This window comes from Aquarana catesbeiana, linkage group LG02 (genome assembly GCF_042186555.1).
Source record: "Aquarana catesbeiana isolate 2022-GZ linkage group LG02, ASM4218655v1, whole genome shotgun sequence".
Taxonomy (NCBI): domain Eukaryota; kingdom Metazoa; phylum Chordata; class Amphibia; order Anura; family Ranidae; genus Aquarana; species Aquarana catesbeiana.
The window spans coordinates 676,637,523-676,781,701 of NC_133325.1; the positions used below are offsets into that span (position 1 = coordinate 676,637,523).

At 43.2% G+C, this 144,179-nt stretch overlaps 1 protein-coding gene across 2 annotated transcripts; it reads right to left on the reverse strand.

Annotated features, from left to right (window-relative positions):
* Positions 1 to 5,383: 5,383 nt before the first annotated feature.
* Positions 5,384 to 92,797, reverse strand: LOC141129011 (tapasin-related protein-like). Of its 2 annotated transcripts, none has more exons than XM_073616734.1 (9): positions 92,671 to 92,797; positions 84,351 to 84,521; positions 60,888 to 61,133; positions 58,266 to 58,607; positions 52,711 to 53,034; positions 32,753 to 32,842; positions 20,800 to 20,816; positions 15,590 to 15,624; positions 5,384 to 10,955 (listed from the first exon to the last, which is right to left on the reverse strand). In XM_073616734.1, exons 1-8 carry the CDS (start codon positions 92,720 to 92,722, stop codon positions 15,610 to 15,612), a joined length of 1,257 nt encoding a protein of 418 aa, XP_073472835.1. In that variant the 5' UTR covers positions 92,723 to 92,797; the 3' UTR covers positions 5,384 to 10,955; positions 15,590 to 15,609. The 2 variants fall into 2 exon arrangements, with proteins under 2 accessions (XP_073472835.1, XP_073472836.1); XM_073616735.1 differs by having other exon boundaries at positions 15,564 to 15,624.
* Positions 92,798 to 144,179: the final 51,382 nt, after the last annotated feature.

Below are 144,179 nucleotides of genomic sequence, written 5' to 3' on the forward strand. Positions count from 1 at the left end.
GAGAGTGCTATGCATCGTTGTGGCTACTTTTTCAAGAAATTGTCACCTGCCAAGTGCAATTACGAGATTGGTGACAGAGAGCTGTTGACAATCATTTTAGGCCTGAAAGAATGGAGACATCTCCTCCAAGGTACCACTGTGCCGGTTCTCATTCTTACTGACCATAAAAATCTCACATTCTTGTCTGAGGCTAAACGCCTCTCTCCCAGAAGGGCGCAATGGGCTCTTTTCTTGTCAAGTTTCAATTACATTGTCTCATTCTTACCTGGTACTAAGAATGTAAGGGCTGACGCCTTGTCACAACAATTTTACTCCACTTCCAAGTTGGAGTCGGTTCCGGTTCCTATGATTCCTCCTGATTGTATTCTGGCTACGGTTTGCACCAGTCTTACTTCTTCTTTGGGTGACAAAATTCTTGCTGCTCAGGTCGATGCTCCTCCTGTGAAACCTTGTGACCGCTGCTTTGTCCCAGAATGTCTCCGTAATGCCATGCTCCAGACTTACCATTCTCCCAAGGCAGCTGGCCACCCTAGTAAAAATCAACTTGTTTGGGCCATTTCCCAACAATTCTGGTGGCCTAGTCTACATGCTGATGTAACTGCCTTCATAGCTGCCTGTTCCGTGTGTGCTCAGAGTAAGACTCCACGACACCTTCCAGTGGGCCTCCTACAACCCATACCCAATGGAGAGAGGCCCTGGACCCACCTGTCTATGGATTTCATTGTGGAGTTGCCCAACTCCCAAGGCAACACAGTTATCCTTATGGTGCTTGACCAGTTCTCAAAGATGTGTCATTGTATTCCACTTAAGAAGTTGCCCACTTCTAAGGAACTGGCTTCCATTTTTGCTTGGGAGATCTTTTGCTTACATGGGCTACCCAAGGTGATTGTCTCGAACAGGGGTAGTCAGTTTGTGTCCCGGTTCTGGCGAGCCTTTTGTGCACAGCTGGGAATTCAGCTTGCTTTCTCCTCTGCTTATCACCCGCAGTCTAATGGGACCACAGAACGAGCCAAGCAGCCCTTGGAGCAATTCCTACATTGCTATATTTCTGACCGTCACAACAACTGGTCAAACCTATTACCATGGGCAGAGCTTGCTCACAACAGTGCCTTGAATTCTGCTTCCCTATTCTCTGTCTCTGTTTATGGCAAATTATGGTTTCCAACCTTCCATGTTGCCTGACTCATTTGTTCTGCAGAGTATTCCTGCGCTAGAGGAGCATCTCCGTGGTCTTCGTTCCACTTGGGTACAAGTCCAGGAGGCTTTGCGTCATGCTAATGATAGGTACAGACTCCATGCTGACTGCAGACGCCTGCCTGCGCCTTCCTACCAGGTTGGGGACCTGGTAGGAATCTCGCAACCTCCTAACCTCTGGCTGTCATCTCGCAACCTCCGACTTCGTGTTCCCTCACTGAAGTTCGCACCTCAGTTTATTGGGCCTTTCTGTATTCTTTGCAGGTTTAACTCAGTGGCTTACGCGTTGGACCTTCCTCCTAGTATGCGCATCTCAAATGTGTTTCATGTCTCCTTATTGAAACCTTTGGTCTGCAACCGCTTTACCACCTCGGTGCCACACTATATAGGTTGAGAACCATGAGGAGTTTGAAGTACAATCCATCGTTGACACCCGTAGGTTCCGTGGGCGCATACAGTACCTGGTGCATTGGAAGGGGTATGGTCCGGAGGAACGCTCTTGGGTCTCATCCTCGGACGTATATGTCCCTGTCCTCCTCCGTGATTTCCATAGACGTTTTCCCCTCAAGCCCGGTGGTCCTCCGAGGGGGAGGGGTCATTGAGGAGGGTGTACTGTCAGGGCTGGGCTCAGCCCTTCCTTCTCTGAGCTGGCTGCTCAGCTTTCGGCTAATTGCCAGCTCCCATCTCTCTCTCCACAGTTACCCAGCTGTTGTTGATTCTGCTTGTCAGTCCTGCCTACTTAAAGCCGTCCAGCTCACTTGATCTCTGCCTTCGCCTTGGTCACATCACAAGAAACCATCGCCTGCATTCCTGTTTAAAGACTGGCTTTGCTGACATCCCTTCTGGCTCCTTATCCTGCTTGCTGTTCCACTACTTGGATCCCAGACTTCTGGCCTGGCTGATTACCCGATCTGGTTACTGAACTCTGGCTTGGCAGATTACCCAATCTGGTTACTGAACTCTGGCTTGGCTGACTATCCGATCCGGTTACTGGACTCTGGCTGTACTTTGACTACGCTTACTCTATTTACCTTTTTATTTTTATTAATAAACAAGTGTGATTTTACTGTACTTTTGTCTTGGTCTGGTTCATGGTTTCTGACAATAACATTGTACTAGTAGATGATTGTTCTGTGAATGAAGGCACACAATAGTACTGTGGAACTATGAAAACTTATTTGGTGTGTCTTCATTTACAAAATCATCTCCTTCTGGTGCAAAGTTTGAAATTGTTTACATTCCTTTACTAAAGTTCACACCAGAACACGGTGGGGTAAACCCACATTACATGTGCATTTCCCACATCATGTTGAGAAGGCACTGCACTTATGTTCTTCAGTGGGTGTCATTGTTAACTTAAAAAATGCAGGTCTCAAATGCAACACTTTTGCCTGCACCGGATCGAATAGTACAGTAGTAGCAGCCCTAAACCTCTTCTTCTCAGGTCCCCTGTCTGTGCTCCTGGCTCCTCCATCTTGACCAGTGCCCCCAGTAGCAAGCTGCTTACTATGGGGGCACCAGTGCATGCTCGCTCCTCAGCCCCGCACTATGCCTCCATAAGACACATAGAGCTGTGGCTACGTCTCCCACGCTCTCCTCATTGGCTCACTGGCTGTGATTGACAACAGTGGGAGCAAATGGCTCCCACTGCTGTGTCTCAGCCAATGAGGAGAGAGAGAGAGACCTGGGATGGCCAAGGCTCCCGTGCAAATTGCTGGATCAAGAGGGGGCTTTTACGTCCTGTGGTGGGCTGACAACATACAGCATTTTTGTGGACTGAATGTTGTCAGCCCTCCCAGTGTCTTTTGCTAAACTACTCAACCGCTCTCACTCTTGAACCTTTTACAACATAAAGGTGAATCAAGAGGTAAATGGTGCTGCCCCTCAACTGAAGAGTGACCCTCAGGAGTGAATCTCACTTCACATCAATGAGTGTGAATGTTGTGATAATCAACAGAAAAAAATATTTTGTGTTTCAAAGCCAAGTGATCAAAGTAATAAAACTCTGATAGTGCTTTTTAGATAAACCTAAATACAAATATTAAAGTGCATTTGTGCTAATTATGCAAGCCTCCTGCTTGTACGTGACTAAAACATGAAACATATCCAAAAGTGCATAAACCCTTAAAAGGTAGAAAACTGTAAATATATGAAGAAAATAAATATTTTTAAAATATTTTTTAAATGAAAAATGTTTTAAAAATTAATAAAATCCTTAGTGCAAAAAATGCCCTCGTGTGAATTGTAAATACAAATAATTCAATCTTTAGTACAAATATTATTACCAAGTGACTCGTGCAGACATCCAAAGTGGTTTGTGCGTACTCTTAATCGTTAATCCTGTGCAAAATTTGAGGTGACTGTCGTGCTCCCCTTCAATTCCACACTCACCAGATCTTTGTACCCCTGCAGGGGTCAAGCGCATGTAACCAGATTTGCTCTAATGCCAGTATCCAGAGCGATCACCTCCTCTGTGGTACACCAAGCCCCAGGGTATCCTCATATATGTGGACATAAAGAATGGGTACTCATAGCGTAAATCTGAATGGTGAATTTTATTGTAACAAATGGATTAAAAATGAAAACGCAGGGCATAACATATGCCCGAATAGCAAAAATAAGGTTCAATCCAAAGCGTTTGTGCCCGCGTGCGTTCCACCAACCGGAAGGTTACAGTCCGGAAGTGACATGGGTGTGCACCAAGCTCCTCCTTATGCGTTTCGTCATAGGACGTCGTCTGAGGCGGTGCCATCTTGGTACACCTCACATCATATATAGTGAGCGGCGGTGCTGGATTAGCCCCTTGTAATTAAGTATAGGATGTTTGTGGGAAAGTTAATCTAATGTGGCCACATATACCATGTAGGATGGTGTTTCCCCCACAGGGAAGCCATTAAAATGGGACCTGTGCTCCCCTTGTGGTCAAGTGTATAAATAACTCCCAGCACATCCGCTCACCATGTACAATACAGATATTATCTGGTAAACATGCTAAACCGATTGGTTCTTAGAGAGATATATTTATATATAAAATATTTTTTGTAAGAGATTGTTAGAGATTAAAGACTGTAAACCTATGTTTATCTCAAATGATATATATGAAATATAGAGTTTTTTATATATATATATATATATATATATATATATATATATATATATCTATTGTGTCCCAACCTGGCTATCAGCTACAGGGACCCATCTATAATGAATACGGGAACCTACGAGTAAAGGGAGGGAAAATCCAAGTAGATATGGATCTGGTAATGTTGAAGAATATTCCCAGGTGAGGTGATTGTACGGGTTCAAAAGTTGGATATAAAACAAATGAGGTCTATATCAATGTTGAGGCCTCCGGGCGCTAAAGACCCCAATCTGTATATCCACCTTGTGTCATTTTGTGACACGTGGGCCCTTTTATTACCATCTCCTCCAGTGGTCTCTAATTTGATCTATCCCATAAAATATGAAACCAGTGGGGTCCCTGTGGTGAACTTCTTTAAAATGTCTTGAAAGACTGTGTTTGGGGAACCCCTTTTTTATATTGTTGATATGTTCTCTAATCCTCACGAACAGAGGTCTGGTGGTTCTCCCTAAATATTGTAGGTGACAAGGGCACTCAATAACATAGGTCACTTGTGTGCTGTTACACGTAATCTTGTCTATGTCTTGCAGTCTATAACTGCAAGACATTATAGAACTATATTTTTTCAATGTGCTAAATTTCCGTTAATATGTGCCTGAATGATTATACATGCTTGGTGGATATGTCCAAGCACTGTCATTGTCTGGTCTTACGCAAGTCATTTTTAAAATTAGTCTCATTAATTGATTGTCATGTTCTAATGTATCCTTTGCATACATACTGTCAGGACATTGTCAGAAGCAGAATCCTTTATAATTAATAGTTGACATACAAGAATTACCACACTACACAGCCAGGCAGGTTACACACTAATTGCCTGGTTGAGCTTTGCAGCTTCCTGTGTCACATTTCCACCTCCAGCTTGCTCACTGGACAATGAATCGGAATCAACCATCACTTCTTTCTAATAAGCCAGTAAGAAGTACTGCTAAACGAAGAAATCGCTGAGTGATCTTTCTTTCCCACATTGGTTTAGCCTATAGCACTGTTGTTGTTCTTTCCCATCACTGTTTTACAGAACACAAAAAGAGAAGCATTGAATAGGGATAGTATAAAATACATTTTATTAACTATAACATTGTAAAACAAGTGTTCCATTCATGTCTAATAGTAGTCATATGGGTTCTTCAGTGCATCTTTTTTTGGGGATCAGTCCCCTAACAGCCAGTGTGGACATTATTTTTTTGGCATACAGATACCATCACAGGCTTTTGTAAATATTACTCACTGATTTTAGTATGACATTTTCTGTGTGATGATACATTTGAATTGTATCACTGTGATATCAGAAAAGTCATCTGAGGTTAAGGGTTTGGTTTCCAGTTAAGAATTACATTTAAAGTGAATATAAACCCTCACATATACCCAGTGAAGTGAACAGTCTCAGATGATACACAGAGATAAAACAAATCCTCCATATGTTTTACTTGTTTATCTGCAGTTTTCTCTTCCCTACACCCCAGAACAGTTTTAAAATCCTTCTGCATCTGTTAGTACCACAGAGGAGGGGGCGGAGGGCTGCAGTTACAGTGTGTGAGAGCTGATTGGAGGAAAGGCACACACCCTCCTCCACACAGCAGAACTGTGTTGTGAATAGACAAGCTGCGTGCTGAGCTCCTTCCCCAACACAAATTCTATCTCATGTGTCATGAAAACTTATTAGAAGTGACTCATGCTGATAACAGAGGAACAAAGCATCAAAGAGAAATGACACTTAGAGCTTTGGAGAGAGATAAGTAAACACTACAGATATATGTCCTTTGCTCAGATTTCATGACTGAGGTTTACAACAACTAAGGATTAGGTGCAGGTTGTGTTTAAAGGAGCAAAATAGAGATATGGGAGCTGTCATTTCTGACTTGTCTTTAACTGCTTCAGCCCCGGAAAATTTTACCCCCTTGACCAGAGCAAGTTTTGCGATTCGGCACTGCGCCGCTTTAACTGACAATTGCGCAGCCGCGCGATGTTACATCAAAACAAAATTGACGTCCTTTTTCTCCCACAAATAGAGCTTTCTTTAGGTGGTATTTGATCACCTCTGCAGTTTTTATTTTTTGCGCTATAAACAAAAAAAAGAGCGACAATGTAAAAAAAAAAAAAAAAAAAGCAATATTTTTTACTTTTTGCTATAATAAATATCCCCCAAAAATATATAAAAAACCACATTTTTCCTCAGTTTAGGCCGATATGTATTCTTCTACATATTTTTGGTAAAAAAAAATTGCAATAAGCGTATATTGATTGGTTTGCGAAAAAAAGTTATAGCGTCTAGAAAATAGGGGATAGTTTTATGGCATTTTTATTTATTTATTTTTTATTAGTAGTGGCGGCGATCTGCGATTTTTATCATGACTGCGACATTATGGCGGACACATCGGACACTTTTGACACTATTTTGGGACCACTGTCATTTATACAGCGATCAGTGCTATAAAAATGCACTGATTACTGTGTAAATGACACTGGCAGGGAAGGGGTTAAACACTAGGGGGCGATCAAGGGGTTAAGTGTGTCCTGCTTATCTGTTGGTAGGTTAATTGGCTTCTGTCTAAATTGGCCCTAGTATATGAATGTGAGTTAGGGACCTTAGATTGTAAGCTCCTTGAGGGTAGGGACCGACGTGAATGTACTTTGTATATGTAAAGCGCTGCGTAAAATTGACGGAGCTATATAAGTACCTTAAATAATAATAATAATAATGATGTCACTAGGCAGAACGAGGAAATTCCTTGTTCTGCGGCTCCGTGACACGAGCGCGGGACCCGTGGGCATGGTCACGCTGCACGCGGCGGGCGCACACCCGCTAGCCCTGCCAATTAAAGGGGACATACAGGTAGGCCCATTTGCCCACCACTGCCATTGTGCCGACGTATATCAGCGTGCATCGGTCGGCAAGTGGTTAAAGGAGTAAGCTTCAGAGCTGTCATCCTTATCCTTCAGTACTTGGTAAATTATGGACATGGAACAATCATGTGAAGTATTGGGACACCAGATGTTCCAGGTCAGTGACTCAATCCCTGGAATTAATAAAGACTGGCGAAGACAGATTTTGCAAAAGGGTCTCTCATGCGCCCTAACAATGGTGCAGCATGCGTCAAATTCATGTACCAGTCTAGAACTTGTATTTGAATTTTTGTGCGTGCTGCATTCTTTTAAATTGCATGCAAGATACTTTCACAAATTCTGTCTGTGCCAGGGTTTCTCTCTGTACACCAAAAGACAGTTGGTCTCACTTTCATAAAGATACAAACTGTCGGTATTGTATTTTGTATTGGGCATATTCATTGTGCCACAATGTAAAAGTGGTGCATTTTAGAACTACCTGAATTTGGTTTCAGAACTAAAACAGTCACAAATGCTTCATGAATATGAACAATACAATAACAAGAAAGATTAACACCCAAACATGGTGCAGCAGCTTTATTAAATTACCCCCAATAAGTACTGAATATAAGGATGACATTCTTGAATCATGCACCTTCACAAGTCATCGGTGGCAGCTCCCATTCTATCCAGACAGAATCCTGTGAGGTTTAAGTTCATAGGTTAGAGTGAAGAGAATAGCTAGATTTATGAGATGGCTTTTAGTGTCAGCTCAGGATGTAAAATACAAGGTTATAAGCCAGTAAATTAAAATTTTAATTTTTTTGCAAAAAGTCTATGTGTTGCAAAATCTTGCAAAAATATTTTTGTTTTTCATAAACAACCACAAACATTTTCTAAACTAATAAATGAAACTACCCAGTGAGCATAGATATAAAAGTGCCAAAACAAAGAAGCCCCAAATATATGAGCATATCCTATATAGATACCCATGCTTTCAATAGTGCAGAGAGTCTTGAGTTGCCAGTGCGGAAGATGAACATGTTCTAATAACAGATAGTTAGGAGGATGACGTTCAGTAATCCACACCCACTACAGACAAACATGTTGTGCTACCTAGTGCTTCTTGTACCATCGTCAATGTGCAACAGCTTTAGCCTTCCAAGGTGACTGTCAAATCCAAATGCTAAATGTAAAGCTGTCATATGTGTACTGCAGTGCACACCAATGCCACTGCTTGTAGATCACATATTCTGTTCTATAAATCAAACATCCAGAATTGCTCCTTTCCAGTCACTAATCTGCCTAAACTTAAAACCTGATTGGTAGCCATCCAGTAAAGTTATATCATATCTCTGTTGACCAGTTTTGTTATTAAATATATTAAAAAGGTTGTTAAGCCATGCAACAACCTTTTAACGATCCCCTCTGCTATGTTAAACAATGTCCCCAGTGTATTTCTGTATTTAAAAAGCTGCTGTGTATCTGATTTCAGAGCGCCGGTCGCCTCTCTCCTCTCTCAAGCTGACAGCTCCAGTGGGTGGGGCTGGGAAACCCCCACTGACATCAGTCAGGAGGAGGGAAGGAGAGAGGCGGCCAGTCACGTGAGTGCCGATAGGTGCTCTGAAATCGGGTGCACAGCGACTTTTACACTGAGTGCATTGTTTAACATAGCAGAGGGGATTGTTAATAGGTTGTTGTATTATGAGAGCAGCAGGAGGGGAGGATTGTGGAATGAACAGAGCTGACAGGTGGGGGGAGGACACAGGAGACACAGGAGAGCAAAGCTGCGGGTGACGGAGGCACCCAAACTGACCACGGTGTCAGGGCTCAGCAGCCATGATAAACCATGGTCAGTTTACAGGGGGGAACCAGGCAGGATCAGCCAGGTATTTTATACAGGGGGTCAAATTACACAGTACAAGCGCTGTGCTGTATAACATGCTTTAGGGAACAGGATACAATTTTTTTTTTTTAGGGTAACAAACACTTTAATACCTGTGAATTTCAAGGGTTTGCATTTGGAAACTTTTTTAGTTTCCCCCATTAAAAGTCCATGCATGGCAGCAGGGGAGTGACACGCCTGTGCGTTAGAACAGTCCACAGTGGCATTATATCTACAGACTATACTGTGGGAGCATGTACTGGGCAGGGCATAATCAGTCTGTTTCCCTGGATCCAGACCAGTGAATATATTAGCCATCTGCAGCCAGACAGCTAGGCAGGAGACAGTTCTTCAATAGAAACTGTTCTAGTAAAAGATATTGAATTATTATGGGAATTACATTAAAAATAGTCTAGTTGCATGGCTTTTTCTAGATAGTTACACTATAAAGTTAGCAGAAATCTTACTTGTTGGTTGGAGATTTAATTTCTGTTAATAAAGATAGGGGTTGGATTGTCAACTATACCTGGAAACCTTTAGTTTCCAGCATGAAGAGCACTTTGTAATGGGTCTGTCTGTTAACCACTGGACCTCTAGAAGATTTACTAACCTTCATCACAGGCCATTTTTTGCGATACGACATTGTATTATTTTAACTGACAATTGCGCGGTCATGCAGCGCCGTACCAAAATAAAATTTATGTTCTTTTATTCCCAAAAATAGAGGTGTTTTTTGGTGGTATTCGATTACCTCTGTGTTTTATTTTTATTTTTTTGCACTATAAAAAAAAATAATAATACTGACAATTTTGAAAAAAAACAATATTTTATACTTTCTGCTATGAAACATCCAATAAAAAAAAAAAAAAAAAAAAAAAATCATATTTCTTCATCAATTTAGGCCAATATGTATTCTACTACATATTTTCGGTAGAAAAATCCTAATTAGCGTATATTGATTGGTTTGCGCAAAAATGATAGCGTCTACAAACTATGGGATATATTTATGGAATTTTAATTTTTTTTTTTTTTTTACTGGTAATGGCAGCGATCATGAACTTAGAACAGGTCTGCAATATTGTGGCAGACAAATCAGACACTAACTGACACTTTTGAAACTTTTTTTGGGAACCAGTAACACTAATACAGTGATCAGTGCTTACAATATTGCACTGTCACTGTACTAATGACACAGGCTGTGAAGGTGTTAACATCAGGGGTGATCAAAGGGTTAACTGTGTGCCTAGCCTGTGTTTTAGTACAGTGTGGGAGGTGCTTTTACTAGGGGAAGACATGGATCCTTGTCCCTGTGAAGTGGGCCGCCGGCAATGGCATGCATGCACGCCCCCTACTCAGATCACGTACTAGATACACGATCTGGTCCAGCAGTGGCACCTTGCTGCTGTATATGTAAGTTATACGGTTGGCAAGCGGTTAAAGTATTCTTATTTACATATTCTCTACAGAAGTCAATCTTTCATACATTGGGTTTGACTTACTAAAGGCAAATAGGCTGTTCACTTTGCAAGGGAATTTGCCCCAGAGCTTAGTGATTGGGTATTCTTTGCAAAGAAAAAGTTCAGCACAATCATGTACAAGGAAAAAAAAATGCACACTATGATGTCAACAGAGCTTCACTTTATTCACTGAAATCTGGGGAAATTTATCTTACAAAGTGAACAGCCTTTAGTAAATAAACCCCAGGATATCAGATTGTGAAACCTTCCCTGGCTTCAGGGAATATTATCTCAATAAGATTCATTTTATTGGCATGTTGTCCTCATGCCATCCAATAAAGGCATCCTTCTTGTGGATTTGTTCATAATTGAATTTCTTGGATCTCCAGTCTAGTAATCTTCCATTGAATTTGCTTTCTGTTGCACACTTTATCCGTTTCCTTGATGAAGGCAGCTGCAAATTTAGTACAAAGAAAACCTATTGGATTATTCCCGACATCTTTGTATGACATCTCTAGGGACTAAGCATCAACAAATTTCAGGTGAGCAATCCTTACCATGTTTTAACCTGGCCATTAATAGACAAAGTATATTTTCGGTTATGTAAGTCATTTGCATTGCGTCATGCTCAATAACATTTTCCATTTATAAATGAATGTCATTGTAGTATACTAGTAGTAAGACATCTGAGCTATATGTATATGTTAACTGATAACACAGTTCAGGAGTATTCTATGTCATGACTTATGGCTGCTTTTATTTTGTTAAGTGACAGGATGATATCACTGGCTAAAGGATTTATCTTCTTTCTAGAAAGAGAGAAGATTGTAGAACAATTCAAATTGACAGAATGTGGAGAGAATGACTATAGGGATCATTTATAACTAACGGTCTACAGAAGACATTTGTTGGTGCCATTCAGTATGCAGAAGATATGAGAACTTTTCACAAATGATTATCTTTAAAAGAAAGGTCGCGTAAAGAGCAATACCATCCAACACACAACTAATTTCCTGTAATTCATCCCAAAGAGGAATACTGCCAAATGTCACTTTTTCAAAATAAATAAGCTTCATAAATTAATCTTAATCTCACCACACATGTTACAATCTATTTGAGATCTACCAACAAGTATAAAGTGCAAAGGCCTGATTGGATAGATTAGGTGGGTCCTACATAGTTTTGATAAATCCAGAATTAATTATACAGTTAGATTGTAATGTGCATGGCAATCCTAAAAAGCAAGTCGTGCAATACATTATTGTAGAGCATAATAATTTGCTAAACACAGCCAACTGGCTATCTGAGATCATACTGAGGTATATTGTCAAATGACTAATGACTGGTAGGCAGTACATAAAAGTTACATTTAACAATGTCAATGTTAAATAGTTTGTTTCAACCCTTTTGCTTGGTCAGTTAACTGCATCAGCCCCGGAAAGGTTTACCCCCCTTCATGACCAGGTCATTTTTTGCGATATGGTACTGCGTTATTTTAACTGGCAATTGCACGGTCATGCGATGCTGTACACAAATAAAATGTATTTCCTTTTTTTCCTAGAAATAGAGCTTTCTTTTGGTGGTATTTGATCACCTCTGCAGTTTTAAACCTTTCTGCTATAGAACACATCGAAAAAAAATGTAAAAAATTTTAATTTCTTCTTCAATTTAGGCCAATATGTATTCTGCTACATCTTTTTGGTAAAAAAAAATCCCAATAAAGCGTATATTGATTTGTTTGCGCAAAAGTTAAAGCGTCTACAAATGATGGGATATTTTTATGGAATTTATATATATATATATATATATATATATATATGTTTTACTAGTAATGGCGGCAATCAGCGATTTTTAGCGGGACTGCTACTTTGCGGTGGACAAATCGGACACCTATCTGACACTTTTTGGGGTCCAGTGATACTAATACAGTGATCAGTGCTAAAAAATATGCACTGTTACTGTACTAATGACACCGGTAGGGAAGGGGTTAACATTGGGGGTGATCAAATGGTTAAAGGGGTTGTAAACCCTCGTTTTTTCACCTGAATGCATTCTATGCATTTTCGTCTCTGCCACTTTAACCCCTTCCTTGCTTGAGGCCATCTTCTACATGCTCCTGAACCAAGAGTTTCATTAGTAAGGGGTGGCTTGCACTCACTTACCAGCCTGGCAGCCTCCAGCCCAAGAGACACGGTACAAGATACTGGCGCCTCGTGGCGCGGTTACATCACTGCGCATGCGCCCGCCCGAACATACCTGAGCGCACAGGAGCTTTCCTAAGCCCGGCAGGCTCTGGGACAGCGCATGCGCAGTTGGCCCGCAGCCATATTTTTTACGGGCACCACTGTCCGTAACGGACATTTACGGGCAGCCCGAAAATGGGTTAAAATTTATGGGCTGCCCGTAAATTAACGGGAGGTTGGCAACACCGGTTAGGACGGATTAGGGTAAAAATAGAACAAATTAAAAATTATATATATATATATATATATATATATATATATATAATTTTTAATTTGTTCTATATATATATATATATATATATATATATTTTTTTTTTATAACTTGTTGATTGCTTTAACTGCTTAAATCATATGCAGATCAAAGCTCATCCCTTTGATATGCAGAAGAATACTGCAGAGATAAAGATTACATAGTATTATACAGTAGATACAAACATAAGAGTGTTAATTAGTTTTTTCTATCGTGCGTCTGCATGATGTATAAGATGGTCTGTTCTTCTGACCATTTATTTACACAGCAATTCCCAACTGTCATTTATTGAGAGGAGGTCTCGGCAGCGGGGCAGAAGGACAGGGCACGCTACACAGATGTAAAATGTGTGTAAGTTGTGCTACCTCAAATAAGTGCCTTTTCACAATGGTGGCAAATAAATCAACAAATAGCAAAGCTGCTGCTATACCTTGTGTTGCCACAAACAATAAGACTCTTTCACACTGGAGGCGTTTTTCAGGCGCTACAGTGCTAAAAATAGCGCCTGCATAGTGCTAGAAAAAAGCAGCTCCATTCACTCCAATGTGAAAGACCGAGGGCTTTCACACTGGAGCGGTGCGCTGGCAGGGCATCAGAAAAAGTCCTGCCAGCAGCTTCTTTGGAGCGTTGAAGGAGCGGTGAACTCACCGCTCCTCCCCATTGAAATCAATGGGGCAGTGCTGCAGCGGCGGTTTGCCGGCGGATTTAACCCCTTTTCAGCCATTAGCAGGGGGTTAAAACCGCCCCGCTAGCGGCCGAATAGCGCAGCTAAAACGATGGTAAAGCGGCGCTAAAATAGCTGGTGGCGGCACAGTGTGAAAAGGGATGTAAACAAAAAATAGTGAAAAAAATTGCTGCACTATCCCCTATAGTGAAAAAAATATCAAATGCAATAATCAAAGTGCAAACAGTGCTCAAAATATATTGAAATGTGCTGACAGTTCTTTAAAGTGCAATGGTGGGAAAAAAAGCACTCCTCTTTCTTTTAGCCAGAAATAAAGCGCTGTGTCTTGTGCAAAAACGCAATCTTTGTGCTTTGTCACCAATCAGGGGCCCTCCTAGAACCGAACTCACCAAATGTTGTTGACCTCCTGAGTTTACACTGAGGCAGGTCAAATCACACTTATTGTATCTGGTCAATCTCTCCTGATGTTCACCATCCGTACCTTAACTGTTTATACAAAGAAACCAGAGAGAATATCATTGCATAACACCATTAATTAGTATAAAACCCCCCATTAAAATCATAAGGTGTGCACTCACATGGTTAGGTGCCTCCCCTGGCACCGGGAATTATCTGCCATTGGTATAATACAAGCCGTGACTGCTCTGTGGCTCCAAATGTGTGTAAAGCCAGTGTGCGTTCCACCTGGCGGAAGCGGAGCACAAAGATTGCGTTTAGCCACAAATAAAGTGCTGTGTCTTGTGCAAAAATGCAATCTTCATACTTCGCTTCCGCCAGGTGGAACGCACGCTGGCTTTACACACATTCGGAGACACGGAGCAGCCACGGCTTGTCTTATACTGATGGCAGATAATTCCTGGTGCCAGGGGAGGCAACTAACCATGTGAGTGCACACCTTATAATTTTAATGGGAATTTTATATTAATAAATGTATTTAGTTATTATGCGATGATATCCTCTCTGGTTTCTTTGTATGGACAATTACAGTACGGATGGTGAACAACATGAGGGATTGACCAGATACAATAAGCGCGTTTTCACCTGCCTCAGTGTAAACTCAGGAGGTCAACAACATATGGTGAGTTCGGTCCTAGGAGGGCCCCTGATTGGTGACAAAGCACAAAGATTGCATCTTTGCACAAGACACAGCACTTTATTTCTGTCTAAAAGAAAGAGGAGCACTTTTTTTTCCAGCATCATTGCACTTTAAAGAACTGTCAGCACTTTTCAATACATCTTGAACACTGTTTGCACTATAATTTTTGCATTTGATATTTTTTTCACTACATGGGATAGCGCAGCTTTTTTTCACGCTACACAGACCCTGTATATTTCTATTAACATTTTTGGGCGTGTGTAGCATGCCCAATGTCTACAACTGGTTACACCTCTTTAAGAAATATAGTCTATATTGGAATAAATTTGCAGTATGGGATACCAGAAGGTGCTACTTCATACTAGTACTTTGTCATAATTTTATTCCATTGTACCATGTACATAATATGCAAATGTTGACTTTACTGGCCAAATTGAAACAACTACATCTTCAAGGTGGGCCACAATATGCCTGTTGAGGGCCGCGCCTACTAAACTTTAACATTATACTAAAAATTGCTACTTACAATATTTAATCCCAGAGAAAGGGGGTCAAAACATTCCCTGACGTATTTAGCTGAAAAATTATATCCAGAAGTGTAACTTTTTAACTGGTAGGTAACAGCTGGGAACACATTCATTATGTCATTCACTGAGGGCCCCAGAGCAGGAGCGATAAAGGGCTGCAAACGACCCATATAACACCAATTTTGAATGCCTGGTCTGATATGCTCCAGCACCTTGTAGCACCTGCTATCAAACAGCTCTATCAGTACATACAATATTTACCAGTAACAGATTCTTTCTTCAGTTACCTTAAGTTCTCCAAAAGTTTTTAGTATGGCTTGGGCTGAAAAAAAAAAAAAATCTTGTGTTAAGTCACTCATTACTTAGTTTTATACATACAGTAAATATGTTTACATGAAATTACTTCCAAATTAATTGAACTATGCAACGTAACCATTTGATTACTTGTTCCTTTGTATGAGTCTAATGGGGTGTACACACGGGCAGACTTTTCGACCGGACTGGTCCGATGGGACAAATCCGTAGGACAATCCGACCGTGTGTGGGCTTCATCGGACCTGCAGCGGACTTTTTCGGTCGAAAATCAGACGGACTTTAGATTTGGAATATGTTTAAAATTTTGTCTGCTAGTCCAACGGACAAAAAACGACGCTAGGGCAGCTATTGGCTACTATCAACTTCCTTATTTTAGTCCAGTCGTACGTCATCACGTACGAATCTGTTGGACTTTGGTGTGATCGTGTGTGTGCAAGTCCGTTCGTTCGAAAGTCAGTCGGAAAGACGCCCGTGTGTGCACGGCATAAGACGTCTTGAAAAACATGCTTGGAAAAGAACTTTAGTTTAGGAATACAGTTTACCATGACTGTTTCTAACTCATAGTCCTTTACTTCTGGTATAAGAGAGTACATCAGCTGATATAAATAGCTCAAGAGATCCACTTGGGGATGCATGTGAATTTTATATTGCTCCTTATTAGAGCAGTCTACATCTACAAGCTTTGTTTTTAAGCATTGCATGCCAAAGTCATGGTCGTTGTGTGAGTCTACCAACTCATTATGGGCTGTAGAGAATTTACCCATTTTGGTTTCTGGATGATTAATCTTGTCCCCAAAATCTGGAACATCAATATTTATCTTATTGACTATATATATATATATATATATATATATATATATATATATATATATATATCTATATATGGCATGTAGTAAGGTGTGCAAGAACAGTGGCATCCCCTTTAGGGTCAAGTCTGATATAGGCTGATTAGTGACTAGAAAGCTGCCTATAGAGACTTGTGGCTTTAGGCCTGTAAAGGGTGGTAAAGCTGAGGCGTTGCCTGTTAATGTACTGCTACTATCCCCCCCCCTGCCGCTGTTTAACAAGGCTGCAGGCTGATGGGGAGTCGCAGGTTCAAGAGTCTTAAGACCCATGCGCAGAAGCAGGTGAGGTGCAGCTTAGATGTAGGCGGGAAAGTTCATACGTATGGTTAAAGAATTTTGCCAAAAGTCAAAGTGATGGGGTAAGTACGGTATGTATGCAGCTGTTAAACAAGTATAACACAAGTATGTCTACACACTACATAATACTTTACAGAAAATGTTAATATAACTCAGTTCCATTATAAGCTGGTAGGTGACCCTGTCACCAGCTTAAACAATTGCAGGTATAAACACTGAAAAATCAAGCATTTTGAATGCTTGCAGTGTTTGTATTTCCATGAATTATTTTAATTTACTTGCAATGTGCCTTTGAACCTTTGAAATCTTTTTACTTTACTAAGCATACATTTCCTTGCAAAATTCTCTCCCTCCTTGCACATCATAGCTCCCTTCTCTCTCCTGTAGATGTGTGTATCTACTCTGTGCCAGCCCAGCTCCTCTGCCCCTCACTACATAACCTTTTATGTATGTAGCATGGCCCCCTAGGAGGCTGCTTGGATCTACCTGCTCATCTGCACCGACATGACCTGGTGAACATTCCAACCTACCTGACACTCTGGGTTCAGACATCTTTGCACCACCTCAAAGCAATCAGTCAAACAACTCTGTGCATTTATGTTATAATAATGTTTACTGGAGCAATTCAAAGAGGATATTATCACAAAGAGGAGGTAATAGATCGGCTGAGTTTTGAGCAACAGTGCTAACTCAGCAGAGGAATTCCTCCGAATAACGCAAATCAAGATACAGTCAGGTCCATAAATATTGGGACATCGATACAATTCTAATCTTTTTGGCTCTATACACCAACACAATGGATTTGAAATGAAATGAACAAGATGTGCTTTAACTGCAGACTTTCATCTTTAATTTGAGGGTATTTACATCCAAATCAGGTGAACGGTGTAGGAATTACAACAGTTTGTATATGTGCCTCCCACTTTTTAAGGGACCAAAAGTAATGGGACAGATTAACAATCATCCATCAAACTTTCATTTTTTTATACTTGGTTGCAAATCCTTTGCAGTCAATTATAGCCTGAAGTCTGGAACGCATAGACATCACCAGACGTTGGGTTTCATCCCTGGTGATGCTCTGCCAGGCCTCTGCTGCAACTGTCTTCAGTTCCTGCTTGTTCTTGGGGAATGTTCCCTTCAGTTTTGTCTTCAGCAAGTGAAATGCATGCTCAATCGTATTCAGGTCAGGTGATTGACTTGGCCATTGCATAATATTACACTTCTTTCCCTTAAAAAACTCTTTGGTTGCTTTCGCAGTATGCTTCGGGTCATTGTCCATCTGCACTGTGAAGAGCCGTCCAATGAGTTCTGAAGCATTTTGCTGAATATGAGCAGATAATATTGCCGGAAACACTTCAGAATTCATCCTGCTGCTTTTGTCAGCAGTCACATCATCAATAAATACAAGAGAATCAGTTCCATTGGCAGCCATACATGCCCACGCCATGACACTACCACCACCATGCTTCACTAATGAGTGGTATGCTTTGGATCATGAGCAGTTCCTTCCCTTCTCCATACTTTTCTCTTCACATCACTCTGGTACAAGTTGATCTTGGTCTCATCTGTCCATAGGATGTTGTTCCAAAACTGTGAAGGCTTTTTTAGATGTTGTTTGGCAAACTCTAATCTGGCCTTCCTGTTTTTGAGGCTCACCAATGGTTTACATCTTGTGCTGAACCCTCTGTATTCACTCTGGTGAAGTCTTCCCTTGATTGTTGACTTTGACACACATACACCTACCTCCTGGAGAGTGTTCTTGATCTGGCCAACTGTTGCGCAGGGTGTTTTCTTCATCAGGGTAAGAATTCTTCATTCGTCATCCACCACAGTTCTTTTCCGTGGTCTTCCGGGTCTTTTGGTGTTGCTGAGCTCACTGGTGCGTTCTTCTTTTTAAGGATGTTCCAAACAATTGATTTGGCCACACCTAATGTTTTTGCTATCTCTCTGATGGGTTTGTTTTGTTTTTTTAGCCTAATGATGGCTTGCTTCAATGATAGTGACAGCTCTTTGGATCTCATATTGAGAGTTGACAGCAACAGATTCCAAATGCAAATAGCACACTTGAAATTAACTCTGGACCTTTTATCTGCTCCTTGTAAATTGGATAATGAGGGAATAACACACACCTGGCCATGGAAGAGCTGAGCAGCCAATTGTCCCATTACTTTTGGTCCCTTAAAAAGTGGGAGGCACATATACAAACTCTTGTAATTCCTACACCGTTCACCTGATTTGAATGTAAATACCCTCAAATTAAAGCTGAAAGTCTGCAGTTAAAACACATCTTGTTTGTTTCATTTGAAACCCATTGTGGTGGTGTATAGAGCCAAAAAGATTAGAATTGTGTCGATGTCCCAATATTTATGGACCTGACTGTATTTGCAGATAAACAGTATACTATATGCACATATATACTGTAGAGTACTGCTTGAACCTGAAAGGATAAGGGCCCTTTCACACTGGGGCAGGGCCGGCGTCGGCGGTAAAGCGCCGCTATTATAAGCGGCGCTTTACCGTTGGTATTCTCCCGCTAGCGAGTCGGTTTTAACCCCCGCTAGCGGCTGAGAAAGGGTTAAATACCACCGCAAAGCACCTCTGCAGAGGCGCTTTGCCGGCGGTATAGCCGCGCTGTCCCATTGATTTCAATGTGCAGGAGCGGGGAAGGAGCGGTATACATTCCGCTCCTTCACCGCTCCGAAGATGCTGCTAGCAGGACTTTTTTCCCGTCCTGCTAGCGCACCGCTCCAGTGTGTAAGCCCTCGGGGCTTTCACACTGGAATCAAAGCAGCAGCACTTTTGGGTCAGTTTGCAGGCGCTATTATTAGCGTAATAGCGCATGCAAACCGCCTCAGTGTGAAAGGGCCCTAAGCAAGAAATAAGTATTTGTACTGTCAACTTCTAAGGGGGAACCCCGGCCAGCCTATAAACCTTTAACCCTAATGAGACGTTTGACTTAATAGCAATGGTAAGCGGGCCCTTATAGCTGTATTGACAGCAATGTCCCCGTTGCAGATCTGATGGTCTTCACCAGAGCTCATTAACTATATCCAATAAGGTGTAGTTGCAAGCAATAGGATTTCTTGAAGTAGTATAAACTAAAGGTGTCTATGCACAGTGTTCAAGATAGGTTCAGTAAAGTATTTCCAAGGTAAAGATGTCTGTGCACAGTGTCCCAGTGAAATCATAGGAAAAGATTTTCAAAGGTGGGCAATTGCCCACTCACCAACGACCAAGCCAATTTGGTGCCTTCCGGACAGCAGCTCCTATAGCGACGCTTGTGAAGTGGATCCGCTGTATCGATCTTCCGATGCGAAGCTTGAAACACAGGTTGTCGGGTGACCAAAGTGGTGCTGGATGGATGTCTGACGAACAGCAAGCAGTGCTAGGCCCTTCTCATCCAGGTTGGAATTTCATACACCGAGTGGTAGGCCGCGACCTCTCTCTCCATGCACAGAAAGGTCCGTCTCACATCAGGCCCAGAAGGAAGAGATCATAGGGAGGGTCTCTGGCTTCTTTTATAGCTCCTCCCAGCAATCTCCCAGGTGGTAGCAAAGATCCCTGGGATATGTAGTCCAGGTGCATAGTCATGCGGGACAATTACCAGTCTGAGGAACTACTCATCCCACAATCCCTTTAGTTTGGCTCACAAGTATGATGTCAGTTGCTAACACAGGGCACTAGAGGGACATACACTGCATAGGAATACTGGAGGATCACTGTACTTTGCAATTGTAGTCCACATTGCTACATGTAGCTCACAGGGGAGGAACAAAGGTTGTTAATTGAATGACAGGTCTGAGTCTGCTGGTTCTGCTGATATCATATCCAAGATGGCAGATCCCAGCAGCCATGTTAGGACTTTTGAATGTCTATACAAGAAAAGCTTTTACAAGTAAATAATATGTAGAAATTACATAAAATGGGATGATTTCCATTTAAATAAAAGCCTAAAGACAGTCTATTTAAGGAATTGTCTCATATTTCTTACATACATAAATAAAACCATCTGTAAATGAAAATGTAAAGTACAAGCTCACCTTCCTGGAGTTCATCCCTTTGTGTTTTGGGAAAAAAAGAGAAAGAGAAAGTAATTCAATTTGATTAACTGTAAATGTAGTTTCTATACAGTCTTAAAGTAGAACTATTAGCAAAACTTTTTATTCATTTTGGAAAAAAAAGTTTTGCCTTTTGTTATATTTTAAATTTTAGTTTTGTATGTTTCAGCAGTTCTCATACTTGTCAAAAAAACATATTGAACCCTAATAATAGCTTGTTTAACTCTAATCTGAGCTCTTTAATGGTCCCATTCACACCTATGCATGCTCATGTAACTGAACAATGTGTCCGCCTATTCATTTCCTATAGGCCCTTTAGGTTTACCCATCCAAAGAACAATTCTTATGCCCCGTACACACGGTCGGACTTTGTTCGGACATTCCGACAACTAAATCCTAGGATTTTTTCCGACGGATGTTGGCTCAAACTTGTCTTGCATACACACGATCACACAAAGTTGTCGGAAAATCCGATTGTTCTAAACGCGGTGACGTAAAACACGTACGTCTGGACTATAAACGGGGCAGTGGCCAATAGCTTTCATCTCTTTATTTATTCTGAGCATGCGTGGCACTTTGTCCGTCGGATTTGTGTACACACGATCGGAATTTCCGACAACGGATTTTGTTGTCGGAAAATTTTATATCCTGCTCTCAAACTTTGTGTGTCGGAAAATCCGATGGAAAATGTGTGATGGAGCCTACACACGGTCGGAATTTCCGACAACAAGGTCCTATCACACATTTTCCGTCGTAAAATCCGACCGTGTGTACGGGGCATAACACTTTTTTGACCACCACATCACATCACAATGCATATGTAGTAATATCTTTGCAAAAATAGTACAGGGTACAGAATCAGGTACTTTGTTTACTATGTTGACATGTTGGGACCCATTAGAAATGAATGGACTGTCACTGTCTTGGCAAAATGCATGTATCACATGTGTTACCAATGCCCATCAACACGGACACATGGGTCTAAACTGCAACTTGCAAAGGCTTCAATAAATCTGCTCAAAACTTGTTAAATGTTATGTAAATCTTTCCTAAACTGGATCATTTTCAAAATAAAATTTACAAACTGTGATTAAACAATACATTTTGCTAAGGAGACCTTAGGGTGGCAATAAGCATCTCCAAAATAAAGCTCTACGATTTGCCCACTTGGTAAATAAAATCTGCCCATGATGGGGCCAATCCTATGTGCTTATCACTGAGAAGAGAAATGAGTCATAGACAGCAAGGTCACCACATCCTCTGATTTGCAATTTGATGAATTGCTAGGGACCCTCCAATTTGGACTGCTGTTCAAGGACAGGCAGATATCTTCCCAGCCATTGTTCTAGGACAGTGATGGCGAACCTTGGCATGCCAGATGTTTTGAAACAGCATTTCCCTCGATGCTCATGCACTCTGCAGGGCAGTTGAGCATCATGGAATATGTTGCAAAACATCTGGGGTGCCAAGGTTGGCCATCACTGTTTTAGGAGAAACAACTGTGCCTATCTCAAATCAGGACTGGATTTTCTGATAGGTACAGTAGGCTTCTGTCTATAGGTAGGGACAGATGTGCCTACAAGCGCCCTTCCTAGAGGGGCGCCCGTCTGAGTTGAAAGATTGCTCCTCTCTTTCGCAGAGCTCTGCTGATGAGGCTAAGCTACTTTTTTGGTCCAACATCACCTTCAAATCCTATGACATTCAATCATTTTTAACTTGTTCTTCCAAAAATGTGGTCTATATCATTACCTGCCCATGTGGGTTACATAATGTTGGGTGTAAAATTCGCACTTTTCAGGTGCGTATGCAAGAGCACATAGCCAACGCCAAAAAAGGCTTTCCCAAGCATTGACTTTCTAGGCACATTGATACCCATCATGGCAGGGATTTAAAAGGGACTTCTTTTATGGCCATAGATCAATATAATCCCCATTGGAGAGGTAGCCACATTAGCCGGGAAATCTCCGAACTTGAGACTAAATGGATTTTTTGGTTTAAATCCTACAGGCCACATGGTTTAAATACTGATTGGGACATCAATGCGTTTATAATAATAGTTGAATTCTCGTTGGGGTTGTATTGTTCTTCTTATTGAATTTTTGTTCTTTTTATTGAATTTTTGGGCATTGTATATTTTTTTTATGAAATGTTCACATATTGAGTGTTTTTATAATAATTGTAAAAAAAAAAATTTAGTTATATTTTTATAATTTGTGTGAGGTTGGGTCTAACCAATTTGTTATCTATGTTTCCAGCCACTAGATGGCACTATGAGCTTTATTTATCATGGGTTTTATATTGACAGTGTCACATAAAGAAAATATATTTTAATTAACACTCTCCCAATACCAGCGTAATTCTTTTTAGGCTGGTTATTTTGCATTTTGGCCATTTCAGTGTGATTAGATTGAATGCTTTTCTTTATTGGCAGGCAGTCTCTGTCAGGAAACTGTTGAAACACCCTATTTCCTCCAGGTGGAATGCAGATGCGTCATCTCCTGTCTGACACTGGTGGCTCCAGTGGCTCCGGTTTCCGGAACGCTGATAATTGTTTCTAAATCCATTTCTGGCTTGTAGCATATATATGGCGACTCTCGTATACGTGACCATGCCCCTGATGACGTCTTCTTACAACGAAACTCAGTAGGAGGAGTCGTAAGCAGATGTTGCCAAGCTTGACAGTCGGGTTGGAAACATTGATCATTTTTATTGGATTCACATTTGCTTTTTACTGTGATGTTTGTAAGTATTCTGGCTTTTGCTGTGCTCTTAATAAATTCCTCTGATGAAGTCACGTGATGTGACGATAGGCGTCAGGATTGGAGCAATAGGTTTACCAGGAACTGGCTGTACATACGAGCTCGGTGCTCGTGGATTGCTGCTATTTTGCTGCTTTTAAACGTGAGTGTTTGCTTTTACGCTGCTTGTGTTTAATAAACCTTGTTATACGGGATTACACTATGGGCATTTCCTTTCTTTGTGCCTAAAACTCCCCTTGCATTCTGAGGATAGTAACAGAGAGACTTGAACATCCAACTACAAAATCTGGGCAGAAGGATACGAGCTTGGCGCTCGTGGATTGATGCCAGCTATTATATAAATTAAGTGAGTTAATCTATTATGCGTGTCACCACAAACTACCTCCTATGGGATTATGCTATGGGCTATCTTTTTTTTTTTATCTAAACACCACATACTGAGACCACGATCGTTTAAGTTCACTGGAGCCGGTCAAAAGGACGTTTAAAGATCACCTATAATTCCTTCTATGCCGTATACCTTACGGCAGCAAGGTGAGAGGCTTGTGCACACAGAGGTGCCACCATTAGAAGATTAGCTGGGCACCGATCGATTGATTGCTCACGGTGGAGGGATTCACTATTTGTGTGGAACATTATTTCAGACTGTTACAGTGGAATTTGTTTCTTGTTTTATCACTTTCACTACCGGACTACATTGGTTTTATCCAGCTTTATTGCACACTCAGTGGTGCATGTTGGACTTTATCACACTGTTTATTCATTTGTTCACTTATTCAATCAATGTCACATTTTGTTATATAGATTTCATATATTTGGTTCTAGACTTTTTTTCATCACATGGTATTTTATATATTTTGTATATTGAGTTGATACACATTTGTATACCCCACACAGTACATCGGCATCATGTATACATTTATATATTTTTTCTGCTTAGGATCAGTTAATCAGGTGCTTGCTGCAGTGTATTTAGCCCCCATCTTCAACTTCATCTTGACAGTGCAGGAGTTACTTACCTTTATATCCGACCAGAGCTGACAGTTATTTTCGTTCAACCCATGGGGTTGAATGAAAAAAAAAAACTAATATTGTGTACCCCACTTTAGGCATGTCATCCACAAGAGCCTCTGTGAAATGACTGAGCGATGAGATCCCTCCGACTGTCACAAAGATGTAACACAAGCCAATCGTGTATAATCACCCAGGAAAGAAACGATGCTACAGGCACACTGACAGATGCTCGGCTCCAGTGTCTGCAGCGGGATGGAGCAGCTCACTCAACTGCCAGAAGAACCAGCGTCGGCTGGGATTCCACATCCTAGCTGGCGCTGGCTCTTCCGGCAGCTGAGTGAGCTGCTCCATCACGCTCATGTCCTAGACCATGCTGACTCTTCCGGAGGCTGAGATATACAGAAGCAAGGTTTGGGGCTTTATATGAAACATGCAGCCAGGGAGGTAACATGACACAATTTAATAATTATCTTTAATACCCTTATAGACATCTACACCGCATCTGCTCCTGAAGATTGGCAGTTTAAACGTGTCGAGCTATTAGATGCCGCCCACATTACTTTTATATACTATTAACAATATGTTCCAGTGGATTCTACCAATTTCAATTATGTTTTATACTGTGGAGACAAGCACAATGTCTAGCGCTTTTATGATGTTACCATTGTTAAACCAATATGTTGCTATGCCAATATGTCACTATATTACTATAATACTATGATATGGAATAAAATGTTTCTGTATTTTATTATATTGGATATTTTTTTTATTATGCAAGATATATGGTGGTTATTATTATGGTTTACCTACCAGACATCATTGTGTTGTGTTGCCTCCCTGGCTGCATGTTTCATATAAAGTCCCAAACCTTGCTTCTAGATGTCTCAATTATCAGAGATGGAGGTACAATCCAATGTCCTCATATAAAGTCCCAAACCCTCTTTCTTTTTTCTACCAGCGACTGAGTGAGCTCCTCCATCCTGCTGCAGACACTGGAGATGAGCAGCTGTCAGTGTGCTTGAAGCGTCTCTTCCTTCCTGGGAGCTTATACACGATCGGCTCATGTTACATCTTTGTGACAGTTGGAGGGGGAGTCAGCAGAATTCTCTGTCTATAGGCTCCTGAGATGTAAATCGGGCCCTGCCCAGGCAAGCAGCTAAATTACACAGATGAAATGCAGGTTGGTTGTGCCTCGACTTTAACGAGCCACAATCAACAGATAAAATGTACAAAGATTATTTTATTAATACAAAAAGCAAAAATGACATACATTTAAAACAATCTTTGGTAGACTGTTCAAAGGTATCTGTGCAAGGATCACCATCATTGAATAAATCAAAGTTTAACTTATATAGGATGAGTACTATGTACTGATTACGCGTTTCACAAGATAAAAACTTGCTTCCTCAGAAGAGGTACATATGGCTTTCTAAAAATAGAGACAAGGTTGTTAAAAAAAGGGGGGGGGGGGGAGAGGCAAAAAAGAGAAAAGAAAATGAAAGCCTGACTTATAGATCATAGGAGTCATACTATAAACCTCCATGAACCTTCAATGGTATGGTAATTGAATTGATGAATCTTCCAGGTAAAGATGAGTAAAAGTAACCGGACACAGACACCCAATGGTACATATGCCCCCCCCCCCCCCCCCCCCCGGAGTTGTGGAGAAAAGGGATGCCAAACACTTGATAAAGAAATCCCCTGTGACGGCAACAGGCTATTTAGCCGGGTACACCCCAGATACGGCCGCTTCCTTTCCGTGAGGAACTGGTTGTACCTGTGACATATTCACATTTGGTAACAGCAGTTCCTGGGTAACTCGTCACACTATCTATTTTTGGCACCTATCACCCACGAGAGAGTCTTGCTGGTTTGTTTGTTTTTTCACTTCAACACTTTGGCCATATATAGATGTTGGTGTGCATGCTAGCACTCATTTGGTGTGTTGTGTTTTTTATTCTATTTACTTGGCACTGTTTTCATTACACTTTTATGGTTTCTGTCTCCTTTTACTTGCTTTTCAATATTTGGGAATTTTTCACTACCAATGATCATTGAGGGCTTTGTCCCCACTTCACTTTGATTCAGTCACGTACTTAAGCCAAAGTTCACATATAATTTATATATCTCTTTTCTTTATATATTTCTATAATATCTACACTTTTTGCAACAGGCACTTTAATGTATCTAATTCTCTATTGAGTATGTCTTTTACTAATAATTTCAATGGACGGTTCAATTCACACACTTTCTTTTTCTTATCAGTCAAGTTGGCACAATCTTTGGGAATTGATAGCTTTTTACAGAACATCATTTTGTGCTGAGGTTTCTTTATCACTTTGTTTTCAAAAAATTTTTAGCACCTGTACTGATTTTTCTTTGCGCTCCGTGTTGCTGTCACAAGGGATTGCTTTGTCAAGTATTTGGCATCCCTCCTCTCCACAACTCCCAGGAGGAACCATATGTATCACTGGGTGTCTGTGTCCGGCTACTTTTACTCATCTTTACCTGGAAGATTCATCAATTCAATTACCATACCATTGAAAGTTCATTGAGGTTCATAGTATGACTCCTAAGATCTGTAAGTCAGACTTTTGTTTTCTTTTCTCTTTTTTGCCTGTCTTTCCTCTCCCCTTTTTTTTTTTAAAACAACCTTGTCCCTATTTGTAGATATCCATATGTACCTCTCCTGAGGAAGTGAGTTTTTATCTTGTGAAATGCGTAGAAAATCAGTATATATTATTCATCCTATGATGTATTCAATGATGATGATCCCTGGAGGAAACGGATCTCCTATCACAATTTGGATTAGCAGCAAAGATGGGAAGTGTTCTTATAATGGCCGAATATATATTGGCCTAAACGGATAAAGAAATTTTTTATTTTTTTTTTAAATTGTGGGGATATTTATTATAGCAAAAAGTAAAAAATATTGTTTTTTTTCAAAATTGTTGCTTTTTTTTGTTTATAGTGCAAAAAATAAAAACACAGCCAAAAGAAAGCTCTATTTGTGGGAAAAAAAGGACGCAAATTTTGTTTGGGTACAGCGTCGAACGACCGCGCAATTGGCAGTTAAAGCGACGCAGTGCCAAATTGTAAAAAGTGCTCTGGTCAGGAAGGGGGTAAAATCTTCCGGGGCTGAAGTGGTTAATTATCCAGACATAGACTGGGCGGAGGGAACCACGCATTCGTCTAAGGCTCGCCAGATCCTAAATGTCTTGCAGGACAATTTCATGGTTCAGATGGTAGACGCACCAACTAGAAATAAAGCGTTACTGTATCTACTGATTACTAACAATACAGACCTGATCATGGATGTGGAAATACTGGGCAATTTAGGAAACAGCAATCACAGGTCAATTGGCTTCAGTATAAATCAAACAAAGAGGAAACATAAAGGGAATACAAAGACACTGAATTTCAAAAGAACCAACTTCTCTAAACTATGAACCTGAGAGATGGATTTGCTTTAAGAGCATATTAAATAAGGGCATTACCCAATGCATCCCATTGATTGGGTAATACATTTAAAAGAGCGAACAAAAGTCCTGGATGGCTTAACTCCAATGTAAAAATGCAAAGGAGAAGGTCTTCAAAAAATACTAGGTTGAGGGATCATCATCAGCATTCAGACTTTATAAAGGATGCAACAAGAAATGTAAGGATGCAATAAGGGTGGCTAAGATAGAACATGAAAAACACATAGTGGAGGAAAGCAAAAATAAACCCAAGAAATTCTTTAAGTATGTAAATAGTAAAAAAGGGAGGACAGACCATATTGGCCCCATTAAGAATGAAGAAGGACATCTGGTTGCAAAGTATGGGGAGATGGCGAAGGTATTGAGTTTATTCTTCTCCTCAGTCTTCACAAGGGAATCAGGGGGCTTCAGTAACCAAAACTGCAGTGTTTATCCTCATGACACATCACAGGAAGCACCTCAATGGTTAACAGAGGACAGAATTAAAATTAGACTTGGGAAACTTAACATTAATAAATCACCGGGACCAGATGGCTTACACCTGAGGGTACTTAGGGAACTCAGTCACTGACAGTCTACTGACTGGAATGGTACATGCTGATTGGAGAAAAGCCAATGTAGCACCAATATTTAAAAAGGGCCCAAAATACATCCCTGGGAATTACAGAGCAGTTAGCCTAACATCAATAGTATGCAAGCTCTTGGAGGGGATGATAAGGGACTATATACAAGATTTTAGTAATGAGACTGGTATCATTAGCAGTAATCAGCATGGATTCATGAAGAATTATTCTTGCCAAACCCATCTATTAACCTTCTATGAGGAGGGGAGTTGCCATCTAGATAAAGGAAGGCCTGTAGACGTGGTGTATCTGGATTTTGCAAAAGCATTTGACACAGTTCCCCATAAATATTTACTGTACAAAATAAGCTCTGTTGGCATGGACCATTGGATGAGTACATGGATTGAAAACTGGCTACAACGATGAGTTCAGAGGGTGGTGATAAATGGGGAGTACTTGGAATGGTCAGGGGTAGATAGTGGGGTCCCCCAGGGTTCTGTGCTGGGACCAATTTTATTTAATTTGTTCATAAATGACCTGAAGGATGGGGTAAACAGTTCAATCTCTGTATTTGTGGACAATACTAAGCTAAGCAGGGCAAAAACTCCTCTGCAGGATGTGGAAACCTTGCAAAAAGATCTGAACAAATTAATGGGGTGGGCAACTACATGGCAAATGAGGTTTAATGTAGAAAAATGTATAATAATGCATTTAAGTGGCAAAAATATGAATGCAGTCTATACACTTAGGGGGAGAACCTCTAAGGGAGTCAAGGATGGAAAAGGACCTGGAGGTCCTAGTAGATGATAGGCTCAGCAATGGCATGCAATGCCAAGCTGCTGCTAACAAAGCAAACAGAACATTGGCATGCTCTAAAAAGGGGATCAACTCCAGAGATAAGATGATAATTCTCCCACTCTACAAGACACTGATCCGGCCGCAGCTAGAGTATGCTGTCCAGTTCTGGGCACCAGTCCTCAGGAAGGATGTACTGGAAATGGAGCGAGTACAAAGAAGGGCAACAAAGCTAATAAAGGATCTGGAGGATGCTAGCTATGAGGAAAGGTTGCGAGCACTGAACTTATTCTCTCTGGAGAAGAGACATTTGAGAGGGGATATGATTTCAATTCAATGATTACAAACACCGAACTGGTGACCCTACAATAGGGATAAAACTTTTTCACGGAAGGGAGTTTAACAAGACACGTGGCCACTCATTAAAGTTAGAAGAAAAGAGGTTTAACCTTAAACTACGTAGAGGGTTCTTTACCGTAAGTGCGGCAAGGAAGTGAAATTTCCTTCCACAGGTGGTGATATCAGCGGGGAGCATCGATAGTTTAAAAATCTATTAGATAAGCACCTGAACGACCGCAACATACAGGGATATACAATGTAATACTGACATATAATCACACACATAGGTTGGACCTGATGGACTTGTGTCTTTTTTCAACCTCACCTACTATGTAATTGTGTAATTATGTAACAGATACCTTTAAACAATTATGTACCAAAGATGATTTTAAATGTATTAATTCTTTTTGAATTAATAAAATAATCTTTGTAAATATTATCTGTTGGTTGTTAATACAGCAGCTCTGACCAGAGCTGACACCTGTTTTCGTTCAACCTGTGGGGTTGAATGAAAAAAAAAACAAATAGTGTATACCCCGCTTTAGGCATGTCATCCACAAGAGCCTCTGTGAAATCACTGAGCTACGAGATCCCTCCGACTGTCACAAAGATGTAACACGAGCCAATCATGTATAATCACCCAGGAAGGAAGCAACGCTACAGGCACACTGACAGATGCTCAGCTCCAGTGTCTGCAGCGGGATGGAGCAGCTCATTCAACGGCCAGAAGAGCCATTGTCGGCTAGGATGTCACATCCTAGCTGGTGCTGACTCTTCTGGCGGCTGAATGAGCTGCTCCATCACGCTTACGTCCTAAACCACGCTGACTCTTCCGGTGGCTGAGTGAGCTCCTCCACCCTGCTCACGTCCTAGCCGGTGCTGACTCTTTCGGCAGCTGAGTGAGCTTGTCCATCCTGTTGCAGACACTGGAGATGAGCAGCTGTCAGTGTGCCTGGAGCGTGGCTTCCTTCCTGGGAGCTTATACACGATCGTCTCATGTTACATCTTTGTGACAGTTGGAGGGGAAGTCGGCATAATTCTCTGCCTATAGGCTCCTGAGATGTAAATCCAGCCCTGCCTATAGGCAGCAAAGGCAATGGAGTGGCTTTTTCCTGTATAGTTTTGGACCACACATGTTTATTATCATTACCAGAAATACGGACATCTTATATAAACTTATTTGTTCAATCACAATATTCTAAACCAGGTTAGGACAAATGAAACGAAAGGAAAGGGGAGGAAAATGTTCAGTGTAAAGAAGAGATCCTAGCACCAAGTGGTCCATTTGGGCACCTAAGGTTTTGTGGCTACAAGTCCTAATGATGATGATCCAGCTCAGGTGGCATTGATGTGTTAATTGTCAGGGGAGAAGTAACCATGGAAATGAGAAAATTTGGTCTATTGAGTATGTCTTTTTTTTTTTAAACAACCTTGTCCCTATTTTTAGATGTCCATATGTACCTCTCCCGAGGAAGTGAGCTTTTATCTCACAAAATGCGTAGAGACTCAGTATATAGTACTCATCCTATGGAAGTTAGGCTTTGATGTATTTAATGATGATGATCCTTGCACAGATACCTTTGAACAATTATGTACCCAAGATGATTTTAAATGTATGTAATATTTGATTTTTGTATTACTAAAATAATCTTTGTAAATATTATCTGTTGGTTGTACCTCGTTAAAGTCCCGTGGACAATTTTTTCTGTGTGTATGTACATTTTGGGACTGAGACATACCCATGCCCTATGCATGCCAGCTCATTCGTTATATAATGAGCTCATCTCTCTGCACTCTGCTCTCCTCTCCTATTATCATGATCTTTGCACTGCAGCATGCCTGACTGGCTTCTTGTGCTGTTTCTCCCTCCCCCTGTGTGAGCTCTGCTGTACAGTAGACTTGAAGAGAGTGATACCAGGCCAAATTCAGGTGCTTACACTGCTTACTTACAAAAATAAATTTCATTCGGTAAAATGGTTACACAGCTACATTTATGTGTGCCTTTTATATCTGTCAGGAGTTCAACTGCTGGATTAGATGTATATTGACCTCTACATGTCAGCATTTCTGTACAATTTAACCTGAATATAGTTGATTGCTCAATCTAACTGTAAAATCTGTAACCCGTGTAAGGTGCTTAGAGTGTATTTCTGCTTTTGCAGTCAAATTTGAAAAAAAAATCCACTATATGTTTGTTATTGTTGTATTGCTATTAATGCAGCATATAAGGAAAAAAAAATCTTACCAGTCATGGCAGACTGCAAGCATCTCTGAACAATTTCAATGTGAGTTTGTCCCAATGGTAAGGCAAAGGCGACCGAGTTTCCTTTCACCAGCATACTATGATAAGCTCAGCTCCTCCTACATTTTTTACTTTTTGTTTGGACAAGTGAGAATGAGATCTGCCTGCACAGGACAGACAGGTTTAATTATGGCAAACACAGCTTCAGAGAACTATGTACGATTTGTAAATGCTGGATTTTCAAAAAAAGATCTAAAAAATTTAAGCTGCAATTTTTTTTTTTTTTTTTAATGTTATGATATGTGAACTAAAAACTGTAAAAATAAAGTAGGTATTATCCCAAAGCTGGCTGCAGATGTGGAAATACACTTTAAGCTTAAAAAAGATTTAGCCCGGGTTCACATTACAATGGGCTGCAGATCTCACAGGAGCGCTGTGCGTCCCTGTTCCCCGTTTCAGGGATAAATCAGGGCCGATTCTATGCCTGAATTCGGCCCTGACATGGAGCCAAAGACGCACAGCGTTTTTGTGCAGTGCGCTCCGCAGCCGCCCCCGAGATATGTGAACCGGCTCCATAGGGAGCCAGTCGCATTCTCCTGCTATGCGAATTAGATGTGCGGAAACGCACATCTAATTCGCATAGGTGTGAACCCGGGCTTAAGCAGTCTTGAACCCTTTTGCTATACAGAAATAGACTGAATTCTGAGATAACATTCATAGATCACAATAACTAGGTAGGCTTACCTGAGCACAATATTATTAACCCACAAAGAATGATTAAAATAAATATAATGATCATAGCTTGAAGAAATGTCCAGGTCCATCCATAGCTTTCTGTAAAACAAAAAAAAAAAAGAAATACAATATTGAAATGTCTATATTACAGCACTATATTTTCAACACTTGATCTGAGAGGTCTATATATAAGATTCTGAGTAATTCAAGTCTGTTATTTAGAAATGAATGGCTGTTTGCTTCAAATAGAAGTTCTGCTGTGGAGAAATCAAGTTGGCCACAAATTGAACCTGTGTGATTTTATTTACTGAGCATAGAGCTTTGCTATTTTCAACTTTAAGGCCGGGTTCACACCTTTGCGAATTGGATGTAGCTTTCTCCGCATCCAAGTTGCATGACGGGAGAATGTGACTGTCTCTCTACTGAGCCGGTTCACATATCTCTGGGGCGGCTGCGGAGCAGCTTGCACAGAAACCCATGTGCGTTTCAGGGCTGAATTCAGGCAAAGATGTGTCCCTGATTCACCCCTGAAAGGAAGAACAAGACTGCACAGCATTCCTGTGCAAACCGCTGCTGTCTTAGGTGTGAATCCAGCCTTAGTCTGTGACATAATCTCACAATATGGATTCCACTCTGGCAACAGTCAAATAAAACATTATGAAATAATGTACCCCTTCTGCAAAATACAAAGCTATTTAAAGTGACATTAAGCAATATCCTTATTTCCCCCAAATAATCCATACACATCCACTACTTAATGGCCCTTCAAGCTTTCTTTCATTAACCACTTGCCGATATTATCTGATGGGACAAGCACGAACATTTTACTCGTACGATGCCAGATCGTATGATTTTCAAAGAATCAGTACAGTTGTCGTTCGATAATACAACACAAATACACTACAACACATTAGATCACTTCTGAATTTTTATTCTGTTATACAAGAGTTTTCAGCACTTTAGTAAACTCTATATTTTTGATATGAGACTAGCAACCAAAAAAACGGACGATCTGTACTATTTTTGGATCGTGTGTATGGACCACAAGTGTAGCACACTAATTTGGTCTGTGTCTATAAACGCAGACGGTGGCTCTGGAGCGAGCCTGCATGAGTGCTCCCAGAGAAAGCTGCTTTCTATGGGGACACATGCTGAAGAGGTGGAGCCAGGTGTGGCGGCAGGGGACATAAGGAGAGGAGGATCAGGGCTGCTCTGTGTAATACCATTGCACAGAGCAGATAGGTATAACTTGTTTAATATTTTAATTTAAAAAAAAAATGAAGCTTTAGTATAACTTTAAAGTCAGTAGTGCAGCCACCATGTTTCTATCATGATTGTATTACTTTACAACTTCACCTCCCATTTTTAAATTATTTTTCTGAAGACTAAAAAGGAGAATCTGACTACTTCTCATAATGGTACAATTAGCCTCCTTTGTACATGAATAGAGATAAGCAAATTGGAATAGTGATGGGTCATTTAAATTCCAAGTAGTTATTATGCAGGGTTCAGATTTAATTGTTATGAAGAAGCTGGTTACTTCGCTGTTATGCTATCACATTTTCTATTCTATTAGATCCATATTCAATTGATCTGAGCCTGTTGTCCTTCAAGTATAACTAAAGACAAACTTGTTTTTTTCATTACAGATAAAGTAGGGGGGTGTTATAACCCTGGCCAGTTTTGTCTCTGCCATCTGTGTCCCATTGGAGAGATTTTCCTTAACGTCCTGTCCCATAGCCAAAACAGGAAGTGAGAGGAAATACCTTAAAAATAAGGGAATCTCTTGGGGCCCTCAGGGTCATCAAAGTTAGTGTTTGTTTGGAAAATGTCCTCTCTATTCCTGTTCTGGGGACAACCCAACATTGTAGATTTATTTTTTTTGCTTTCAAATAAATCAAGATACACAGGGAAAATAGAGAGGCTGCATCTCCCAAACGGGGCCACAGACAGCACTAAAACCTGACAGGTGTTCTAATCCATCTCCACTCTGTCCAAAACTAAAAAAAAAACAGTTTGCCTTTGGTTATACTTAAAGTGACTGTAAAGGTAACGATTTAAAAAATAAAAATAAAAATGTCTTTATTTACCTACTCTGTGCAATGGCATTGCCCCTCCTCCCTGTCCAGTGCCCCCATGGGAAGCCGCTGCACAGTGCTGGATCGAATGAGGGCTCAGGTAAGGAAAAGAGGGGGTGGGGGGGGGAATTCTAATGCCCAAACATTTGTTTACCTTAATGAAAGAAACCACTTTAACAGACCAGTTAGCTCATTATGCTCATTAGCTCATCTCTACATATGAGACACAGCTAATATAATACATGACAGGAGTCATGTGACAAATCATATTTACTAAATCACATTTAGTTTGTTAGGAAATCATAATACTGTTTTTAGAAAGCCTGCTATTGGTTGCTATAGGTTTTTAAATCTGTTTCATTCTCAGTCACTGAGCAACATAATCAAGTTATATATATATATATATATATATATATATATATATATATATATATATATATATATATATATATATGTATGTATGTATGTATGTATGTATATATATATATATATGTATGTATGTATGTATATATATATATATATATATATATATATATATAAATAAAATGGTGACGTGTTCAATATTTATTTTACCGGCTGTGTGTGTGTGTATATATGTGTGTATATATATATATATATATATATATATATATATATATATATATACACACACACACACACACAGCAGGTAAAATAAATAATAAATATTGAACACGTCACCATTTTTCTAGGTAAATATATTTCTAAAGGTGCTGTTGACATTAAATTTTCATTTTCACATGTCGGTAACAACCCATGTAATCCATACATACAAAGAAACCAAAACAAATAATTTCAGAAATTAAGTTATGTGTAGTAAAATGGAATGACACAGGGAAAAAGTTTTGAATACTTGAAGAAAGGGAGGTGCAAAAAAAGCATGGAAAGCCAAGACACCAGCTGAACTCTATTAGTAATTAAAAAGCAATCCTCCCCCTTGTCATTGCAAATTAATATCAGTTGGTTCAGACTCAACTAATGGCCTATACAAAGGTGTCTCATTACCAAGGTGTCACACAAGAAACATCTCATGATGGGTAAAAGCAAAGAGCTCTCTCAAGACCTTTGCAACCTTATTGTTGCAAAACATACTGATGGCATTGGTTACAGAAGTATCTCTAAACTTCTGAATGTTCCATTGAGCACTATTGGGGCCAAATTCTGGAAGTGGAAAGAACATAATTTCACTATAAACCGGCTACGAACAGGTGCTCCTCGCAAGATTTTTGACAAAAGAATGAAAAGAATTATCAGAAGAGCTGTCCAAGAGCCAAGGACCACTTGTGGAGAGCTGCAGAAAACCTGGAATTAGCAGGTACAATTGTTTCAAAGAAAACAATAAGTTACGCACTCAAACACCATGGCCCGAATGCACGCCCATCACGCAAGACTCCATTGCTGAAGAAAAAGCAGTGCCAGTCAGGACCTCTACATATGCACTAGATCCCAGCAACAGAACACGTGGGCATTACTACATACATTATTGTGTCGGCCCTATTCCAGATATCCTGGGTCAGCAGTGGGTGGTTCGCCATCAATGACCCTCTTAAGCTCTGATACGCTCGCTGGGATTCCTGTAGATCCAGACACCATGTCCATAAAAATCTATATCTGATTGTTCGCAATACCACAGCTAGGTTGTCATTTTGTGTACATGTGTCCTCCATATGTGTATATACTACACTTTTATATGTACACTTGAACATTGGCAGTGTTGAAATACAGTATCCAGTTGATCGATTGTCATTTGCCTTGATTTCTCCTGAAAAAATGTCCCTGATAAAGGGATTAACATTGAGATCCTGAAAAGCGTTGGGCAAAATAAAAGGAGATCAACAATTTCAATTACACTAACTGTATTGTTTTTATTGTTATTATTTTTATACTATATATGGTGATGTATGCACCTACTAGTCTTTTTTAAACCAATTCAATACATTTTATTTCTTTACATATCTTGACACTCTCTAAATCTCTTTATATATTTGCCCTAAAAGTCCCCTGTGTACTCTTCTTGGGGGGCACGTTATCTTTGTTCAGTTGTCATATATGGGATATGACAAAAAAAGGGGGAGAAAAAGTGAATTCATTAGTGAGGAACAGGCAGGAGTCAGTGTAAATTTAAATACTATATAATGAAAAAAGACTCACAATATACACCAATCCAGAAAATATCCTGATAACTCAGGTACCATCACCATTAAAAAGACCAAACAGTCATGTGCAGACACAGATGGCCACCTATCACAACCAACCACTCGTAATAGGCATTATAAATCATTCACTATAATTAGACATCCATGATATCAAGACATAGAGTATATATGCAAAACATTGTTTGAAGTCCAAATAGCATGGGGGAAGGACAGCAGTTGATTGAATAAATGTTGGGTGGTTGTGACAACAGAACTTGATCAGCACTGAATAGTAATATAGAAGGCAGGACTGGCCGTTATGAGGGGGGGCAGTGATGTTGAGGGGCCGTGGTGGGAAGGCCCATGAAAGAATGGAAGACACCGCAACCGCTGCAGAGCACAAGTATATGTGGGAAGGCAGGTCGGAGCCTCTCTAGGCCGGGGATGGCTCACAAGGCTGCAGACCAAGAAGTATGGATGGAACGTGCAAACAGCTAAAATAGGAGAGGCAGGATTGATAGTAGGCTGACACTGTGGGACGGAAGCCAACTAGCATACACAGTGAGTAACTGAAAATAACAGTCCCGAATCAGGGATACAGAAAGGTAGGATCTCACCCGGTGTTGCTTGCCGTCCACGTCGGGAAAGAAAAGTTGAAACTGTCACAATCTCCTGTTTGTGGAGTTCCTTTTAGTAGATGGTCCAATCCAGTGGGGAGTCATCCAAAGTGTGCCTCAAGCGTGATTAGCAAGTGGGCAATGAGAGTGAATGGACTCACATGGGTGCTGCGCATAAAGTCCAGGCAGCTGAGGTAGCAGTCTCCCCCTCGGCTAGTTACTGTGACAGGATTCAGGCAGCCGCTGGTCTCGCGGGTCAGTGTGATCAAGGCTGATAGGTGGATCTGTTAGTCAGCCGATACACTAAGAGCAGCGTGATGGCGTCATGCTGACGCGTTTCATCCGTAGATCGGATTTCATCAGAGCATGCGCAGTAGCAGACCTCATCAACTTATATAATATTGAGACGGGATCACGTGGGTTCCGGCGTCTCCTTGCCAGAGCTACCACGCTGTTCACTGACAGCCATACACAAAGAAGAAACATAAAACATGACTAACAGAGTGAATCCGTAAGAGCAAACCGGGAATAGGAGAGGGAGGAAGGAGGGGAGGGAAAAGATAAGAAGAAAGGACAGAATGGAGGTGGGGAGAAAAAAAAAAACAAAAAACCGGACTGTGGAGAATCTCGATGAAGAACAGAGCCATGGGGTTATCAGTGGGGGCTACAGACATAAAACTCCGACCATTAGGAGAAGATGTGGACAAGTAACCACCAATAAATTTATGGGGTTAGGAATACCCCGAGGTTGCACTCATTATTTAACCCATGGGGGTGCATACTGTTGGTGTTGTATATCCACATCTTCTCCTTCTGGTACAGAATCCTGTCGAAATCACCCCTTCTCAGAGGGAGGTTGAGCCTGTAAATACCTTTAACAGTAAGCCCCTCGGGGTTGCCGCCGTGTGCTTGCAAGAAGTGTAAGGGAATAGGTCGTTCATCGTCCTTACCCAGAATAGACTGGATATGTTCACTCACTCTTACCCTCAGTGGTCTCTTAGTTTTCCCCACATAATGTTTCCCACAGGGGCAGGTGAGCATGTAGATCACCCTGGTTGTATTGCAGTTAATAAAATTATTAATTTTGAAAAGTTTTTTGCCCTCAGAGTCGGAAAATGTGCTTGTACGTTCAACGTACTTACAAACTGAACAGCGACCGCACTTAAACATTCCCTTCAGGGGCGGAAGATGTATCAGCCAGTTGGGGGTAGGTGATCTTTGGTACTCAGAGTGAATTAAGCTGTCTTTTAGATTTTTGGAACGCCGAGCCGTTAGGAGGGGTCTGGTACCTACAATCTTGCCTAGTAAGGGCGACTCAGACAGGATGTGCCAGTGTTGGTTAAGTATGGACCTGACTTGGTCCCAATGGGCACCAAATTTGGTGATGATCCTGGGAAACCCCTGGGATTCCAGGGGTTTAGGATCCTTTTTCTTCTTCGCAAGAAGTGTTAACTGATCTGTCTGAGTGGCCCTTCTTCTGGCCTCCCTAATACATGAGTGGGAGTAACCTCTCTCTCTGAATCTATTGTAGAGATCTTTAGACTCAGCGGTAAAATCATCTGGGTCAGAACAATTTCTTCGGGCCCTGAGGAATTGGCCTACTGGGATGGCCTTAATCAGAGATTTTGGGTGGTCACTGGATGCTAGAAGTAGGGTATTAGCTGCTGTGAGTTTTCTAAAAGTTTTGGTCTTGATCAGGCCGTTGTCGATGTAGATGGTTAGATCAAGAAAAGAAAGGGTGTGGGAATGAAAGGTGTAGGTAAGTCTAATGTTTCTGTCATTAGAGTTTAACTCGTTCATGAAGGTGTGTAGCTCATGTTCAGAGCCCCCCCAGATCATTAAAACATCATCGATGTACCTCAGCCACGTGACACAGTGACTGAGGTACAATGACGAAGAGTACACCAGATCCTCTTCCCACAAGCCAAGATGTAGGCATGCGTAAGAGGGCGCCCAGGGTGCTCCCATAGAGGTTCCCCTTATCTGCTGGTAAAAGATTCCCAGAAATTGGAAGCAATTATGTTCAAGTAGGAAAGTAAGGATTTCGCCTATGAATTCATTATGCTGTCCATAGGATGGGAACCTACGTTCAAGAAAGAATAGAACTGCACGTAATCCCCAGGAGTGTGGTATTGAGGTGTACAACGATTCAACATCTATCCCCACTAATAAGGCCCCAGGTGGCATGGTTAGAGTGTTTAGTCGCCGCAGTACATCCATAGTGTCTTGTACAAATGAAGGTAGCTCAGGGACCAGGTCCTTAATGAGGGCGTCAATGAATTTACCCACTTTTTCAAGCGGACCGTTGACAGCAGACACTATGGGTCTGCCGGGTGGATTATGCAGGCATTTGTGGAGCTTGGGGATAATATAAAAAGTGGGTGTGTTGAATTGCTGTACCCTCAAGTAGTTGAACTCTTTTGAGGTGATCAATTTTTCTTCCAGGCCAAGGCTAAGGAGATAATTGAGAGCATTGACAATGGCAGTAAAGGGATTGGTATGAAGTTTACGGTAAGTAGATTCATCCGCCAAGAGTCTCCTAACTTCAGTTTCGTATTGGGTTTCGGTTAACAGGACAACATTGCCCCCCTTGTCACTGCTCTTGATGACGATGCCGGGGGCATCTTCAAGCTCTCTGAGGGCTGACACATCTTCCGCCCCTGAAGGGAATGTTTAAGTGCGGTCGCTGTTCAGTTTGTAAGTACGTTGAACGTACAAGCACATTTTCCGACTCTGAGGGCAAAAAACTTTTCAAAATTAATAATTTTATTAACTGCAATACAACCAGGGTGATCTACATGCTCACCTGCCCCTGTGGGAAACATTATGTGGGGAAAACTAAGAGACCACTGAGGGTAAGAGTGAGTGAACATATCCAGTCTATTCTGGGTAAGGACGATGAACGACCTATTCCCTTACACTTCTTGCAAGCACACGGCGGCAACCCCGAGGGGCTTACTGTTAAAGGTATTTACAGGCTCAACCTCCCTCTGAGAAGGGGTGATTTCGACAGGATTCTGTACCAGAAGGAGAAGATGTGGATATACAACACCAACAGTATGCACCCCCATGGGTTAAATAATGAGTGCAACCTCGGGGTATTCCTAACCCCATAAATTTATTGGTGGTTACTTGTCCACATCTTCTCCTAATGGTCGGAGTTTTATGTCTGTAGCCCCCACTGATAACCCCATGGCTCTGTTCTTCATCGAGATTCTCCACAGTCCGTTTTTTTTTTCTCCCCACCTCCATTCTGTCCTTTCTTCTTATCTTTTCCCTCCCCTCCTTCCTCCCTCTCCTATTCCCGGTTTGCTCTTACGGATTCGCTCTGTTAGTCATGTTTTATGTTTCTTCTTTGTGTATGGCTGTCAGTGAACAGCGTGGTAGCTCTGGCAACGAGACGCCGGAACCCACGTGATCCCGTCTCAATACTATATAAGTTGATGAGGTCTGCTACTGCGCATGCTCTGATGAAATCCGATCTACGGATGAAACGCGTCAGCATGATGCCATCACGCTGCTCTTAGTGTATCGGCTGACTAACAGATCCACCTATCAGCCTTGATCACACTGACCCGCGAGACCAGCGGCTGCCTGAATCCTGTCACAGTAACTAGCCGAGGGGGAGACTGCTACCTCAGCTGCCTGGACTTTATGCGCAGCACCCATGTGAGTCCATTCACTCTCATTGCCCACTTGCTAATCACGCTTGAGGCACACTTTGGATAACTCCCCACTGGATTGGTCCATCTACTAAAAGGAACTCCACAAACAGGAGATGGTGACAGTTTCAACTTTTCTTTCCTGACGTGGACGGCAAGCAACACCGGGTGAGATCCTACCTTTCTGTATCCCTGATTCGGGACTGTTATTTTCAGTTACTCACTGTGTATGCTAGTTGGCTTCCGTCCCACAGTGTCAGCCTACTATCAATCCTGCCTCTCCTATTTTAGCTGCTTGCACGTTCCATCCATACTTCTTGGTCTGCAGCCTTGTGAGCCATCCCCGGCCTAGAGAGGCTCCGACCTGCCTTCCCACATATACTTGTGCTCTGCAGCGGTTGCGGTGTCTTCCATTCTTTCAGGGGCCTTCCCACCACGGCCCCTCAACATCACTGCCCCCCCTCATAACGGCCAGTCCTGCCTTCTATATTACTATTCAGTGCTGATCAAGTTCTGTTGTCACAACCACCCAACATTTATTCAATCAACTGCTGTCCTTCCCCCATGCTATTTGGACTTCAAACAATGTTTTGCATATATACTCTATGTCTTGATATCATGGATGTCTAATTATAGTGAATGATTTCTAATGCCTATTACGAGTGGTTGGTTGTGATAGGTGGCCATCTGTGTCTGCACATGACTGTTTGGTCTTTTTAATGGTGATGGTACCTGAGTTATCAGGATATTTTCTGGATTGGTGTATATTGTGAGTCTTTTTTCATTAAATAGTATTTAAATTTACACTGACTCCTGCCTGTTCCTCACTAATGAATTCACTTTTTCTCCCCCTTTTTTTGTCATATGCTGCATGAATTCTGAGGAACACACCTACTATTGATTGGTGTTAGCAGGTGTCTCTAATTATATGCAGACTTGCATGGACCTAACCCTCAGTCTGCTACAAATTATACTTAAATTACAGAGTGCTACGGTTCTTTTATCTTACCCCCCTTTTTTTGCTCAGTGTGCCACTGTGGGATTATACTTCCCTTCTTGAACCCCACTCTGTGTTCACTCACGCCAATCCGTACCATCCACCAACCTTTTTAACCCAGAGCGAATACGTAGGCATTCTTTCCTTTCCCATCTTCTGCCATCTCTTGCCATTTATTCCCCCCCCCCCCCATATCTTTTTTGCTTTTTCTTTTCTTTTCTTCCTCACTTCCCCCTTGACCATCCCTTCACCCACACTTTTTCTGTTCCCTTTTTTTTTTTTGGAGTATGGCTTATCAAATTGATGATGAAATAGAAAAAGAAATACAGTCGGCATTTTCCTGTGAACAATCAATATCCAAGGACGGTGAAGATTTACTTCAGTCCCTCTTCAGAAACCACAAAAAGCAAAAAGTTAACTATTAAATTTCTCAACAGGAAGTGGGATATTTCTTCTTTAAAATCCCACATTGAGAATGGTATCATACCACGTGGTCTGAGAGAACGTGTTACTCCAGCTGCACACCTCCACACTCCTCGGTTTATTGAGGCATGGAAGGCTAGCTGTGTTAAACGAGGCCTTGAAATAATGCAAATAATTGTTGATGAGGAATTAATTCAACTGAATGAGATTAAAGCAGAGATAGACGCAAGTGCGGCGCTACTTGAACCTTTCAAAACAAACCCCCTATTTGACAAACATAATGAACTCCTTAAAAAGAGAAGTAGAAAAGACACAAAAAAATCTAAAAAGTAACAAACAAGAAAAGTTTAAACAGAATCTACAAGACCTGGAACGAGGTGATCTTTTTGATCCCACCATCCATGTTGGTAGAAGTAGATCCCGTAGGAGTAGAGGAAGGCATAATAGTTCCAAACTAAATCGCAATCACATCTCGTCTTCTGATAGCGATAGTGAACATAAAGAACTCTCGGTGACTTTTTTAGACAAAGACCCACCCCCTCCAGACAATCCCATTACAACCACAGGGAAAGCAAAATTAAATCTAAAGGGACACAAAACTTTACACCAATCTCCACCACCTCAAGGAAGGGTCCGAGAAATACGAAAAAGCCAGCGACAACCAAGGAACAGAACACACAGAACGTAATGCACCTCATTGCCACACACGACCCTTCGCCCCCCACCAGTTCTCTAGTGGATATGAAAGTTGTTAACCTCACACAATTCCCACTTAATGAACATCACTTATCATTATTAAATAGAGGCCTCTCCTTCTCCCCCAAATCTGGGATGAACGAGTTCGAAGTCTATAAGGACATCTCACTTTATCTAAGAAAGGTGATCTTTAGATACTGGCACTCACACATCAAAACAAGACAAGATGAGTCCCACCCTATACCGGTAGATGGGGAAGAACGAGAGGCCCTTGATACTTTGGTTTCGTTACTTCAGGAGAACTTTGAGTCCGATTCTGACACTGAGACTCCGGACTACCAGCACGCGTTGACTCGCCCTGCCAATTTACCGATAAGGTCTACCAAGATGCCCCCTCTTTCCAAATACAAACCCATTGAATTTTTTCTAACACAAGTTAAAAGAGATCTCTCTAAAATCAATTGGAATTACAGGGGACTTGACAATATCTCTCGTGAAGAACGAAAAGCCCTCAGAGAGCTTGAAGATGCCCCCGGCATCGTCATCAAGAGCAGTGACAAGGGGGGCAATGTCGTCCTGTTAACCGAAACCCAATACGAAACTGAAGTTAGGAGACTCTTGGCGGATGAATCTACTTACCTTAAACTTCATACCAATCCCTTTACTGCCATTGTCAATGCTCTCAATTATCTCCTTAGCCTTGGCCTGGAAGAAAAATTGATCACCTCAAAAGACTTCAACTACTTGAGGGTACAGCAATTCAACACACCCACTTTTTATATTATCCCCAAGCTCCACAAATGCCTGCATAATCCACCCGGCAGACCCATAGTGTCTGCTGTCAACGGTCCGCTTGAAAAAGTGGGTAAATTCATTGACGCCCTCATTAAGGACCTGGTCCCTGAGCTACCTTCATTTGTACAAGACACTATGGATGTACTGCGGCGACTAAACACTCTAACCATGCCACCTGGGGCCTTATTAGTGGGGATAGATGTTGAATCGTTGTACACCTCAATACCACACTCCTGGGGATTACGTGCAGTTCTATTCTTTCTTGAACGTAGGTTCCCATCCTATGGACAGCATAATGAATTCATAGGCGAAATCCTTACTTTCCTACTTGAACATAATTGCTTCCAATTTCTGGGAATCTTTTACCAGCAGATAAGGGGAACCTCTATGGGAGCACCCTGGGCGCCCTCTTACGCATGCCTACATCTTGGCTTGTGGGAAGAGGATCTGGTGTACTCTTCATCATTGTACCTCAGTCACTGTGTCACGTGGCTGAGGTACATCGATGATGTTCTAATGATCTGGGGGGGCTCTGAACATGAGCTACACACCTTCATGAACGAGTTAAACTCTAATGACAGAAACATTAGACTTACCTACACCTTTCATTCCCACACCCTTTCTTTTCTTGATCTAACCATCTACATCGACAACGGCCTGATCAAGACCAAAACTTTTAGAAAACTCACAGCAGCTAATACCCTACTTCTAGCATCCAGTGACCACCCAAAATCTCTGATTAAGGCCATCCCAGTAGGCCAATTCCTCAGGGCCCGAAGAAATTGTTCTGACCCAGATGATTTTACCGCTGAGTCTAAAGATCTCTACAATAGATTCAGAGAGAGAGGTTACTCCCACTCATGTATTAGGGAGGCCAGAAGAAGGGCCACTCAGACAGATCGGTTAACACTTCTTGCGAAGAAGAAAAAGGATCCTAAACCCCTGGAATCCCAGGGGTTTCCCAGGATCATCACCAAATTTGGTGCCCATTGGGACCAAGTCAGGTCCATACTTAACCAACACTGGCACATCCTGTCTGAGTTGCCCTTACTAGGCAAGATTGTAGGTACCAGACCCCTCCTAACGGCTCGGCGTTCCAAAAATCTAAAAGACAGCTTAATTCACTCTGAGTACCAAAGATCACCTACCCCCAACTGGCTGACACATCTTCCGCCCCTGAAGGGAATGTTTAAGTGCGGTCGCTGTTCAGTTTGTAAGTACGTTGAACGTACAAGCACATTTTCCGACTCTGAGGGCAAAAAACTTTTCAAAATTAATAATTTTATTAACTGCAATACAACCAGGGTGATCTACATGCTCACCTGCCCCTGTGGGAAACATTATGTGGGGAAAACTAAGAGACCACTGAGGGTAAGAGTGAGTGAACATATCCAGTCTATTCTGGGTAAGGACGATGAACGACCTATTCCCTTACACTTCTTGCAAGCACACGGCGGCAACCCCGAGGGGCTTACTGTTAAAGGTATTTACAGGCTCAACCTCCCTCTGAGAAGGGGTGATTTCGACAGGATTCTGTACCAGAAGGAGAAGATGTGGATATACAACACCAACAGTATGCACCCCCATGGGTTAAATAATGAGTGCAACCTCGGGGTATTCCTAACCCCATAAATTTATTGGTGGTTACTTGTCCACATCTTCTCCTAATGGTCGGAGTTTTATGTCTGTAGCCCCCACTGATAACCCCATGGCTCTGTTCTTCATCGAGATTCTCCACAGTCCGTTTTTTTTTTTTTTTTTCTCCCCACCTCCATTCTGTCCTTTCTTCTTATCTTTTCCCTCCCCTCCTTCCTCCCTCTCCTATTCCCGGTTTGCTCTTACGGATTTGCTCTGTTAGTCATGTTTTATGTTTCTTCTTTGTGTATGGCTGTCAGTGAACAGCGTGGTAGCTCTGGCAATGAGACGCCGGAACCCACGTGATCCCGTCTCAATACTATATAAGTTGATGAGGTCTGCTACTGCGCATGCTCTGATGAAATCCGATCTACGGATGAAACGCGTCAGCATGACGCCATCACGCTGCTCTTAGTGTATCGGCTGACTAACAGATCCACCTATCAGCCTTGATCACACTGACCCGCGAGACCAGCGGCTGCCTGAATCCTGTCACAGTAACTAGCCGAGGGGGAGACTGCTACCTCAGCTGCCTGGACTTTATGCGCAGCACCCATGTGAGTCCATTCACTCTCATTGCCCACTTGCTAATCACGCTTGAGGCACACTTTGGATGACTCCCCACTGGATTGGACCATCTACTAAAAGGAACTCCACAAACAGGAGATTGTGACAGTTTCAACTTTTCTTTCCCGACGTGGACGGCAAGCAACACCGGGTGAGATCCTACCTTTCTGTATCCCTGATTCGGGACTGTTATTTTCAGTTACTCACTGTGTATGCTAGTTGGCTTCCGTCCCACAGTGTCAGCCTACTATCAATCCTGCCTCTCCTATTTTAGCTGTTTGCACGTTCCATCCATACTTCTTGGTCTGCAGCCTTGTGAGCCATCCCCGGCCTAGAGAGGCTCCGACCTGCCTTCCCACATATACTTGTGCTCTGCAGCGGTTGCGGTGTCTTCCATTCTTTCATGGGCCTTCCCACCACGGCCCCTCAACATCACTGCCCCCCCTCATAACGGCCAGTCCTGCCTTCTATATTACTATTCAGTGCTGATCAAGTTCTGTTGTCACAACCACCCAACATTTATTCAATCAACTGCTGTCCTTCCCCCATGCTATTTGGACTTCAAACAATGTTTTGCATATATACTCTATGTCTTGATATCATGGATGTCTAATTATAGTGAATGATTTATAATGCCTATTACGAGTGGTTGGTTGTGATAGGTGGCCATCTGTGTCTGCACATGACTGTTTGGTCTTTTTAATGGTGATGGTACCTGAGTTATCAGGATATTTTCTGGATTGGTGTATATTGTGAGTCTTTTTTCATTATATAGTATTTAAATTTACACTGACTCCTGCCTGTTCCTCACTAATGAATTCACTTTTTCTCCCCCTTTTTTTGTCATATGCTGCATGAATTCTGAGGAACACACCTACTATTGATTGGTGTTAGCAGGTGTCTCTAATTATATGCAGACTTGCATGGACCTAACCCTCAGTCTGCTACAAATTATACTTAAATTACAGAGTGTTACGGTTCTTTTATCTTACCCCCCTTTTTTTGGTCATATATGGGATGTTGGTAACAATCTGGTCTCTTTAGGTGAATTCCCTTTCAAACTCTTAAGTATGAGAGAGTGGGAGTGATAACACCAAATTTAACACCCCATTCACACCTGAGACCTTGTAACACTAACGAGTCACATGACACCGGGGAGGGAAAAACGACTAATTGGGCCCAATTTGGCCATTTTTACTTAGGGGTGTACTCACTTTTGTTGCCAGCGGTTTAGACATTAATGGCTGTGTGTTGAGTTATTTTGAGGGGAGAGCAAATTTACGCTGTTATACAAGCTGTACACTCACTACTTTACATTGTAGCAAAGTGTCATTTCTTCAGTGTTGTCACATGAAAAGATAGAATAAAATATTTACAAAAATGTGAGGGGTGTACTCACTTTTGTCAGATACTGTAACTTCATTTCTGAACTTATTTACCAAAGGTGGTCTATCGGGTTGAGGTCAGGACTCTGTACGGGCCAGTCAAGTTCCTCCACCCCAAATTGGCTCATTCATGTCTTCATGGACCTTGCCTTGTGCACTGGTCTAAATAGTTTGGTGGAAGGGGGATAATGGTGTGGGGTTGTTTTTCAGGGTTTGGGCTTGGCCCCTTAGTTCCAGTGAAGTGAACTCTTAAGGTGTCAGCATATCAAGACATTTTGGACAATTTCATGCATTCAACTTTGTGGGAACAGTTTGGATTTTGCCCTTCCTGTTCCAAAATAACTGCACACCAGTGCACAAAGCAAGGTCCATAAAGACATGGATGAGCGAGCTTGGGGTGAAGGAACTTGACTGGCCTGCACAGAGTCCTGACCTCAACTCAATAGAACACCTTTGGGATGAATTAGAGCTCAGACTGCAAGCCAGGCCTTCTCTCCAACATCAGTGCCTGACCTCACAAATGTGCTTCTGGAAAAATGGTCAAACATTCCCATAGACACACTCCTAAACTTTGTGGATAGCCTTCCCAGAAGAGTTGAAGCTGTTATAGCTGCAAAGGATGGGACAACTCAATAATGAACCTTACGGACTGGGATGCCAATAAAGTTCATGTGCATGTAAAGGCAGGCGTCCCAATACTTTTGGTAATAAAGTTTTTAAAACAGTCATGGCCAAAATTATTGCCACCCCTACATTTCTGTCAGATAATGCACCAGTTCACGCAGAAAATTATTGATATTACAAATGTTTAGACCTTCTTGTGTTTTTTCTTTTGTTTGTATTGCTATGACACAAAAAAGTGGAGAGACAGAAAGCCACATCTGACACATTCAACGCAAAGCTCCAAAAATGGACCGGACAAAATGATTGGCACCGTCTCAAAATTGTAAGAAATAATTGCATTCCAAGTTTGTGATGCTCCTGTAATTTGTAATTAGTGATGGGCCAAACACCCCCCTGTTGGGTTCGCACAGAACTCTCAAACAGGGAAAAAGTTTGGCCCTGGGCCACGAAATCTATTAAAGTCTATGGGACTCAAACATGAAAAATCAAAAGTCTCTATTTTGAAGTCTTATATGCAAGTTATTGCCCATAAAAAGGGTATGGGGCCTGGGTACTGCTCTGAAAGACATGTATGAATGCAAACATATTTTAAATGATCGTTTTTAAAGGAGCAGTGGTTCTAATGATACTTAAAGTGAAGCGATAAAAATGAAAATTTCCTTTTAAATATAGAACCGGGGGGGGGGGGGGGGGGGGGGGACACACCTTAGTCTGCCTGTAAAGTGGCGCATTTGTACCATATATAGAACCTGCTGCAGCAAAACTGACATTTCTAAAAAAAAAAAAAAATAATAAATAAACACAGTTTTTGACAATTCCATCATGAAAAAAAAGAAATAAAAAACAATGTCCCCCTGATGTAGATTAATCGTCAATCGCGATGCCCACCGCATCGCTGAACCCGTAAAAATAAAAAATATATAGGCTCCGCCCACGAGGAAGGCTGACTGTCGAATGCCTGCTCCGCCAGGTGACCATTCTTAAATAGGTAAGGGACGGGGCCACCTGGTAACGTCACCTGGTGACCCCGCCTCTTGTGAAATCACCAACCCAGCATTCATTGGTCTGTGCTGTAGCAAGGGGACGGGTCCACTTGGTGGTGTCACCTGGTGGCCCCGCCCCTTACCTATTTAAGAACCAACACCTGGCAGAGCAGGCATTCGGTGGTTAGTCTTCGACGAGTGCAGAGCTTCTTCTTCTTTGGGTCTGGTGGGCATCGTGAGATCTACATCAGTGGATAGTTTGCATGCTCGGATAAGAGTCTGGTATGGAATTTGGGGGGGGACACCACATCGTTTTTTTTGGAGTGGAGTTCCCTTTAAAATCCATAGCAGACAAGAAGGGCCTGGTATGGATCAGGAGGGACCCCTATGCCGTTTTTCTTTTCACTTTTTTCAATTGCTGGCAATGTTTTTTTTTTTCATTCAGCTGTCAGCGGGGAAGCCCGTTGACTGCTAATGACTCATCCATTGCTAAGGACCCGGCCCCACTCCTTAACAACCAGCTATTCACTGCACCCAAAGCTTTGCCCAATCAGGGCGTAGAATGCACTGTGCAGTACATTGTGGGGAGCTTGGCATGCGAACAAATGTGGGTGTTCGATGAACGGGTGAATAGGTGATGTTCAGGCTGAACTTTTGCTCGGCCCGAACTGTTTGCCCAACTTTAATTGTAAATAAACTCGCCTGCATGAATTAACAGGTGCCGGCAATATAGAATTCACACCGGCACCCAGTTAAAATGATGAAAAATTGACTCAACCTTTCTGTTGTGTGTCTCTGTGTGCCACACGGAGCATGGGGAAGAGAAAGAGCAGCAAAGCAATGTCTGAGGATTTAAAAACAAAAATTGTGGAGAAGCATGGACAATCTCAAGGTTACAAGTCCATCTCCAGACAATGTTCCCTTGTCCACTGTGAGCAACATTGTAAAGCAGTTTACAGCCCCTGGGACTGTAGCTAATCTCCCTGGACGTAGACGAAAGAGAAACATTGATCAATGAGTTTGCCAAAAGTTACCTGAGGAAGCCAAAATCATTTTGGGAGAATGTACTGTGGACAGGAAAAACTAAATTACAGCTTTTTGGTAAAGCCCATCAATCTATTGTTTTCAGAAAAAGAAATGAGGCCTTTAAAGAAAAGAATACAGTTCCTACAGTCAAACATGGTGGAGATTCGCTGATGTTTTGGGGTTGCTTTGCTGCTTCAGGCACTGGATGTCTTGACTGTGTGCATGGAATCATGAAATCTGAAGACTACCAAAGAATTCTGGGGTGCAATTTAGAGCCCATGTCAGAAAGTTGGATCTCCGTCAAAGGTCATGGGTCATGGCTCTTACAGTAGGACAATGACTCAGCACACATCAAAAAGCACCCAGTAATCGTTTAAGACAAAGCGCTGGAGAGTACTGAACTGGCCAGCAGAGAGTTACTTGGGAAAAGCAACCCTTCCAATCTGAGAGACCTGGAGCAGTTGGCGAAAGATGAGTAGTCCAAAATTCCAGTAGAAAGGTTACAGGAAGCGATTGATTTCAGTTATTTTTTCCAAGTGGTGTGCTACCAAATATTAACCACTTGCCGCCCGCCATATAGAAAAATTACATCAGCAAAGTGGTTGCGATATCCTGACCTGACGTCATATGACATTGTCAGGATATCAAGCTGCTGCGTTCCCCCCGGGGGTGCGCATCGTGGCGATCAATGTTGCGGCGTGTCAGTCTGACACACTGCAACTCTGATCTAGGTAAATAATCTCTGACAGAGACTCTTTACCATGTGATCAGCCGTGTCCAATCACAGCTGATCACGATGTAAACAGGAAGAGCCGTTGATCGGCTTTTCCTCACTCGCGTCTGACAGACGTGAGTAGAGGTGAGCTGATCGGCTGCTCTCCTGACAGGGGGGTCTGTGCGGATTGTTTATCAGTGCAGCCCCCCTCGGATGCCCGCCCAGGACCACCAGGATGCCAGCAGGACCACCAGGGATGGCCACCACACTGGACCACCAGGTATGCCACCCTAGACCACCAGGGAAATGCCAATCAGTGCCCAGGCAGCTGCCAATCAGTGCCAATTATAAATGCCTGCCAGTGCCACCAGTGATGCCTATCACTGAAATCTATCAGTGCCCATGAATGCTCATCAGTGCTGCCTATCAGAGCTCATCAGTGCCATCTATCAGTGCCACCCATAAGTACCCATCAGTGCAGCCTTTCAGTGGCCATCATTGTCGCCTGTCATTGCCCATCAGTGCCCACCAGTGCCACCTATGAGTGCCCAACAGTGCCGCCTATCAGTGCCCATCGTCAGTGCCCATCAGTGCCACCTCATCAGTGCCATCTCATTGGTGCCACCTCAACGGTGCCGCCTTATCAGTGCCCATCAGTGAAAGAGAAAACTTACTTATTTACAACGTTTTATAACAAAAACAAAGAAAAACGTTTTTTTCTCCAAATTTTCGGTCTTTTTTTTATACGTTTAGCAAAAAATAACAACCACAGAGGTGATCAAATGCCACCAAAAGAAAGCTCAATTTTTGGGAACAAAATGATAAAAATTTAGTTTGGGTACAGTGTGCGCAATTGTCATTTAAAAAGTAACAGCACTGAGAGCTGAAAATTGGCCTGGGCAGGAAGGTGCGAAAGTGCCCTATATTGAAGTGGTTAAATTGAGGGTGCCAATAATTTTGTCCAGTCCATTTCTGGAGTTTTGTGTGAAATGTGTCAGAGTTGGCTTTTTGTTCCTCCACTTTTTTGTGTCATACCAATACAAACAAAAGAAATAAACATGAGAATGCCTAAACATTTGTAATCGCAACAATTTTCTGGGTGAATATTTATTTATATTTATAAGTGAACCAGCAATAACAACAGAATTCTAATGCAGTTTAGTAAGCATGATAAATGTTGACTGGTTCTATCAAGGTCCACAGTAGCTGCTGCATTAGTGGCATTTATACAGCATTGGGGGTAGTTATAAAATATTTGCATAGCTGTACATCTGTCAAAACTGCATGTAAAAACAATTTGCGCGAATGGGGCAAAATAGAATGTTCTCAGGCTTCATTCTCTGCTAGATGGTGCTTACTAGAATAGGAAATAAGTACACTCCCCAGCGCCATCTAGTGGCAATAATGCAGTATTTTCCACATTATCACAGATCCACATAGAATGCAGCAGAATACAGCCTGAGAACATTCGATTTTTCCCCATTTGCACAGAACAACTTTACATGCAATCTCCATGGACATATGGTTATGCACTTTTTTTTATATATATAAATACACCCGTATGTGTAACTATTGCAGTAAATTGTATAAAATTGACCATGTATACATTACCTACAACTGTGAGGCTCACTTTCTTTTTTATTGGTATGCTTAGGCTTTCGTGCTCCACACGGCAGGTGAAAATGGTGCCACTGTCCTGCAGGGATGCGGTGTAGAAGAAGGAACCAGAAATGCTATAGGTGCCATCACTATTGTATCTGTGGCTGCTATAGATGACGTGTGGTACTGGAGTTGGCAAAAGTCCATGTTGGCTTTCTCGTAGCCATTCAATACTGACATCCAGAGGATAATAATTTGAGGCATCACAGACAAACTTCTGCTCCTCTTCCTCTTTCAGTGTCACTGATTCCACATTTACAGACACCACTGGGCTTTCTGCAAAGAAAGATATTGTAATATTCTTGTTTGTTACACAAATAAAAAACATAAGGTGTAAATGAAACATTATTTACCAGCTCATGCATTAATTGTGAGCAACTAAAGGATTAGTCCACCCCAAACTTTAAAGTGCATGTAAATCCAAAATCTATTTTTCAATATGTTCAGCTTCACATTTCACTATATAAGATTTTCTTTAGCAAACAGTGGCGGGGGCACACGGGCGCCACCCCCCCATCCATGCATCTGGCCCCCTAATCTACATGCGGGGTGCATTGGATTCCTACGGGGGATTTTTTTTTTTTTTGAAGCATGTGATTAGAGCCAAAGGCTCAAATAGGCTTCAAAAAAGTGTGGGCTCGGGGCGCATAGCACTGAGCCCAAAGCCCACCCAGTTGTGTGACCATATCAAATTATTATTCGCTATTGTCGCACTGATCCTGCCTCCTGGCCAATCAGGAAGAGGGTCCTGAGACTCATTTCCTGATTGCTCGAAAAGAGAAGCTACCCTATTGGCCGAGGGAGGAGGAGAGAGAAGACGCATGGCGAGGACACCGCCGTGATGCAGAGGAGAAGATGCACGGCAAGGACACCACCGTGATGCAGAGGGAAATGCTGCCCGGGGTAAGTAATGCATGTGATCGACCGACTGGGGGTGGGGGGGTGTGTGGGTGACCTAACCAGGGTGATGTGGTTGTACACTATTTGCCACCCCCCAAAAAATATACCACCAGCCGCCACTGTTAGCAAATCATTTTTTGTCAATCTGTTTTTTTCAGTTTTTTTATCTGGAGATCCTGTCAGTAAGAGCACTTCCTGTAACAGGCTGACAACTCTAAATCACTGCCTAGTTATTAGCAGCAGCATTGTCAGTCTGCCATGTGCACTACTTCAGTTGGCAGTTGCGTAGCTTATTGAATCAGATAGACAGCCCAAATGGTAGAAAATGGTAGCAGAAGGTTCTTACATGGAGGCTGACAACACTGCTGCTGATTGCAAGGAAGAGGCTTAGTGTTGTCAGCTTACAACAGTTAATGATGTCATTGGCAGATTCACACAAAAAAAATTTGCTTATGAAAACTGTATACAGTGACGCATGATGCCAAACATATTGAAAAAATCATTTTGGCTTTACATTCACTTTAAACTTCCTAACTAAATAGTAATTGAGTGCAAACAGGACAATATCTGGAAGATGCTTGTATTATAATGATGATGATAGAAGACACCCTCAACTTGCCATCCCCAGCTTCTTGTGTCTCAGTACCCTAAATGTAACCTATAAACCTAACTCCTAACATTACCTATAAACTCAGCTCATAATGCTACATTTAAAGTGGTTGTAAACCCTTACATATACCCAGTGAAGGGGCTATCCTCAGGTGTTACACAGAGATTAAACAAATCCTCCTACATACGTTGTACCTGTTTATCTGCAGTCATTTTCCCTCTACATGTGACTCAAAACTGCTTGGTGTGCTGCTCAAGCTTTGTGAAACAGGGTGTGAGTCTCAGGCACCCGCCACTGGGAGTGTTGGCACGCATGGGAGCTCGTCCCAGCTCCTGCGATCCCCTAAGGCAAACAAAGGTCTCCCTGCAGCCGCACATCCATGCTGTCCCTTGGATGAATGTGTGAGTGTTTGAATGGCATCCTCAGCCTGGACCCAATGCGTTTTGCTCCTTCCCTTGGAGCTTAGTCATGGGGGTGAAGATCCCAGGCATATGGGGGAGTATTTAAGCATCATCGGCCTTCACTCAAATGTGCAGAGAACTAACAGGTGTGTGTGTGTGTAGGTCTATATTTAAAGGATATATGTGAAAAAGACAAGTATATAATCAAGATAAATTAAGCAGTTAAAGCAATTAAACCACCAAAAGTTGTGAAATAAAAAAAAAAATGCTAATGCATAACAAAAAATAGGACAAGATCAAATGACCGAAATACAAAGCACAAAAACTGAATCTCCCTCCCAAAACCCAATAAAAATATTATCTTTATTACTTTTCATTTAAAAACATATAGAGAAATATATATATATTTATGAACACTTCATAAATAAATTGAAAAAACTGTGTAAAAATTGCTAACAACACAGGACATAAAGATCTATATATAAAAAAATAAAAACAAAAGACCACTAAAGGCAAAAAAGTGGAAAAAATCAATATTGTGCAAAAAAATCGCATGTGCAAAAAGTCGCATGTGTAAAAAATCGCATGTGCAAAATAGGATAACAATGGTTGCAGGTATATGGTGGGTAAAAAATAGAGAAAAAGTCAATCAATAATATATAGATTAATAAAAAATATTTTGAATCGCATGTGCAAACAATAGCATGTGCAAAATTGCCCAAAAAATGCGTGTAGGGCACGTAAAAATAATTCACTATTGAGGGACAGAGAGATGATAGTAACTTGTCTTCTATGGAGGACGTTGAGTATAAGTGTAATGAATGTTGATAAAGAAGTGCACGGAGATGGTGTGGCAATGCAAAAACAAATCAGTGCTGCTCAATATCCATGTAGAACTTCATAAATAGATGAATTCCCGAACAGTCAGTCTCCCAGAACTCTCACCTCATGTACTGTAATAAATCGCATGGAAATGTGAATATAGCCCTCCACCGCTCCCCTTTGGCTGCTTCTCCAGCTCACATACACTACACCAGGGATTAGAGGTACCTTCTCCAGCTGTTAATACCTTTACTCAGCCGTCCCTATCAAACCAACATGGCAGCAGCAAACCAAGTGCTCACATCTGTAGGCCAAAAGCTTTTTGCACTAAATGCACCCGTGATACACACCCCTCAAGTATTTAGAGGTTGTAGGTCACCTCTTGATAAGAGCCGCGCCATAACTATCCCCTCTTTTTCACATTTCTTCTAAAATCTTCTTAGGGTGAATTTATTATATAGAGGCTGCAGCTCCTCATTTTTCATTTTCACCATAAGCCCGGGGGTCTAATAATTTTTTCAACAAACATGTTATACTTACCTGCTCTATATAATGGTTTTGCACAGAGCAGCCCTGATCCTCCTCTTCTCGGATCCCCCTCCAGTGAACCTGGCCCCTTCCTTCTATTGAATGCCTCCACAGCAAGCAGCTTGCTATGGGGCACCTGAGCCGAGCCACTGCTCTGTGTATCCATTCAGACACAGAGCCCTGGCTCGGCCCTGCCCCTCTGTCTCCTCATTGGCTCACTGACTTTGATTGACAGCCATTGGCGCCCGCTGTGTGTCTCAGCCAATGAGGAGGGAAAATCCCGGACAACTGAGTCTCTCGTGCAACATTGCTGGATAGAGATGGGGCTCAGGTAAGGCTGCTGTACACAGAAGGTTTTTTATCCTAAAGTGATTGTAAACGATCACCTCGTAAAACAACCCATTCAGTTTAAAATAGAAATGAAAGGCAAAACATTTTTGTATAGATATAAAAATACAGTATAAATACCTTTTTCCCTTTCTCAGCTGCATGAAAGCTGGGGGGAGGAGAAGCAGCAGCACGCTGAGCTTCCCAGTAAATGGTTGTGCAGTGGGGGCATGTCAGGACAACTCTAATGATTGGAGGAGAACACACAGAGTTCACAGCATAGCTAGAGAACTGACCACAGTGTTCTCTCCTGCTTAGTGTGGTCAGTTTTTACTAGGAAAGCAGAGGGACTGACAGGAACACCAGGGATTTCACAAAAAGGAAGCAATATAAAAAGAACAGGATATTTTTTCATATAAGTACATGGCACAGCAGGTACATATCAGGAATATGAAGTGTAATGCACCGTACACACGATCAGATTTTCCGACAACAAATGTTGGATGTGAGCTCGTTGGCAGAAAGTCAGACCGCGTGTATACTCCATCAAACATTTGTTGTCTGACTTTCCGCCAACAAACGTTGGCTAGCAGGTTCTCAAATTTGCCACCAACAAATGTTTGTTGTCAGACTGTACGATCGTGTGTACAGAAGTCCGTCAGACAAAAGTCCACGCATGCTCGGAATCAAGTACGAGCCGGAAGCGCTCGGTCTTGTAAAACTAGCGTTCGTAATGGAGACACCACGTATGTCTTGTACGTCACTACGTTCGTAATTGTTGGCCAACATTTGTGTGACCATGTGTATGCAAGACAAATTGGAGCCAACAACCTTCGAAACAAAAATCCACACTTTTGTTGTCAGAAAGTCCGATCGTGTGTACGGGGCATTAGGGTAACAAACACTTTATTGCATAGAATGCATTAAGATAAAAAAAACCTTTAGAACCACTTTAAGGTAAAAAAAAAAACTTCCTACTACCTGTTCTAACCCTTTTTCCCTAAACACTTACCTGGCTCCTCTCACTGATCCAGCGCTGTCCTGGGTGCAGCGTCGCTCCTCTTACTTCCTGGAGGGCAGCGGGAGCCATAGCCTGTCAGTCAAATTCCTGTGAGGAGGGGGCAGGGCATGGCTTACCTGCACCATATGTGTTTAAGGACTCACACAGTCCCTCTTGGGATCACACAAGCACGGAAGCCCCCATAGAACATGGGTTGCTAAGGAGGCACCCATAGGAGGGGGGAGCAGACAGCATCGGTGGGGGACTGTCAAAGAGGGGGTAAAGGAGCGATCTGGGCAATATTAGGCAAGTAAAACTTTTTTTTAATTCATATGACGTCCTCCCAGGATGGGAGGGTGTTCCTGCCAGCGTCATTTTACTATGGGCCGGTATGGAACTGGTTAAAGTATAACTAAAGGCAAAACTTTTTTGTTTTGTTTTGGATAGAGTGGAGATGGATTAGAACACCTGTCAGTTTTTATTGCTGTTTGTGTCCCGTTAGGGAGATTCACCCTCTTTATCTGTCCTGTTTATCATTATCACTGAAAGTGAACGTAAAAGAAAAGCCCAAATTTTGGTTTGTCCCCAGAAAAGTAATAGAGGGGAAAACTTCCAATGGAGACTCTAGTTCTGGTGACTTGGGGATCCCCAAGGGACTCCTTTAATTTGCAGGGATTTCCTTTCTCTTCCTGTTTTGCTATGGGACAGGATGTGAAGGGAAGTCTCCGCATTGGGACACAAATGGCGAAAAAAAATCAGGGGTTGTAATCCTCCCTTACTAAAATGGCAAAAAAAATTTTGTCTATAGGTCTACTTTAAGACAGTATTTGACTATCCTGGAGTTCAGCTTTAAACATGCCAGCTTATTAGTTAGTTATATGTGTCATCATTACATTATGGGTTATGACCAATCCCATACCTCTGATCTCAAGGTCAATCTGTTGTTCAGCATAGAGAGATCCTACAGACACAGTGCAGGTGAAGAGTCCTTCCTTTTCCAAAGCCATACTGGTCACACTAAGAGAAGCAATCCCCTTCTGTATTTCGTCCACTTGCACCTGACCCTTCTTACTGTGATACTCCAGCTCCTTTGTGGATCCATTGTAAGACAGCAGTTTTAGGTTCCTCCTTCCTTTGCCTTGGAAATTCCATGTAACTGAAGCTTCAGCCTTGTGATCGACCAGGAAAGCACAATCCAGAACTACGTTGTCATTCAGTCTGGTATAGATATGAGGGGTATGGGTACTTATCGTAAATGTAGCTATAGACAGAAAAAAAAGTTCAATGTACCATAGATACAATTTAGTAATACAGTTGATGAATTTATTAGAAATAAATTATTGAATATATTTATTTTTCTTTAATCTGTGGAAAACTTATAATTTCATCAGAGTTTGTTTTGATCACATTTCTGTATCCTAAAAAAATGAAAATAGGAAAATTATTTGTGTCTGTAATTAGGTGGAGAAGACTAAGGGCTGGATTTTAGTGCCATGTCCCATAGATCAGTAATTATTGACGACAGCCAGTGTATGTATTCTATATCTCATCCAGTTAAGAAATAGTAAAAGCCTTTGAGCAGAGCTACCTGGCCCTCGTTCAGTAGATCAATTAAAATGAATACCCAGGCTTTACCCAAATTTACCCTCAAACCTCCCTCCTCCTCTATAGTTAATTTTTCTTTTTTTCTTTAAACAATTGTATTAGTTCCTCTGATATCATCGCCAGGCTTGTAAAATTCTTATGGGGGGGAAGCTGGCAAAAACTACATCTCCCAAGAGCTATTTCCTTACACAAAGTATGTGGGGAGGTTCTTGGCAGTCACAGCAGTATCACTGTTTTGCTAGCAAAAAAAACAAACAAACAAAAAAAAAACAAATGTATTAAAACTGGAGTAGACAGAATTTGGAGGCAAGGCAACCAATTGGCTTCTATCTTTCATTTTTCAAAGGTTAAATGAAGAAGTTAAAGATAGAATTTGACTGGTTGCCACAAACAGGCTCTGACTGTTCCAGGTGTATTATTTATTTATTATTTTTTATTACAGGTACTTAAATATAGCACTGTCAAATTACACAGCACTTTACATATATATTATATGTTCACATCAGTCCCTACCCTGAAGGAACTTACAATCTAAGACCCCCTAACTCACAGTCATACAGACACATACTGTACTTGGGCCAATTTAGACACAAGTCAATTTACCGACTAGCATGTCTTTGGAGTGTGGAAGGAAACCCATGCAAGCACAGGCAGAACATGCAAGCACAGGCAGGTAGTGTTGTGGTGGGGATTCCAACCACAGATACTTGTGCTGCTAGGCAAAAGTGCTAACCACTTAGCCAAATCCTCCCAAGGTACACATGTTGAAAGGGACATACAGGTTTGGAGGACAGGGGGAGCTCTGTAGTCCACAAAACAGGACTGTCAACACTGGTTGGGATTTCAGTGCATCGGAGGCACACAGACAAAACAAGACGTTAGGAGCACGTGGGATTTCTGGCAGATCAGTAGGTATTTTTCTGTACTTAAACATTTATTTATTTATTTATTTTTGCCCTGACATACACATTAAGGTACTAAAACCACTAAGATCTATTTATCAGTGAGCAGATGTGATAAATGTCTCCCTATTGTGCAAACTACACAGGTAGCATGAAGTAGCAATTGATCATTTGAGATCACACAATGCTCCAATAGATTGATGCTAACTTTGTAACTTGCACCTCAAAGCCTAACACAGGGAAAGTAAAAACCCTCCCGTACAGTGGGGCTGCTTCAGCACAGGAAGTGTTAAATGTTCCATTGGTCTAGGACAGTGATGGTGAACCTTGGCACCCCAGATGTTTTAGAATTACATTTCCCATGATGCTCCACTACCCTGCAGAGTGCCAGAGCATCATGGGAAATGTAATTCCAAAACATCTGGGGTGCCAAGGTTTGCCATCACTGGTCTAGGAGAACAAGTAAAGCACTTTTGGTCTAGAACAAGAAAAGCACTTTTAATTACCCAATCTTCTGCTCATGCAGGCTCCTCTGGACTGTTCAGCAGAGACCAGCCAAATTTCAAACCATGTATGGGAGAGAATGTATGCAGTGTTTATTGGTTTTCCGGTCTGTTATACCATTGGGTTAACTTAAAACAATCCTCTCAGGCTTTTGTACAGAAGTTGATCTATTGGTTTCCCCACTCTATCAGCGCTGCAGACTGCAGCACTGATCAGTTTATTCTGATGGCGGAAAGTCTCCCCACTGTCAGAATGCAATAGCTCAGCGGGGAGAATTCCCCAATCCCACATTCAAAGTTGGTTGGACAAAAAAATACTGACTAATGTATGGGCTGCCTTAGACTGGTCCCTACAGCATCTCCTCCCCTATGCTCCGGTGGTCGCAGGTCCTCTGACGTCATCAAGACTGGTGCAGGGCCCTTAGCACAGAACTGGACATGAGGATGCAGAGGTACAGTCCACCACTGGATATCAGCACATAAGTTTGTGGTTGGTGACAAACAACCAGCTAAAGCTTGGGAAATACTAACCTAAAGTATGATGTATTTCATCATCTCTCTCTGCCATCGATGGCGTCTGGGTAAGTATGAATGTTGACATCTGAAACTTGCCATCAGTGTGTTGTGCAGTGACAATATACCATGAATCCTGTGTTTCGACAGAGGGGGTGATATTCGGCCATAACACCTGAATGTTGTCTGTGAAATAAGACTTGATCTTACAATTCAGCTTCTCTGTATCTGCTTTCAGAAATGGCATCAGCTTTAAGGATGGATCTGAAAAGAAAGAAAGAAATTTCACTGCAGTGAAAACAACTAAGGCCCCATGTACACGGGACGCAGTTAAACGTGCGTTCAGAGGCAGTTGGACGCTTTGTTCAACTGCCCCTGAACTCATTCAATGTTATCCTATGTGACCATGTACACAGTCTCCTTTATTGATGTTTTTTTGCAATTGCGTTTAACAGCGTTTCTTTGGAAGCAAAAAAATGGGTTCAGACGCAGAAGATTTCCACGTTTCAGATGCCAAACACGGCTAAAAGAGGGTACCCACGTTTAGACGCATTTTCGTTTATAAGCGTTTTTAAAGGTGCCCTATATTTTAGACCTGAAAAGACAAAAATATGATGGAAAACAATGAAAAAACATAAAAAAATATAGTTAAAAATGTTTTAACCACTTGACCACTGGGCACTTAAACCCCCTTAATAACCAGACCAATTTTCAGCTTTCAGTGCTCTCACATTTTGAATGACAATTACTCAGTCATGCAACACTGTACCTATATGAAATTCTTGTCCTTTTTTTCACACAAATAGAGTTTTCTTTTGGTGGTATTTAATCACCGTTGGGTTCTTTATTTTTTGCGCTATAAAAGAAAAAAGACCGAAAATTCTGTAAAAAAATGCATTTTTTTTCGTTTCTGTTAAAAAATTTTGCAAATTAGTATTTTTTCTTCATATATTTTGGCCAAATTTATACCGCTATATATCTTTGGTAAAAATAACTCAAATCGGTGTATATTATTTGGTCTTTGTGAAAGTTATAGAGTCCAAAAGCTATGGTGCCAATATCTGAAAAATGATCACACCTGAAGTACTGACAGCCTATCTCATTTCTTGAGACCCTAACATGCCAAAAAAGTACAAATACCTCCCAAATGACCCCTTTTTGGAAAGAAGACATTCCAAGGTATTTAGAAAGATGCATGGTGCGTTTTTTGAAGCTGTCATTTTTTCCCACAATTCTTTGCAAAATCAAGATTTTTTTTTCCACAAAATTGTCATATTAGCAGGTTATTTCTCACACACAGCATATGCATAACACAAATTACACCCCAAAACACATTCTGCTATTACTCCCGAGTATGGCGATACCACATGTGTGAGACTTTTACACAGCGTGGCCACATACAGAGGCCCAACATGCAGGGAGCACCTTCAGGCGTTCTGGAGCACCCAGGCCAATTCTGACATTTCTCTCCTACATGTAAAAATCATCATTTATTTGCTAGATAATTACATAGAACCCCAAAACATTATATATGTTTTTTTAGCAAAGACCCTAGAGAATACAATGGCGGTTGTTGCAACTTTTTATCTATTTGCGCAGCAATTTTTCGAGCGCATTTTTTTTGGGAAAAAAAAACTGTTTTGTGCTTTAAAGAAAACAAAACAGTAATGTTAGCCCAATGTGTTTTGCATAATGGGAAAGATGAAGTTATGTCGAGTAAATAGATACCCAACATGTCACCCTTCAAAATTGCACACGCTCGTGAAATGGCGCCAAACTTCGCTACTTAAAAATCCCCATAGTCAACGCTTTAAAATTTTTTACTGGTTACATGTTTTGAGTTACAGAGGAGGTCTACGGCCAAAATTATTGCTCTCGTTCTACCGATCGCAGCGATATGTGTGGTTTGAACACCGTTTTCAAATGTTGGCGGAACTTATGTATGCGTTTGCTTCTGCATGCTAGCACACGGGGACAAGGGCACTTTAAAAAATTTTTTTTTTTTTTATTGTTCATTTTACTTTATTTATTTTAGTTTGACGCTTTCTTCCAAAAAAATTAATTTTTTGATCACTTTTATTCCTATTACAAGGAATGTAAACATCCCTTGTAATAGGAATATGGCATGACAGGTCCTCTTTACAGTGAGATATGGGGTGAATAAGACCCCACATCTCACCTCTAGGCTGGGAAGCCCGAAATTAAAAAAAAATGATCCTGGCTTCGATCGTAGCGGTGAGTCGGTAGAAGCACCGGAGGGCGGCGGGAGGGGGGGGAGTCCCCTCTCGCCTCCCATAAGAACGATTAGGCAGTGGAACAGCCGCTATGATAATTCTTATGGTGTAGGGAATCGCCGGCTGAAAAAGCTGATATCCGAATGATGCCTGTAGCTGCAGGCATCGTTCAGATATCCCAGCACAAAGTCAAGGAAGTCGTATGACGTGGATGGGAAGTGGTTAAAACGCATTTTTTTTTTTTAACACAAAGTTAAATTTATGCAATATTTCTCACACATAGCATGTACATACCAAAAATGACACCCCAAAATAGATTATCCTACTCCTTCTGAGTATGGCAATACCACATCTGTGAGACTTCTACAGCCTGGCCACATACAGAGGCCGAGTACAGCCGAGTATGGCTGAGCATGGCAGAGCATGGCAGGCCGAGTATGACTGGGTATGGCTGGGTATGGCAGAGTATGGCTGGGTATCACAGAGTATTGCAGAGTATGGCTGGGTATTGCAGAGTATGGCTGAGTATTGCAGAGTATGGTTGGGTATGGCAGAGTATGGCTGGGTATGGCAGAGTATGGCTGGGTATGGCAGAGTATGGCAGGGTATTGCAGGGTATGGCAGAGTATTGCAGGGTATTGCAGAGTATTGCAGGGTATTGCAGAGTATTGAAGAGTATTGCGGGGTATTGCAGAGTATTGCACAGTATTGCAGAGTATTGCGGGGTATTGCAGAGTATTGCGGGGTAATTGCAGAGTATTGCAGGGTATTAGAATATGGCTGAACATAGAGGGATGGCTGAGCATGGATGGATGGATCCATGGATGTGACTGCATTTGTCACAGAGCAGCACTGTGGGCACTACACATCCAGCCCACAGCGCTGCTGCCATCCGATCCCTCCCCCTCTCCTCTCACACTGTACCGATCGGTACACAGAAGGGAGAGAGGAACCGGCGTCATGACTTGACGGAGCGATTACATGATAAACGGCCACGATTAGTGGGCGTTTACCATGATCTGTGATGCACCAGGTCCAGAGGACCCGGCGCTCAAGGATGTTCTTGGGTGCATGCAATGTGGCAATGGACATGCGTGTGAAATTAAAAAAATTTGTCGGGGTAGGTACGCAGCTGTACGTACATGTTTACAAAATATCCTGCCGACATTCGCTGCGCAATCAAAGGATGGGTCCAATAGCGACGAACTCTGACTCTGGACCTCTCACGCAATTTTCTATGTCATTCTAGCCTCGTCAAGAGATGTCAGGAGCATTTCCTCACATATGCTCATTATGGGATCCATTGCAAAAAAAAAAGCACAGAAATAGAGGCAAATACAAGTAGACAACTGCTCTCTCTGCTGCTGCTACTCACTCTGGTCAAAATGGCTGAAATAGTTAACTACAAAGTTTTTTGAGCTTGGGGAGGGTCTTAAATGAGGTAATCTCAATAAACGCTTCTAGACGCAAACGCGGTTAAACGAGGCTAAACGCGGCATACAAACGCAGCTGAACGGGCGTTTTAAACGCAGGTTTCAAGGTGTCAAAAAAATTCATTCAGAGGACTTTGCCTCAGAGTCCCGTGTACATGGGGCCTAGATGTTACATCTAAAGCCAAAACCTTTTTTTGAGTTATTTTGGACAGAGTAAGGAATGGTAAACAGCCCTAATGGGATTTTTTTGCCATTTATATTCCATTGAGTAGATTTCCTTTCACTTCCTGTCCTGTAAACACAACAGGAAGTAACAGGAACCTTTCCAAAGTTAGTGTCAACTCTAAATTTTGTATCTTTTTTTTTTTTCAAATCTTTTATTTAAAGAGACATGAAAGCACGAAACACAGCATCCTCAATTACATAAAAGAACATTGGCAAAGGGTGAGGTAAAACAACATACCATGTCATAGACAGAGTTTCTAGATACAAGTAAATGAGACATGACGAGCAAACTTTCCACTCTTAACGTGTAAAGTTAACCCTTTGGAGGGTGTGAGGGAATATGGTTGTAAACCTCTGCCTCTAAGTCATTAAATGTCAATTCCATCAGATTTTAATGTGTTGCAATAGATGGTCTCATGGTCCTCATCTCAACCTTTTCAAATATTCTAAAACATTAGTAAGATATATATCTGTAGTGGGAATACAAGAGGGATAGAGGGAGAAGAGAAAAAGGAAGATGAGTAAAGAAAAGGCGAGAAGACCCCTGAGAATGTGGGGGAGGAAGGAGGGGTTAGGGGGAAGGGGAGAGGGGGTGTAGAGAGGGGAGGAAGAAGAGGGAGTGGTGGGGGGGACTGGGGGAGGGTGGGGAAGGTGAATGGGGACGGAGGGAGGGGGGGGGGGGTGATGAATGTGCATCTCCCGGGTTGCAGTACAAACAGGAATGGTCGGTGGAAAAATGTCAGCAGGCCACTGACTTCCATCGTGGCTATATTAGGGTTGGGCTAGTCTACCATATCGCTTTCAAATAGGGCACGTCCCTCGTCAGAGAAGGCAAACATATACATTTTGTATCTTTTGTATGCTGTGACAAGAAAAGTAGGCCTTAAAGTGGTTGTAAAGGCAGAAGGTTTTTTTTTTAGTGTCTTGAAAAAGTGTTTATACCCCTTGAAATTTTCTACATTTTGTCATGTTACAACCAAAAACGTAAATGTATTTTATTGGGATTTTATGTGATAGACCAACACAAAGTGGCACATAATTGTGTAGCGGAAGGAAAATGATAAATAGTTTTCAACATTTTTTACAAATAAATATCTGAAAAGTGTGGCGTGCATTTGTATTCAGCCAACTTTACTCTGATACTCCTAACTAAAATCTAGTAGAACCAATTGCCTTCAGAAGTCACCTAATTAGTAAATAGAGTTCACCTGTGTGTAATTTAATCTCAGTATAAATACAGCTGTTCTGTGAAGCCCCCAGAGGTTTGTTAGAGAACCTCAGTGAACAAACAGCATCTTGAAGGCCAAGGAACACACCAGACAGGTCAGGGATAAAGTTGTGGAGAAGTTTAAAGCATGGTTAGGTTATAAAAAAATATTCCAAGCTTTGAACATCTCATGAAATAATGTTCAATCCATCATCGGAAAATGGAAAGAGTATGGCACAACTGCCATGGCCGTCCACCTAAACTGAAAGGCCGAGCAAGGAGAGCATTCAGCAGAGAAGCAGCCAAGAGGCCGATGGTAACTCTGGAGGAGCTGTAGAGATCCACAGCTCAGGTGGGAGAATCTGTTCACATTTGCACTCCACAAATCTGGCCTATATGGAAGAGTGGCAAGAAGAAAGCCATTGTTGAAAGAAAGCCATAAGAAGTCCCATTTGCAGTTTGCGAGAAGCCATGTGGGGGGACACAGCAAACATGTGGAAGAAGGTGCTCTGGTCAGATGAGACCAAAATTGAACTCTTTGGCCTAAAAGCGAAACGCTACGTGTGGCGGAAAACTAACACTGCACATCATCCTGAACACACCATCCCCACCGTGAAACATGGTGGTGGCAGCATCATGTTGTGGGGATGCTTTTCTTCAGCAGTGACAGGGAAGCTGGTCAGAGTTGATGAGAAGATGGATGGAGCCAAATATACAACAATCTTAGAAAAACTGTTATGCCCCGTACACACGATCGGACATTGATCGGACATTCCGACAACAAAATCCATGGATTTTTTCCGACGGATGTTGGCTCAAACTTGTTTTGCGTACACACGGTCGCACAAAGTTGTCGGAATTTCCGCTCGCCAAGAACGCGGTGACGTACACCACGTACGACGACACTAGAAAAGGCCAGTTCAGAACCAAACGCGGCACCCTTTGGGCTCCTTTTGCTAATCTCGTGTTAGTAAAAGTTTGGTGAGAACGATTCCCGCTTTTTCAGACTCGTGGTTTTCAGATCGTTTTCTGCTGTTCAGTTTGTGCTTGTAGGTTTGTATCTGCTCTTCAGTGCGTGCAGCAAGCTACGCGTGACTCTGTCATTGTGTTCTTGTTCGTTCGTTACTGTTTTTCAGGTCGCTCTTCACAGGCCTTGCTGTTCTTCAGTGCGTTCTGTTACTTCGTTCTGAGCAGCCGACCGTTTTCTAGCCATGTTGCATATACCTACTCCTCGTAGAGTTCGTGCTGTGCGGGAGCTTGGTGTTGGGGTCCTTACCTTGACACAAGTCCAGTCCATGAACAGGGTGGGGAGGAGTTCATGGACCAAGAATTGGTTGCTCCAGCGTGACCAGTTCTGTCATATGCCTTTGCTCCGTGAGATCCGTGAAAATAATCCTGATGATTTCAGGAACTTTCTCCAGATGACGGACCCCGTATTTCACCGTTTGTTGGCTTTGCTGACCCCTTATATTAGCAGGCAGGATACCTGCATGAGGCAAGCCATCACTCCGGAGCAGAGGCTCGTCGCCACCCTGCGGTACTTGGCGACGGGGAGAAGCCTGCAGGACCTCAAGTTCTCGACAGGCATCTCCCCCCAGGCTCTGGGGATCATTATCCCAGAGACCTGTTCTGCCATCATACAGGTCCTGCAGAAGGAGTATATTAAGGTAAGATTTTTATCCTTTAACATCACATTTTATTGTATATAATGTTTGATAATATATTTTATATCTTTCCTCATTCCCTAATTACCATGTTTTTAATATGCTGTGAATGTCCCCTTTGTTCTCATGCATGCTGGATTTTTATGTAATTATTTTTTTCTCCTTCATATATATTTGCCTTCACTTACCTCCCCAGCATGGTCTCCTGCCCCTATATTCACCTCATGTAGTCACTTAACAATGTATTTTGTCAGCTCCATAGTAGTGCTTTACCCTAAATACACCCTAAAATGTTTATAAATGTGATTTGTGCTTTAAATTCAGGCAGAGTGCCCGAGGCTTTTTTTTGGGGGTCCCCAAATCATTTTTAACCCTCCCCCCCCAATTACTAAGTCAGCTGATACCAATTCTCTATCTATCCTCAATCATCTATCTGCTGACTTTGCCAAACCCATACACACTATACCCATCTCTTTTGTGGTCAGATGTATGGATGAATTCCCCAAAGTATGTATTGCAAGGGCCTGCCTGTATACTTTCAAATGGTACTGTTTAAAGTTTTTGTATCCTATTATTATCTTGATAGGTAATAGCAGAATGTCCAAATGTGCTCAAATGTGTAAAGTGTGTATTTATCTCTTTGTATTATGACACTTCTTACCTGTCCAGTGGGCTGCCAATAGTGTAACTAAGGAGGGACTGTTCAAAGTAATACCCATTATTTAGGCATTCATCTCTCAATGAAGTGGAGAGGGTTACCTGTCCAAGAGCCCCCCCCCCCCTATAATGTTAGAAATGGCCCATGAGAGGGGGTGGGGGAATCTGATAGGTGTACCTTATACTTTGGTCTTTAAAAACTCCCTCAAATAAATGTTATCTTGATGTTGGCCAAGAATGTTTGTGTCTAATCTGCTTTCCCTGTTTATGTGCAAAATGAATAATTGTATTTTTTTGGTTTGACTCCACAGTTTCCTTCCACGCCACAGGAATGGCAGACTGTGGCCTCCCACTTTGCCCAGCAGTGGGACTTTCCTAACTGCGGAGGGGCAATTGATGGGAAACACGTCCACATCGTCCCACCACCCAACTAGGGGTCATACTATTATAATTATAAGGCGTTCAATAGTATTGTGATGTTGGCGGTGGTGTCGGCTACTTATGAGTACCTGTATGTGGACCTGGGGAAGAATGGCCGGATGTCCGATGGTGGAGTCATCGCCCAGACGGAGTTCTACAGGCGTCTCCAGAATGGCAGCTTGGACTTGCCACCTTCAGAAGACAATGTGGAAGGACTCCCATTCGTCTTCGTTGCGGATGAAGCATTTGCGCTGGGGGACCATCTTATGCGGCCATTCCCGATGAGGACCCTCACCCCGGACCAGAGGGTTTTTAACTACCAGCTGGACAGAGCCAGAAGAGTGGTGGAGAACACGTTTGGAATCATGGCCAGCCGGTCCCGCCTATTTCTTACACCCATACACATGGCGGAGTACAAACTGAATCATATTATCCTGGCGTGCTGTGTTCTACACAACTTTTTACGGCAACATTCTGCCAACTATGCTGACTCAGTTGGGCCTGAGGCTGGAATTCCAAATGAACCAACCCTGACTGCGCTTGAAAGTGGCCGTCCTGGCTTGTCCCCCCTGAGTGCCCGTGATGTCCGGCTAAGATACCTTGAATTCTTTGCGGGTAGGGGGGCTATCAATATGCCAGACAATGTCTAAAACCTTTTTCAAATAAAAAAAACAAAAAACTACTCAAATCTTTGGTGACATTTACTGCTTGTGTTTGTTTTAGCTGACCCTGACAGAAATGTGGTGAGTCCTGAAAATGGCGTGATTGTGTAACCTTACAAAGCACTGTTGGGTGTTATTTACTAAAGGCAAAGACACTTTGCACTACAAGTGCACTTGAAATTGCACTGAAACTGCACTTTGCCCTTAGGAAATAACACCCATTGTCACAGAAAACACCAATTAGAGCACCACAAAAGTGTTGTAGCGTTGAGACAATAATCCACACATTCTTGATTAACAATCTTTTTAATACCAGCACAATCACATGTGCATTTAGAAAAGGTTTTTTTAAAACAAACCAACATGTTTATTGTATAACAATTTTTGGGGTCACATTAGAAAAAGTAGAAATGTCCATTTAAGATAAAACAGGCATGTTTAAAACCAACAAGAAAGACACAAATCTTGAACTTACAAAGTTCACTTTTGGTAGAACTTGAAGGCAATATCAGACATGAGTATTTACAAACTGTGTTTGATATTGCGTTCAGATGGGGTGAAGTCACCCCAGGAAAAGCCAAATTTTGAAGATCAAGGGACGTGTTTGGGGGGGTGTAACCCCTTCCTCACAGCTACTTTATTATTGAGGAAGGGGTTGCACCTCCAAAACGCGTCCATTGATCTCCCGTGATGGCAGATAGCACATGTTGACACACTGTGTGCCTCTTCAAAATTTGGCTTTTCTCAAATTTGTCAAAAAATGTCAAAAATTTGTAGCACACAAAAAAACAAAGTGATTTGGAGGGGTTTTAAACTCCATTTTTTGAAGAACATCATTGATGTTTTTCTTGATGTTTTCCAAGTCCCTATTACACCCCATGATCTCCCTGATCAGGATCTGTGCACTTTCCGAGGTGAAAGGATCTGGATCCACAACATCACGATCACCTAAAAAGATAGAAACCAAAAAACAGCATGTATTATAAATATGCCGGCATCCATCTCTTACCTGAGCCTGTGGTCGCAGACACTCACCTGTTGTGGTGCCAATTTCCACCACGTCTTCCTCCTCCTGCTCTGCTTGTCTTGGGTGGATTTGCCCTTCTTCCAGAGGTGGGGGGTTTGTGGTCTCCTCGGATGAGGGGTGTCCTCCGAGTCTTTTCTCCCCTATGTAAAAAAAAAATAGGTATACTTAGCACACAGATATTTGATGGCAGAACTATAAATATGAAACATTGCTTGGAAGTGGGGTACAATTGTCTATTTTGGCAGAGTTCCAAGATGTAGAATTTTTAGTGTCCTTTGTCAAGCTTCAATACTTTACCTGTTTTGTACAAGCTTCACAGATGGAGACACCCCTATAGTATACACTGGAGCACCTGTGTGGGCCCCCTAATAAAAAGGGTGTTCTTGTGTCCCACACTAGTGCTCCAGCGTCCAGATGTGTAACCAGCTGCTGAGTGTCCTCTCCTTACACAGAACCTAGTTTGCATTTCATTCTAGTAACAAACACATCTACACAACCAAATTCATTTCAGACAAGTAGGCCCTAAAAAATGTGGGCAAATGCATATGGCCAAAGCAATGGTGTTTTCTAGGCCGAACGAACAATGTTTTATACGAACAAATAATGTGCCCATGAACATGAAAGTTGCCTTTTGAAACTGGATAACAGTTAAGAAAAGCAAATGGAGCAGCACGAACGTAATAAACATAAAGAATAGGAACACAGGACAACTACTTACTTTTTTGCAGCACTCTCCGGATCTTTCGGTACTGCTCATGCTCTCTTAATTTGAGGTCCGACCACTGTTTCCTGAGCTGATCTTTCGATCGTCCTACCCCGAAATTCCGGTGCAGACTCTTGACCACTTTCGCCATGATCTTGGCCTTTCTGACATTGGGGTTGGGGTAAGGTCCATACTTCCCGTCATACTCGGCCTTCTTCAGGATGTCGACCATCTCCAACAAACTACATATTCGATGCCTTAAATCTTCTCCTTCTGGATCCAGACGTTTCAGGCTCCGGGCTTTCCTCCCCCTCCTTGCTGTAATTAGCACGCACCTGTTGTGTCTCCACCATGTGCTCTTCCCCCACTGCGCCGAACGAAAAGGGGCGGGGAATAGACTAGAAAGAACGTCAGGGGCGGGCGGAGTTACACGCATGCGCAGTGTGTATAAAGCGTAACACGCGTGCGTAGTACGTACGATCTGTGAGCGGAGGAAGGAGTATCGGAGGCGCCGATCATGATAACGAAGGTAAGATCTAAACTTGGGCCTATACTGCTTCTAGATTGAGGCCTATATTGTAACAAGATTAGAAGAGTTTTGCCTGACATTAGGGTTTGTCTCGTGTTGTGTCTTGCAGATAAAATGGATGGCTTCAATGACCACAACTTCCTCCCCCTGTTCATAGACAAGTACAGGGAGCTGCCCTGTCTGTGGTAGGTGAAACATCCACATTATAATCATAAGCAAAAGAGGAAGACAGCGCTGGAGAAACTGCTGGAGTTGGTGAAGCCGGTGGTCCCCACAGCAAACATCCCCTATTTAAAAGCCAAAATTGGTGGCCTGAGGAGCACTTATCTTAGGGAGCGCAAGAAGGTTACGGATTCCCAGAGACCCGGAACTGCAGCAGATGATGTTTATGTCCCCAGGCTGTGGTACTATGAGAGACTGCAATTTCTGTCAGACCAGACTGGAGTCAGGGAATCCCTCTCAACCCTTCCTTCCACTCTTCCTTCCACCCCAGCTGAGACTTCAGATGTCCAACCTGGGACTTCCAGCCAGGAAGTAGTGGAGGAGCCTAGATGGAGCCAGGTATAGCATTGTTCTACAGATTTCTGGTCAATAAATAAATGATGTTTACTAGATGGTATTATTGATCACTAATTGCTGATTTAATAAAGTGTTTTACATATCAATAGAGAGTAGTGGGCAAAAATAATTGGGACAAGAATTAAAAATGCTGGGCTCAGAAGGATAGTCTGTTAGATTTGTTAACATTCAATTTGCAACAGTCATGAGGTGAAAATTGTGTGTGATTGATGAAGAAAAAACTAAAACTATGTCCCTTTTTCACACACAGGAAGACCTCAGACAGGACGAGGCTCTGGAAAGTGGCACACAGGAGGAGGCTGTGGAATGTGGCAGCCAGGAGGAGGCGGGGGTTAGTGGCAGCCAGGAGGAGGCGGGGCTAAGTGGCATCCAGGAGAAGCCTGGGACCAGTAGGTGCCTGACCGAATCGCAGGTTCCTCCCCTCTGCCTTCCAAACAAAAGACCCAGGAAGGGGAGTCACGTGCAGGATTCAGCACTCAGGCTCATTCAGGAGGCTTCTGCATCCCTCAGAGCCTTACCCACTCCTGAAGATGCCTTTGCCTGCATGGCTGCCACCAAACTGAAGGGCATGCAGGAGGGTCAACGCCTCATGTGTGAGAAACTTCTTTATAAAGTCCTAACTAAGGGGGTGAGTGGCAAAATCACACCCAATACCGACGTGATTGAGTTGCACCATCCTCCTCCTCCTCCTGCCACAACTACACCACCACAGCCACAGCGTGGAAGGAAGCGTGGAAGGAAGACCAGAGAGCGATGGCCCTGGGTTCAGTCTGGTGTGACAAAAGATGCAGGCTCTTGTATGACCACAGCCTGGGGACACAGATGTCATCTGCTGCTTTCAGGATCTCTGGGACCTCTGGACCAGACTGCACTCCCTTAGATATGGACTCCTCAGGCCACCAATTTTGCTGGAAAATAATTGATGTGTGCCCTGGGGGCCAAAGGCTTTGCCAACTTCTGCTGTTTCTCCAGCGTTGCCTCCCTCTTTGTTTGGTTCTGAGCCCTTAATAAAGGAATTTTTGTTTCAATTATACTCTCCTATGTGTGTTTTCCTTCAAAAAGGACAGTTTGTTTGTGAGGAGGCAGGTACATTTCAAAAATAGAATGTGAAATTAACAAGGGACACCAACACCAAGCAACCTCCTTGAGATTAAATAATACAAGATAATAATGGTGTTGTGGTAACTTGACACACAAAACACACACAAAAATATTATGGAGTAAAACCCCCAAAAAATTAAAAAATATATCAGCCTGGAAAAAAATACAAACACACAAAAAAAAAAAAAAAATCATTGAAAAGAATACAAAACAAAAATAAAACAACAAAAAAGAAATTTGGTCAGATGTGACAAATCAAAATATATTGAGGGAATCACAATAAATAATAAAGAAAGAAGTTTGTGAGAAGTCTGTGTGAATATGAGCAGCAAAACGACTTCATTCTTCTCACATTATAAAGAAGAAGAGAGTGCGCTGTATTAAACAATTTAAAATATTGCAGCGTGACGAAAGTGCTGTATCCATTCCGAACGCTAATTTTACCAGACCGAGCTGTTCCGTCTCAGAATTTCTTCTGAGCATGCGTGGCACTTTGTGCGTCGGAATTGGCCACACGCAGTCGGAATTGACGCCATCGGATTTTTGTTGTCGGAAAATTTTATAGCCTGCTCTCAAACTTTGTGTGTCGGAAAATCCGATGGAAAATGTCCTATGGAGCCCACACACGGTCGGAATTTCCGACAACACGCTCCGATCGCACATTTTCTGTCGGAAAATCCGACCGTGTGTACGGGGCATTAGAGTCTACTAAAGACTAGAGGCTGGGACGGAGAACACCTTCCAACAGGACAACTACCCTAAACATACAGCCAGAGCTACAATGGAATGGTCTAGATGAAAGCATATACGTGTGTTAGAATGGCCCAGTCAAAGTCCAGACCTAAATCCAATTGAGAATCTGTGGCAAGACTTGAAAATTGCTGTTCCCAGACGCTCTCCATCCAATCTGACAGAGTTTGAGCTATTTTGCAAAGATGAATGGGCAAAAATGTCACTCTCTAGATGTGCAAAGCTGGTAGAGATATCCCCAAAAAGACTAGCAGCTTTAATTGCAGCGAAAGGTGGTTCTACAAAGTATTGACTCAGGGGGGCTGAATACAAATGAGCGCCACACTTTTCACAGATTTATTTGTAAAAAAATTTGTAAACCATTTATAATTTTCCTTCCACTTCACAATTATGTGCCACTTTGTGTTGGTCTATCTCATAAAATCCCAATAAAATACATTTATGTTTTTGGTTGTAACGTGACAAAATGTGGAAAATTTCAAGGGGTATTTCAAGGCACTGTATCTTAATGCATTCTATACATTAAGATACATAGAAGAGGAGAATCTGGGCTGCTCTGTGCAAATCCACTGCACAAAGCAGGTAAATATGATTGTTATTTTTTTTACTAAAAAACCTGAGACTTTACAATCACTATAACCCAGCCATCGCACAAAGATGTCCAGTGTGGTCTGAGGTACTGTGCTGAGAGCGTGTTTACTGCCTACATTGGTCAGGGTTTGTGATCAGGAGCCAGAGGGACAATCTCTGATGATGTGACCGCTGGGAGAACCAAATTAATCCTCTCCTGCTTATTGGCAGCCTGTGAGTCCTGTGGCTGACCTTTGTGTTGATGACCTATTAATTTTTGACATTGAAACATATAAATGTTTTTCAGGGATGCAACTAATGCATTTTGCTTACTAACCTGATCTGGAAAAAGTTGTAGTTTAACATCTTTTTCATGGATTTATTTTATAGATTATTGTCTTTAGCAGAGAAGTAAAAAAACTGGTTTTAGAGAGCCGATAAAGAAAAAAGACTATGGGAGGATCCATATCAGTGGCGGCTGGTGCTCAAAATTTTTGGGGGGGGGGCGCAAACAAACTGAAGAATTCTGAAAAAAACCCCATCAATTGCAGCCTCACTGTACCATCAGTCACAGCCACTGTGCCCATCAATTGCTGCCACTATGCCATCAAATGCAGCCACTGTGCCATGAAACGCAGCCACTGTGCCCATCAAATGCAGCCACTGTGCCATGAAACGCAGCCACTGTGCCCATCAAACGCAGCCACTGTGCCCATCAAACGCAGCCAATGTGCCATCAAACGCAGCCACTGTGCCCATCAATTGCCGCCACTGTGCCATCAAATGCAGCCACTGTGCCCATCAAACGCAGCCACTGTGCCAAACGCAGCCACTGTGCCCATCAATTGCCGCCACTGTGCCATCAAATGCAACCACTGTGCCCATCAATTGCCGCCACTGTGCCATCAAACACAGCCACTGTGCCATCAAACGCAGCCACTGTGCCCATCAATTGCTGCCACTGTGCCATCAAATGCAGCCACTGTGCCCATCAAAAGCAGCCACTGTGCCCATCAAACGCAGCCACTGTGCCCATCAAACGCAGCCACTGTGCCCATCAATTGCCGCCACTGTGCCATCAAACGCAGCCACTGTGCCCATCAATTGCCGCTACTGTGCCATCAAACACAGCCACTGTGTCCATCAAATGCTGCCACTGTGCAATATCAAATGCTCCCACTGTGCCATCAAATGCTGCCACTGTGCCCAATCAAATACTCCCACTGTGCCCCATCAAATGCTCCCAATGTGGCATATCAAATGCAGCCACTGTGCCCATCAAACGCAGCCACTGTGCCCATCAATTGCTACCACTGTGCCATCAAATGCTGCCACTATGCCATATCAAACGCTCCCACTGTGCCATCAAATGCTGCCACTATGCCATATCAAATGCTCCCACTGTGCCATATCAAATGCTCCCACTGTGCCATCAAATGCTGCCACTGTGTCCCATCAAATGCTCCCACTGTGCCATATGAAATGCTGCCAGTGTGCCATATCAAATGCTGCCAGTGTGCCCCCCGCCCACAGTCTGCACTTACCCAGTCTCGGTGGGACAGCTCCTCGATGCTCCTCAATGTCTTTTCCCATCCTCTCTTCCCGTCCTTTGCTATGATTGGACGCCTGATAGGCTCCCAATCACATCGCCTGTGGTTTCAGCCAATCAGGTGACGGGTAACAGATCTGAGCACTTGATTAGCGGAGAGGTGGTCTGACACCTATTAGAGTCTATGGCTCTAATCAGGTACTTCAAAAACACCCCCCACCGCTGTAATTCAGGCACCGGCGCCCGAAATGGGGCTGGGTGCCTGAACAGGGGGTGGCAGCGGCGGCCATAGATTAATGCAATGCATGAATCTATCTATTGGTGCTAGAGGGGGTGGCAGGAGAGAGGGGGCGGCGCCCGTGTGCTCTTATGGACGCACGACCACTGATCCATATCTAAAGCTTTTGAATTATTTAAAAGACATCAAAATTGACTGAGAAATATTCAACATTTACCTATTTCTTTTCTTTCTTATCTTATTAAAGCGGAGTTCCACCCAAAAGTGGCATGCCATTTTTTTTGGTGTGGGAGTGGGTACCTAGTTTTATAGGTACCCAGCTCCCACTTCCACTCCGGCCGCCTAAGCGACTCGAGCAGAAGTTCTCCTCTCCCCTGCCCTCCCTGCAATCTTCTGGGACATGTCACGGGTGCCGGCCATTCAGGACGCACAGCGTGACTCGTGCATTCGCAGTGTGTACCTGGTTATGAAGCCGCAAGCTGTCACAGGCGGGTGCCCACACTAGAGCCAGAGAGAGGTGGGGAAGAGAACGGAGGCTTTGGGCGGCCGCACCACTGGATCGTGGGAAAGGTGAGTCTGTGTTTATTAAAAGTCAGCAGCTACACTATTTGTAGTTGCCGACTTTTATTAAGCAATGAAATGGCTGGAACTCCTCTTTAAGCACAAACCAAACAATGAAAACAGTCAAATACACTGTGTATACATGGTGTCATAGTGACATCTAGTGGTATTAATATGTATTGCAATGTTTTAACTTCCAGTAATAGACAATATCACACATCTCCTCTTTACCTATTATTTTGCTTTCATATTCGTGCAGCAACGTCCTTTAATCTAATGAGAACCTACAGAGTCAGGGACAGCTGATATCCTTCTGTATGTGGTGGGTTGTGAGGCATATTAAGTGCAGAGTAGTTAAAGTTATTGGGCACCAGACACTTCTTGAATGCAAAAGAAAGTTTATTTGTCTTAACAAACTTTTTGGGGGAGAGAAGGTTAGGACCAGGACACCCTTACGTAGTTGCAAGATTAATTGGCAGACTCCGAGACTTCGATAGGAGGACAGTCATGCCGGTAAAGGCATCCAGCAAGGCGCCACATCTTCACGTACAGGAATGCTGTCTCCTATGGGAACAGTCTTTAACAGTTCCTAAAACAAAGCATAACAGTTCTTTCATTTTCACTACAATTGCTCCTTGTAGTTCTTCAGCCCACTGAGCTCCCAGTCTCTTGCTAGACTAGATAATTCACTGCCACTGAATCCCTTGAGCTCCTCCAATCTTCACGGTGGCATCTTCCTCAAGCGTCACCCCTGCTTCTCTGCTGGGTCCCTAGCTTAGCACTCTAGATAACTCTCAAGCTTCACCCCCGCTGGCCTGCTCGGTCCCTGGCTTGACACACAAGGCTGCTCTGCAATCGTCTCCTCCGCTGGCTGGGTCCCTGGCTTGATACCCACTGAAGTTTCCCGATTCTCCACTGGCCCCGGTTGGTGAGAATGCTGCTCCGGTACTTGCTTCAGTTACTCACTGTGGTTCCTGGTAATAAGGCGGATAGTCCCTTACTGACGACAGCTTCCCCTCTACCCCCGACCAGGACAGGTTCTCCGGCTGGCAGAACCGTCACTTCTGGTTGGACTGCAAGTCGCAGAACCAACCCTGCTCTCTTGCTTCTGGATAGGCCCTCAGACAGTCTAGCAGCCAGATATGCCCGGGATAGACCCAATCTCCGGCATAGCAGCCCGGGCAGTACACACGTCCATCCAGACAGCTGTCTAGGTGGCACAGAACATAGATCACCTGACTCCACCCGAATATATAGGCTCTCCCAGCAAGGCAAGGGATTCAAGAAAACCCCTGCCCTTTGGCTTAGATATCCCATATACCCATAACCTGACCTTGCATTGCCCTTCTTATATCTAGTACCACCAAGTACCCGGCCACCTAGTGGTAGAAGAGAAAAGTGCAACAAGGCGAAACAGAAATCAATAGATCTCTATCAATCAACCAGGGTAACTACTCCTGGCAAGTAAATTTGTGAGGAGCAACCCTGCCTAAACTCCAGGGTGCTACATCTGTATTTTTTTATTATTATTATTATTATACAGGATTTATATAATGCCAACTGTTTACACAGCGCTTAACAATATAAAGGGGTACAGTATGATTACAATACAGTTATAATATTAGAAGGAATATCTAAAGGCAGGGGGAGGTGCTACAAAGGTAATGGCTGCAGGGGATGATCTGATGGAGGTGACTCGGGTACAGTTCTTAGGTGGGGTAGGTTTCCCTGAATAAGTGAGTTTTCAAGGATCACCTAAAGGGGGACAGGGTAGTAGCTGACTGGACATACTGGGGCAGGGAGTTCCAGAGGATGGGTGAAGCTCTGAAAAAGTCTTAGAGGTGAGCATGGGAAGAGGGGACAAAGGAGCTAGAGAGTAGGAGGTCTTAAAAGGAGCAGAGAGGATGATTTGGGCGCTATCTGCAGATAAGGTTGGTGATGTAACTGGGGGGAGATGTTGTGGATGGCCTTGTATGTTGTGTCTAGTATTTTGCATTTTATACAATGGGATAGAGGAAGCCAGTGAAGAGTTTGGCAGAGAGGGACAGCAGTCATGGATTGGTTAGCAAGGTGTATTAGTCTAGCAGCAGCATTCATAATAGACTGAAGGGGGGGGGTAACCTGTGTAAAGGTAGACCAGTGAGGAGGGAGTTGCAGTAGTCAAGGCGTGAATAAGTTGTTTTGTGGTGTTGTTAGTCAGGAAGGGGCGAATTCTGGAAATGTTGTGGAGGTTAAGGCGGCAAGATTTAGCTAGTGATTGAATGTAGGGGCTGAAGGAGAGGTTAGAGTCTCGGATTACAACCAGCATCCTACCGTGTGTAGAGGGACCAATGGTTGTGCCGCTGATCTCAATGGTAAAGTCATGAGGAGGGGATTGGGAAAGATTACAAGCTCAGTTCTAGAAAGACTGAGTTTGAGGAAGTGGTGTGACATCCATACTGATATGTGAGTAAGTTTGTGATACATGAGGAGATTGAGGGGGTGAGTTGAGGAGTCGAGAGATAGATATTGGTGTCGTCAGCATAAAAGTGGTTTTGGAAGTCATGGGAGGTTATAAACCTGCCCAGGAAAGAGGTATAGAGAGACAGAGCCTTGGAGTACCTCAAAACAAAGAGGAAGAAGAGTAGAGGGATGGTGTTTTATTTGACACTGAAAGTGTGCTGAGATAGGTGGGAGAAGAACCAGGAAAGAGCAGAGTCATGGAGACCAAGGGAGTGGAGATTGAGGAGGAGTGGGTGGTCAACTGTGTCAAAGGCAGCAGAAAGGTCCAAGAGAATGAGTATGGAGTACTGGCCATTGGTTTTAGCAGTTAGTAGGAAATTGGTGAGTTTTAGTAGGGCAGTATTAGTGAAATGTTGTGGGCAGAAGCTTGACTGTAGGAAATGGAAAAGGATGTTGTCAGTGAGGTAGCAACTAATGCGGATGTAGACAAGGCGTTCAAGAGCTTGGAGGCAAATGGGAGTGGGGAGATGGGTCTTAAAGTGAAGTTCCACCCAAAAATGGAACTTCCGCTTTTCCGTTTCCTCCTCCCCTCCGGTGTCACATTTGGCACCTTTCAGGGGGGAGGGGAGAGCAGATACCTGTCTAATACAGATATTTTGGTCCCACTTCCGGGCATAGATACCCGAGCCACCAGCGGGTATCAACGCCACTTCACCCCCCCCCGCTGTCTTCTGGGATACACACAGGTCCCAGAACACAGCAGGGACCAGTGGGATAGCGGCAGCGCGAGTCGCACATGCGCAGTAGGGAACCAGGAAGTGAAGCCGCAAGGCTTACTGATTCCCTTACCGAGGATGGCGGCGGCAGCACTCGACAGCCAAGGGATAGATCTGCTTCGGGTGCTGAGATCGCGGGCGCCCTGGACAGGTAAGTGCGCTTATTTTAAAAGTCAGCAGCTGCAGTATTTGTAGCTGCTGACTCTAAAAAAAAAAAAAAAAAAGGCGGAACTCTGCTTTAAGTTGTTCAAACAGGTGGGGTCCACTGAGGGTTTTTTAAGCATGGGGGTAACCAGTGCATGTTTGAGCGGGGAGGGAGAAGTCCCAGAGGAGAGGGAGAGGTTGAAGATGTGGGTTAGAGAGTTTAGGATAGAGCAGGAAGGTGGCTGCAGTAATTGTAAGGGGACAGGGTCCAGGAGACAGGTGGTCCATGGAAAGAAGTTTGGCAACTTCCTCAGTGGTAACAAGGTTGAAGGAGGAAAGTATTGAGTGTGGTGTTGGAACTGGTGTGTTGATTGGGGGAGGAAGCTGGACGTAATACTTATATTTTATTACTGTTTTTTGTAAAGAGGCTAGGTTAAAGGGTTCTTTGAGCAACGCAGTTTAATATTAACGATGGCAATACTACAAAAATCATGTGGTTGAAATGGAACGTTGAAAGTATGGCAACAACCTATGGCAACAATCTTGTACAAGTTACTAACAGTAGCTGTTTTCAACTATTGAAAACACAAACAGTTCTCTGCTTACTCCACAGTCGCTCACTGAGTTTTCACTCAATGAACTCTCAGTCTTTTACTAGACTTCAGATCCCCTGAGCTCTTCCTTTTCTAGCACTCAGTATCTTCCTCAAGCGTCACCCCCGCTTCCCTGCTGGGTCCCTGGCTCGGAGCTCACAGATACTCTGGGTTCCTGGCTTGGCACTTGCTGATGCTTTCGCACTTCTTTACCGTCCCTGGCTGGTGAGAAGACTGCTCTGGTACTGGCTTCAGCTTACTCACAGTGGTCTCCGGTAACAAGGTGGATGGTCCCTTAGTGGCGACAGCTTCCCCTTCTACCTCCAACCACAGCTGGCTCCCCGTGTGGCTGAACCGCTACTTCTGGTGGGACTACAACCCCTGGCAAAAATTATGGAATCACCAGTCCCTGAGGATGTTCCTTCAGTTGTTTATTGTTGTAGAAAAAAAGCAGATCACAGACATGGCCAAAAACTAAAGGCATTTCAAATGGCAACTTTCTGGCTTTAAGAAACACTAAAAGAAATCAAGAAAAAGAATTGTGGTGGCCAGTAACAGTTAGATTTATAGAACAAGCACAGGGGGTAAAATTATGGAATCACTCAATTCTGAGGAAAAAATTATGGAATCATGAAAAACAAACAAACAAAATAACACTCCAACACATCACTAGTACTTTGTTGCACCACCTCTGGCTTTTATAACTGCTTGCAGTCTCTGAGGCATTGACTTAATGAGTGATAAACAGTACTCTTCATCAATCTGGCTCCAGCCTTCTCTGATTGCTGTTGCCAAATCATCTTTTCAGGTTGGAGCCTTGTCATGGACCATTTTCTTTAACTTCCACCACAGCTTTCAATTGGATTGAGATCCGGACTGTTTGCAGGCCATGACATTGACCTTATGTGTCTTTCTTCAAGGAATTTTTTCACAGTTTTTGCTCTATGGCAAGATGCATTATCATCTTGATAAATGATTTCATCATCCCCAAACATCCTTTCAATAGATGGGATAAGAAAAGTGTCCAAAATGTCAATGTAAACCTGTGCATTTATTGAAGATTGAATGACAGCCATCTCCCCAGTGCCTTTACCTGACATGCAGCCCCATATCATAATTGGCTGTGGAAATTTGCATGTTTTCTTCAGACAGTCGTCTGCATAAATCTCATTGGAACGGCAAACAAAAGTTCCAGCATCATCACCTTGCCCAATGCAGATTCGAGATTCATCACTGAATATGACTTTCATCCAATCATCCATAGTCCTCGATTGCCTTTCCTTAGCCCATTGTAATCTTGTTTTTTTTGTGTTTAGGTGTTAGAGATGGCTTTCTTTTAGCTTTTCTGTATGTAAATCCCATTTCCTTTAGGCGGTTTCTTACAGTTCAGTCACAGATGTTGACTCCAGTTTCCTCCCATTTGTTCCTCATTTGTTTTGTTGTACATTTTCTGTTTTCAAGGCATATTGCTTTAAGTTTTCTGTCTTGACGCTTTGATGTCTTCCTTGGTCTACCAGTATGCTTGCCTTTAACCACCTTTCCATGTTGTTTGTATTTGGTCCATGTTTTAGACACAGCCGACTGTGAACAACCAACATCTTGTGCAACACTGCGTGATGATTTACCCTCTTTACCTACATATTAACAAGCAGATTTAATCTGATGCAGGTGTTAGTGTTTGTAATGAAAATTTACAGGGCGATTCCATAATTTTTTCCTCAGAATTGAGTGATTCCATAATTTATTCCCTGTGCTTGTTCTATAAATCTAACTGTTACTGGCCACCACAATTCTTTTTCTTGATTTCTTTTAGTGTTTCTTAAAGCCAGAAAGTTGCGATTTGAAATGACTTTAGTTTTTGGCCATGTCTGTGATCTGCTTTTTTTCTACAACAATAAACAACTGAAGGAACATCCTCAGGGACTGGTGATTCCATAATTTTTGCCAGGGGTTGTACTAGCCAGCAGTCCCAACCCTACGCTGCTCTTCCGCTCCTGGATAGGCCCTCAGGCAGCCTAGCAGCCAGGTGTCCCCGGGATAGGCCTCAGGCTTCCAGCCTTGCTGGGCAGCATAACACATGTCCACCCAGACAGCCTTCCAGGTGGCACAGAACCCCGATCACCTGACTTCACTCCAATAAATAGGCTCTCCCAGAAGGCCAAAGAAAACCCTGCCCATCTGAGACACCCATCCATTCAGGTCTGAGCTTGCAAAGCCCCTTTTTTATCTGATGTCACTAGCACAGTGCAACCTAGTGACAAAAGCGAAAGGGTGCAACAAATTCAGACTTAGAGAGGAATCAATTGACCTCCTAACAATTGGCCAAGGCAACTATCACCTGGCAACTAAATTTAATAGCAACCCTGCCTAAAGATCAGGCAGCTACATCTCCAACAGAGGACTGATAGAGTAAGGGAAGATAAGTACTAAAGGAACCCATGTAAAAAAAGAGAGACTCCCAGACTAATCACCTGGTCATCCCAAATGTTAGCAACATAATCCGGGTGTGGTGTGCAATGTCCTCAGAGGAGAAAAGAGACTGTCTATTCCAACTGGGGGTGATATATATACCAAAGGCACTGCCCCAGGTCCCTTCCAACGTCACGTTGGCGTGGCTAATGAGGGGAGAAGTCATGGCCTAAGCAGCAGCCGCCACCCAGTGATTGGCGCCAAACAGTCTCTCTCATGGAATAGCCACTGATTTGACGCCATGTGTGAGACGTGGCACTGATGCGCATCATGAGGGTGTCCACCCAATCTCCCACATACCCAAGGGACAGAGGGAAATAGAGATGGGGGCCCAAGTGCACCTCGCAGCACCCGGGTGCAGAGACAACCAGTCAGAGTATAAGCATGTGCAGCCATTCACTTCTATGGCCAACATTCGGCTCCCCGGTTGTGGAAAACTTATCAGATTTTTGTGCTAGAACTCATTTGTGCCTCCTACCATCCGTGTACATGAGCCCTAAAAATGTGGGTTGTCAATAATATGTCTATTTCACGGAATATCTATTTCTGTTAAATTGGGCTTTCGGTATTTGTTTGCAAAGGTTGCCAATAGAATAGTACAATCATATACAAGGGGTGGGTAGACATGCAGCTGTATGACGGGGAATGCCTCCACCGCTTATTATTGGCTGTCCACTTTGACAGCTCCTTGGAGGTTAGCTCAGGTGGGTTCAGACTTGTATGCAAACACACCTGAGATAATTCCTCCTTAACAGCACAGCTGAGGACTGAGCTGGAAAAAACGTCCGCGCTTTGAGATTGCCACCTGCCAGCTAGAAGTAGTAGATGCGAAATAAAATAAAATGTTTTTTTTTTTCTACTGAAAAATACAGTCCTATTACCAAAAAGGTTAATATGTCATGATGTGTAGAAACAGGTGTTTTTTTACATTATGTTTTACATTCTCACCTTTAAAAACAAAGGTAGGTCCTTGTAGGGTCTTGTACACTTCTGGCCTGCTTCCTACAACCAGCCAGGCTTTTTGTGGCGGAAGACTCGTGTTCAACCATTGACCCTCCTGAATTTTTTCATACAGACAATGAAGCTTTATGAATGCCTCCACTCCAGAAGACCAGTTTCCTGAAAAATAAATAGGTTTTCTACTTAAAACCGATGTATGTATTCTGTATGGGTCCTATTGCGTATAGGGAATCTGGCATTGAAGGAATATGGGATCTGCTTTGCAACTTTGGAGCTGTCATCTTCATCCTTATGACAATACAGGGCTCAGCCTGGAACAATTACTTAACTATGACATAATTATTTAAAAATAAATCAGACCTAGATTAACTTCTTGGTCCTTAGAAGAAAGGGCTAGATAGCCTGAAAACCTGTACTGAATTTTTTTTTTTTTAACTCATTGAAAAATACTTTGCACCAAGTTTGTTGACGGACACCTCTATCTTAATTCTAACAACTGGGTTATACTGCCACCTGCAGTAGCAAGAAGGTATAAAACAAAAGCTTAGCCTAAGTGCAGCCGTGCTGATAGCCAAACCCCTTATTTCCTGGAGAGCTTAGTTACTAAAGAAGTAAAAGGAGGAAAAAGCATTCCAAAACATGGGCAACATACTTTATTCTGCATCAATAAACAAACAGTAAAGGTTCAAATAACTTTCAGGGGAAAAAAAACATTAAACAGGCCACTAAATCTCAGGAGGGAAAAATAGGTTCTAACTCCTTGACACTGGGCAAAAAATTGGAAGTCAGGTGGTTTGGCCACCCCTAAGCTGAGCTTTTGTTTTTGCACCTAGTGACCTACTTCTGCAGGTGGTAGTATAATCTAATTGTTGAGATTAGGAGAGCTGCGTGTGTCAAATAACAAAATAGAAAATAATACGCTGGTTCGAATCCCAGCCACGACACTACCTGCCTGGAGTTTGCATGTTCTTCCTGTGCCTGCGTGGGTTTCCTCCGGGTACTCCGGTTTCCTCCCACACTCCAAAGACATGCTGGTAGGTTAATTGGATCCTGTCTAAATTGTCCCTAGTATGTATGAATGTGAGTTAGGGATCTTAGATTGTAAGCTCCTTGAGGGTAGGGACTGATGTGAATGTACAATGTATATGTAAAGCGCTGCGTAAATTGACGGCGCTATATAAGTACCTGAAATAAATAAAATAAATAAATAAATACCTACATTGCATCTGGAAAGTATTCACAGCTCTTCAGTTTTTCCACATTTTGTTATGTTACAGCCTTATTCCAAAATGAATTAAATTCATTATGCTCCTAAAAATTCTACAAACAATACCCCATAATGACATTGTAAAGTAGTTTGTTAGAAATCTTTGCAAATTTATTACAAATGGGTATTAAAAGGGTTTATTCTTTGTTGGTCTCCGAGGATAACGCCATGGAGGAGAATGTTGCAGATGCACTTTTTCGAGGTTTCATCCGCAAATCCTCATCTCCTGCTGGTGCTTGTTTCTTCTTTGTGAAGAAGAAGAGTAGTGAACTGAGACCTTGTATTGATTATAGGGGTCTCAATCGTTTCACGATTAAGAATGCCCATCCGATTCCGTTGATTATGGAGTTTTTTGACCGCCTCAAGGGAGCAATGGTTTTCACGAAGCTTGATTTGAGAGGGGCAAACGATTGCGTGAGGATTAAGGAGAGTGATGAGTGGAAAACTGCATTTAATACTAGAACAGGCCATTATGAGTACCTCATGATGCCTTTTGGCCTTTGTAACGCCCAGGCAGTTTTCCAGGAATTTATTAACGATGTCCACCGAGATTTGTTGCAGTTATGTGTGGTGGTTTATCTCGACAATATCCTCATATTTTCCAAGTCCTTGGAAAGCGACCATACTTATGTCTGTCTTGTGCTTCAGAAACTAGAGAGAGAACAATCTCTATTGTAAATTGTAGAAGTGCGAATTCCATCATGAACAGGTTAAATTCCTGGGTTATGTCATTTCCACTGCTGGTTTTTCGATGGACCCAGAGAAACTTTCAGCTGTCCTACAGTGGCCCCAACCCGTGGGTTTACGTCCTCTGCAGCGTTTTCTTGGCTTTGCCAACTATCATCGGAAGTTTATTAGTAACTTCTCATCTCTGGTCAAGCCCCTGACATGAGCAGAAAGGAAGGTAACCCACAGAGTTGGTCTCCGGAGTCCATTAAAGCCTTTTGTTTCTGCTCCTGTGTTGGCACATCCTGATCCTACATTACCCTTTAGCCTTGAGGTTAATGCTTCTGAGACTGGAGTTGGCGCCCTTCTGTCTCAACGTCCTACCTCTGAGAGCGCTATGCATCCTTGTGGCTACTTTTCCAAGAAATTGTCACCTGCGGAGTGCAATTACGAGACTGGTGACAGAGAGCTGTTAGCGATCATTTTAGCCCTGAAAGAATGGAGACATCTCCTCGAAGGTACCACTGTGCCAGTTCTCATTCTTACTGGCCATAAGAATTGCACATTCTTGTCTGAGGCTAAATGCCTCTCTCCCAGAAGGGCGCGATGGGCTCTTTTCTTGTCAAGTTTCAATTACATTGTGTCATTCTTACCCGGTACTAAGAATGTAAGGGCTGACGCTTTGTCGCGACAATTTTCCTCCACTTCCAAGATGGAGTCAGTCCCTGTGATTCCTCCTGATCGTATTCTGGCTACGATTCGCACCAGTCTCACTTCTCCTTTAGGTGACATAATTCTTGCTGCTCACTTCCATGCTCCTCCTGAGAAACCTTGTGACCGCTGCTTTGTCCCAGAGAGTCTCCGTACTGCCGTGCTCCAGACTTACCATTCTCCCAAGGCTGCTGGCCACCCTGGGAAGAATCAACTCTTTTGGGCCATTTCCCAACAATTCTGGTGGCCTAGTGTAGGCGCTGATGTAACCGCCTTCGTAGCTGCCTGTTCCGTGTGTGCTCAGAGTAGGACTCCACGACACCTTCCAGTGGGTCTCCTACAACCCATACCCAATGGAGAGAGGCCCTGGACCCACCTGTCTATGGATTTCATTGTGGAGTTACCCAACTCCCAGGACAAAACAGTTATCCTTATGATGGTTGACCGGTTCTCGAAAATGTCTCATTGTATTCCACTTAAGAAATTGCCCACTTCTAAGGAACTGGCTTTCATTTTTGCAGGGGAGATCTTTCGCTTACATGGGCTACCCAAGGTGATTGTCTCAGACAGGGGCAGTCAGTTTGTGTCCCAGTTCTGGCGAGCCTTTTGTGCACACTTGGGAATTCAGCTTGCTTTCTCCTCTGCGTATTACCCGCAGTCTAATGGGGCCGCAGAACAAGTCAATCAGTCCTTGAAGCAATGCCTACGTTGCTATATTTCTGACCATCATAACAACTGGTCAGACCTCTTACCACGGGCAGAGTTTGCTCAAAATAGTGCCTTGAATTCTGCTTCCTGATTGTCCCCATTTATGGCGAACTATGGTTTCCAACCTTCCATGTTGCCTGACTCTTTTGTTCCGTAGAGTATTCCTGAGTTAGAGGAGCATCTCCGTGGTCTTTGTTCCAAGTCCAGGAGGCTTTGCGACATGCTAATGATAGGTACAGACTCCATGCTGACAGCAGATGCCTGACTGCGTCTTCCTACCAGGTTGGGGACAGGGTCTGGCTGTCATCTCGCAACCCCTGACTTCGTGTTCCCTCTCTGAAGTTCGCACCTCGGTTTATTGGGCCTTTCCGTATTCTGTGCAGGATTAACCCAGTGGCTTACACATTAGACCTTCCTTCTAATATGCGTAACTCAAATGTATTTCATGTCTCCTTATTAAAACCTTTGGTCTTCAACCGCTTTACCACCTCGGTGCCACGTCCTCATCCTGTTTTGGTTGAGAACCATGAAGTACAGTCCATTGTTGACTTCCATAGGTTCCGTGGGTGCATACAGTACCTGGTGCATTGGAAAGGGTACAGTACGGAGGAACGCTCTTGGGTCCCATCCTCGGACGTACATGCCCCTGTCCTCCGTGTTTTCCATAGACGTTTTCCCCTCAAGCCTGGTGGTCTTCCGGGGGGGGAGGGGTCGTTGAGGAGGGGATACTGTCATGGCTGGGCCCAGCCCTTTCTTCTCTGACTTGGCAGCTCAGCTGTTGGCTAATTGGCCAGCTCTAGGAAGGGTTCTGGCCGTCCCAAACCTCTTCCATTTAGGGATTATGGAGGCCACTGTGCTCTTAGGAACCTTAAGTGCAGCAAAAAAATGTTTGTAACCTTGGCCAGATCTGTGCCTTGCCACAATTCTCTCTCTGAGCTCTTCAGGCAGTTCCTTTGACCTCATGATTCTCATTTTCTCTGACATGCACTGTGAGCTGTAAGGTCTTATATAGACAGGTGTGTGGCTTTCCTAATCAAGTTCAATCAGTATAATCAAACACAGCTGGACTCAAATGAAGGTGTAGATCCATCTCAAGGATGATCAGAAGAAATGGACAGCACCTGAGTTAAATATATGAGTGTCACAGCAAATGGTCTGAATATTTAGGACCATGTGATATTTCAGTTTTTCTTTTTTAATAAATCTGCAAAAATGTCAACAATTCTGTGTTTTTATGTCAATGTGGGGTGCTGTGTGTACATTAATGAGAAAAAAATGAACTTAAATGATTTTAGCAAATGGCTGCAATATAACAAAGAGTGAAAAATTTAAGGGGGTCTGAATACTTTCCGTCCCCACTGTAGGTATGTTTCGTTTCAACATTCACACAGCATACCTAAAAATAACAAAAAGACATTTTGGTTTGTACCTAGAACTCTATATAAATCTTACATTGTTTAGAATAGCTGGCAATGTGCAATTAGGGAACAGATTTGTTTAAAATTGATTACATAAGCCTTGAGATCTTTAACCCTTTGTTGGAACAGTCAATGTGCACATCCTGTTTACCACTGATAATGAAATCTGCCAGCATAGTACAGACCGGGTTAAATATAGTAAACGTAATTTCACAGCACCCTCCATAACATTACATAGAAGAGAAAAGCCCCAAAGGATTTGTAAGCAAGTAAAAAGGTAAGCAGCAATTTTTAAACATATTTCTCTAGTTAAGTTATGTGAATGGGAACACGTAAGTAGGTGCTATCCTTATTTAGCTGCAAAAGTGGAAATACACTTTAACCCCTTCCCGACCAGCCACTGCAGATACTGTGGCAGGTTGGCTCCCCTGCGCAAGCTGTCATAGCTGTACGTCGGCTCTTTAAGACATTTTAGCAGGCGCGTGCGCGCCCGCAGCTTGCACCCGGAGCCAAGGCGTGTGCCCGGTGGGCGCGATGACCACCGGGTACCCACGATTGCTTGTGACAGAGCGGGAACCAGGATCTGTGTGTGTAAACACACAAATCCCGGTTCTCTCAGGGAAGAGGAGACAGATCGTATGCTCCTACTAAGTAGGAACACCGATCGGTCTCCTCCCCTAGTCAGTCCCATCCCCCCCACAGTTAGAACACACCTAGGGAACACAGTTGACCCCTTGATTGCCCCCTAGTGTTAACCCCTTCCCTGCCAATGACATTTATGCTGTACTCAGTAGGGGTGCTGAAATTAATTGTTGGATCGATGCATCGCGATTCGGGTGTCCCCGATGCGGCATCGATGCATAAAGACCGGAAAATCGATGCCATAACTAGCCCTGCCCCTCGCTCGGAGCGTATTTTTAAAATGACTTTCGTTTAATAAATGTTGTGCTACTATGGATGATGTGCCCCCAGCCCGTCCTGCCCCTCTCCGCTCTCCTCCTGATGTGCCCCCCCTGTATGTGCTTTTTAAAAAACGATGTCACTTCATACCGAATTTCCACGTAGTACGATATGCTCATGTGACTCCCGTCCCGTCCCGCCCCTCTCCGCTCTCCTCTTCGTCTCCTGAGTCCTAAAGTCAGTGGGGAATTCTCAGTCCCGCCCACTTCTCTTCTGATACGATAACTATAGTCAGCGGGCGGGACTGAGAATTCCCCTCTGACGTCAGGACTCAGGATACATGTGAGAGGAGAACGGAGAGGGGCGGGATGGGCCGGGAATCACATGAGCGTACGATGACATAGTTTTTTAAAAAGCACATACAGCGGGGGCACATTATCCATAGTAGCACAACATTTATGAAACGAAAGTAACCTTACACCTCTGGCTCCATGCTGACAGGTCCCTGACTATCCTGTGCACATTCCACTGTTAACTCCTAGTGTGCTGGAAGGTGCAAACAGGAAAGCCAAGGAACTGTCAGCACCAGTGGTGGCCCGTGCATTGTGGGGGGGGGGGTTAGTGATGGCTGCATTTAATGGGCACAAGTGGCTGCGTTTGACGGGCACAGGGGGCTGCGTTTGACGGGAACAGATGGCTGCGTTTGACGGGCACAGTGGCTGCGTTTGACGGGCACAGGTGGCTGTGTTTGACGGGCACAAGTGGCTGCATTTGACGGGAACAGGTGGCTGCGTTTGACGGGAACAATGGCTGCGTTTGATGGGCACAGTGGCTGCGTTTGATGGGCACAGGTGGCTGCGTTTGATGGGCACAGTGGCTGCGTTTGATGGGCACAGTGGCTGCGTTTCATGGGCACAGTGAGGCTGCATTTGATGGGGGAGGTTCAGTATTTTTCAGTTTGTTTGCACCCCCCCAAAAATATTTTGAGCACCAGCTGCCACTGGTCAGCACAGAGACAGTACAGGGAACTTCACAGGGTTGTTTGTCATCTGTGGATTCTATCCCTCCTGACCTCCCAGCAGCCATGTGTGTGTGAATCTCTGTACCCTGCAGTGCACCGGATTAGTGCACTTTTTAAGGGAGTGAAGTTATTTTTAATTCAAAGCAGAGTTCCAGTCAATTTTTTGTTTATTAAAAGTCAGCAGCTACAAAAAAGTGTATCTTCTGACTTTTAAAAAAAAGACACTCACCTGTCCCACAATCCAGCGACGTGGCCACCCAAACCCTCCCTTCTCTCCCCCGCCTGTCCATGGCGCTGGCAATACTACTGTGGGCATCCGGCTGTGACAGCTTGCAGCTTCACAGCCGGATGCGCATGTCTCACTGCGCTGTCCTGCATAGCCGGGCAATCTTTTGGGAACTGTGATGTGTCCCAGAAGATTGCAGGGTGGAAGAGCCGCATAGGCAGCCCAAGCGGAAGTGGGAGCTCGTCGGTAATCGTGATGCATTTCACGGGATCGAATCGAATCGTTGACCAGATAATTGTAATCGAATCGTGAGACCAGTGAAAATGCGCACCCCTAGTACTCAGTGGCTATTTTTAGCTCTGATAAGTGTCAATGGTCCCAAAAAAGTGTCAAAAGTGTCTGATTTGTCTTCCGCAATGTTGCAGTCACGATAAAACTCGCTGATCACCGCCATTACTAGTAAAAAAAAAAAAAATGCCATAAATCTATGCCTTATTTTGTATACGCTATAACTTTTGCGCAAACCAATTACTATACGCTTATTGCGATTTTTTTTTACCAAAAATATGTAGAAGAATACATATCGGCCTAAACTGATGAAGAAATTAGTTTTTTTATATATTTTTCGGGCATATTTATTATAGCAAAAGTAAAAAATATTGCTTTTTTTTCAAAATTGTCGCTCTTTTTTTGTTTATAGCGCAAAAAATTTTGTTTGGGTACAACGTTGCACAACCACGCAATTGTCAGCTAAACTGATGTAGTGCCGAATTGCAAAAAATGTTCTGGTCAGAAAGGGGGTAAATCCTTCCAGGCTGAAGTGGTTAAACAAAAATCGTTTGTTCTGTCCCTACGACAAAAATTTGTCTACGAGCCTTAAATCAACCCCCGTGTACTCACTGGTGATCAAACAAAGGATTCCAGTGCTGCAAGGCAAGTGTGCCATGTACTGAGATGATTGATATAAATGTTCTACATATACACACCTCCCAACATTTTGAGATGGGAATGAGGGACACCCACTAGCAAATGTATGTAGGCATAGGACACGCCCCCCTTAAAGGAGAATTAACCAAAAAAAAAGGTTAATTAAATCCACAAGTGCTTTTTTTTTACCACTACTATTCGTATATATTGGCTTTTAAAATTTACAGATGCAGCAATTTAGAAATTGGATGAAAGGTTTAGCATTGGGAAACACTATTTAAAAGATAAAAAGTACATTTTATATACAACTATATGGATCAGACCAAAATGAGGGACAAATGAGGAGGAAAGAGGGACAGAGGGACATTGCTCCAAATCAGGGACAGTTGGGAGCTATGCATATATTTCTGCAGGAACTTCAGTCTGGCCTCTATATGGCCACCTATTGTAACACAGCCACTTACCTGTAGTTAGAAGCACACAATGAAGAATAGTTAGAGTTAGCTTGCTCTCCATTACAATGCCTTAAAATGCTGCCTCAGTCCTTCACTTACTAAGTCACTTTTACTTTCGTTTCTTCGCTTTGAAAGCAGCAAGGAGGGGCGTGTCGCAGTCATAGGAAGTTTAACTCCAAACATACTGCCAAAGTACTGTATGTTCATAAAAAAGACAGTGCTAAGGTCACTACGACCTATTTCACCCCTCAAATTACAACGTAGTCCAATTTTTATGGTCTGAACATTGCACCACTTTACATTTTTATTATTCCTAATATCCAATTTAACCAAGATTGTTTTCTGAGGAAATGACAAGCTTGTCTTCTGTTGCAATAATTATTACACGCAAGCAAAAATAATTATATTAAAAACAAAATAAATCATTATTATTTTTTTAGATGCAGAATTAAGGCACTCACTAGAATTTACAAGAGAAGGATTAACTAATGCCTCATACACATGATCAGAAAATCGTACGACTTATCTTTCGCATTTTGTTGCATAATACTAATATCGAATACAACAGTGTAAAATGCGCTCTACGAAATGTATGATTTTTGTCATACGATTCTGGACACCTTCCTGTTTGCGTAGCTACGTATTGGAAATGATGTCAAATACGTGTGTTGCTCTTCGCATGTTTCATTGCACATGTTTTTTTCGCTTGTTCTCTTAACGAACGGAGAATGGAGAACTTTATAGAAGGAATGCAGGACCCAGGACTTCCAGTTGCCATTTTGGAGATAATGGCTATCCAGAATGTCCTTAAAAAGAAAAAACAAAAAAGGAGGACATGGTCCAAGCAATGGCTGCAGGACCGACAGAAGTACTTCCATATGTCTCTTCTAAAAGAGTTGCAAGAGAACAATCCAGACGATTATCAAAATTTTTTAAGGATGAATGATGACTGTTTTCAAAATCTGCTGCAAGCTGTCGCACCATTGATCATCAAAAAGGATACACCAATGCGGAAATCTATTAGCCCTGAACAATGGCTAATAGCTACGCTCTGTTACTTGGTGACAGGGAAAAGTCTTCAAGATCCTAGATTTTCAGCAGGCATTTCTCCCCAAGCACTCGGACAAATCATCCCATACAGTGCCGGCCCAAGACATTGTGCTGCCTGGTACCAAGAATGAAATGCTGCCCTCCCCCCCCCAAAAAAAATCACGCCTACCAAAAGGCCCCCACATTCATAATTTTATATCATGATAACTTAAGAGGACCGGTCATGGCTCTATACATGTATATAGGAGTATAAATAGGACCTGTCATGGTTGTTTACATGTATAGGAGTATAAAGAGGACCTGTCATGGCTCTTGCTTTAATGCCACGATAAGAGCATGTATACATGTATATAGGAGTATAAAGAGGACCTGTCATGGCTCTATACATGTATATAGGTGTATAAAGAGGACCTGTCATGGCTCTATACATGTATATAGGAGTATAAAGAGGACCTGTCATGGCTCTATACGTGTAAGTAGGCGTATAAAGAGGACTTGTCATGGCTCTATACATGTGTACATACTTACCAACTGTCCCGAATTTCCCAGGACATTCCCGGGATTTAGACTCTTTTCCCAATTTTACTGTTTCCCGGGAAATGTCCTGAGAAATCCGTTTTTTTCAGGATTTTTCCCCGCCGACGCTAGAGGTCCGTGGCTGTCTCCGCCGGCCGCCATTTTTTAGAAGACCAGGAACACCAGGAACACGTCTGGGTGGCTACAATACAGACGGAGCTCCTGCGTCGCCGCCCACCCTCTGCCTACCCCCCGCCCTGCTTCGCTCCGCCCACCCCCCGCCCCGCTGCCGGTGTGTTATGGAAAGGGGCGGGGGTTCTATTGTAACCACGCGGCCGGCGGAGACACTATTTTGTATACCCCCTCTGTTCTGCAATGGCGGCGGAGACACCGCTACTAGGACACCTGATGTAAGGGGTGGCACTGCTGGGAACATCTGATGTAAGGGGGGCTCCGTTGGGGACATCTGATGTAAGGGGGGCTCCGCTGGGGACACCTGATGTAAGGGGGGGCACTGCTGGGGACATCTGATGTAAAGGGGGCACCGCTGGGGACATCTGATGTAAGGGGGGCTCCGCTGGGGACATCTGATGTAAGGGGGGGCTCTGCTGGTGACATCTGATGTAAGGGGGGGCTCCGCTGGAGGCACCTGATGTAAGGGGGGCACATCTGGGAACATCTGATGTAAAGGGGGCTCCGCTGGGGACACCTGATGTAAGGGGGGGCTCCGCTGGGGACACCTGATGTAAGGGGGGGCTCCGCTGGGGACATCTGATGTAAGGGGAGCTCCGCTGGGGACACCTGATGTAAGGGGGGGCTCCGCTGGGGACATCTGATGTAAGGGGGGCTCCACTAGAGACACCTGATGTAAGGGGGGGCACCACTGGGGACATCTGATTTAAGGGGGGCACCGCTGGGGACATCTGATGTAAGGGGGGGCTCCGCTGGGGACATCTGATGTAAGGGGGGCTCCGCTGGGGACATCTGATGTAAGGGGGGCTCCGATGGTGACATATGATATAAGGGGGGCTCCGCTGGGGACACCTGATGTAAGGAGGGGCTCCGCTGGGAACATCTGATGTAAGGGGGGGCTCTGCTGGGGACATCTGATGCAAGGAGGGACTCTGCTGGGGGCACCTGATGCAAGGTCGGACCCTGCTGGGGGCACCTGATGCAAGGATGGACTCTGCTGGGGGCACCTGATGCAAGGACGGACTCTGCTGGGGGCACCTGATGCAAGGACGGACTCTGCTGGGACACTTGATGCAAGGACGGACTCTGCTGGGGGCACGGACGGCTGGAGGCAGGCGACGTGGCAGGTGACACGCTCAGGGATCCCACTGATTCGCCATTATGGTGAGTTAAATGATTTCATTTTTTATTACAATGTAATAATAGAAATAATGCACTTCAATCATCCTGACACCATAACAACCATGGTGGGAACCATGGTGGGATGATTGAAGAGCTAACACCAGGTGTTTGAAGTATCTATCTGCTAATTGTTAAACTTTCTAGAATACACATATTTCTATTGTTGTGTAGGATCTGGGGCTGCTGTCCCTCCATCCCTCTCCCCCCTTTCCCTCTCCATCCCTCATTCATCTCAGACTTTATCCACACCCCTTTGAGCCACGCCCATTTAAGACACGCCCACTATTTTGCGTAAACCACGCCCATTTTTCGTTGCGGCACACTTTGAGCGCCACATTATTATTTCCCCCCTATGCCACGCCTACAAACGCATGCCCCACCTACAATTGCATGCCCCACCCCCTAATTATAATAAGACTCCACCTACAGCCAGTGTCCCTAAAAATTTTTTTTACAATGTTGGCAACTATGCATGTGTATAGGAGTGTAAAAGGACATGTCATGGCTAAATACATGTATGTATGTAGGAATTCAGAGAGGATCTGTCATGGCTCTATAAAAAGGACCTGTTATGGCTCTATTCATGTATAGGAGTATAAAGAGGACCGGTCATGGCACTATACGTGTAGTATAATGAGGACCTGTCATGGCTCTTTACATGTATATAGGAGTATAAAGAGGACCTGTCATGGCTCAATACATGTATGTAGAAGTATAAAGAGGACCTGTTATGGCTATATATATGTATGTAGGAGTATAAAGAGGACCGATCATGGCTCTATACATGTATATAGGAGTATAAAAGGACCTGTCAGGGCTCTATACATGTGTATAGGAGTGTAAAAGGACGTGTCATGACTCAATACATGTATGTAGGAATATAAATAGGACCTGTCATGGCTCTATACGTGTATATATAAGTATAAAGAGGACCTGTCATGGCTCTTTACATGTATATAGGAGTATAAAGAGGACCTGTCATGGCTCAATACATGTATGTAGAAGTATAAAGAGGACCTGTTATGGCTATATACATGTATGTAGGAGTATAAAGAAGACCGATCATGGCTCTATACATGTATATAGGAGTATAAAAGGACCTGTCAGGGCTCTATACATCTGTATAGGAGTGTAAAAGGACATGTCATGGCTCAATACATGTATGTAGAAATATAAATAGGACCTGTCATGGCTCTACACATATATGTAGGAGTATAAAGAGGACCTGTCATGGCTCTGTACATTTATGTAGTGATATAAAAAGGACCTGTCATGGTTGTATACATGTATAGGAGTATAAAGAGGACCTGCCATGGCTTTCTACATGTATATAGGAGAATAAAGAGGACTTGTCATAGCTCTATACATGTATAAAGGAGTATAAAGAGGACCGGTCATGGCTCTATACATGTATATAGAAGTATAAAGAGGACCTGTCATGGTTGTATACATGTATAGGAGTATAAAGAGGACCTGCCATGGTTCTCTAGATGTATATAGGAGAATAAAGAGGACTTGTCATTGTTCTGTCTCTGGGACAGCTAGCTAAACCTTCTTATCCCAATAATTGTAGATACCATATTTCTTTGATCTCAGTTTTATTAGAACAAGCCAGGTGAAACTACAAAATAACAGAAATAGACTTCAATAAGTACAATATCACATACAATACAGCATACATTGCATAAACAACGATATACAGTACAAGATGAGATAATAAAAACTTACTTTTTAAGTTCTCTAAGGGGTGATGACGATAGATTGAGAAAGACATGACTTGCTTCCTGCAATGTGTTGAAAAGAATGGTGGCTGGTTCACTTCCTGTTAAGATTCTGCCCAGAATTCCCTGCTTGCTGACAACTTCCTTCATTACACATACATTAAACAAATAAACAGAACTGCAGCAATACCAAAAAGGAACGCTAGATGGAGCCTGCACACCACATATGATTGTCTTAAGTAAATTACACATTTTGCATGTAAATTTAACAACACACGTACAAATAGCCAGTATAAAACATCTGGTGGACAGAACAGTCATGGCTCTATACATGTATAAAGGAGTATAAAGAGAACCGGTCATGGCTCTATACATGTATATAAAAGTATAAAGAGGACCTGTCATGGCTCTATACATGTATAGAAGTATAAGGAGGACCTGTCATGGCACTATACATGTATTTAGGAGTATAAAAGGACCTGTGTGTGCCGCAATGTCAGCTGGCCACCCACAATCGCTCCACAGAGAGCCAGAATGGGGATCTGTCAATGTAAACAGACAGATCTCCATTCTGACAGGGGAGGAGAGACAGATCTGCTGTTCCTAGTAATAAGGAACAGAGATCTCTCTCCTCCTTCAGTCAGTCCCATCCCTCCAGTTAGAAACACCTCCCAGGGAACACATTTAACTCCTTCCCTGCCAGTGACATTTACACAGTAATCAGTGCATTTTTATAGCACTGATCGCTGTATAAATGTCACTGGTCCCAAAAATGTGTCAAAAGTGTCCGATCTGTTCACCACAATCTCGCAGTCTCGCTGAAAATCGCAGATCATCGCCATTACTTGTAAAAAAAATAAAAATGCCATAAATCTATCCCCTATTTTGTAGACGCTATAACTTTTGCGCAAACTAATCAATATACACTTATTGCGTTTTTTTTTACCAAACATATGTAGAAGAATACATATTGGCCTAAACTTATGAAGAAATACCACTAACAGAAAGCTCTATTTGTGGGAAATAAAGGACGTAAATTTTGTTTGGGTACAGCGTCGCACGACCGCGCAATTGACAGTTAAATCAACGCAGTGCCGTATAGAAAAAAAAATTATTGAAGAGCATTATTTCTATTATTACATTGTTATTTAATATAAAATAGTTCAACTCACCATGATGCAGAATCAGTGGGAGCCTGAGCGTGTCACTTGCCACGTCCCCTGCCTTCATATGCAGATTGTCACTTGCCGCGTCACCTGCCACCAGATGCGGATTGTCACTTGCCACATGTTGCGGATTGTCACTTGCCACAACGTCACACATTGCGGATTGTCACTTGCCACAACGTCACAGATTGTGGATTGTCACTTGCCACTACGCCACCTGCCACACATTGCGGATTGTCACTTGCCACGATGTCACACATTGCGTTTTGTCACTTGCCCCAATGTCACCTGCCACACATTGTGGATTGTCACTTGCCACAATGTCAAACATTGCAGATTGTCACTTGCCACAATGCCACCTGCCACACATTGCGGATTGTCACTTGCCACAACGTCACCTGCCACACTTAGCGGATTGTCACTTGCCATGACGCCACCTGCCACAGATTGCGGATTGTCACTTGCCACAACGTCAACTGCCACATGTAGCGGATTGTCACTTGCCACAACGTCACCTGCCACATGTTGCAGATTGTCACTTTCCACGTCACCTGCCACACATTGCGGATTGTCACTTGCCACAACGTCACCTGCCACACATTGCAGATTGGCACTTGCCACTTCACCTGCCACACGTAGCGGATTGCCCCTTTCCACGACGTCACCTGCCACACGTTGCAGATTGTCACTTGCCACAATGTCATCTGCCACACGTTGCAGATTGTCACTTGCCACTTCACCTGCCACACGTAGCGGATTGCCACTTGCCACGATGTCACCTGCCACAAGTAGCAGATTGTCACTTGCCATGTCACTTGCCACAACGTCACCTGCCACACGTTGCAGATTGTCACTTGCCACTTCACCTGCCACACGTAGCGGATTGCCACTTGCTGTGTCCCAGAGTGAAGGCAGGCAGCGGAGAAATTATGTAATCTCTCTGCTGCCGGCGGCTGCACAGTAAGGACGGAACTGCAGTGATGCAGGGCAGGCAGTGAGAAATGATATCATCTCTCTGCTCCCCCACCCGCCAGCTCACTGATTGGCCAGCAAGCCCGCTCACGCCGACTGTCTCGCCCGTTCATTCTGCCGCCGCCCGCCCCCTAAATAATCCCCTGTTCTGCCCGCACACTCCTATCACCTCGGCGCCGGGCTCCTCGCAGTGGGATAAGCAGCAGAGCAAGTGGAATGGGCTGGCTGGTGGCAATTTGCCACCCCCCTGAAAGTGCCGCCTGGGACCGATGGTACCATCGGGTCCCATGGTAGGGCCGGCCCTGATCCCAGGGACCTGCAAGGCTCTTATCGTGGCATTAAAGCAAGAATATATTAAGGTACAGTGCTTTAAGTGATTGTAAAGGTTTTTTCTTGACTCCCTAATTGTCAGCAAACCTAGAGCAATTAAAAAAATAATAAACTTTCTCTGGCTCCATTTGTGTGCTGCAGGGGGGGCTCTGGCAGAAAGGGGACTATTTTTCCATTTTCGGGTGTGGCGGAGTAATCTGTTTTCAGCGGACCTAATAGATAAACTAAAGTTCCGTAGAACTTTCCGTAGAATATTAGTTTAGTGTCAGTCTAGGGATAGTGTGAGTGTAGTGAGGAGGACCATCTTTCAGCTTTGCATAGTGTGCAGCTAGAGTAGGGACAGCTCATATAGTTTCAGTGTAGTGAGAGTCAGTAATCTTTACATTAGTGTATAGCTAGAGTAGGGACAGTTCAGATAGTGTCAGTGTAGTGACGGTTGAACACTGTCTATTTGATTGCATTACTGCCAGTTTAATGCCATATAGTTTTGTGCATTACTGCCAGTTTAACGCCATTTACTTCTGTGTCAACACCGTCTATTTGATTGCGTAAGCACCGCCCCCTCCCTCCCAATAATGTCTGGGAGGACAACAAGGAGAGGCAGACATTCCCTTGGCACTGTAAGGGGGCCAGCAACAAATGTGTCCACAGGCAAAGGTGGATGTGGTGGTCAGTACTCAGGCAGGGCATCATTATCTCTGTTTAGTGGGTTTGCCTGTGCTATCCTGCCACAGCATGCAGATGAGGTGGTGGACTGGCTTACTAAACCTTCCTCGTCCTCCTCATCCTCTGTCATGCAAGCAGAGAAAAGTGTACAGTCCTCTGCAGTTGCCAGAGTGGATAAACCTGCCTTCTTGTTCACATCTATTCCTGCCATAGCCCCCATATCAGCCATTGAGGAGTCAGCTGAGTTATTTGACCACAGTGTCAGCCACTTGCTCCTTGATGATGCCCAGCCATTACTGGATTTAGATGTTGGGTCTGAGGTTGAGGAAGACAGGAACATGAGCCTAGAAAGAGGGAGGAACATTGGTAGACAAATTGGCATTCATGGTCCCCAAGTCGCAGTGTATTGCCAAGTTGTCTCCAGTAGTAATGATGAAGATGGAGGAAATGGAGATGGTGATGATGATGATGAGGTCACTGATGCGACTTGGGTGCCAAATAGAGCAGAGGAGGAAACTGAAGGTGAGGCAGCACAACCCCAAGTTGGCCGACATTAAGAAAGAGTAGAGAGCAGCCACCCTATTCCATCACATTCTGCAGCTGTTATCTCCCGGCCCACTCCCCAAAGCTCAGCTGTCTGGGCCTTTTTCAGCACATCTGCAGCAGATCGCACTGTTGCTATCTGCAACCAACCTGTGTCTCAGGCACATCAACCCCAGGCACTATATTGAAAGGAATTTTTCATTTTTAGGCTTTAAAAATCAAAAAATCACTGCTCATTTAGAAATGACGTTTTTCACAAACTTTTTTTTGTATTGATACATGTCCCCTAGGAAGGACCCGGACCACTATAACCATTGTATACCCAATTACTTGCATTACACTTCTCAGCCCCGCATAATTCCTGCACCAGGATAGATCACATTTTTCTTTCTGCCACTGCGATCCCGTGCATAGCTAAATCCCGAATTAGAGATTCTACATTATCGGACCATGCTATGGTCCTGATGGAAATTACGAAACTCCAGGGTCGGCGCGGTCCTTTTCGATGGCACATTAATGAAGCCTTACTGAGTGACCCTATTCTAGCAACGGTGATTTCCAAAGAAATCAAATCCTTTTTTGACTTAAACGATACGGAAGGACTTCCCCCCACAACACTTTGGGCTGCTCATAAGGCTGTCATTAGGGGTAAACTCATACAGATTGCCTCTGAGTGCAAACGGGACAAAAGGGCCGAAATTGGCAACCTCGAAAAAGAATTCCTTCTCATAGCCAAAAACCATAAACGCAACCCAACAGGCTCTTCCTCCGCTCAATTAGAAGCAGCAAGACTATCTCTCAATATAGCGCTCACCACTCATGTTGAAAAGGACCTGCGATGGGCTGATGCCCGGCATTACTTGATGAAAGACAAAATAGGCCCCAGGCTGGCCAACAGACTGACTCCTAAACCACAATCCTTTTCGTTTCCCAAAATCCGCGCCCCCACAGGAGCCCTCACCCAAAATCCAGATAAGATAATGGCCACATTTCAACAATTCTATTCTAAGTTATATCAGGCTGATACTCTTACCCTCTCCAGAGACCTGAGGAATTTTCTTGACGCGATCCCCCTTCCCAAACTGGCTTCGGCTCACACCTCTGACCTGGAGGAACCTATCTCGGAGTCAGAAGTGTTGACTGTAATTAAAAATCTTAAAAGCGGTTCTGCCCCAGGACCTGAAGGATTCTCCGCCTGCTATTTTAAGACGTTTGCGCCAACACTTCTCAACTCTCTCCAGAAAGGCGCCGGAAAGGCGCTGTATTGATGGTGACGCTAACTCTGCATACATATCGGTCATCCCGAAACAGGGCAAGGATTCATCTGAGGTTAATAACTATAGACCAAGCTCGCTGATCAATAATGATCTTAAAATTCTAACAAAATTTTAGCAAATAGACTGTCCGTGTTTATAGACCGATATGTACACAAAGATCAAGTAGGTTTTATTCCAGGGAGACAGGGACCTGATCAAATACGGAGAGCTGTTGACATTATTTCCCTACTACACTCAGGGTGGGATGGGGGTCCCCCTCAGGAGGGGTACCTCTTGTCTATCGACCTTCAGAAGGCAATTGATACATTAGAATGGCCTTTCCTTTTTGAGGTCCTAGCCAGATGGGGTTTTGGCCCCCACTTCCTGGAGATCCTCAGAGCTCTCTACTCTATTCCCAGTGCAAGTGTGAGGCTTCAGGGCCAGTACTCAGAGCGGTTTCCTATATCAAAGGGTTCTAGACAGGGATGCCCCCTGTCCCCTTTGATATTTGCTATAGCTATCGAGACATCGGCAGTAGCTATCAGGAACCACCCCGATATCCGAGGGGTTCAGTGCGGCCCGGAGTCTCATAAGTGTGCCTTATTTGCGGATGATTTACTACTCTTTATCACATCACCTTTAATTTCTACACCCAACGTCTTAACTCTACTACAAAACTTTGGGAAGGTATCAGGCTTACAGCTGAACTTCCCTAAATCCTTGGCACTTAACATCACGGTTTCACTGTCTCTTATTGAGAGACTTAAGAAGTATTTTCCTTTTAATTGGAGCTCCTCCATATTTAGGGGTCAACTTGACAGCTAGTGTGGGACAATTATATACAGCAAACATCCCTGGGATGTATAGAAAATTGAACAACGATATGGACGCATGGGCGGAGTGTGATCTATCCTGGCTGGGCAGAGTAGCCTCGGTAAAAATTACCCTTCTACCCCGCTTATTGTACTTGTTTAGATCTCTTCCTATTCCAATCCAAAAATCTCAACTAAATAAATTCCAATCCAAGGTTATTAAATTTATCTGGGGCTCCAGGGGTTATAGATGCCCTAGGAGTGTTCCCCTTAGGTTGCGAATCCAAGGGGGCCTGGGTCTCCCAGACCTGTGGAAATATTATCAAGCAGCTCAACTGGCTCAGTTCTCCATAATCTACTCGAGAGGGGCTAAACCAGACTGGGTAAATGTGGAGCGGCAATCCATTCCCAAACACACCATAGACTACCTTATTTGGTGTCCTAGGAAAAACAGACCGCCGATCTTAGCTTCCACTCTTTCTCACTCTATGGCCTTGTGTGATGTAATCCTTACCAATCCAAAACTTACCTCTGAACTCCACCCTTTAAGACACCTCTTTAATAATCCTCACTTCCCCCCAGGCTTGGACATTAGAGTATTCCAATGGTGGTTAAATAAAGGTCTATTTAGAATAGGGCATTTCTTTTCCACTACGGGCCCTCTTACTCTGAACTATTGCATACAAAAACTGGAGATGCCCAAATCTGAAAACTTCAGACTGATGCAAATACGTAATTTCCTGCTCTCTATCAGAGGTTCCGAAAATTACACCCTATGAAAAATGGTGCTCCGAAATCAAAGATCAGAAGGGGGGCATATCTTTGATTTACACTTCTTTGGCAGAGACCTCAGGTAAGCCTTCTTATGCTTTAGCATGGGAACAAGACTTGACTTTAGATTGGGACACGGAAACCTGGCATTAACACTTTGCCCGTTCGTTTAAAGGTATTGTTAATGTTTCTCTAGTGGAGGCGAGTGTCAGACTCCTGACCTGCTGGTATTTGGTCCCCTCTTGCTTAGCCCAAATCTTCCCGGGGGCCTCTCCCCTGTGTTTTAGGGGTTGCGGCCATTGGGGAGATCTACTCCATATTTGGTGGCATTGTCCAAGATTACAGGGTTACTGGAATAGGATTTTCGACTTGCTGCGAAAGGTCACAGGCGTAGCTGTTCCCAAATCACCGCTCATTGCCTTACTGAACGAAAAACTTGAAAATATCTGTGAGGACTCAAAAACTGATCTATTTTATTCTATTGGGGGGCGAAGATTACCATCGTACGCGCCTGGAAGCAACCTATGGTGTCCTTCCTGGCAGCGAAGAGGAACATATCTTGGATATTGACCCAAGAAAAAGCTATAGGTATTATCCAAGACAGTGTTAAGAAAGTTGACACAATCTGGGCACCCTGGACTGACTATCTCCTGTCCTCATCATAACAGGCCAGACATTTTTCCTCCACCTCGGTGTCTACGCTGTCCTGTATCTCTCTTTTTCCCCTCTTTTCTATCCTCTCCTTGACTACTGTGCTTCCCCCTCTTCTTTTTGGGATAGACCTTCTTTGGTTACCTTGTTCTGTTTTTCGCCCTAGCATGTTCGACAACACAATTTTTTTTTTCTTTTTCAATGTAGTAATAATCACAAGTTCCACATAGGTTATACTGGCGAGTATTACAGGAATAAGTTTGCATACCTAGGAACAAGTGTAAGTAATTGGTGTAAGCTTCCCAGTCTATCCATTAGTGGGATCTCATCTTGAGAATTCAGTTTGGGGGCTGGGGAAGCCCGTAATTCTGAGCCCTCATTAGTGATCTCCTCAAGGCTACGATTACTATACAGGTTCAGGTGATTGATCATCGGTTATCGGGGGGCAAAATCCTGATTGTAAGTTCTAAAACATCCATTTACTTTGATTAAAATAAGGCATAACTCTGTTTCAGGGCTTACAATCCCCCCCATCTGTCCAACTTGGTTTCCTCCCCCCCTCTTACAAGCTTTCTCCCGTGTATAGGCTCAGATTGTAATCTGTTGTATGATGTTGTTGACTTCCTATGTTGGTCTTTTTGTATGACACTTGTTGCTGTATTACACTTTCATAACAATAAAAATAGTGAAAGAGAAAGGTATTTCCATGGTCAAATTTAACCACTTGACTACTGGGCACTTAAAGCAGAGTTCCACCCAAAAGTTGAAATTCTGCTTTAAGCATTCCTCGCCCCCTTACATGCCACATTTAGCATGTCATTTTTTTTCGGGGGGGGGGGAGTGGGCACCTGTTTTTTACAGGTACCTCCTGTCCCACTTCTTTCTTCCATCTTCTGGCTGCCTAGGCCCCTGGGTGGCCCCTCCCTCTCAGCAATCTTCAGGGACACGTCACAGGTCATGCCAGTAAGCGGGCCGCTCAGTGAACTTGAAGGCAGTACAGTGAGCGGGCAGATGAGGGACCAGAGAGATGACATCATCTCTCACTGCCTGCCCTCACATGTGTTGAAAAACTGGGGATAGAAGCCTGTTTCTCTACTGTCAATGTTGTTGCAGGATAGTGACAAGCTGCATCTGGTTGCAATTAACGTGGCAAGTGACAAGCTGCAGCTGGTGGCAGACAATGTGGCAAGTGACAGTCCGCATCCGGTGGCAAGTAACATGGCAATTAACGTGGCAAGTGACAAGCTGCATCTGGGCTGCATCTGGTGGCAGGCTGCCTGGCAAGTAACAAGCTGGATCTGGTGTCAGGCAATGGTGGCAAGTGACAATCCGCATCTGGTGCCAGGTGACGTGGCAAGTGACAATCTGCATCTAGTGGCAAGTGAGAATCCGCATCTGGTGGCAGGTGACGCGCTAGTGACCAGCTGCATCTGAAGGCAGGTGACGTGGCAAGTAACAAGCTGCATCTGGTGGCAGGGAATGTAGCAAGTGACAATCCGCATCTGGTGGCAAGTGACACCCTCAGGGCTCCCACTGATTCTGCATTATGGTGATTTTTCATTTTTCATTTTGTATCACAATGTAATAATAGAAATAATGTGCTTCAATCATCCTGACACTATAACAACCATGGTGCCGGGATGATTTAATCGCCAACACCAGCCATTGCCCCGACAAATTGCCTGCGAGAACCTTACTTTCTGGCAGTGCCCCTCCCGAGATTAGACTCTGGATCCGCCCCTGATGCAGTACAATCAGAGTAAGAATTTCAGTACAGGAAAGGAGCTTGTACAACTGTGCAAGACTGAAGGGAAGGCTTTTATGAAATTTGATCCTCTTGTGGGTTAGCTAGTACAATACTTCAAAGAGCAGAATCATGCAGCAACCAATTAAGAGATGACCAAACAGGATTGGACAAATCAGATCCAACACCATGTCAGTGGGCTCTATAGCAATCACCTGGTCTTACATAGTTACATAGTTACATAGTAGGTGAGGTAAAAAAAAGACACAAGTCCATGAAGTTCAACCTATGTGTGTGATTATATGTCAGTATTACATTGTATATCCCTATAAATAAAAATTTTGTGCGCTAGCAATAATATAATTAGGGAAAGAGTGCCTAGGAGACACAATGTATGTGTGAATCCCAGCAAAAATGATAACAACAACAAGTGCATAAAATCATTACTCAAAGATCAAACAAAATATTAACATATGCTGAAAATAAGTAATCACACATCAAAAAAACTTATAATCAGTCCATGACTGGGTTCAAAAAAATATAGGTAGAAAGAAAAAGTCCACTTGGTATATCTCATCACAAAATCATGAGAAATAATGAGCTGAAGAAACTCTTATCGAATGTACATTGATTGCAGAAAAAGGAGTAATAGATGTACGCTTACCCCAATCGTTGGACCTCCTCTATGGCAAGGTCGTATAGGCTTGCAGATATAACCCTCTGCAGGGACAGAATGTTGATATCCGGGTCTTATCAGCATGTACCACCGACTCCAATGTGGTCCGGTCAATCCAACTGCTCCAACATCAGAGGGGGGACTCAGGAGTGGAAGAGTCCATCTATGCCTCTCACTGCCTCTGCTGCCCCACAGAAGGCAGTGAGAGGCATAGATGGACTCTTCCACTCCTGAGTCCCCCCTCTGATGTTGGAGCAGTTGGATTGACCGGACCACATTGGAGTCGGTGGTACATGCTGACAAGACCCGGATATCAACATTCTGTCCCTGCAGAGGGTTATATCTGCAAGCCTATACGACCTTGCCATAGAGGAGGTCCAACGATTGGGGTAAGCGTACATCTATTACTCCTTTTTCTGCAATCAATGTACATTCGATAAGAGTCTCTTCAGCTCATTATTTCTCATGATTTTGTGATGAGATATACCAAGTGGACTTTTTCTTTCTACCTATATTTTTTTGAACCCAGTCATGGACTGATTATAAGTTTTTTTGATGTGTGATTACTTATTTTCAGCATATGTTAATATTTTGTTTGATCTTTGAGTAATGATTTTATGCACTTGTTGTTGTTATCATTTTTGCTGGGATTCACACATACATTGTGTCTCCTAGGCACTCTTTCCCTAATTATATTATTGCTAGCGCACAAAATTTTTATTTATATGCTTATCACTTCATGGATATTTGGAGTTTTTTTTGCAGCTGCACCTTGTGAATTTTATCTTTTATCACGTTTTGCTCATTAGCGCAGGTTTTTTCCACCATTTCTGAAGTTACAATTGTATATCCCTGTATGTTGCGGCCATTCAGGTGCTCATCTAATAGTTTCTTGAAACTTTTGATGGCCCCCGCTGAGACCACCGCCTGTGGAAGGCAATTCCACATCCTTGCGGCTCTTACAGTAAAGAACCCTCTACGTAGTTTAAGGTTAAACCTCTTTTTTTCTAATTTTAATGAGTGGCCAGGAGTCTTGTTAAACTTCCTTCCGCAAAACAGTTTTATCCCTATTGTGGGGTCGCCATTATGGTATTTGTATATTGAAATCATATCCCCTCTCAAGTGTCTCTTCTCCGGAGAGAATAAGTTCAGTGCTTGCAACCTTTCATCATAACTAATATCCTCCAGACCCTTTATTAGCTTTGTTGCCCTTCTTTGTACTTGCTCCATTTCCAGTACATCCTTCCTGAGGACTGGTGCCCAGAACTGAACAGCATACTCTAGTTGCGGCCGGACCAGAGTCTTGTAGAGTGGGAGAATTATCGTTTTATCTCTGCAATTAATACCCTTTTTAATGCATGCCAATATTCTGTTTGCTTTGTTAGCAGCAGCTTGGCATTGCATGCCATTGCTGAGCCTATCATCTACTAGGACCCCCAGGTCCTTTTCCATCCTAGATTCCCCAGAGGTTCTCCCCCAATGTATAGATTGCATTCATATTTTTGCCACCCAAATGCATTATTTTACATTTTTCTACATTGAACCTCATTTGCCATGTAGTTGCCCACCCCATTCATTCAGATCTTTTTGCAGGGTTTCCACATCCTGCAGAGAAGTTATTGCCCTGCTTAGCTTAGTATCGTCCGCAAATACAGAGATTGAACTGTTTACCCCATCCTCCAGGTCGTTTATGAACAAATTAAACAGGATTGGTCCCAGCACAGAACCCTGGGGGACCCCACTACCCACCCCTCAACCATTCCGAGTACTCCCCATTTATCACCACCCTCTGAACTCGCCCTTGTAGCCAGTTTTCAATCCATGTACTCACCCTATGGTTCATGCCAATGGACCTAAATTTGTACAATAAACATTTATGGGGAACTGTGTCAAATGCTTTTGCAAAATCCAGATACACCATGTCTACGGGCCTTCCTTTATCTAGATGGTAACTCAGCTCCTCATAGAAGGTTAATAGATTGGTTTGGCAAGAATGATTCTTCATGAATCCATGCTGATTACTGCTAATGATACAGTTCTCATTACTAAAATCGTGTATATAGTCCCTTATCATCACCAAGAGTTTACATACTATTGATGTTAGGCTAACTGGTCTGTAATTCTCAGGGATATATTTTGGGGCCTTTTTAAATATTGGTGCTACATTGGCTTTTCTCTAATCATCTGGTACCATTTCAGTCAGTAGACTGACAGTAAAAATTAGGAACAATGGTCTGGCAATTACTTGACTGAGTTCCCTAAGTACCCTCGGGTGCAAGCCATCTTGCACCCGAGGGTACTGGTCCTGGTGATTTATTAATGTTAAGCTTCCCAGGTCCATATTAATTCTGTCCTCTGTTAACCATGGAGGTGCTTCCTGTGATGTGGAAAGTGGTAATATAGGTGGGTGGCAATGACAGACAAAAGGCACCAACATCCTTGTATGTAAATGTAAACAAGGGAAATTATTTGGCGGGATTTTTAAGGGTGCCAACAAAGAAAGAAAGTCATTACAATGCTCTACAGTAAGTATGTAGAATTACAATATTTTTATTATTACATACAAAACATAATTAAAAAGTTTCAATATAGGTTATGCACACATGTTCAAAGATACATCTTAGAATGATAAAACAGATGATAAAATATAATCACTCGGTAGTAGCGTTGGAGTGATTGTCCCGACATGTTTTGCCACTCTGGGCTCATCAGGGGATGTTTTAAAAACAATTAGATGTAACGCTGCATAGAACAGAACAAAAAAAGCATTACATTGACTTAAAGTATAATACATAATAATGAAATAATAAAGTAAAGGTACATTAGGGTATACTGTTGACCACTGAGCCCATCATCAAACGCTCACCCATATGAAGATCTTATGCCTGCGACTCAATGTCGAAACAAGGGAAACCCTCACTGAGTAGTGCACATAAAACGCGCCGAATGAGGCAGAGAAGAGCTTTTCAGCTGGAATCTAGCCAGAAAAGTGATACAGGGGTGGGTAATAATTGTATTGAAAATGTATATTCATTTTAAAAAATAGTGGGTAAGGTGAATGAAGAAGAGGAGGGAACACAGGGGATGGGCTAAGGGGAGGGAAGGTAGATGAAAGAGAAATGACAAAGGGGAAGGGAGAAGGAGGGGGGGAAAGGGGGAAAAGGGAAGAGGGGGAAGTGGGTTAAGGTAAGGGAAGAAAAAAGAAAGTGGGTGTTAGAATGGGAAGATGAAATGTGAGTGAAAGGTGATGAAAAGTGTGGAAGTTCATCAACAAAAGGTGCTAGAGTAAACACAAACAGGCGTGGAGTAATTGATATTTATATCAGAAAGAAGAAGAGCTTTACTTACATTCAAAAGGACAATGAATAAAGAGAAACCAAAGGTTACTAGGATTTGCAGACCAGAGTCTGTCAGGAAAATGTATAAAGAATAACTGCAGGGTAAAATAAATGGATTTTTTAGAGGAAATTTTCTAAAGGGGCAAAGCTATATGAATCAAGATTTGAAGGCAAGGATGAAAAAAGAACATAGTTCATATTATAAACTAGTATAAAAAGAGATAGGTCATCTTATATACGAAGGTGACCAATGCCTGCTGCAGATCACCTGCCCCCCTCAAATGTGGGGGGGGGTAAAGTTACCAACACAGGCGGCAGCAAGTAAAGAAATATAAAAATAATTAAGAAAGTGAGCTGGGAAATAAAAGATGATAGGGACTATGGTGATAGACCAGAGGGTAAGAAATAAAGGAAAGGTGTTTCATACGGAGCTTTACCTTATGTGTAGCAAATTTCTGACATGGCTACTCTTGGAGTATCTGGCAATATAGTATGGTGTAAAGTCGCTATATATAGGCAGGTGAGTGCCATACAATTGGCGTCTGACGTCAAGCAAGAGCCGCCGGATTGTTTATAAAGTCTGAATGCTGATGATGATTCCTCAACTTTGTTGACCTTTTTGAAGACCATCTCCTTTGCTTTTATAGTATGGCTATAGTTCCAGATTTGTGTCCTTGCTCAATAACTTTACTAATTCTTGTGACACTGATTACCAGTCATTCAACCTTTTACTTTCACAAGATAGTTTAAACACTCTTCATAGGGCACTTTTATTAATAAAAGCACCTCCCCCACAGTACAGAAAGTGGGTATTAGGGGGGTTTGGGGAATTGAAATGATGCCCATGACATTCTATAGCCATACGTCTCCATACCTGAATCTGACATTTAAAAGGAAAAGGTTTGGGACTTTAAATGAAGCACGTGACACATAGCTGGTAAAGTGGTCAAATTCAAGAAAGCACATTTATTCTTTCATATACATTCAGATATCATGATGGCATATTATCATTATAAAATATACACACAGATGTCATGAATAACACATTGCAGTATAAAGTATAATTGTTGTGGACTGGCTTGTAATCCACATCATGAAATATTAAAATCAATAATGATTGAAAAAAGTTCATAATATTCTAAGCTGTAAATGCATGATTATAATGCATCTAAAAAAGTTTGATGTGTGCGTTTTGTGGAATTCACACCATTTCTTTTTCAGGAGCAGTGTTGCAAATTGAGGGCTGCCAGGGATGTGTCTGTCCCGGGAGCTGTGGCAGTGGCCCGTGGAAAACCGAGGTACACCCGTGCAAACCCCCAATGGCAATTTCTTGTGATCCCACATGTTAGCAACATAATCTGGGTGTGGTGTGCAATGTCCTAAGAGTAAAGACCGCACACAGAAACACAGGTTAGGCACACACTTAAGTCTTTGATCACCTAAGATGTTAACCCATTCCCAGCCATTAGTACAGTGACAGTGCATATTTTAGCACTGATCACTGTATTAGTGTCACTGGACCCCAAAAAGTGTCAGAATGTCCACCGCAATATCGCAGTCCTGCTATAAGTCACTGATTGCTGCCATTACTAGTAAAGAAATAAAAATATTCCATAGTGTGTAGATGCTATAACTTGTGCGCAAACCAATCAATATACGCTTGTTGGGATTTTTTTACCGAAAATATATAGCAGAATACATATTTGCCTAAATTGTATAAAGAAATTTGATTTTTTTTTTCAATTTTTTTTTTATTGGATATTGAACTTAGTCTTTATATATAATCCCTTTTATAATGTATATTCATCAAACACATATTCTTTGGGAAGTATTTATAAAGCTGTGGTGTGTCCTTTTAACCACTTGCTTACTGGGCTCCTAAACCCCCCTCCTGCCCAAACCAGTTTTCAGCTTTTAGCGCTGTTACTCTTTGAACGACAATTGCGCGGTCATACAACACTGTACCCAGCGTGAGGAGAAAAAAAAAGATTACCGATCTTCTGTTTACATCACGTGATCAGCTATCATTGGCTGACAACCGATCACGTGGTAAGGGGCCGGGATCGGCCCCTTAGTCCAATCTGTGATCACCTGAGTCTTATTGACTCAGTGATCACAGCGCGCATGGGGAGCGTGCAAAGGGGAGGACGTCTATTGACGGCCTCCCGGCAAAGCAGATCTGCGCTGTAGCCATCATTCCACTATAACTCCACGATCTGAAGGAGTTAAAAAGCCATACTGCTGCTTTACAAAAATAAATCTTTATAAAGCAGAGTGGAGTGTGTTACAGAGGTAAATGGCGGCACTCTGCTGGCTTCTCAGGACTTTGAACATTATTAAAAGGAATGGGTGTAAAGAAAAATCCGAGTGGTATTTAATGAATTGCGATATACTGAATAGATACGTTCTGAGTATGGAGAAATCTAGAAAGCTCTGGAGCCATGAATCCTCTGGTTCCAGCCACACTATGGTGTCTTGGGAGCTGCTTGTGTCGCTGGTTACATGGAATGACTTCAACCTCTTCCCTGAATAAAGCTCTGTTATGCTCTCTAATGAATCTGATGTCAGTTGAATGTCATGTACTTAATGAGCTTGTCACCATATTTGTATTAATGGCCCAATTTAGTGTTGCCCATAGCAAGCACTGAGCCTCCAGCTGTGTATTTTACAGGCAGGATTGAAAAGACATAAGGAAGCTGATTGGTTTCCATAGTAAACAGGGCCTTATGTATCATTATGAGACATTTCCTGTTATTAGGTCCTATGTTCCCTTGGAAGTGTAAAGGACAAGTGTAGAAAGATGTTGCCAATAGCAAGCAATCAGAGGGTGATTTTCCTAAAATAGAGCGTGCAAAAAATGTCGGTATTTGGAGAGCTTTGAATGATTGGACTTTTTAGGCTTGTTAAATGAAGCGTGTTATTGTTAAAAAGCAAATGATTGATCAGTAGCCTTAACCCAATTAAGCTACCAGCATGTCTTTGTAGTGTGGGACGAAACCGGAGTACCTAGAGGAAACCCATGCAGGCAGGCACAGGGAGAACATGCAAACTCCAGGCAGGTAGTGTCATGGTTGGAATATGACCCAGCAACCTGGTTGACTTTTTCCTGCTAGGCGAAAGTGCTACCCACTACACCACTCTGCTGCCCATAGTGCCCATAGCCCTATACATAAGAGATCTGCTATAAAGGTAAACAACCTTGTTGCCATTGCAACAAGTTTGTGTACATGTTTCCAAACCTGAGCTGTAATATAAACAGTAGGAGGCTCTTTTTTATTTATTTATTTTTATTTTTTTACAGCTCAGGTGTGTAAACAAAATGGTTGCTATGGCAACAAGGTTGTTTTACCTTTTTAGCTGACATCTTATGTATAGGGCCCTATGTTTTCTAGAATGTTGCCAATAGCAAGCAATCAGAGGTTCAGTTTTTTTTCATGTGGAGTGTGAAGAAATGACAGTTTGTTTGCTATGAGGGTAGTGAGGGCATCTTGTAAAGTCCCCTGGATGGTTTATTATGGGAAACCTGTACTGGGAGAATACAGATACTGCTGACGTCTCCTTCTGAATATACTAGTTGCCTGGCTGTTATCCTGATCCATTGGTTTCTGTTCATTTTCCATCACTGAATGGGATAGAGTAAAAACAGAAATTCTGAATAAGCATGCGGTGATGCAGAAAGCATGGAAGCCAGAGCCAGCCAGGAGTCTAGCATTTTCAGAGGACGGTCAGCAATGTACACCTTCATATTTCTCTCAGGATGAGTTCCCTTTTAGTCATTTGGGGGAATCCTAGTAGTTCCCTAAAGCATTCATCCCTGGAAAGAGACTCTGCAATTCACATTGGCCACTGTGTGTACAGTATATGCTCCTTATCCACTGATTTATTGCTGTTTGGGTAGCTATGGGAGAAATTCTGCTCACTTCCTGTCCTTCTGACCCCAGAGAAAGTGAGGGGTAAATCTCCACAATGGGGACCCAGACAGTGATAAAGACTTGTCAGCAGGATCTAAACCGCTCCCACTCTACTATTGTGACCAATTAGGTTATGGGATTACTTGATGGAAACAGAAATGCATTTGATTGCATTTCTGATCTATTACAATTGTATCCTTTCAATTGAAATCCACTTCCCCAAATGTGTTATATTGATTGAATGGGTTGTCATCTATAGATTGGTTATACCTTTTAAAGGAGATCAATCAAAAAAAAATTGATAATTTATCAAAGCGTGTATGTCCACCATTAGGGTTTAAAGTGTATTTTCTGTGCATGGGTGGTTTCTGAAAGTGCATAGGCAGTGCTGGATTAGAAAAAAATCATTGACAATAGTCCTATTTTAATGCTGCTTCAAATAGTACTAGTAGTAATCATATTTTTCACACAAATAGAGCTTTCTTTTGGTAGTATTTAATCAATGCTGGGTTTTCTATTTTTTGCTAAACAAAGGAAAAAAATGCAGAAAATTTTGAAAAAAATGTTTTTTTTTTCATAACATTTTGCAAACAGGTAATTTTTCTCCTTCACTGGTATGTGCTGATGAGGCTACACTGATGGGCACCAATAGGCTGCACTAATGGGCACTGATAGGGGGCATTGATGGGTACTGATAGGTGGGATGAGGAGGCACTGGTGGGCACTGATGAGGAGGCACTGATAGGCGGCACAGATGGGCACTGATAGGTGGGATGAGGCGGCACTGATGGCCAAAGATGAGGAGGCACTGATGAGGTGGCAATGATAGGCGGCACTGATGAGCACTGATAGGTGTTATCCCTTTGATAAAGTCACGTGCTGTGACGCAACGCGTCAGGGTAGGAGGAGCCAGGTGCCGACGCTTCCCGGGTACGGCCGTACCCGGAAGCCCTATTATCTCTGCTGTACTCTTGCTGACAGTTCCGGTTTTTAATGTAAGTTACTACTTTTTAATAATAAACCTGTATTGAAATACTTCACTATGGAAGCCTCTCCTTCTTCCTTAATATCATGCTGGGGTCTGTGTGAGTGCTGGTGATCAGGAGAAAAAGTTTGACACACGCACACCCTTTGGAAGAGGGGGACAGCTGTTGGATCATCATCCCTTACAGAGAAATAGTAATCATCTGCTTGATTTGGCCCATTGGGGGCCACTGATTAAGGTGAGAGGCTGGGGGAAACACTTGTGTGCTGCACCAGTTTTTCAAGAAAAAGAATCCAGCACAAAGTCACTTCACTGGCACGTCATGATTAATTATCTGTATGGACATTATGAATCACATTGCATGAAGCAATCGTTTTTTGGACTTGATCACATTTATGTCACAGTTTTTTCAACTTTATAAGTAATATTTCTAGGTGGGAGAGACTTTTTGGGGGTCCATTTCAGAGTTGCAATTTTATATATATGCGCATGGTTTTGCACATATGTCACTGTTTTTTGCACTTGATCACGTTTGTTTACATATGTGATATAGAGTTGAATTTTTATATTGCACTACAGTTGCTTTGGCAGCAATCTAGTCACCAACATTATTTATTTTGTGTAGTATTTAAATATTTTTTATTTTGATTCCACTTATTATGTTGAGGACAATTATGCACACTGTATGATACACTTTGAGGAATTGTTGTTCATTCTTAAATATTTTATTTTATTATTATCAGTAAGTTTTAAAATCACCTTTGGTCACAATTTCTACATAGTTTGGTTGAAGAACATTATATTCATTGGATGATTTATGGTAATCTTATTAGGAATGATAACCAGCATTTAACTATTCAGTTGGTTTGGCTGCCCCCTAATGGGAGAAGTTAGTATTGCCCATTAAGGAAGTATTGAAGATTGTCTATTCAGGAAGTATTGAGTTTATGGTATTTTGAGATTCCGATTTATATGAGTGGTACACTTAGACTAGCGCCACATACTTTTGACTATCATCACGTTACTTTTTAGGGTGGGTGAGGCCACCTCATATGTTGGCAGCTTCTCTATTTTTGTCCCATTGCCTAGGATCCTCTGAAAGTGTGGCTGTGCGCATTAGTTCTCTATTATTTTGATAGGTGTTATGAGACTGCACTGGTGGGCACTGATGAGGAGGCACTGAGGAGGCAGCACTGATAGGTGGCACTGGTAGGTTACACTGATGAAGAAGCACTGATGGCCACTGTTTGGCAGCACTGATAAGCACTGATTGGCAGCACTGGTGGGCACTGATTGGCAGCACTGGTGGGCACTGTTGGGACTGCACTGATAATCAGGACACTCAATCTCCCTTTAACACAAGCTGGTTTTCGGCTTTCTTTTTCTCTCCTCACGCTGTCAGCATGAGGAAACAAAAGCCAATAACCGGCTTGTGTTGACATCCGTGATCTGCTGTCATTGGACACAGCTGATCACTTGGTAAAGGGCCGCTGTGATCTGCCCTATATCCCAATCTGTGATCAGCTGAGTCTGATGAACTTAGCGACCACAAAGCGTACAGGGTAGCGCGATCATGGGGGGGATGTCCATGTACGCCCTACCGGCAAAGTAAGCCCCTGCTGTAGCTATCATTCGGGTGTAGCGTGGGCAGAAAGGGGTTAAAAAAGCCCCTATATGTTTATTATGCATTCCATTCACACAGTATACCTAAATATGTGAAAAAACAAAATCGTACCTTTCCTCCATCAATCAAGATGTAATATCCCTTCCCTATTGTGTTTTGCTGGTTATATTAGCTCTCCAATACTTTATAGTGCAGGAGTACTGAATTAATATTCAAGGAAGTCAGGTCACTAAAATTTTCTTCCATCCGAGATCCAAATCTCAAGAATGTAGTCATGGTATGTCTATTGAAAAATGAGAAATGTACAATTTCGTAGCATTTCAAGAGTATTTATTCCCATCAGAGTGCCTCTTTACATGAAGTGTCCCCATCAGAGACCCCTTTACATCAGATGACCCCATCAGAGTACCCCTTTACATTAGATTAACCCATCAGAGAGCCCCCATAGATCAATTGTACCCATCAGAGTGCCCCCATCGCAGTACCCCTTAAATCAGGTGTCCCTATCAGTGTGTCCTCATAAAGAAGGTGTCCCCATCAGTGTGCAGAATGGATCAGGTGCCCCCATAGAGCAGGTGTCCCTATCGGTATCCCCATGGAGCAGGTGTCCCAAGAGAGCAGGTGTCCCCATCAGTGTCCTCATATAGTAGATGTCCCCATCAGTATCCTCATGGAGCAGGTGTCCCTGTCAGTGACCCCATAGAGCAGGTGTACCCATAAATGTGCCCCTATGGAGCAGGTGTCCCCATCAGTGTCCTCATGGAGCAGGTGTCATCATCAGTGTGCCCCCATACAGCAGGTGTCCCCATCAGAGTGCCCCTTACATAAGGTGTCCCTATCAGAGTGTCCCCATAGAGCAGGTGTCCTCATCAGTGTCCCCATAGAGCAGGTGTCCCCATCAATGTCCCCATGGAGCAGGTGTCCCCATCAGTGTCCTCATATAGCAGGTTTTCCCATCTGTGTCTCCATAGAGCAGGTGTCCCCATCAGTGTGCCCATGGAGTAGGTGTTCCCTTAGAGCAGGTGTCCCCATCAGTGTCCTCATGGAGCAGGTGTCCCCATAGAGTAGGTATCCCCATCAGTGACCCTATAGAGCAGGTGTACAAATCAATGTGCCCCTATGGAGCAGGTGTCCCCATCAGTGTTCTCATGGAGCAGGTGTCCTCATCAGAGTGCCCCCATACAGCAGGTGTTCCCATCAGAGTGCCCCTTACATCAGGTGTCCCTATCAGAGTGTCCCCATAGAGCAGGTGTCCCCATCAGTGTCCCTATGGAGCAGGTGTCTCCATCAGTGTCCTCATATAGCAGGTTTTCCCATCTGTGTCCCCATAGAGCAGGTGTCCCCATCAGTGTGCCCATGGAGTAGGTGTCCCCATAAAGCAGGTGTCCCCATCAGTGTCCTCATGGAGCAGGTGACCCCATAGAGCAGGTATCCCCATCAGTGACCCTATACAGCAGGTGTACCCATCAATGTGCCCCTATGGAGCAGGTGTCCCCATCAGTGTGCCCATGGAGTAGGTGTCCCCATAGAGCAGGTGTACCCATCAATGTGTCCCTATGGAGCAGGTGTCCCCATCAGTGTTCTTATGGAGCAGGTGTCCTCATCAGAGTGCCCCCATACAGCAGGTGTCCACATCAGAGTGTCCCTTACATAAGGTGTCCCTATCAGAGTGTCCCCATAGAACAGGTGTCCCCATCAGTGTCCCTATAGAGCAGGTGTCCCCATCAGTGTCCCCATAGAGCAGGTGTCCCCATCAGTGTCCTCATATAGCAGATTTTCCCATCTGTGTCCCCATAGAGCAGGTGTCCCCATCAGTGTGCCCATGGAGTAGGTTTCCCCATAGAGCAGGTGTCCCCATCAGTGTCCTCATGGAGCAGGTGTCCCCATAGAGCAGGTATCCCCGTCAGTGACCCTATAGAGTGTACCTATCAATGTGCCCCTATGGAGCAGGTGTCCACATCAGTGTTCTCATGGAGCAGGTGTCCTCATCAGAGTGCCCCCATACAGTAGGTGTCCCCATCAGAGTGCCCCTTACATCAGGTGTCCCTATCAGAGTGTCCCCATAGAGCAGGTGACCCCATCAGTGTCCCCATGGAGCAAGTGTCCCCATCAGTGTCCTTATATAGCAGGTTTTCCCATCTGTGTCCCCATAGAGCAGGTGTCCCCATCACTGTCCTCATGGAGCAGGTGTCCCGATAGAGCAGGTGTCCTTGTCGGTGACCCCATACAGCAGGTGTCCTCATCAGTATCCCCATAGAGTAGGTGTCCCCATTAGTGTACCCATGGAGTAGGTGTCTCCATCAATGTGCTCCAATGGAGCAGGTGTCCCCATCAGTGTGTCCTCATGGATCAGGTGTCCCCATCAGTGTCCTTATGGAGCAGGTGTCCCCACCAGTGTCCCAATAGAGCAAGTGTCCATATGAAGCAGGTGTCCCCATCAATGTCCTCGTGGAGTAGGTATCCCCATCAGTGTCCTCATGGAGCAGGTGTCCCCCAAATGTTCCCATAGAGCAAGTGTCCCTATCAGTGTCCTCATGGAACAGGTTTCCAAATCCATGTCCCTATAGAACAGGTTTCCCCATCAATGTCCTCATGGAGCAGGTGTCCCCGTTAGTGTCTTCATGGAGCAGGTGTCTCCATCAGTGTCCCCATAGAGCAGGTTCCCCATGGAGCAGGTGTCCGCATAGAGCTGGTGCCCCCATCAGTATCCCCATGAAGCAGGTTTCCCCATCAGTGTCCCCATCTCTGACTGCCCCCATGTCCCCTTCTGCCTACATCTCTCTTTTTTCCTTGCTATGTCGCCTTCTCTGTCCCCATACAACATCTATTCCTCAGGTGTTCATGATGTACATGTAGCAGGCTTTATAATAACCACAGACAGTCAGACATAATAAAGCACACTGAAGAAAATACTGCCCTGTGGCACACAATCTAAAAGCGAAACTTTACCCTCTCAATAAAAATTTCAGTATTTTTCCCAACTTAACTTTGGTGCCTGTCATGCTGCATTAATAATTAATAATTAATTTTATTGGTTGAACTAGATGGGCTTGTGTCTATTTTCAACCTTTCTAACTATGTAACTATGTAATATACTTACAAGCATGTAAGCATACCCTAGAGATCGGAGGTAATAGTGGCTTCCTAGTGGCCTTACCTGGAGGAAGGGACTACTGCCATATCCTATGTTATTCAAGTCTACACATGAATATTTGCATGGTCTTCCCAACTTGTGTTTCAAGGTTGAATCCCAGGTAGGGCCCTGAGCTACAGTCAAGGACCGGTAACAGTAGCCCAGCCCCTCAGGAGGGTTGAGTCCTGAACCCTACAGACCACCTCACCATGACAGCATTCTACCACCCAACCGCCACTGCTTCTGCCCCAAGCTGGCTGCAATCCCTCCATCTAACCATTTTGTGGTATAAGTTCTCTTGCAGTCTAATATGATCCACTTACATTACACTGTGAAACACAGATTCAGGCACAGTTGTGCCTATAAAGTCCCCTTTTTGTTCTGAAGAATGTGTTCTGGTTTTTTTTCAGGAGGAAAGACACTAAAATTAATTTTAGTGCACACAAACACAATTTATTCCTCATTTTTGTACAAAATAACAGATGAGGTAGTGTAGAGTAAATAGTAAATGAATGTGCAAATGTGCAAACAATCAAAGTGTCAGTGCAACACTAATAATTTTTTAAAAACAATGGGCAATGACTAGCACCTACAAAAGTTATAAATATATTCAAACGTAGTAAAGGAAAAACTGTGCAAAACAATTGTTAAATCACAATGTCCATCAATCATGAATCTGAAGAAACGGGATGTGTCCACAGTCAGTCTAAACAAATAAGTGACTTAAAAATAGAAGACAGTTCAAAGATGGTAGGAAATGAGTATTCTGCCTCTGTGAAAGGAAACCATCATGGAAAGAATTCACCATCCACTGTGCAGCCACCACCAAACGAAATGATCAGGTACTCTTACCAAATCGTGTGGGCCCTCTGCCAGCGGCAAGGAGCCAAACAAGCAGAGAAACTGCATAGGGCATGCGCAGCAACACCGTCCAAATGTCCGAAAACGTATTAGGCTCCGCCAATCATGGAAAGGATCATGGAAGGAAGAAGTCGCCACATATCATAAAATCCTTGACTAAGGTTTTATTGAATAAAGTAATGCACTTACATCAATGTAGATGGATACAGGCACTGTAAATGTTGTGATCACGTCCCAGGGACCTTTTGTGCTGGCTCCATGATATTGCGTTCTTTTCCACCCCTTGTGATTAAAAAGAAAAAAAAATTCACATAATTGCCAGCTCATCTCTTTAAACCCAAACGCATATGAATTACATAGAACCTGTGTAATTAATATGTGTTCGGTTTTTAAGGGATGAGGTGGCAACCCTAGCTAGGGCCTAGAGGTTAATCAAAACTTTACTATTACTATCAGGCAGTAGACTACTCTGCTTGATAGGGCTATCATCATTTTAATGCTGGGTCATGGAATACAGAGGGTTTCAGCACTTGCCACCCTACTGTCATTCTGCACAGTGCAAAGTGCAAACCAGGATGGTCACCAATATCCTGAGCATGTCTATAGAACAGGGATGCGGTTTTGCCGTGACTTGTTTTAACATCGAAGCAGCGTATTCTGTGAACCATGACACCTACGGTGTGGAAAGATGGCTTTGCGAGCCGTGAGCTGCCTTCAATTCATTCCCATCTTACTCGTGCAGCACGGAGTTATCTTTCGGCACCTCGCTCACTTCCAGGCCTGACTTGCGGTGCGCTCGGGATGATGCTTTTCCTAATTTGGCAGTACAGCCGAGGGACCTTTAGGTGTAATAGATCACTGACACAGCCCTCCAGGTGACGAACGGGACCTTACCCCTCACAATGGCTGTGGCAAAATCTGGATAAAACATTTATTACTTTTTTATTTTTCACTATCTTCTTTTATATTTTTAATCCCCTTTACCCATACATTTCAAACACATGCAAAATAGCTATTTTTTAAAATATGGGTATGTTATGTAAAACATGAAGGAAAATGTTAAATAACAGGCTGGACGGCTTGGAATGCAGAAATGTGTGAAATGAATATGCTAGCTATATAAATAAAGCTGTAAAGGACATAAAGATGAGCCCCTTTTCAAAAAGAAAAAAGTCAGCCTGCAACAAACAAAAGAACCACCAGATGTCACCATTGTATTAGAAGTGAATTAATATTATGGAAAAAGCCTGCAGTTGTAAAAATGTCCACCAGGTGTCACCACTAGATTACAAATCAAACTGTAATCCTACACACTGCACAACAGAAAATTGCTAGAATTGGAATGTAAGACTCATTATAATTAGGAAATTCTTTTTTTAAACAGTTATAAAATTAACGTGTCTTGGATTGTCGCACTGTTTTGTTAAACTGTCTTTTTTTAGAGCTGGAATTTAAGAATTAAATTTAACATACTAACAACAACTTACAAAGCCATCCACAATTCAGCCCCCAGCTACATCACTAACCCAGTCTCAAAATACCAACCTAATCATTCTCTTCGTTCCTCCCAAGACCTCCTGCTCTCTAGCTCCCTCTTCACCACCTCCCATGCTCGCCTCCAGGACTTTTCCAGAGCCTTTCCCATCCTATGGAACGTATAGGCCGGTATATTGATTTCTATTTACAGCCACTTGTAAGACGTATGCCCTCTTATCTGAAAGATACAGGGTCCACCATACGCATGCTCGAAAATCTAGTACCACAGGGTGATTTTATCATTGCCACGGCTGACGTGGCCTCCCTGTATACGAGCATACCCCAGGATAAGGGCTTGGAAGCGGTCAGACATTTCCTTGAGAAAGAGCCCAGTATAGCTTCCTTCCAGTGTTCTTTTATCATGGAACTATTGGAGTTCGCTATGAAACGAAGCTATTTTTGGTTTGATCAACAATTTTACCATCAGTTGCGTGGCGTGGCTATGGGGGCCAAGTTTGCCCCCAGCCTCGCCAACTTATTTATGGCCAAATGGGAGGAGGATGTCGTCTACACCAATAGGGATCCTTCCCTTACTTTGTGGGCACGATACATTGACGACATCCTCCTCCTATGGAAGGGCAGCGCCGAATCGTTGGACTCATTTTTTGAACATCTTAATACCAACGATCGGGGCATTTCCCTTACCTACACAGCTAGCAATCAAAAAATCAATTTTTTAGACCTAGATATTGAGATCCGCAATGGTCGTTTCCATTTCCAGACTCATTTCAAGACCACTGACCGAAATGGTTTTATACCCCCTGATAGTTGCCACCATCGGTCCTGGCTTAATTCAGTTCCAAGAAGTCAATTTCTCCGATTATGGAGGAACTGCTCTAATATGGAAGCCTTCAGCACACAATCTGCTCTTCTCAGGTCCAAATTGTTGGATAAGAATTACGACCCTAATCTCATAGATCGTGAATTCCAACGTGCCCTGGAGACCACCAGAGAGTCACTTCTGGTTGAAAAACCCAAAAAAGAATCAAATGAGATCTTCAAGTGGTCATTACTGACCGGTTTTTCCAATCAATATAAACATGTGAAGGCCATCATGTCCAAACATTGGGACGTTCTCAGGAATGACCGAGTTTTAAGTAAGGTTTTACCTGACAGGGCCAAAGTCATTTTTAAGGGTGCCCCTACCCTACAAAGCAAAATTGCCCCCAACGTTATTAATCCCCCCATACGACAACCACTTTTCAATGAAATGGAGGGTTTCTACTCTTGTAGGAAGTGTATAGTATGCCAACACAACACGGGCATAGGGAGGAAAACCGTATCATTTATGTCATCAGTCACACAGAAACAATATCCCATTAAACGCTTTTGTACTTGCACCACTAGTTACATTGTTTATCTAATAACATGCCACTGTGGAAAGCAATATGTTGGCCGCACTATTCGTTCTTTTGCCATACGAGTTGCTGAGCATATTGCTTTGATAAAAAGCGGTGATACTAAACATACGGTCCCCCGACACTACAAGCTACAACATAACCGGGTAATTGCTGGGACACAATTCACAGTGATAGATCGATATGTCCCCCCATGGAGGGGCGGAGCTATGACCAGGGGTGTATCACAGTTGGAGACCTTCTGGATATATGAGCTCCGCACACTCTCGCCTTTGGGCATGAACGTTGAGCTCGACGTTAATGCCTTTATTAATAGAGCCTGATACCCCCAAATGAATGCTTTCTCCTTTCTACTTTCTTATATTGTTCCCATTTAGGCCCCCTCGATTTTATTTATTTTTGTATCTAATCTTATTTTTGTGCATCAGTAACGCACTCTAGGGTGCATCCTTTACACACGGAGTTTATACCTTGGGATAGCCCTTGTGTGACACCATTTTTGGATCTATTTGTGGACCCTTTGTTTTTTGTTTGATTTACATGCATACTAATATTGTATATCAGGATGCACCAAGTACACACATGAAGGATTTTTTGCCTACTTATTGTGGGAAATCCTTGTAGTGTCTTGCATATGTATATTTTTATTTTATGTCTATTATCTAGTGCACCTTTTCATGGGAGCCCGCCATATTTTTTATATTTTTATATTTTTATATTTTCATTACAATGTTTATGGAAGTGGTTATTGGACTCATCATGTTGGGTTCACATATCCTTTCCTCAACATGAAATATGTTTCATTTTTTAGGTGATAATACTCAATGTTGATTCAATTGAAGATTTTTGAATCAATTCTAAAATTGCACTTTCCTTCTTCATTGCACTCACGTCACCAATTTTGATTTTTCATTTGGTTTATAATTTCAGGGTCACCTCTCTATTGTTAGTGACTCTTCTGACCATGCTATACCTACTTTATTGCATGTACGTCTTTGTTTGATCACATCACATGCACTTAGGGGCTTTTTCTTGGTCCCGTGTACATTGTTATCATCTGGGGCCGCCACGCCCACACATCGGATTCACCGCATCACCTCCCCTTACACTCATTACGCATGAGCGGTATCTGGTTAGTGCTCGCAGTGTTGCTTTTCGGGGCCGTCACGCCCACACATCGCATCACTGCGGCATTCTCCTCTTACACCTATTGCGCATGAGCAGTGTGAAGCGCAGCACTTGCGCCCACTGCACATGCGCAGTATTAAGCGCACTTCTCAGATCACATTTATGGGCTCGTTTTCATCTCGGGCACATCATCCAGTCTATCCATCGGTTTGATAAACACTATCCCTTCACGGATTTTCCCTTTTTTCATCATTCACGCCGTACATCGCTCTCTGTACTTCCGGTGTAGTGTACACTATGGAAGAGAGGCGTGGTACGCATGCTTGGAACGCACGCCGGTCGGCCATTTTGGCCGAAACCGGAAGTAATTACTTTTCAAACGTAGAGCGGTTTCCCATCATGAGGGGCACATTTCCTATATAAATTGGGGTGGCTACAGTGGGGGGAACCCCCCTGATGACGTCTTTTGGGACGAAACGCGTCGGGCAGGACCCCATTGTCGCCACTTTTTCTCTAACAGCGCTGTTTTAAGTTTTGGATCTACATGTGAGTGTACATCTTTTTTATCCGTAATAAATATTTTATTTTTTTGGATTTACACTATGTGGCCCTTTTTTTCTTTTTCCATCCTTCCACATCAAAATCTGGTCCGGTGAATGTTGTTTTGAGGGGTCTTTGTGTGGAATACCCCATTACTTCCTCAAGACCCTCATCTGTGAGATTGTGTACACCTCTCAAGCTCCCGGCATCACTGGACGAACACTACCAATTCGTGAGACCGCATCCTCCTCGGAGTACGTACAGCCACTTACCACCTAAGCCTTGTCCGACCCAATCCGGCGTATGCCCCATTGGGTCCATCTCATCTGGTAAGCCTCTCCAACTCTTGGTGGTAGTGAGCAGAATTTCGGTCAAGATTTTCATATTTTTTTCATTATTTTGTTTTTACACGTTGCCCTAGAGACTATGTGCCTTTGATGTTTCTAAAAGGACTATATGCTTGTAGCAGATGGTATTGATTCTCCTATTGTCCATTGACTTGCATATATTAGCATCATATACTGTTCAGCGCCACACTTGTTTTGGTGTCTTTCTCATTTATATTTTGTTGGTCGTGTTGGCTGCTTCTATGTTTTTTAGTTCAGGGTAGCGCAGAATTTTTCCACATCTCCATCCTATGGAACTCAATATTCCATTTTGTCTGTTTATCTCCTACACTGTTTGCTTTTAGACTATCCCTAAAAAACATCCTCTTCAGAGAAGCCTATCCCACCTCCACCTAACAACTGTACTTTGATTTCTGCTTCATCTCATCCCCCAGTGTTATTACTTTTTGTATCACTTGACCTCCCTCCTAGATTGTAAGCTCTAACGAGCAGGGCTCTCTCCTGTACTGAATTGTATTGTAACTGTACTGTCTGCCCTCATGTTGTAAAGCGCTGTGCAAACTATTGGTGCTATATAAATCTTGAATAATAATAAGATTAATTGTAATCAGGAAATTATTTAAAAAAACAAACAAACACACAATTATCATGTCTTGGATTGTCACACAGTTGTGCTTACCTGTCTTTTTTTATGTCTTGATTAAATGTACTGTGCACCTAAGGTTAAAACAAATATTAATGCCTAATCCCAATTTTAGAACTTTGACATGTGTTAGTAAAACCGTACATATCATCACAATTGCTTTGTGCATCCAGGTGGATTATACCTTGTTTTTTTTTTCCAGCACAAATTGGGCTTTCATTTGGTGGTAAATGGTAATGGATATCTCCTGATTTTTTGTATTATCTAAGGAAAACTGGCCCAAAATAGTAAAAAAAAATAAAAAAATGTAACTGCATATTTCTTGCCACTACCTTAACCTACTACCAAAGAATGAACCAAAATAAATTCTCCTGCTCCTGAAGATCGCAGCAATACCATTTATGTGTATGTTAGTTGTTGTTTCTACCCATAGTACAGCCCAGAAACAATATGTGCAAATGTGCATTTTGCTGTTTTTATCCTACCCAAAACACACTGACACTGATACTAACTTGAAAAAAAAATCCTGTCCAAAAATACTGACCCTACCCTTGATCCTGACCTTCCCCCAAACACTAACCCTGGGGCTGACCTAGACCAAACCTTGATCTAGGTATTTTTTTTTTTTTATTATTTATTTAAAAAAAAAATACCACTAAAAAAAGTGTGCAGAAATGATCTACAGGCTCTGAAACACTTTCCCACCCTTTCCCTTGGTGAATTTTTTTCCCCAAAACGGGGTTGGGACCTTGCCTTCCTTTTTTTTCTTTCTCCTTCCAACACCCTGGCCCTTCCCACTCAGTGGCGCCTCACTCCTCCCATCTGTGGACTCCTCTCCAGGCTTGATTCTCAGAACTCCCTACCCATCTGAACCCTTGCCCCTTTCATCCCCTGCCTGGTTCCTCTGAGGCATTCCCTGGCCCTTTTTAACCCCTGTTCATCCTCCTCATTGGCCCCAATTGGGCTCTGTCCAATTAAGCCTAGCTCCTACCATTGGCCAGCCCTGCTTTCCCCTACCTTACACCACCCCTTTAAACCACCCTGCTCATCCCTTACATTTCTCACACACACCTGACCCTGCTTTACCCTGGCTCCTCGTGTTACCCAGCCCCACTTAACCCTACCTTCCATCACCCCCTGGCTGGCCCTGCTTAGCCCTGATTTCTCCTCCACCCAACCTTGCTTAACTCCATGGTTACTCTCACCCCCTAGACCCACTTAACCCTGGTTCCTCCCACACCCAGCTCCACTTAGTCCCGCCTCCTCCCATTACATGGGCCCACTTAAAATCATGCACTGCTTAACCCTGGCTCTACTGCAACGTAGGACTTGCTTAACACTGCCTCCCTTGACTGGATAGTCCCACTTTTCCCCTTTCTATTTTTGGAAATAGGATATTACTACTTTACACTGGGCTTTACCTTGATGGTCCTTACTTTTTCTTAAGTATTACATAGTCCCACTTGTCTCTGACTTCTACCACCCCTTGGCCCTTATTAACTCTGACTCCTTCAGCAGCCTCCTGGTTACTAACACCCCATAGCACTACTTAACCTTAGCTACTCTTTCCCCCCCGATCCCACTTACCCTTAACTCCCAGTATACTCCTAGCCCTGCTTAACCCTACCTCTTGCAAACCCCTAGTTACTGCCCCCCCACCTGTCCACACTTAACCCAGTCTCTTCTACCATGCCCTAGCTCCTGAAATCCCGCTCTAGCCCTAGCTCTGTCTACCCCACTTCTGTCTACCCCTATCTGTGAACAGACCTAGCTCTGTCTAGCCCTCACTACGTCTAGATCTCGCTGTTGGGACACACTCATTGTGACGGGCAAATATTAGGCTTTTGTAGAGGCCCACTCCCTTGAAGGAAATTTCTGTGGTGGATGACCCTCTTACCTTTGTTCCTTGACAGCAGGTCCCCAGTCTGTGAAAGGTCAGAGGCAGCGATTCGGTTCGGTGGTTGGTGTTGGATCATGAGGATGGTGCTTAACTGCGATCCCACATATGCAGTCATGAGGACGATGCTTACCTGCGATCCTGTGTATGCGGTGCCTCTGCGATCGGTGGTGTGCTGGAGATATATATTTTTTTATTATTCATTTAAAATACTTTATTAAGGTTTTTCAGAAAAGGAGTGGACGGAACTGCAGGGCTGTGATGTGGGGGGGGCAGAGCTGCAGTGGAGGCTGGGCTGTGATGTGAAGAGAGGTCAGAGGACAGTACTGTGGCGGCGATCATTTATTCAGAACACTGCTGTGAAGGGGAAATTGATGTGAAGAGGGTATTGTGATATGAAGGGGCTGAGGACTCCTGAGGACAGTGCTTAACTGTGATCTCGTGTATGAGGTATCTCCGCTGTGGCAGGGTGTCAGGCAAACCCATTAGAGAGGTTTCCCTGGAGCACTGCGGATTTTTTATATACCACTCCAATGTTTACTCTGACAATCACAACAATTTGGACAGAGCACGCTTTTTGCCATGCGGTCCTTTGAACAAACGTATCAATGCTATTTCAAGGATCTGTGGTGTGATGGAAATATATCATCTTTTTCTTATTATTATTAATGTAAAATTCTTTATTTAGGTTTTTCAGATAAGTGCCCAGGGAACTTCAATGCGGGACATACATTGAGTTTGAATCAACATTACCCAGCAGCAGCAACTCTTGTATGTAACATTGTATGTTCAGAAAACATCAAGAGGAGGAAATGTTGTCTTGCATATTTAGGAAAAGTTTTTTTTGCAGGGGAACCCAAAACTTTGAGTCACACAATTGTGCACTTTATATCAACATTTCAATCAACATTTATCTGTACTTTTCACTTTTCATGTGTACTCTCTTCTTGTACTTCAATGTCTTTAAAAAGAAAATAAATCATCAAATTGTTTCAGAGGCACATGTCCCGTGACTTTCAGCATAGTGTTATTTGACCCTGATGCTTAGGATGCTCTTGGTTTGTTTGTTTTCTTTTCTTTTGAGTTTCTAATGTGTGGATCTCTCTGTGGTTTTTGTAGTTGAATCCCATCGAGTCAATTCCTTATAAAATAAATATAGAGTAAAGAGTTGAATCAAACTCAAACCAAAGGTTTGTAGCACCCTCTAGGTTCCTAGATGTGTATAGATAGGTTTTTGGATAGGTGAGGAAAATTTAAGCAGGCTGGTGTTTTGATCTGGGTTGGGAGTGACTCAGGCAGAGCTGAGGGACTCACAGGCAGCATCACTAAGACCTCCCACTTCTTTCCAGAACATGCTGGAATTTTCTCTAAGGGAAGGAGGAAAGGAGAGGTGGAGCTGCCTGTAGTGTTCTGATGACCCCTGACCAATCCCCAATCCTCCTGAAAGACTCAGAGTCAGTCCAGCTGGGGAGGAGTGCTGGTGGAAGCTGGAGATGGAGTGCTAGGCTGTTGTGGCCTTAAAAGGGAGCTCCCCAGTCTGGGGTGGGGGGTGACCTTGGGACTGGGCTCATGTGCGGACAGGACCTTCTTACAACACATGGAGATATCCTGGACAGGAGGCACGGGAGCAAGGAGAGGACAGCAGGAGAGCACTGCCAGGCAAGTCTCCAGGGAGGAACAACAGGTCGCAGTCAAGTTGGCTGGTGAGTGAATCACAGTCAGGAGAACTGGGGAGGCACGCCTAAGAGGACTGGGAGATTGCAGTCTGGGATGGGTGCAGAGCCAGGGGACTGTGGTGGCACAGGGAGTGGAGAGAGACAGTTGCAGCCAGGAGGGCTGGCAGGGCCTGAAGAGGTAGTGCTGGAATCAGTAGCCACATGGACAGATAGCACTAGGACTACCTACATTTTTGCTAAACCAAAGGGGCCTGCGGTCCCTGCCTGCAAAGGGCATTTACTTTTGGGCCTGGCTGAGCCAGTGTCAGGCCTCCTTTTCAGTGCTAGCTAGTCCTGGAGAGTGAGGAATCAAGTAATGTGCTGCAGAGTGAGATCAGCAATCAAGTGAACTGCTGAAGAGTGAGATCAGTAATCAACTGATGTGCTGGAGCTGGAAGTGAAGAAATGCATATACAAGGAGTGTATATAGTTTAATCCCATATACCTTTTCTGCAATTAACTGGGCATCTCATAATTACCCTATCCCTATCCAAGTTCAAGTTCAATCCCCTCAATAAAAATGCAAAACAAAGCTCAAGGACTGGTTTTCTGCCTGAGGGTGAATGAGAACTGTGTGCCTAACTGAGCAGGGTGAGAGACAGAGCACAACACTCAGCAGCCCCTAAGGGGGTACCGCTACAGGTTAAAGATGCCTTACCTATTTGTGAATGTTATTTCCTGGGAGCACAATCCCTTATAGCAGGCATCACTAAATGGCGAACCAAGTCACTGTTCCATCTGGACTGCCGCAATCCCACCATTTATGAGCCCTCTTCTTTCTCCCTGGCTCTGTCCTTGTCACTATCGCAGCAGAGAGTGAGAGGCAGAACAGTTCTGCACACAGATTGGGAGGCACAGCAGCAACAGAGGGAGGGCAGGAGCTGTCGAAATTATTTCACATTAACAAAATCAAACTGGTGATTAGATTTCCAGGATGCCAGGCGGTCCTAGCAACCAATTGCCAGCTTGTTAAAATGTATAAATAACACCAGCAGCTCCTGTTTCCACCCTCCACCTAGTGCTGTTGTGCCTCCTTGTCTGTGTGCCCAAATAATATAGGAAGAGAAGGGGATATGATGCGAAGAAGGGGGAATATCTGCAGGGGAGTCTGTGATGTGAAGAGGGGCAGAGCTACAAGTAAGTCGGTCAGGAGAAGGGAAGGCAGAGTCAAGGGGGTCTGTGAAGGGGGGACAGAGATGCAAGAGGCTGTGATGTGAAGGGGAGCCAGAGCTGTTGGGGGCTGTGATGTGAAGGGGGTCAGAGGTCAGCACTGTGGGGGGGTCTATGAAAGGGGGCAGAGGACACCGCTGTGAAGAGGGGTTCAGAACACAGGGGAAACTGAGCTGTGAAGAGGGGAATAGTGATATGCAAGGGGACTGAGGACAGTAAAGTAAGAACGGGATTGTGAAATAAAAGGATATGAAATAAAAGGCTGTGATGTGAAGGACCTGAATCATAGCACAAACATGTGATTCGGACCTCTGCTGAAAGAAAATTTTACTCGTCCAACCTCCGTGAATTTTAATTCAGCACCCCTGCCTGATAGCCAAATTATAAAAAGAAAAAATACCTACCTAGTGTTCTGAAAGAGGGTAGGCCTGGGACAATGTGCTACGAGTACATCTGGAAATAACAGAAGATGAGGTTGCCTGACCTTGTCTAGGTCCCTCTGGAACAATGAATGGAGTGTCAAATTTCTGAATAGATGCTATGGCTGAGAAATAAACCCTGATAGCTCTGACCGCATCTAAGCAATCGAGAGCCACACTCTTGGATGAAATGGATGCAGACGGCGGGAAGGAAAATATACAACTTTGTTCATTATTATTATTATTATTATTATTCAGGATTTATATAGCGCCAACAGTTTACGCAGCGCTTTACAATATAAAAGGGAGACAATACAGTTATAATACAATACAATACAATAGGATTAAGAGGGCCCTGCTCAGAAGAGCTTACAATCTAATAGGGTGGGGCAAGTGGTACAAAAGGTTGTAACTGTGGGAAATGAGCTGGTGGAAGTGGTAGGAGATTAGTTGGAGACATGATAGGCTTTCCTGAAGAGATGAGTTTTCAGGGATTGCCTGAAGGTAGCAAGAGTAGGGGATAGCCGGATAGATGGAGGTAGCGAGTTCCAGAGGATGGGAGAGGCTCTGGAGAAATCCTGGAGACGAGCATGGGAGGAAGAGATGAGAGAGCTTGAAAGCAGGAGGTCTTGAGAAGAGCGGAGAGGTCGATTTGGGCGATATTTGGAGACAAGATTAGTGATGTAGCTTGGGGCAGAGTTGTGAATGGCTTTGTATGTTGTGGTTAGAATTTTGAATTTAATTCGCTGGGTGATTGGGAGCCAGTGTAGGGATTGAAGTAGAGGGTTGGCAGACACTGAGCGGTTGGTAAGGTGGATAAGTCTGGCAGCAGCATTCATGATAGACTGAAGAGGGGATAGCCTATGGAGCGGTAGGCCAATGAGAAGGGAGTTGCAATAGTCAAGGCGAGAGATAACAAGGGAGTGAATGAGGAGCTTGGTGGTTTCATTTGTTAAAAAAGGGCGAATTTTAGAGATGTTACGGAGGTGAATTCTACAAACTTTTGACAGCGATTGGATTTGAGGCTGAAATGACAAGTCAGAGTCTAGGATTACACCTAGTACTCTGGCATGAGGGGAGGGACTGATGGTTGCATTGTTGATTTTGATGGAAAAGTCATGGAGGGGGGCACAGGCGGGGGGGAATATTAATAGCTCAGTTTTAGAGAGATTTAGTTTAAGGAAGTGGTGCGACATCCATGCTGATATGTCAGTTGCCATGAAAGGCAAACACCACCTTAGGTAGGAAAGATAGCCTCGCACGAAGAACCACCTTGTCCTTAAGCAGTGCTAAAAAGGTACGCTTACGGGAAAGAGCTGCAAGCTTGGATAATAATGTTTGGAAGTGGTGGCCGCTGAGAGAGTCGTCCATTTGTGGCAAGATTATCAAGGCAATTTTCAAAGGGATGTTTTTGTAAGGCAGACAAAACAAGATTCGGGTTCTGGGGGTGTAGGAGAGGCCTAGAAGGCGGGGTCACCCTAAGGATCCAGTTGATAAAAATAAAATAGGTGGGAAAAAGAAGACAAAGGATGCTGAAAAATAAGAAAAAACATTCGGAAAAAGGGGGGAGACGTTGAGGTCAATCTGCGATGGGCCTAAGGAACAAGATCTGTGAACTAAGCCCCAGGTGGCCGACCCAGAGCCACCGAAATGAATGGGAGGCAATCTCGCTCTATCGGTGGAACTAATAGGGGAAGGACCTTAAATTGGGGGAATGCGTAAATCAGAGATCCACCGTATCCCCTCATGGATCCTTGGACCAGGCTGTCAACCTTGGAACCTTCCGATGGAGCCTGGACACATAGAGGTCGACGTCCAGGGTGCCCGCCGCTTGAAAATCTGAACGAACGCCTTTAGATCCTACCACCCTGCAGACTATGGTAACTGAGATAGCCAGCCTGGCGTTTTTATACTCCCGCATCCTGCAGACGATGCAGACGATGCAGCTTGACCTAGTCTATGAGATTCCGGAATTAAGAATGGAGCATTGAGCAGAGGCTGTGGCAGAGAGGCAAACACCAACGGGTCTTACCGCATCCAGGCAAAAAAGAGTTGCTTCACTTGGATGAGAGGGATGGGGATGCGAGGAGGGTGAGTCGATAACTTCTTAGAGATGAAAGGACGATACAGCTTTTGGTAAAAAAGCAGCTCACAAACAAGAAAAAAAAAACACAGGGAAAGCACCTGCGGGATAGCAACAACCGGACCACTGTTCGGAGTTTACAGCGCTTGTCCGGTAAGGGAACACCTTGACCTATGCAGTGTCGAGAAGTAGACCCAGGTAAACCAGATAAGCGGTCACGGTCAGACGTCAATCACCCAGCTAAACCCCTGCAGAACACGCATGGCGATTGCAACATTGTCCATCAGTGCAGAATGAGACTCAGTTTACACAAAGAGGTCGGCCAGATAGCCTATCGCAGCAATCCCCCGACACATCAAAAATGCCAGGACCAGAGCCAGCACCTTGGTAAACAACCAGGGACCAGAGCCCAGGCCAAAGGGGAGCACCACAAAGTAAAAATGCACATTCCCAACTGCAAAGCTTAGGAATGCTGTCACAGATGGAAAGATGCAAGCGCATGTCCTTGATGTCCATTGGGGCCAGGGGAACCCCTGACGTAGGGTGGATTCATTCAAATTCTTCAGCAAAAGCGATCCAGAACCTTAAGGACCAGTAATGGATGGACTCTTTCCATTTTCTGAACTGTAAAAGGTTTAAGGAAATCCCCTGCAAGCAATGGGGGGGAAAGCGAACTTAGGACTTTAAATGGAACGCAAGGGAAAGTTTGCGCCCCCATCCTTAATATCATGAAAAAGAGGGGGGAAGGTTGGGACTTTGAATGAGGTGCGCATGATGTAGCCCAATCACACTCACAGAGGTGCAAACATATGTATGTTTATTAAGGACCAATGATCAACATGGCATAAAAACGCATTGCATACATTAAACATAAAAAAACGCATATAGACAATAAATCTATGTATATAACCATAGGACATGGGTAGGTACCTCTTTTTCAAGGAAATCCCCTGGAACCTCCCTGGGACCAAATCCTCACGCCCCAAGGGAGCAGGTTCTACATAGCCATGCAAGGATCTCGTAGACAACACGTGGGGGAAAAGGGGTGGCTGAAAATAACTACAGGCAGAGAACCCTATTTTCTAGGGCAATGATATAAATCCGTGAACTCAGAGGTCAGAAGGCTAAGAGCCACAGATCAGAGGAGCCATGGAGTTTACACACCTCCCCAGGGCACCCGGGGGGCACAAACCGTCACTCCATGGTAGACCTGCCACTAGCTTAAAGATAATGAGCAGCCCTGATCACCTGGGAACACCAGAGGTAACCGTAATCAACCTGGATCTCAACCGAGGTACCTGGGCAACCAGAGGGGATGCAACTACAGAGGCAGGTTGCTCACCCACCCAAAGACCTGAGGGGAAAACAACTCATAATGCCTGATGTATAAATGATAAAGTCCTCCAGGAAGGCACCAGCAAACCATCCTCATGAGAGGGCAACTCCGATCAGTTCATCCATGAAAACCGGACCGCCCCCAAAAGTAAATCCAAGTAGTAGGTGTCATAACTGAACACACGAGCAGCACAATGCCAGGAGAAATCTGCACTGCTCAAACAGAAAACCCCTCACTCCCAAAGAAGAGGCCAAGGTAGCCACAAGTGTGAAAGGGGGCCAGCGACCCAAGGGGCAGAAATTCCAGCCATAAGACCCACACAAAGGGTAATAGAGCAGAACATCACCTAATGGCCCAGGTCAGGAGCAGCCTCCTGTGGCTCCCTGCACTAAAAAAATAAAAATGCCAACTGTGCTCATAGGGCAAGGAAGGTAGGGCATGTATTCTAATAGAATGGATAGAGGGCAGGTGGGCCTGGAGGTAGCCCAGTCCTCCTTAAAGAACAGGGGCACATTAGGCTCCAGAACATAGCACAATGGCAGCAAAGGTATCCATTGTGTCCCCTCACCAATATTACATCAGTAAAAAAAGGTTCAACCCTTGAGAAAATCACGTGTTAGTGACGCAATGTGTCAGGAGGAGTCGGGTGACGTCACTTCCGGTTATGGCCGAAACCGGACGTTCAGATTGGAGAGTGTTCTACCTGTGTGTGACCCCACGGTCCTGGCTGCTATCCACATAGCGGTTATTTTAACTGTAAGTCTACCTTTGTTTTTAATAAATATTACTGGCAATACTACACCATGAGGAGTTATTCTTCTTATTACATGTTGCATATATACCATATGCAATGGTATATACCTTACGGAGATTGTTTCAGCAGTTGATGCACGTTATCTTTGGACAGAAAGTGAGCGGCCATTGCACACGGTGGTGGAGTTTGTTTCACTTTTTGGATTGAGCACTGGACTTTGATTGGTCACACTGGGATCCTTTTGGAAGCACTACTTAATTATTCCACCAAAGAACTGTATTCATTGTGTTTATTTGGCACTCACTATTATATGTTTGCATTATCTTTTTATTTTTGAATGTACAATATTTTATTAAATCTTTTCATGTGACAACACTGAAGAAATTATACTTTGCTACTGTAAAGTAGTGAGTGTACAGCTTGTATAACAGTGTAAATTTGCTGTCCTCTCAAAGTAACTCAACACACGCCTGTTAGAGATTTTGAGTTTATTAGTATTTTAAGTGATAAAAGTTTCTGAAATATATGTAAATGTCATATACTTCTCTTAAGGTCACAAGAGTCATCTCGCTGTGTATGTATTTCTATTTTAAAGTACTATGTCAGGACGGTGGGTGGAGTTATGTAACTTAAAAGAGAGGTATGGGTTTCCTCTTTTTTGCTTACATCTATTCTATGTGAGCTGCAGATATCTAAAAATCTCTCCAGCCCTCTCAGAAGTGCCCCCATTCTGTTAAAATCGAGCTAAATACCTGTGGGAGGGGCTACAGACTTTCATACAGTGTAATACTGACAATGGTCAGGCTCTGGAGTCTGGATCCACCCACTTTCCTGTCATCTTGCTTGATTGATGTCAGATCTCTGCTCTCTGCTTGTTCCCAAGACTTCACAGAGTGTAGCTGCTCCCCCTCCCTTCTCCCCCGCAGCATGTTTCAATGGTCAGAAGAGTTGGCAGAGATAAGAGCACTTCATTCAGTGACTAAAGTAGGAGAAGTCACTGATAGTGCTGTGTATATAAATGTCCTCTACATATTTCTATCTACCAGAGTGAAAACAATAGATTTGTAAAGCAGAACACACATATGGATGTGACAGCTCACAGGCATTCCATGCATTACTGGCATAGTAAAATGAAAAAAATCAGCTAACATTGTGAATGAATCCTTTTATTGACTATCTGGATTTTTATTTGAGACAATGAAACCTTCCATTCACATCTACTTGTATTTTCATATTGTAAATAGAGTATTACAGGATCACATACCGTACAGTGCCATCACATGCCGTACAGTGCCATCACATGCCATGCAGAGCCATCACATGTTGTACAGTGCCACATGCCGTATAGAGCCATCACATGCCGTACAGTGTCATCACATGCTATACAGTGCCATCACATGCCGTACAGAGTCATTACATGTTGTACAGTGCCATCACATACCTTGCAGAGTCATCACATGCCGTACAGTGCCATCACATGCTGTGCAGAGCCATCACATGCCGTACAGAGTCATCACATGCCGTACAGTGCCATCACATGCCCTACAGTGCCATCACATGCTGTACAGAGCCATCACATGCCGTACTGAGCCATCACATGCCGTACAGAGCCAGCACATGCCGTACTGAGCCAGCACATGCCGTACAGTGCCATCACATGCCGTACAGAGCCATCACATGCCGTACAGAGCCATCACATGCCGTACAGTGTCATTACATGTTGTATAGGAGTACAGTGACAGAGGGATGTTTTTTTATGTACAATAAAGGAGACTCTGGGGACATATCGGTGGTCACTTTAGATGTGGGGGAGTTGTCATTCTCCTCTCCTATGTACTGTACACAGGCACAGGTATGCTCTCTACACATAGCACTGTGTACATTTCAGAGAACAGACACAGGGCACAGGTCACTATGCTTCTCCCAATGTCTCCTCTTCTGATATAAGACAGTGCTGTGTGTAGAGAACTTACCTGTGTTCATTTCTGGACATGAGAAGTGACTCTCTGCTATCCTCCCATCAGCTGGAGGAGACGCTGATACATACCTCCCAACTTTTGAACTTCAGAATGAGGGACACTCAAAAAGAATGAACAGCTTCCATTACAAATGGTTTTGCATGAACTATGGAAGTGTGCATTACACAAAGTGCAGAAGGATTCAGGAGTCCATTACGCAGAGTTCAGGAATGCATTACGTGCAGAGTGAAGGGCTCAGGAATGTGCTATGTACTGAGTGCAGGGTTCAGGAGTACACTATGCACACAATGCAGAGATAATGAGTTGGGCACTATGTACACAATGCATAGATTAGGAGTGCACTATGTACAAAGTGGAGGGATCAGGAGGGCACTGCGTACACAGTGGAGGGATCAGGAAGGCACTGTGTACAAGGTGGAGGGATCAGGAGGGCACTATGTACACAGTGGAGGGATCAGGCGTGCACTACGTACACAGTGGAGGGCTCAGTTGGGCACCACGTACACAGGGGAGGGATCGGGAGGGCACCATGTACACAGGGGAGGGCTTGGGAGGGCACCACGTACACAGGGGAGGGATCAAGGGGGATCGGGAGGGCACCACGTACACAGGGGAGGGATTGGGAGGGCACCACATACACAGGGGAGGGATTGGGAGGGCACCAAATACACAGGGGGGGATCGGGAGGGCACTACGTACACAGGAGGGGGATCGGGAGGGCACTACGTACACAGGGGAGGGATCGGGAGGGCACTACGTACACAGGGGAGGGATCGGGAGGGAACTACGTACACAGGGGAGGGATCGGGAGGGCACTACGTACACAGGGGAGAGATCGGGAGGGCACTACGTACACAGGGAAGGGATCGGGAGGGCACTACGTACACAGGGGAGGGATCGGGAGGGCACTACGTACACAGGGGAGGGATCGGGCGGGCACTACGTACACAGGGGTGGAATCGGGGGGGTACTACGTACACAGGGGAGGGATTGGGCGGGTACTAAGTACACAGGGGAGGGATCAGGAGGGCACTACATACACAGGGGAGGGATCAGGAGGGCACTACGTACACAGTGGAGGGATAAGGTGGGCACTAAGTACACAGCAGAGGGGTCAGGAGGGCACTACGTACACAGGGGAGGGATCAGGAGGGCACTACGTACACGGGGATGGATCGGGAGGGCACTACGTACACAGGGGAGGGATCGGGAGGGCACTACGTACACAGGGGGGGGATTGGGCAGTCACTACGTACACAGGGGAGGGATTGGGCGGGCACTAAAAAGAAAAAAAAAATAGTCCCCAGTTTCCAGGCAGCAATAGAGGATACTAACTTAGATAGTCCGGCATGGGGAGCTCAGTATAGGCATACAGGATTGCGTCCTCCTCTGTCCCACAGTCTTATTCCTCTATTGCTGACGGCTGGTCCGTGTGGCAGAGGCTTCCGGTATCAGTGATTATCCAGAACGAGGCTTGGACACCGCCGAGTAGTCAATTGGGAGGCTGGGACGCTGGAACGCACATCCAAAGTATGTGCTGTACTGCCGTAAGGCGACGCGTTTCAGAGCATGCGCACTCGAGCGCGCTCCTTTCTCAAGCTAGGGAGAATACAAAAGACTGCAGCCTATTTAAGTGCTCTAATGGCACCGCCACCTAATGGATATAGTTGTGATTGCATGAAGAATACAGGTAATATAAAAAAGGCCAAACAGAATAATTTATATGTTTGTATTGAAGATTAGATGTTCGTATTGTGTGCCTACTGATTACTGGTTATTAGATGTTTGCATATATAAAGCATTATTATGTATGTAGTGATTGGACAATGTATTAAATATTGTTATGCATACTACTACCGCGTTTGGCAAATATAGTGAATGGATTAGATGAATGAATTTAAATGAATTTAAATAAACTGTAGCGGTTAGTCGACTGGTGAGCTATATATTTATATAATTGCCTAAATGGACTAGTGAACCATATATTTATATAGTTGCCTAATGTAATGTATAAGAATAAACAGTATTCTTGTGAGCACATATATGTGTACATTATGCATGATGACACTATCTAGCTGGATAATACTAATAATTAGAAATAAAAATAAAAATTAAAAATAGAATTAAAATATAATTAAAACATATGTAAAAAATATGTATATATGTTAAAATGGTACTTTTCGTTAAAATGGATCTCAACTGCTAATGGCAGGGCATATTAGTCAATAGTATATTACGAGGATATGGCAGAATTCTTATCACATAAATGTATATTAAGCAAATGGTACACTCTAGGCCAGTATTATTATAAAATGGTGGATATTTCTAATTCTTCGTTAATTCCACCAGGATTTAGGGCGTCCAAGGAATAAATCCAGAAGGTTTCTCTTTCACATAATCTGTAAAATCTTTCAGCTATGGGTAGATTTTTTGGTATTTGTTCAATAACCCATACCTCGAGACCTTCAGTGGATTTAGCATGGTGTTCACAGAAATGATGGGGGACACTGTGTTTGTCCCTCCCACCTTCTATTTTTCTTCTGTGTTCCCCGAATCTTTGCCTTAGTGGGCGTATCGTGCGCCCCACATAGATGAGATTGCATGGGCAACTCAGGCCATAAACCACAAACTCAGAGCCACAATTGTAGAAATTGTCAAGCACGTAGGTTTTTCCTTTAGTGGTAAATTGTTTTTTTCCATGCTTGACAAAAATACAAGTTTTGCACATGGCTTTTCTACATTGGAACATGCCCTTGAGAGGAATCATATGGGCCTGTGCTGGTGCGATTTCTTTAATGGGCTTTAATTTGCTGGGTGCTATTTTGTTTTTTGTATTGGGGGCTTTTTTATAAGTGATTTTAGGGTAATTGGGTAGAACTGGTTTGAGATATGGATCCTCAAGAAGGATGGGCCAATGTTTTCTAAATATTGCTTCCATTTTCGAGAATTTTGTGTGAAACCTAGTGATAAACCGTCCTGATGGATTGGATGTGTTTTCATTTTGATGTTGGGTAACAGGTATAGGTTGCAAATAATGTTTTTGTGCTTGGTCAACCAATGACTCTGGATACCCTTTATCTTTGAGTTTTTTTCTGAGTAGATGGCTTTGTTCTATATAGTCAGACATTTGTGTACAGTTCCTCCGTAGTCGGCAAAATTGCCCTTTAGGAATATTATTTTTCCATTTTTCATAGTGGCAACTTTTGTAATGCAGCAAGGAATTTCCTGCTGTAGGTTTGAAGAAGTTCCTTGCGTGTATCTCATTGCCAACATGAAAAAGGTCAAGGTCAAGAAAAGCTAATCTCTCTTTGTCCATGACATGAGTGAAACTCAGACCATGTGGATTATTATTGCAGTGGGCCACAAACTTGTTTACAACATCAACTGGACCATCCCAAATAATAATAATATCGTCTATAAAACGACCATAAAAAATGAGATGCCTGAGAAAGGGATTATTTTGCCAGATGTATCTGTGTTCCCATAATCCCATTGCTAAATTAGCATATGAGGGCACAAAGTTGGCCCCCATAGCTGTCCCCTGAATTTGTAAATAATACTGTTCATTAAATGAAAAATAATTGTGAGTTAAACAATATTTAGCACAATCCAAGATAAACGAGGCCTGTTTATTGCTCATATATGGGTCCTGGGATAAAAAATGATTGAGTGCTGATATTCCAAAGGTATGGGGAATAGACGTGTACAACGAGTTCACGTCTAGTGATATCCAAATATATTGGTCCTCCCATCTATACGGTTTTAATAAATCCAACAGATGGGTTCCATCTCGGATGTATGACTGCAGTCCTTGAGCTAGGGGCTGTAGGTGGTGATCAATATACTTCGATAGACCAGAAGTAATACTGTCCATGGCAGCAATTATGGGTCTTCCTGGGGGATTGGTCTGGTTTTTGTGAATTTTGGGTATGTGATAAAAGTATGGGGTACGGTAGAAATCCCTCCGTAAGAAGGATGCCTCATTCTTATTAATGATGTTTGATTGGATAGCCCCATTAATGAGAAGGTTTATGTCATTTTGAAATTCTGGTAGTGGATCAGACCTTAACTTTTGATAGGTGGAACTATCTGCAAGTAAACGTTCTGCTTCTTTTATGTAATCTGATCTGTTTTGGATTACAATTCCACCGCCTTTGTCGGCAGTTTTTATGATTAAATCTGTATTATCTGTTAGTGCTTTTAGGGCCAATTTTTCTTTTGTGGTGAGGCTGCCAAGAGTAGTGGAACTTACCTCCCCATGACCACACATCTTTTTAAGGTCTGAGAATACCATATTATAAAATGTGGTGAGGTGTGGGCCTTTAGATTGATATGGATAGAAAATTGACTTAGGTTTTAATCCAGAATGTTGTACTGGTGGAGAGGTATGTAGATGTTGAGTAAAAAGGTCTAATCCTGTATGTGAATCGTCATGATAGAGATGCTTGAGCATCTCGATCATTTCTACGTCAAAATCAAATTCTTGATTTTCCGATGGAAGATCTATAGTACTTATCGGACAAGGACTGTTGATATTATTTTTGTTGTTTTTTGCATCTTTGATTTGAAAAAATCTATGCAATGTTAGGTTTCTGATATATCTATTTAGATCTTTGAACAAAATGAATGGGTCAGGTTTATTGGATGGAGAGTAATTTAGGCCATGGTTTAACAAGGAGACTTCGGCTGAGGATAGGGTATGTTGGGACAGATTAAAGATTTTGACCGTTTCCGGTTGTTGTTTGCTTGTGCTTCTATTTCTGTTTCTTCCCCCTCTACAGCCTCTCCGGTGAATTTTCTTTTTAGTTGGGTGGCTGGAGAGGGGTTTGTGGATAAAAAAGATGGATTATCTAGCGTGCTACAAGAGCCAAACGTGATTGGTATATTTGTCATAGCTTGTGAAGTAGATTGGGGATGAATGGAGGAGATGTCTGATGCTGGTCGAATGGATGGTAGGGTTCTAGGGGAAGGCCTAGTACTATCTGCACTAGGTGTAGTAACAGTATTGATAGTATTTGGAGTTTTTTTATGACTAGATTCATCTATTGGGACGGAAATATCCATTTCTGTTATCTGCATGGGATTATGTATTTTGGAAGCGACTTTATGAATAACAATGGGAATGTTATTGGTGGAATCAGGTTGTGAACGGTTATAGAATAAATTTAGTTTGTTCAACAGTTGAGCTTTAGGTGACTTGATGGGAGGATGAGAGTTATCTTGTGGTTGTGTATTGCAACCTATGTGAGAGGAACATTCTGTGTTTCTAGTTGTTTTGTGTTTTACAGCTGAAGCACGTGATGGTAATGGGGAACGGGATGGGGGTAATGGAGCAATAGGCTGGTTAAATGGATCTAATTCCATTAGCGGTGGAATACGTGTAGGTTTTTTCATCCATGTGAATACTTTTTTGTTTGAATAATCTTGGATATCCCGCCTAAACTTTCCTATTTTGCTGGAAATTAGATCATTTTCCTGTTTTTTGGTGTTATTCTTGAGGATATCTAACCAGGGTGAGGGAACTTTTTGTCCTATGTTAATAATCTCTTTGGTTAAATTTTCTACAATTTTTTTGAGATTTTCAAACTTTTTTTCTCTATGTTTAACTAGTATATTCATCCATTTAGTAGTGCAGAATTCTGCCAGGCTGCCCCATTCCAGGGCGTCCTCTGGTTCTAAAAAAGAACAGTTCTTGAGGATGCGGAGGCCTCGTGGGGAGATTCTATTTTTCAAATATTGGTTAAGGAAATATTTATCCCACCATTGGGAATTAGTGGAGTGGATAAGACGTTCGAGTTTTTTGAATTTTCCGCATAGATTATAACGTGTCTTTTTGTCTAGAACAACATCTAGACTAAAAATGGACAGTGGTAATAGATTATGTAATGAATCTAAAACACTATATTTGTGCGACTCTATATCTGTAATAAAATCCATAACAATATGCCCAGTGTGGTGTTACTATTGAATAATATGTGCGTTTTACTGGTCCAAAAAAAAAAAAAAAAATTGTAAGTACGTGATTGGGACAAGACTCCCCTTATTTGTTCTCACAAGACAGTATTAGTGAGATGTTGAAATCACACCAATATGTACAATATATGAGTAAAATTATATCAAGAACTGGGGAGGGGAAAGGGAAGAGGGGGGAAGGAGAAGAGCGGGGGGGAGATAACCAATGTGATATATACTAATGGTATATATAATATAAATGAACAATAATAACAACATAGATAAAACCACTGGTGTTTGCAGCCACTTAAAACAAGCTTCAAAAAGTATTATACACACAAGGAAAAACAAACAAATAGCGCAGGTTACATGGTTCGTATTATATTCTAATGTTGTTATAAAAATGTCCTTTTGAGCAATGCGCTCTCTGTGAGATGCAAACAGTCTATGGGTAGGGCAGCCTTTAGATGGGAGGTGAAGCCGCTCCAAGTATGCAAAGGAAAAACAACAAGAAAGGCGCCTCTTAGTAACCTGTATATTTAATGGTGTATTAACATTAAA

Bases quoted from the DNA above. Each gene is read 5' to 3' on its own strand.
- LOC141129011 (XM_073616734.1), bottom strand. From the start codon at position 92,722: ATGGAGAGCAAGCTAACTCTAACTATTCTTCATTGTGTGCTTCTAACT. The intron at 61,134-84,350 runs GTGAGAATGTAA...CTTTCTTTTCAG, and splicing joins ACCTACCTTTGTTTTTAAAG to ATCCATCCTTAAAGCTGATG. The intron at 32,843-52,710 runs GTAATGTATACA...TTTGTTTTACAG, and splicing joins AGTGAGCCTCACAGTTGTAG to AAAGCTATGGATGGACCTGG.